This window comes from Eubalaena glacialis, chromosome 8, assembly GCF_028564815.1.
Source record: "Eubalaena glacialis isolate mEubGla1 chromosome 8, mEubGla1.1.hap2.+ XY, whole genome shotgun sequence".
Taxonomy (NCBI): domain Eukaryota; kingdom Metazoa; phylum Chordata; class Mammalia; order Artiodactyla; family Balaenidae; genus Eubalaena; species Eubalaena glacialis.
In genome coordinates this window covers 61,982,002-62,111,208 of record NC_083723.1, presented here as the reverse complement: position 1 = coordinate 62,111,208, position 129,207 = coordinate 61,982,002, and the positions used below count along the sequence as shown (strand labels likewise).

The following is a 129,207-nucleotide window of genomic DNA, read 5'->3' as shown; positions in this document are numbered from 1 at the left end:
CCACATATAAGTGATATCATACAGTAATTGTCTTCCTCTGACATATTTCTTTTTTTTTTTTTTAATTTATTTACTTTCGGCTGCATTGGGTCTTCGTTGCTGCGCGCAGGCTTTCTCTAGTCGTGGTGAGTGCAGGCTACTCTTTGTTGTGGTGCGTGGGATTCTCATTGCGGTGGCTTCTATGTTGCGGAGCACGGGCTCTAGGTGCGCAGGCTTCAGTAGTTGTCAGTCGCGGGCTCTAGAGCGCAGGCTCAGTAGTTGTGGCGCACAGGCTTAGTTGCCCTGCAGCATGTGGGATCTTTGTTCCCCGACCAGGAATGGAACCCATGTCCCCTGCATTGGCAGGCGATTCTTAACCACTGTGCCACCAAGGAAGTCCCTATCTGACATATTTCACTTAGCATAATATCCACCAAGGCCATCCATGTTGTTGTAAATGGGAAAATTTTCTTCTTTTTTATGGCTGAGTAGTATTTCATTACATTCAGCATTCAGTATATTCGTATTTACCATTGCACTGGGGCATGAGGGGAATATTGTAGGCATTTGGTTTATTTTTAAATTAATGTTCATTTCATATTGGAGCATAGTTGACTAACAATGGTGTGTTGGTTTTAGGTGTACAGCAACTTGATTCTGGTATACATAGATGTATATCTACTCTTTTTCCCATTCCTTGCCCCTATAGGGGCTGTTGAGTAGAGTTCCCTGTGCTATATACAGTAGGTCCTTGTGTTCATTTCAGCACATTCCACTCTCATTTCCAACCCAGGAACAGGACCGGCACTAAGGCTCTGGGGCCCCAGTAACCAGAGTGGTGTGTGTTATATAAATTAGGGTGTATATGTGAATCCCAAACTGCTGATTATCCCTGCCCCGGGGTGTTTCCCCTTTGGCAACCCTAAATTGGTTTTCTAATTCTGTGAGTCTGTTTCTGGTTGGTAAATGAGTTCATTTGTATCAGTTTTAAGATTCCACCTATAAGTGATACCCTATGATATTTGTCTTTCTCTCTCTGACTTACTTGCCTTAGTATGATCATCCCTAGGTCCATCTATGTTGCTGCACGTGGTGTCATTTCTTCTTTTTCTTTTTTTTTTTTTTAATTAATTAATTTATTTTTGGCTGTGTTGGGTCTTCGTTTCTGTGCAAGGGCTTTCTCCAGTTGCGGCAAGCGGGGGCCACTCTTCATCGCGGTGCACGGGCCTCTCACTATCGCGGCCTTTCTTGTTGCAGAGCACAGGCTCCAGACGCGCAGGCTCAGTCGTTGTGGCTCACGGGCCCAGTTGCTCCGCGGCATGTGGGATCCTCCCAGACCAGGGCTCGAACCCGTGTTCCCTGCACTGGCAGGCGGATTCTCAACCGCTGCACCACCAGGGAAGCCCTATTTCTTCTTTTTCGATGGCTGGGTAATATGCCCTTGTGTATAGGTACCACAGCGTCTTCATCCATTTTTCTGTCGATGGACTTTACGTTTGATTCCAAGTCATGACATTGTCAGTAGTGCTGCAATGAACGTTGGGGTGCATGTGTCTTTTCCAAGTACAGTTTTCTCCGATATACTCACAGGAGTGGGATTGCCGGATTATAGGCTACCTCTGTTTTTAGGTTTTTCAGGAACCCCCATCCTGTGCTGCCAGTGGCTGTACTAATTTACATTCCCAGAGTGTAGGAGGGTTGCCATTTCTCCGCACCCTCGCCAGCATGTACCTTTTGTAGACTTTTTGATGACGGCCATTCTGACTGTTGCGAGGTGATACCTCCTTGTAATTTTGATTTGTACTTCTCTAATAGTGTGTGATGTTGAGAAATTTTCAAGTGCTTTTTTTAAAAAAAAAAATGGTGTGAGCAAAACTGACCTCTTGAAAGTGCTTCTCTGAAAGCCTGCGCTGTTTTGAAATCGTAGTCGGTTGCCTACCGCAGGCCATTTCTGAGGGAGGTGTCTTCTACAACCCCACAGGCCTTGTGAGTATTAAATGCCAATAAGCACTGGTTTTAAAGTTGTTGTTATGAGAAACGGCCACAAGGCGGGAGGATTTCTTCCTGCCCGGCTCTGGTTACTGGGGCACCAGAGCCTTAGTGCCAGTCCTGTTCCTGGGTTGGAAATGAGAGTGGAATGTGCCGAAATGAACACTTTTTCCCTATTTCCCTTCACCCTCTCCCCGCCCCAAATCCCGGCCCCTGCAAACCTGCTATGCTGGGGATGCTCGTGTCAGTAGGTGGGGTGAATCTGCGGAAGGAGATTGGAGGTGGGAACCCCAGCACCAGGAGACTTGGAGACCAGGCGACTTTTCAAAGCTCTTCCAGACCAAAGGGTCCACCACCCTTGGGGGCGCTCGGCTTGAATTAGCTGTGGAGGGCCGGCCTGGGTCTGGAGATTGTGCTTCCGTGCAGAGGCGATAGACACTACAGGTCCAGTGAGGGCTCATTTCCTGGCACATCCTTCCCAACTCCCTCAGCCCCAGGACAGTCCAGCCTTGGCAGCCAAGGCTGCCCGGGTTCCAGGGATGTTAGAGCAGCCGGGTCACCGGGGCCTGAGGGGAATATTGTAGGCATTCCATTTTATTTTTTAAAATAATGTTCATTTCATTTTGGAGCATAGTTGACTTACAATGGTGTGTTGGTTTCAGTGTGCAGCAACTTGATTCTGGTATACATAGATGTATGTCTACTCTTTTTCGCATTCCTTGTCCCTATAGGTTATTACAGGCTGTTGAGTAGACTTCTCTGTGCTATACAGTACGTCCTTTTGGATGGTGTGTGTTATATATATTAGTGTGTATATGTGAATCCGGAACTGCTGATTAACCTTGCTCCCCGATGTTTCCCCTTTGGCAACCCTAAATTGGTTTTCCAATTCTGTGAGTCTGTTTCTGGTTGGTAAATGAGTTCATTTGTATCAGTTTTAAGATTCCACCTATAAGTAATACCCTATGATATTTGTCTTCCTCTCTCTGACTTACTTCTCTTAGTATGGTCATCCGTAGGTCCATCTGTGTTGCTACACATGATAATATTTCCTTCTTTTTTGATGGCTAATATGCCCTTGTGTACAGGTACCACATCGTCTTTATCCATTTTTCTTTTGATGGGCTTTTGCTTGAATCCCATTCTTGGCTATTGTCAGTAGTGCTGCAATGAACATTGGGGTGCATGTGAGTTTTCCAAGTATAGTTTTCTCTGGATATACTCCCAGAAGTGGCATTGCATAACATAATGTTGTGTTAGTTTCAGGTGTACAACAGAGTGAATCAGTTATACATATATCCACTCTTTTTTAGATTCCTTTCCCATATAGGTCATTACAGAGTATTGAGTAGAATTCCTTGTGCTATATAGTAGGTCCTTATTTGTTATCTATTTTATATATAGTAGTGTGTATATCTCAGTCCTAATCTCCCAATTTATTCCTCTCTGGCCCCCCCAAAAGCTCTTTTCTTAATGATTTTTAAAAGACGTCTTCTTGAGAAAATGTGGCGAAGGAAAATTAGTGTGGACTCATAACAATAGCTTGGCGTTTTTCCCCTTTTCCTATTTTTTGGTTCAATTTGTAGAAACTAAGGATTAGCACTGTTCCCTGAATACGTGGTAGGAATTACCTATAAACTTTTCCTTGTCTAGGGCTTTCTAAGAGAAAACTTACCATTAGTAATACGATATATTTAGTGGCTATTAGTCTATTTAAGTTGTTTTTTCATCTTTTACTAATTTTGTTACGTTTTTACATTGTCCCTTTAATGTGGTTTTCTGATGTACTGTTAAAATATTATTCACAACATAATTTGATAAGTTTCAATATGTCTTTTATATCTTTAGTTATTTCCTTTCATTCTGTGTGTTGTTTGCATTCACACTCTTTTACTGATGATCAATTTTTTCAAATGTATGTCTGACTTACTGATCTTTAAAAAAACAGCTTTCAGTTTTGTAAATCATTTCTGTCTTCCATTTCATTTAATGACATTATCTTTATTATTCCCTTGTTTAATTTTTTGCTGTTGTCTGTTTATTCTGTTAATCCTTTTCTATTTGAAGGCTTAGATACTTAATATTCTTTTTTACTCTTTAAATAATGTTTTCAAAACCGTACGTTTACCTCTATTCACTGCTGTATTAGCTTTGAATTGTCTCCTAGAATGAGAAGTACACATTCTATAACAGTTCATTATGTTTTCTTAGCTCCACTTGCTGCATTGGTCTGGTATCCTTTATTTTTTTCAAATACTTGTCCCCTCACAGGGAAAATTTGCTCAGTAACCTTAATTTGATACAGAGCTTACTCATTTCAACCCAGATTCCTGTTGAAGCAAAATACTATGGTCCCTTTTTAAAATATTTATTTATTTATTTATTTGGCTGCGTCGGGTCTTAGTTGTGGCAGGTAGGATCTTCATTGTGGCGCGTGGGCTTCTCTAGTTGCCGCGTGCGGGCTTCTCTCTAGTTGTGGTGCGCAGGCTCCAGAGTACGCGGGCTCAGTATTTGCGACCTTCTTAGACAATTTGGCTATTATATTTACTTAGTTTTCTCAAAGAGTGAGGAACAAAATATTAAGGTTAAGAATTGAGAAAAGCTATAAAAATTAACATCATGTAAAAGGGATACCTTCTCCCCAAGGACAACAGCAGATTATAAATTGAGCTGCCACAAATCTTCCCAGATTTTAATGTTAAATCTCATATTTTCCACTGCTATTTTATAAATTTATTTATTTATTTATTTATTTTTGGCTGTGTTGGGTCTTTGTTTGTGTGCGAGGGCTTTCTGTAGTTGCAACGAGCGGGGACCACTCTTCATCGCGGCGCGCGGGCCTCCCACCATCGCGGCCTCTCTTGTTGCGGAGCACAGGCTCCAGACGCGCAGGCTCAGCAGTTGTGGCCCACGGGTCCAGTTGCTCCGCGGCATGTGGGATCCTCCGAGACCAGGGCTCGAACCCGTGGCTCCTGCATCGGCAGGCGGATTCTCAACCACTGCACCACCAGGGAAGCCCTCCACTGCTATTTTAAATAATGAATGTAAATTTCAAAAAGAAAAATCATGTTCAATATGATATTAATTTTGCTCTAAATATCACATTTATATACATAAAAGATTAGAAAGTATATATGAAAATATTTAAAGTGATTATGCAGAGTAGAATTTTTTAATATTTTATACATTTTCTAAATTTTCTTCAGTTTATGCATTACTTTAGCAAGTAGAAAAGAAACAGTAAGAGCTAATAAGTAATGCTAATAAAAATTAAAACCAAGCTAAGATCATCCCTCTCAAAAACAAACAAATTTGTACCACAAATTGTCCCTTTAAAATTTTTGTCAAGTGTTTCCATAGTTTAAGAATCAAGTTATATGTTTCCTACCTGGGTCTAGCCTAGAACAGTGAATATTTTCATGTCTGGTAGATATTTATAGGTAGAATATTAAACTTTATTATTTGCAGAAGGGTTGAGCCAAATCAAAAGTTGCCTCTCTCAGTCAGAGCTTTGAAAAAAAAAAATTATGTTGAAAGAAAAAGTGTTCAAAAATAATTTCTATCTACCTGAAATAAAGCTATAAAGGACTATGATTTCAGAGAAGGGTAAGCTAAACATGAGAATACTACCAGCTAAATTGCTTAATATAGACCCGTGTGGCGGGAAATGTCATGGGAAGAGATGCTCTTGTCATATGAAGCAATTTCAGATCAAGCCTTAACATTCAAATCACATTACCCTTAGTGCTGCAGTAAATGACTTCTTTTTCTTATACTGGGCTTTAATCATCTGACTAGCAAGATGGGACTATGGGCTGAATAATCTTTAAAGTCCCATCCATCTCTCAGTTTCTATCTCTGATTTCACATTTATTTAATTATGAGGAAATTCGCTACCAACATATTTAAGCTATTTATTTACCACCAAAATAATGCAAAACTATTTTATATGCAGATAAAATATCTAAAGAGCAAAAACAAAGCTATAAGATTATTAGAAGACAGTAGGAGCAAATATTTTAAGGTCAGTGTGGAAAGGCCCACTTAAAAAGGAGAAATGTCTAGATAAAACCACCAACAGGCTTGGAGAAAATATTTGTAACACATATATGAGACAAGGAGTTAATATTCCTGATATACACAATGATGAAAGAAATAGAAGAAAAGAAACCATACATATAAAAATATATAAATAATATGAACCTAAAAGTCATAGAACACCTATAGACAGCCAATAAATATAAGGAAATATGCTATCTTCACTATTAGCAGGGAAATGTAAATGAAAACCAAATGCAATACAATATCGTATGCATTGGATTTGCAGTAATTAAATTAATAACATTAAATGCTGGTTAGGGTCTGTGGAAATGGATAGTATTCTACAGTTTTTGGAAGTATAAAATAGGCATAATATACTTGGAGAATAGAGTATCAATCAATTTTTAAAAAATAGATATATAATTTGATCCATCACTTTTACTTCTTGGAATCTATTCTTCAGAAAGAGTGCTATTTATGTGCAAAGTTATGTATAGAACATTGCAGCTTTAAGTATTATTTGTAAAGCAAAAAGCCTGGAAGGAAAAACTAAAGGTACACCAATGTAAGAATAGTACATCAATATAATGTGCTACAACGCAGCAATTTTTTAATGAAATAAATCTACATGTACTCACCTGAAAAAGTAGTCCATGGTAAGTGAATATTGCAAGACAAAACCAAAAGACATACTATTCTGGCTCATACTGCATATTTATATGTATGTATGTGCATGTGTGCATATATGTAGTTATGTATTTCTGTCTATATGGGATTTAGTCTGGGTATTTATAATGATGGTGATGATGATGATAGCTAATATTTACTAGGCCCTTACCTTGGGCTAGGCACTATCCTAAACACTTTACATGGATTGATTTAACTAATCCTCAGAACTACCCTATGAACTAGAGATTAGTAGTCTCCTTTTTTAAAGAGACCACAAACAGTTAGCCCAAATCACACAGTAAGTGACGGAGCTAGAATTGATTTCAACAGTTGTTCTCCAGAACCTGCATCTCTTAAAACTTTAATTAAAATTCTCTGAACAGGTCCGGCCTGAAACAGGACAGTAGACCAAACGGCCTGGCCTGGTTAATGTCATCAAGCTCCCAGGATCCCAAGGGTCCTAGCCTCTCTTCTCTGAGTCATCCATGAGCAGTTTGAGAGCTCTTGTGCCTTTTTTATAGGCTTGGGCACCTTTTCATTTCCAACAATAGGTAGCTGAATTCTGTCTGATCTCTCAATTAATATCTCTATGGAATAAAATGGAGGATTAGTGAATTTAAAATATTAAGGTCCTATTAGGTAAGAAATAGATTTTGGGGAAAATACTGTCACTTGTATGATGAGAAGCTTTTTATTGGTGCCACAATAATATTGATTTAATTCTGAGGTTGGTGAGAATATTGATAATTAAGAGTTGAAAGCAGTGAGAAGAAATGTTCAATATTTGCATACAGTTGTACAACAGTGGTGAGCTAGCGATGGACCTAGTCACACGCTTACTGTCAAAGGTCAAACAATTGCATTAACAATTGGTAAAGACCCAGGTATAAACTGCTGCTTATATTTCTCTTTGTGAAAGTTTTGAAAAATGAAGTGACTATCAAAAAAATAAAAAATAAAGTGACGCCATCATCAGGATTATGTGGAGATTATCCAGGACTTACTTTAGAAAAACAGAGCAGTGATTTCCAAAGCTAATTCAAACCAGATGCAGTTTAAAACTCAAGTAAAGTAGTTTTCCAATGAGAAAAATTTTGTCTCTTTCAGGGAATTTTAGGACAACTTTTAGAATCATTCAACCATGCTGCATTTTTATCTCATTCTGTACAACAAATATGTTTCTAAAACATCTTTTCAAAACAATTATTTTGCCAGTTATACATATTCATTGCTATATATAGTTTATTTATTTATTTTTATTTTTTTCTTCCAGTTTTATTGAGATATAATTGACATACAGCACTGTATAAGTTTAAGGTGTACAGCATAATGATTTGACTTACATACATCATGAAATGATTACACAATAAGTTCAGTGAACATCTATCATCTCATATAGTACAAAATAAATAAATAGAAAAAAATTTTTTCCTTGTGATGAGAACTCTTAGGATTTACTCTCTTAACTTTCATATGTAACATACAGCAGGGTTAATTATATTTATCATGCTGTATATTACATCCCGAGTACTTATTTATCTTATAACTGGAAGTTTGTACCTTTTGACTACCTGCATCCAGTTCCCCCTCCTCCCACCCCCGCTGGCAACCACCTGTTTATTCTCTGTGTCTATGAGTCTGTTTCTGTTTGGTTATGTTTGTTCATTTGTTTTGTTTTTTAGGTTCCATGTATAAGTGAAATCATATAGTATTTGTCTTTTTCTGTCTGACTTATTTCACTTAGTTAGCATAATACCCTCTACATTGCTATATATTTTCAATTAAATGTAAATGCTATCCTAGTGCAAATAATAACTGAATGTTTATTGAGCATATACTATAAATGTTCTAGTTACTTGTTATGTATATTTTATGCACAATCTAATTTAACCTTTACAACAATGTGCCTGTTTTCATATATCTGTGTGTGGGGTGTGTGTGTGTGTGTGTGTGTGTGTGTGTGTGTTCAGTATATATTCATCACCACCATTTTATAGTTGGGGAGGTTGAGGAGGTTACTAATTTGCCAAAGGCCGTATGGCTTATAAATGGAGCATCTGGAAATCAAACCCAGGTAGTTGGGTTTTGTTTTCTTTTTTAAATGCAAAGTACAGATTCCTAACTACTATACTCAGTGCCCATAAGAGCTACAGGCATGCAAAGGGCAGGAAACAGGTTTCAAGCATTTTTTCCTCTCTAATTTTATCACTGGAAAACCAACTCTAAAAACCACACTAAACTATATCTCCTAAACTACCAAGTATTTGATATATTCATTTGTCTACAAAATCTGATGAACAAAATGGTTTTTCATTCTTCTCTTTAACTTGAAGAAAGCCTTTTCCATGTTTTCTAGGACAGAAGAAAAAACAAATATAACTGCCGTATTTTTTAATGACTGTAGGAGAACATTCAATTATTTCACTGGCTGCAACAGTTAAAATATTCAAATTTGAAACTATTTTTCTTTTATTGAGGTAGAACTTTAAACATTTTTTTTTCTATTTCTATTTCATCATGAAACTTTAAAACTTTCTTAGCAGATGGGCAGAGCACTTTCTGCAGAAATGATTCACTTTTATTCTCATAATCCCACGTGGGAAAGTTGAAGGCTATGTAAATTGAAAATCTGTCCTGGTCATCCAGATGACAAAAGAAAGTTAACCTCCTGGTGACCTTTTGAAAGATGTCACCCTTCTCTAAAAAATTAGCTTAATTTACTTGATATGACAAGGGAAAGAAGCCAACTAGTTATATTGTCATATCAGAAAGACTGCTTGGCAGAAACCTCCAGAGTTCTCATCAGCCTCTCAACATTCTCCTTCAGATTTTAGTACTCATAATTTAAAATGTTTAAAGTATGAACTTTAAAATAAATGTCACTAATTTTCAACAGGTATTTTAATGTAGAAAATTCTCCTTGAAACAAAGTACTCATCAGTCTAAACCATGTCAATAACATTAACCAATTTCACTCACCAATCTTTTTGGGCAACTGTTCTTTGTACTGTCTTTTGGAAATTGCAAACAAACAAAAAAATGAAACTTCCTTTGCAAAGTTACTTGATTATAAAAGATACTCATTACTTGACAGTTTAATTTTGAAATTGCTCAATGAAAGGGAAAGCAACGTTTGTAGACAGGAGCTGCCCCACATAAACTCGGAGAGGAAGAAATCTTCCTAATGCTTACTGCACACGTGGAAAAGCAGCCCACACCTGCCAGTTGTTTTGGAAATGGGAGACGTGTGTCAGGCCGTGCTTCATCCTGAATGTGGCTGGCCTTTTGGACTGGCATCATAAGCTTTCCGAAATGTGTCCAGCCATGCAGCTCTAGGAACTTTATTCACTTCGTAAATATTTCAGAATGCAATTATAGCAAAATGATTTTTAAAATCACACAGAGCCAGAACTTATAATTTTTTTAAGGAAAATTTTTTATGATGAAGAATTTAAATCTTATACAAAAGTTGGCTTAAGAGAGTAGTGGACCTCTGTACTCCTGTCACTCAACAACAATTGTTACCACTTTGCCAATCTCATTTCATCTGTCCCTCCCCAACTTTCTTCCTGGTGTACTTAAAGGTAAATCCCAGACTCTGTGTTGTTTTACTCATAAGTATTTTACTATATCTCTAAATGAGAATGAGATGCTTTTATCTTTTAACCTCTTATTGTTAAGGAATATATACATTGCATTTTTGCCATTATTTAAATAATTAGATATTGCAATACTTAATAAAGGCCATAAATGCAAGAGGATAGTAATTAAGACCATTGGAAAGAATGTAGTTGAAAGGGAGGGAATTTTTTCCCCATTTTTCTGCCTTTAAGTACTCACCATGCTGTTTCCTTCTTGCAGTTTCCTTGATTCATTAAGTAAATATGTTTTCTGGGTCATTATAAGCTTTGAAACTAGAAAAAAAGAAAGGCCAACATAAATGCAATATAAAGCATATCATCCTTAATTATTTGAACGTTTTTGTAATGATAGGTTATTATAAGGTTGCAGGATTTCATGTCATAGAAACAAGTATTTTTCTACACATTCTTAAACCAGACAGTCATAAAATAGTAAATTAGTAACCCAGGTTTTAAATTTCATGTGAAACACTTCCTGGGTTAAAGATGTTTCTTTCTGTCACACAAACTAACAGAACATACAGGGAAAAATGGAATTAGAATTACTACATTCAACTTCAATAATCCTCTCTGTGCTATTCTTTAGGCCTCCGAAATTCTTTAAATCCCTACATAATTTTTATTATAATAGGTCTAAATTTTATATATTGACATGCCGATGTTTTAAAAAACTCTGTCACATAGATGGATGAATGGAGGGATGGGTGGATGGATAGATAGATAGGTAGATTTTAAAAATTTTGTTGCTCTTTTTAATTTTGTTTGCTTTGGGATTTTGGATCTCAGGTGCACAGAATTGAATTGATTATACTCCTTGGTTCCTGGCAAGTTTTTATTGTCAACCAGTGCACCTTCTCTCTTTTATGTTTTATTTCATGATTTTTCTCATTCTTTCCTGCATCATCAGTCCCCTTCCTACCCCCACCAGGCTCCCACTCACACGCAGTTAATGTATGCTTTTCCAGTCCACATTCCACAGGGTTCATGGTCATTTGCAATGTGTGCATTCATGAAATTCATTTTTATTAATGTAGATATGCTTTTAATGGCACAAATGGCATCATGTTCTGTTTCTTACTATTCTATTCAACTTTATAGTTTTGAAATCTGCTTACACTGCTATCTTTTCCATGCTGATCGTTGCCTCTGGCACTAGTATTCCTCTCTTGCATATTCATATACCACACGTTACTTATGCCTAAAAAATATTTGCCTGTTTTTGAACTTCCAGGTTGCCTTCAACTTCTTTCTAGCACAATATGCTTTGGTGGGCGTCACTGTACATGCCTTCTTGTGCATCTGTGAGGAATATCACTGGAGTACACATCCAAGAGTGGAATTTGGGGGCACAAAGGATATGCCTACAGTTTTCACTAAATACTGCCAGATTGCTGTCGAGATGGCTACATGATGTTAGAGCTGCCCCTCTCAATATTATATGAGATTTCTTATTTCCCCACATCCTTGCCAGCCTTTCATGTTACCTTTCTAATTTTTAACAACCTGCTGGCTATGAAATGGTGTAACAGAGCAGTAAAGTTGTAGTGGTTGTAGAGGTAAGGGGTGTCGCCTCAAATTCTAGCTCTCCTGCTTAATACTTGTGGAACTTTCTGTTCCTGGTTTCCTAATTTGTAAAATGAGACAATAATGATGCCTAGTTCATAGAGTTGCTGTAAGGATCAGAACAGAACAGTTACATTTTAAAAGCACATAGAATAACGGCTGACCTTTGTAAGCACTCAAATATTGGCTGTTTATGTAGTTCCTTCAATTAATAGCGAGGCCCAAATCAATGGACACTCTTTGTATATTTAGTGGCCACATGACTCCATATCTTTATATTACTTTTTCATAAAGTTCCTTGACTTTATTCTTTCTGCTTTCCTTTTTTTGTATATATTCTTGATATCCTTAGTTATTTATAGAAGTTGAAAAGATTTTTCACTCAGTCTACCCCCATCATTTAATTTTGTCTTTGTTGTCCAATTTTAAAGCCATATCTTTAGTTCCATGTAGTCAAAGCTATCAGTTTTTCCCGTTATATTTCATGCTATTTTTGGTATTGTTTAGGAAATCTTTTTCTTCTCTGAAATCATAGACACATCCAATTTTATATATTTTAAATTTTTTGAGTTTGTATCTTATTTTATATCACATTATTCTAATCATTTGATAATCTTGTTGAACTTTCTTGTTCTATCAGTTTGTCGGTAGGATTCTTAGACTTTTAATTTTCAGATTATCATCTGCGGATAATGAGTTTTGTTTCTTTCTAGCAATTCCTAATATCTTCTATTTCTTTTTCTGGTCTTGCATTGTCCACACCTTCCTGTATCCTCTTGAAAATTATTGAGATACTGGGGTTCCTGTTGTCTTTTCTTGTTAGTTTTTTCCAATCTTAAATGAAATCATTCTAAAATGTTCCCATTTGATATGTTATTGCTGTAATTTATTATTATGTCATTAGGTTAAGAAAGTTCCCTTCTTCCTAGCTATCTAGTTTTCTAAAAATGTTGACATAAAGGGATTTTATTTACTTTTAATATATTGAGATTATCTTATTTTTTCCTTTAAACAAAACTCACTTTTTACTTGGTTGGATAAAATTTTAGATCTGATATTGGTGTTAATGTTCATAAATGAAACTAAACTGTAATTTTATTTTCTTGAACTGCCCTCATTGGGGCTTATGTGCTGTAATTGCTTCATGAAAATAATTTTAGCAGCTTTTCTTTTTTCCTGTTTTCCAGATATATTAGTATACAATAGAGGATATACATGGTAAAACTCACATATAAAACTTCTTGGACCTGGTACTTTATAAAAGAAAAGTTTATGCTTTTTAAGCGGCATTGTTTATTTAGCATATATTGGTCAGTTAAGATTTTCTATTTCTTCTTTTGTTAATTTTGGCATTTTACATTTTATAGAAATATACCCATTTTGCTTTGAATTTCAAATTTCTTGACATTAGTTTAGAATATTTTTTGATTTTTAAAATATTCATGTTATTCTGTAGTTAGATTACTTTTACAAATTATGTCATTTCCTGGAACCAAGAACTATATATTCCCCAAGGTCCTATCAACTCTCAATCTCTATCTCTGATTCTAAGATTAAAAAAACCATAGTCTAACTGAGGTAAATCTAAATACATGTCAATTCAATTTACTATTCTTCATGAATTAGGCTATCTCACCTAGTTAGGGCCTAGATATGTTAGTATTGACACTTGTAGATGTTGAGAAGATCCCTGTGGTTTAAATGGTGAGTTCAACACTCTGATTGCCTGGGTTCAGGTGCCAACTCAGCACTGAGTACAAATATGACTTTGGACAAATTTCTTATCCCATCTCTATCTCAGTTTTTCCTTTATGAAAAGGGAGATGATAATAGTAGCACCCACCCGATATGATTGTTGTATGATTAGGTTGGCAATGCTTGTAAAAACACTTGAACAGTACATGGCACACACAAAATACTCAAAGTAATATATGTTTATTTACAATTTAAAGCCAAATCTGAACATACCAATGTGTATCTTGTTTTACTTTTCTTTCATTCACTTTTTATGAAAAACTTTCCAGTTGCTCCATATTATTCTAAATATAACTTTTCGTAACTTTTAAACATTATCAAATCCTTTCATATCATCTATGGATGGACTTATATAATTTTTACTCCTTTAATTTTGAAGATAAGCCTATTATTGGAATAGCAACAAACATAAATAAAAGCTAAATATATATATTTAGTTTCATATGTATATATGTATATGTGTATACATATGACACAAATGTATCATATATTCAATTATACAAAATCTAGGAATAAGAATTTTTTTAAATTCTGAAATAATATTGACTTTTATAAACCAAGACATGACCAAACGCCAAGATTATGCTGTGTCCCCAAAATAGTAGATTAAATTAATGTTAAAATTAATAGACATGTTTCCAAAGAAGACATATAGATGGCCAACAGACACATGAAAAGATGCTCAACATCACTAATCATCAAGAAAATGCAAATCAAAACCACAATGAGACATCATCTCATACCTGTCAGAATGGATATTATCAGGAGGACAACAAATAACAAGCAGTGGTAAAGATGGAGAAAGGAGAACCCTCGTGTACTGTTAGTGGAAATGGAAATTTGTACAGCCACTGTGGGAAAACAGTATGGAGGTTCCTCAAAAAATTAAAAATAGAACTACCATAAAATCCAGCAATTCCACTTCTGGGTATTTTTCCAAATAAAAGAAAAAATACTGATTCAAAACGATATATGTACGCTTATGTTCACTGAAGCATCATAGCCAAGCTATGGAAGCAACCTAAGTGTCTGTCGATAGATGAATGGATAAAGAAATGTGGTGTGGGGCTTCCCTGGTGGCGCAGTGGTAGAGAATCTGCCTGCTAATGCAGGGGACGCGGGTTCGAGCCCTGGTCTGGGAAGCTCCCACATGCTGCGGAGCAACTAGGCCCGTGAGCCACAACTACTGAGCCTGCGCGTCTGGAGCCTGTGCTCCACAACAAGAGAGGCCGCGATAGTGAGAGGCCCGCGCACCGTGATGAAGAGTGGCCCCCGCTTGCCACAACTAGAGAAAGCTCTCGCACAGAAACGAAGACCCAACACAGCCAAAAATAAATAAATAAATAAAATAATAATAAATTAAAAATAAAAAAGAAATGTGGTGTGTGTGTGTGTGTATATATATATATATACACACACACACAATGGAATATTGCTCAGCCATAAACAAGAATGAAATCTTGTCACTTGCAACAGTATGTATGGACCTAGAGGGTATTATGTTAAGTGAAATAAGTCAAACAGAGAAAGACAAATACTGTATGATTTCACTTATATGTAGAATCTTAAAAAAAAATGAACAGAACAAATTCATAAATACAGAGAACAAACAGGTGGTTGCCAGAGGGGATAGGGTTTGGGTGGACTAGTGAAAAAGGTGAGGGAGATTAAGAGTACAGAAAAATGAGTTATGGGGATGAAATGTATAGCATGGGGAATATAGTCAATTCTATTGTAATATCTTTGTATGGTGACAGATAGTAACTAGACATATCATGGTGATCATTTGTAGAACTATTGAATCACTATGTTGTACATCTGGAACTAACATAATGATATAGCTCAATTATATACTTCATTTAAAAAATATGTAGACACTGGGAGGAAATGCAGCAAAATGCTAATGATGGTTATCTCTATGGGGTGGGGATTATGGGTGATTCTTAAACTTTATGCATTTATGTATTTCTTGTAACATCAGAAAGAAAACAATAAATGTCATTCAAAAAGTTTAATGTTTAAGTGATTCTTAATTTTACATGGAAAATATATAAGAATTGATAAGAAAGTTTGAAGAAAATAGTGAGGACCTGCCACAGCAGAAATTAAAGGAAAATATAATCATTGTGATAAAAGAAACCATAGATTGAATAGAAAGCTAAGAAATAAGAATTTTATGTATGATAAATATATTTCAAATCAATAATAGACATAGGTAGACGTCATTTGACCCAAAAATTGCACTTTTGAAATCTATTCTACAGAAACAGTGACACATATATATAAAGGATAAAACATATGGAAGGTTGTTTATTGACATATTATTTGAATTGGTGCTTCTGGAAGTAACTAAAAGTACATAATTGGGAAGATGGTATATTAATACAGTGGAATACAAAGCTGATATTATATTTATTTTTTTAAATTTATTTATTTATTTTTGGCTGCATTGGGTCTTTGTTGCTGCGCAGGCTTTCTCTAGTTGCGGCGAGCAGGGGCTACTCTTTGTTGCGGCACACAGGCTTCTCATTGCAGTGGCTTCTTTTGCTGCGGAGCACGGGCTCTAGGTGCGTGGGCTGCAGTAGTTGTGGCGCACGGACTTAGTTGTTCCGCGGCATGTGGGATCTTCCCGGACCAGGGCTCGAACCCGTGTCCCCTGCATTGGCAGGCGGATTCTCAACCACTGCGCCACCAGGGAAGTCCCAAAAGCTTTTATTATTTTTAATGGGGTTCTATATATCCTTACCTGAAAGGACATTCATAATCTATTAATAATTTTTTAAAGCAAGCTACATATGAATATATACTCCGTTTTGGTTGAAATATGTGAGGATGTGTATATATGTGTTTATGTGTGAATAATAATATGCATTTATTGAGAGCTTACTATCTGCCAAGAATTTTTTCAAGTTCATCTATATTAATTCATTTAATCCACACAACAATCCTAACATGTGGTACTCCTTTTTAGAGGTGAGAAAACTGAGGTGCAGAGTACCTGCCACAGGTTACACAGCTGGAATTGGCAGAGCAGGGAACTGAACCCAGGACAGTTGGCTCCAAAGCCTATGCTTTTAACCACTAACATGGATAGATATGGGTGGATGGATGGATGAACAGAGATGGACAGATAGAATGTCAGAAGGATGATGCATGGATATGTCTGTAACAATGCAAAAACTTGAAAAGGATATGTATCAAATTGTTAAAATGTGTCCTCTAAGAGGTGGACTTCAGTGGGCCAAAGATGGGCATTCACTTCTTAAATAATATAATGTTTGTTAAAATAGAGAGAGTAAGAATGATGTGATTATGGGTTAGTGTGATTCCTTTATAATTTTTCAAATAAAAATAAAAGTTAAAATTATGCTTTCAAAGATTCTAAAATGACACAGGATTTGTTCATGCCTAACAGATCAGGGTTTCTCAAAGGTGAGGATGGGACTTTTGAAAATTCTACATTGTTTTCAGCTCCACCCACCCAGTGAAAAGATCTATGTATTATAGATGATAAAACAAACTACATATCAAAGTGTAGAGTTTCATATCATGACCTTACTTTTGTTTAAAATATTATCAGAACCTATCTGTAGGTTGTGTGATCAGGGATACTTTTAATCTCATTCGTAATTGGTACTTGCAAAATTGTCTTCAGAAAAAGCACAATAAATATTAAAATAAAAATTGTAGAAAAAAATAAAAGAACTCTCACCCATCTTTTTAAAAGTCTCCCAAGTATCCCAGTGCCCCACAATTTCTTTGGTGAGGCAAATCGCCTTCCATTTTTCCTCTGTGGGCCTCGGCTGGAAGCATGAGTACCAAGTATCCAGGGGGTAGTTACTGAATGGCTTATTTTTAATCTTGGTCATTTCAGGAGAGGGACTAGGTAGACATGGAGGACGTGAGGCTCCCTTTGCCAGGCTCGGAATATAGTGTTCTCTGAAATATATAAAATAAAAAATAAGATGTCTAGCAAAAATCCTTCCAATCAATTTGAATAGTTCACAGAATCCTGTGATTTTAGGGAAGCCTCAAAATATTGAAATAAGGGGAAAGCTAAGAGTAAAAGGAATACCGGTCAGATTGCTTAATTTCAACTCACATAAAGCGATACTGAGTCAAGAAGAGAATTAGCTAAAGGAAGTGGTTTCTGGTCAGTGAGAAGGGTATAGTCAAGCCTTAACTCTTTTTGACAAACTGCCATTTGGTTTAGGTGAGTTAATTAACCTTATTTTTGTAAGTACCTGTATAAGAAAATGATGATCTGATCATGCCTGATTTCCATTATTCTCTGTGATCACAGTTCTGATATTTAAACATTCTAAGTACTTGTTGACATATTCCTTGAAAATCTGAGGTTATTTCTCACAAGATGGTAAAGTCAGGGCTACAAGCAAGCAAAACTAAGTAAAATGTTCATTGTGATTATTAGTTAATAGATACATTTAGAAAAACTAGGCAAAAAAACCCCTGCTATAGTCTCAAGCATCTTTAGCCTCAATTTTATCATAGTTTTAAAACCATGATTATCTTCAGATCTCTATTTGCATAAACATAAGCTTAAAGCAAAACTATCATTTTAGATCATGAATCTCTTTGAGACCTTGTATCCTCAAACCTTCCCTTGGTTATATGCATTCTCTAATATGTAAACGCCTAAAGTAATGATGATGTCTTCTCTCAGTAATCTCACAGGGGTTAGCTATTTCCTATGTAATAATAATAATAGGTGATTTTATATATAATAAAAATATTATGAAGAAAGTGCTGAATCAACCTGCTGTGGTAAATAGGTTTACAGGAAATAAATTATCACAACAGCAGATGTTCAAGACCAATAAAACCTTCACCGTAGTACTGAGCCATGACCATGAGTTTATAGTTATAGTATTATATGCACTTTTAAACTAACCAATTGGTGAAAGAAAAAGTCCTAGATCCTGGCTGATCTAAAATTAAAAAGGTGAATTTTTTAAAAGTTCTTCTTTGTCTGGTATGGAGAGGAGGGATGGAAATACACTTCCTTAGAGTGCATTTTCACTTTTAATAATCACCTGCCTTTGATTAGTACTGGGGTTAAGGGCCCTTGCTGATTAGTAACCGTGTTTATTGACTGTGTTCACAGGGCTTCTACATACATTACCTTTTTAATCCTCACAACACTCAAGTCTTCTGACTCCAGGTTCCATGCTTAAACCCTCAAATCATTTGGTAAATCAAACATGTTAATACAATTTAGCAGGATGACCAGTAAAAGAAATGTATTTTTAATTACATTCTTTCATTATTTATAATCAAAGGAAAGCAAATAAATAAAATACTTGAAGCATTTCCCTCTCTTGGAAAAAAAGGTGTACTTCCTGTCTTTCACATGTTTAATTTCAACAATTCTGTGGTCATGATACAATAATGGAAATAAAATGAGATGCCTCTCAACTCTAAGATTTTATGATTTAGATAATGAAGACCACTTGAAGCCAACTTTTTGTTTTGTTTTGTTTTTACTAACTCATTCCAATGAACTGCACAATGAATTAATTACAGTATTAACACTGTTATTTATTTCAAGGATTAAACTAACATTTCCCCTTGGGCATTAACATTCTAGAAAAACACCTACCTTGAATTCAACCATGAGGCTCCACACATCAAACATCCAGATTCCTGTTAAAAACAAAAACAAAAGCAAAAAACCTTATTCACCTTGGCTGTTTCTACCTGGGCTGAGAGAGGATTGGTAAATTATAAAAAAAAAAAGAAAAAGTAATTTAATCCAAAATCATCTATTCAACCACACCTTTTCAGCATGTATTACCATAAGGTCAGAGAATAAAATAATGAGATATAAGTCTCTCAGTGAGCCTACAGTGTTGTGAGAGAAAACACACTTCAGAGTGTGGTAATTGCTATAATGTAAGAGCATATCAAGAGAATTGGAAGCAGAGAGGATGCAGAAATTTAATGGATCCAAGAGAATAATGATGATGAAGATGAGTATCTTTAGTTAAACCTTAAAGAAATGGTAAAACTTCAATAGACAGATAATGGGAGAACAGCAATAACATGAAGAGGAGAAAATAATCTACTTTTAAGAATCTAGGTTATGAGAGACAGAAAGAAAAAATAAAGGGATGGAAAGGAAATGGCATCTGGTTTTAGAGACCTTTTTTGTATAGGAAATTGGCAGTCCCTATCTGAATTAGACTTAGAAACATTATTCTTACAAGATTGGATTGGGAGAAGTGATTTGACCATTCATCAATCTCAGTTGAGTTTATACCAGGCACTATTCCAGGTTTATATTTATTTATCCATTTAATGCTCATGACAATTTTACAAGGATTTGTGTCAGTAGTCCCATTTCACAGATAAGAAAAATGAGACACAGGAATGCAAAAAAAATGATAAACCAAAATATCAAAATTTTAAGTAAAAGAAGATTAGTATTTTTCCTTTGTCTCAGCTTCCAATATGGCCCCATCTGGCACTGTTAACAATTCTGTCTTTATTTTAAACTTTGCTATTTTTATCATGATTTTTTTTGCATTAATTTTGATTTTTAAAAATACTGCCTTAAAATAGTATTGATCTTGATTATTGAACTTTTTAGTGCACTTGTAAATTTTCCATCCCAGGCAGGTGCCTCACTTGCCTCACCCTATTGCCGGCCTAAGTAAGAGGGAATTTCACTTATACATCAAAGTCCCGTTTTATTTCTTTAATAAAAAGAAATTATTTCCTTTTATTTTTATTTAATCATTAAAAGGAATTCCTTCACCAGAAGGAATGGAATTATGACTAAAACTGAAACTGAACTTAAGTGATAACTCTGACTTTTAAATTATCTTAAGTCCAGATCACCAGTTTTCATATTTTTTCCCTAGAAGAAAGAAGAGAACAAATGATTATCACTTTATAGATAAGAAAACCAAGACATGTAACGGCTCAGTCACAAAGTTAAAGCTAAGCTTCCTGGTGCTGAATGGGACACACCATATTAGAAGCTTCTCTAGGGACAAGTTTGAAGAAAATGAAAATATAAAGTATACTTATATGAACAAATCTAGTCCAAATAATTTGGATCGAAAGAGTAAGGTTTTGTAAAGAATATGTGCTTCTGAGTTAGACACAGTGAGCTTGAATTCTCCTTCGGCCACTCACTAGCTGGGTGATCTTTGACAAGTTCCGAAGCCTCAGTTTCCTCATTTATAAAATAAGCCTTCTCAAACCTACCTATCATTGTTTGTGTTAGAAAGAAAAAAAGAGAACGTAGCTAATAGTATTTATCAATTAGGATCTCAACCTATGACAGATGGTACATACAAAACAGAAAAATTCAGGAGATTTTTTTTTTTTAGAGGTTTTATATATATATAAGTAGAAGGACAGAGAAACCTAAAGGGATAATGCATCTGAGGGGACAGTTGCCTGAATCCAAACGAGAGAAAAGTCAGATAGAGTTATTTGTCTTTAAAAGTAGTGACCTTTGGTGGAGGAAGCCAAGGAAATAAATACTCTGACCTTACTCTCCTCTCTCCCTCTGATTTCCAACCAAACCCTAAGCTAGAGGGCATTGAAGCCCAGTTGCTTTAGCCCATGCAGGCTGGTCTTAAGGGAAGACTGCCAGGAGCTGAAGGATGAAGAAGGGGTTTAGAGGAGCAAAAGGAAGCTCACCACTGCATAATAAGAGCTCATAATTACTAAGCATTTTCTATGTAACAGACAAAAACACTTGTGCATTTAATCCAAATAACAATCTTTTTAGGTGAAAACTATTATTTTCCCATTTTACAGATGAGGAACCTGAGGCTTGCTGTAGTAAGGTGACTACAGAACCAAGAATGGACAGGGGAATTGAATGAAAGCTATCTCTGCCATGCCCCATCATTGCAGAAAAACAGTAAATGGTAGTGACTAGTTTCATAATTATCATCACTGTCGTCAACACCATTGAATTCCAACCCCTCTAGCAATTGTATTTCCAGGAATTTATCTCATAGCTATAATTCATGAGTATAACAAAGTATGTTCAGAAATGTTGTTTGTAACATTGTGTTAGCAAAATATAGGCAAAATTTAAATGCCTATGAACTTGAACAGATTAAATAAGTTATAGTACATTTAAAAGATGGAATACCTTGATACCTTGTGGTCAGTAAAAAGAAGCAGCTCTATGAGTACTGGCTATTGATATTTTGATATATTGGCTCAGAACAGTGTGTATGTTACCATTTCTGTTAGAAAATAAAAATTACTCTGTTATCTGTATTCTTGTAGTTGAAAGAATATCAAATATGTCTGGAAAAATACTTAAGAAACTGGTAACTCAGTTGCCTTTGGGGAAAGCAACCGGATGGCAGGTGAAATAGAGATACCTTTTTATTGCACACCTGTACTTTTGAATTTTTTTACCATGGTCATGTAATACCTATTTTAAAACATAAATTAATTAAGGAAAAAATCAAATTGTATGTTATTAGTTACCTTCCGGGGACTTCTGTAATTTGGAAAACAGTGACAGAAAATGTACATGCATAAAAACCAGCTTTCTTACTCTATGTCATGAGCGATTTGCTTTCTCAATAACAGTAAAATCCTTTGCCATATCAGCTTCTGTTAAATGAATGCAAAATAAGGAGTAAACTTCCGTCTGTATTTTACAGTGCTTTGCCCATGCTGCAAAAGCAAAAGCTGTAGGGAAAACAATGAGAAAATTAGCACCTTGAAGCCAGGTAACAGTTAACTCAGAAGGCAGGCTAAGCATAATATCACACTCACAAACAGCCCAGCCTGAGAACACCCCAGGAGGACTGCTGTTGTTGTTGTTGTTGTTGTTGTTTTAAAAACAAAACTCTCTTGCCCAAAGGAGGCAGGTGACAAAGAGCTTAACCACAGCTCCCTAAACCCCTGGGGACTTAGAGAGCTCTGTCCCCCGGGTAAGACCGCTATCCTTCCAGATTTTCACTCTTTCCAAGAAACCTGACATGCTGTTTTTCATGGCATTTTCAAATTGGGAAGATCAGGACGGAAAAACTTTGCCCATCGGGAATGGCGAGACTGGCTGATAAAATGATGGAGTTGATGATTAACTGTTACCTGCATAGCCAGTTTTTTTTTAAAACGATGCGCCAACCTGAGTTTTAATTGTTGATCTCCTCCAGCTGTTGCCTGGGAAAATGTCCTTCCTTGGAGGAGGCATTTCCAGGAGTTTCAGCAAGTTTCCTTAGGATCTTATGATTTCTGAGATTCGATTTCCTTCGGGCTGCGGGGGAAGGACGTAGGAGGTTGATACCAGGCGCTACGCTTCGGAGGAGAACCGATCGCCTACTCCAAAGCAACTCCGGCCTGAGCACTTAGCCCCTCCCGTTTGGGGGTCCCGGGGCCCCGCCCCCGCAGAGCAAACCCTATAAAACCGCTGCGACCAGAGTTCTTCCTGCCTGTCTGGGTTCAGTCCGACTCCAGGGTCAGCGAGGTACCCCGCCAACTTCCCGGAGCATCGCGTGCCCGAGCCATGGCCCAGGGGCTGTACCACGAGGAGTTCGCCCGGGCGGGCAAGCAGGCGGGGCTGCAGGTCTGGAGGATCGAGAAACTAGAGCTGGTGGCCGTGCCCGAGAGCGCTTACGGTGACTTCTACGTCGGGGATGCGTACCTGGTGCTACACACGACCCAGGCCAGCCGGTGCTTCACGTACCGCCTGCACTTCTGGCTCGGTGAGAGACGGCGGGCGGCGGGGCCCGGGCGCGCCCAGGTCGGGGAGGGGCGAGGCCGCTGGGTGTTGAGGTTTGCGGGCTGCGGGGCAGGGCAGCGCTAGCCGGACGGGCCTGGAGACCCTTCGCGCCGGTTGAGCCCCCGCGGGCCTCCCCCCGCCGCCCCCCCCCCCACTTTGGGCCTGGGCACCTTTTCCCCGCCGGCGTCCGCTCCTGCAAACGCGGCTGCGAACGCGGGGCGCAGCGAAGTCGGGAGCAGCCTTACCTCACTAGCTTTGACCTTTGTCGTGTCCATCTCCCGCGTTTTGGCGCTGCTTCCTCTCGCTTCTCCCCCTTTCACTTTCCAGTCTCCAAACCCACCTCCCGCCCGGGGCGGCCGCCCGCTGCACCGTGGCGCTGGCCAAGTTCGGCTCACCTTCCGACAGGTTCAGTCCTGGTTCCCCTGTCAGCGAGGAGATGAAGTCAAACAAGTTTGTGGGCATTCGCCGCAGACGGCGAGAATTCCTTTAAGAAAATTATTTAGTTTTATTTTTTGCCCTTGGGCGTCAGCTTAGAGTTCTCTATTATTTGCGGCGATTAATATTCTGGGCTGCTTTAAATCAGATTCCAGCCTTCCCCGCGCTGCTCGCAGGTTTGGCTAAGAGAAATTCCTGTTGATTAGGATGCTGGCGGCTTTATCAATATGAGTAAATAGCTTTATATGGCAGAGTTTGTATTTAGATGAGTTGCTTTATAATAATAATAATAGAATAATAGTAATGATTATTTTTAAATTTATTATTTATGTATCTGAACAAGAAGACAGTTTGGAACAAAACAGCTCCTTCATCAGTAGTAATTATTTTGGGCTTCACCCGCGCCAGGCTCTCAGGACACCGGGCCTTGAGTGTTCTACTTTTCCCACCTTCTACTTTTACTCGTAAACATCCTGAATGTCTAACCTCTCCCTGTGAGATCCTGTGCCAGTGGGCACACCCCGTCTAACAACGCACCGATTGTCTGAGCCTTATTGCCTTCTTTTAAAATCAGCTTGCCTCCCCTAGACTGTGTTTATTTTTAGTTTTATTCATGGGTTTATGGGGAAAACACACAAAACCACACACACATACACATTTTGAAGTCCCTGAAAGTCATTTTTTCCCCTAACATTTGAAGATTTTAAGAAACAAAATGGTAGAGAACATGAAGTGATGTTCTCAATATTAGCGAACACCTGGAGCCAACACTCCAAATGAGAAATCCACAGAGGGAGACAGCACTGTTTCATAATAGCACTTGATATTAAAATTTTGTGCTTGCTTGAGGAGGCTGAGGCTGAGATCTAAACTCATTCTGGTTTCCTAGTGTAATGTCACTGTTCCTATTATCACAGACAGTGATCTGTTTATATTTTATACCCTCCAAAAGAAACTCCCCACTGAAAACTTAATGTATAACTTATGTTCATGAATGAATGATGCCACATAGAATAATAATGTCCTTACCTTGGTTTTTCTGTTTAGAACTTGGATCTGGAATGAGTAAAAGTATCTGAAATACCACATCTGTCATTTTGGTGAATTAAAATGTGAAAGAACTTCATATCATGCTGTAGACAGCAGTGAAGTTTGACTTTGTCAGAGGATTCCAAGGGGGCTTTAAACACAATTGTTTTAATTCTATAGGTTCTTTCTTATCCAGGTAAGTTCTTCAAGTACTGTGTTTCATAGGGTTTACGGATTCGAATTAACTCATTCATTTAGTGCTCACCAGTTTCAAAAAATGTAATAGAAAATGCTTTGGGCAGAAACATTTTATGGTCTTAAAGGTCTACTAAAACTGAACTTAATAGTGTGTTAATTAATAGGTTAATTCAGTAACTTTCAACGTGCCCAGCATTGTGTGCCCAGCATTTTTGCATATGAATGACTTATGAACCTTCCCTGAAAATTTACAATCTCAAAGGTGCAATAAAACAAAAAGTGATATAACCCAGGTAAAATGTGATGAGCACTGTGAAAGAGACACCACATGTCTGTGGTTATGGGGAAGCAGAGAAGCCTTGATGGAAAAAAGGAAAATGAGGGGAATTGGGAGGGACCTTGTGCCAAGAGAAAATCACGGGAACCATGGAAAGTTTAGCGCACGATAGTCAGCAGGACCTGTAGGTGGAACTGTTCAGCAGCTCTTCCTACTTCAGTTCCCTGAAGCAAGCTGGATTTCATCCAATGTATTCTACTCTAAGACCTAAATTCGGGTGAATTCATGAGGATTATTCAGAGGGACAGATTGAGAGAAAGTTCCAAGTGGGAGAGCTGAAGTTTCAAGGGAAGAGAAAGTCTGACTAAAGGAAGTCAGTTGGAAGGAAGATGAAAGAGAGTAGAGTTAAAATCAGCCTGGGATAAAAAAGATGGCTGGTGTAGAAATGAAGAAACAGGCCAAGTAAGAGGAAGAAAGGGGAAACAGGAAGAAGTGGGACACAAAACGGGAGAACAGAGGAAGAGTCATCTTTCCTGGTCTCTCCCTCAGTGTCTTTCCGTAGTACCCTTGCATATCTCAGATTATTTCATTTTTTAAATTTATTTTTTGTTTCCTTTACAAAGTAGGAATTTGTTGCATGTAAGAAGTTGTTGCATTGGTCCTTCCTGAAAAAACATTTCAGCTTTGTACCTAGCAGTTTAAATGCATCCATCTGTGCTGGGCTCTTTGTAAGGCACGGGGGATCCAAAAAGTTGGGTTACAATATACAATGTACAATACAAGGAGCTTATAATATACAAGGGCTGGAGAGGTTGCTGAGAAACTGGAGTTTTATACATTGCTTGAGGTAGAGGAGAATATAAAATGTACAACCATTATGGAAAAGAGTTTGGCAGTTTCTTACAAAACTGTACATGCCACTACCATGTGATCCAGCAGTCACATTCATGGGCATTTAATCCAGAGAAATGAAATTTTATATTCATGCAACAACATGTACATGCATGTCATAGCAGCTTTATTTGAATAGACAAAAACTTGAATCAGCCCAGATATCTGTCAACAGGTGACTGGTTAAACAAGTGGCACATCTATACCAAGGAAGACTGCTCAGCAACAAAAAGGAACAAACTATTGAGAAACACAACTCAGGTGAATCCCTTAGGGAATTATGCCGTGTGAAAAAAAAAACAATGCCAAAAGGTCTCATGCTATATGATTCCATTTATATAACATTTTGGAAATGACTAAATTTTAGATTTATTGTCACCAGAGGTTAGAGATGACGTAGGGGAGGGGGATTCAGGTGGGAGGTGGGTATAGTTATAAAAAGGCAACATAAGGGATTTTTTGGTGATGGAACTATGCAGTATCTTGACTATGATGGTGGATATATAAATTTACATATGTGATAAAATTGTATATAACTAAATGTACAAATACACACAGATGAGTTCAAGTAAAATTGGGAAAATATAAAAAAGATAAGTGGATTGTATCAATGTCAATATCCTGGTTGTGGCATTTTGTGCTGTACTGTACTTATATACTTATACTTTAATATACTGTAGTATACTAAACTGTACATACTAAAGTTTTACAAAATTTTACATTAGAGGAAACTTGGTCTATTGATCTTTGTGTCTATACCAATTGGTGTCTTCCACCAATACCACATTGTCTTACTTAATTACTGTGGCTGTATAGTAAACCTTAATATCAGATAGAATTAGTATTCTTACCTTATTTTTCTTTGTCAAGGTTGTTTTAGCTATTCTAGGGCCTGTGCCTTTTCACATTAATTTTATAACAAACTAACTCATATAATCTGTAATAAACCTCAATATGATTTTGATAGGAATAGAATTAAGGCTATAGATCAATTTGGGGAAAATTGACATATTTATTGTATTACAAGTCTCACATTCCATGAATACTGTCTTTATATTTATTAAGGTCTGATTTTTTATTACCATTTTGTAGTTTTTAGCATGTAGATCATGTACCTGTTTTGTTAAATATGTATCTGAGTATTTCAGTTTCATTGAAGTGACTGTAAATGGTATTGTGCTTTTAATTTCAACTTTTGCATGTTCATTGTTTCTATATAAAAATGAGACTGCTTTTTGTTCTTGATTAATCTTCATCATGCTATTTTGCTGAATACACTTTTTCTGAAGAGGTTTATTTTGGTAGATTCCATAGAATTTTCTATGTAGGCCATCCTGTTATCTCTAAATAGACACATTTTTTTCTTCCTTTCCAATCTGTATGTTTTTTATTTCTTTTTCCTACCTTTTTGCAGTCGTTAAAACTTCCTGTGTTATGTTGAGTAGGAGTACTTGCCTTGTTCCCCATCTTTGGGAGAAAGGATTCAGTCTTTGATCATTAAGAATTTATGTTTTGTTGTCACACAGCTTTCTGTTTTTATGTGTTCTTGTAAAACGTGTTGTTTTTTTGTGTGCGTGAAACTTAAGTTTACATAGACGATACTGCAGTAAAAATCTCATTTTGTTGTTTATTTTTTCACCCAGAATTATGCTTTTAAAACATTCCCAGGTTTGCTGTGTGTACATTTTTACTCCTTGCCTCTAACTTTCTACGTGGTGGCATCTAATCCCCATTGAAGGATACTTTGACTCCAATTCCCTGTCAACAAAAGATATGCTGCAATAAACATGCTACAACAGCTTGTTGTACATGAGGATATATTTAGGATAAATTCCTTAGTAATGAGATTGCTGGATCATTAGTATGCATATATGTAATTTATCAGTAACTTATCAAAGATTCTGTACATTTTAATTGAGCTAATTATTTGATGTTTTATAGTTTCTTTGCTATTGTGAATGATGTACTTTTAAATCTATTCTCTAGCTTATTTCCAGTACAGACAAATGCTAATGGTTTTTTAAAGTTTATCTTATAGTCGGTTACTTTGTAGAGATCTTATTATTTCTAATAGTTTGTGGACTATGTTTTTAAATCTAAAAGTAATGATAGTTTCACCAGTTTATGTCATTTCTTACATCTTTTCCTTTTAGTGCTGGCTAGAATCTCCAGTAGCATATCAAACAGTAGTGCTGAAAGAGATATTCTTGTCCTTTCACAGTCTTAATGTTTCTATATTAAAAATATTTGTAATAAGTTTTTGTTACATAATCTTTACGAACTTAGGAAATTCCATTTTATTCTATATTTTCTATGTTTTTAATAATTATAAATTAATGTTGAATTTTATCATTTTATGCATCCAGTGTGGTAAATCTGTATTTTTCTCCTTTGGTTATTATTATGGCAATTGATAAAATTTCTGCTGTTGAACTATCCTTGCATTTTTGGAATAATTAATCTTGATCATAATGTATTTTAAATATTTCTTATAAAATCACTGTTTTATTTAAAAAAAAAAAAAAGAATTTATGTTAGCTGTATGTGTTTTGAAGATGCTGTTTATCAAGTTGAGGATTTTCCCCTGTGTTCCTAACATGGCGAGAGTTTTTTTTATCATGAATGGTTGTTCAGTTAACTTAGTCATTAAACTTCTCTTTTTATTTATGTTTTATATATAAAATCACATCCCCAAAACAATTTTAAGAAGTTTACAGCATATTTACAAATATAATATAACATAACATAGTATAAAATAACATAACACAAAACAACATAACATGGAAGGCATTGGGAAAATTAGCATAGGGAAAATAAATGAAGTCATAAGCATAACTCATTCAGAACATTTGTAAGTTTTTGAACACTTATTAGAATTTCATCATAATATAACTGAATTTGATTTTAGTTTTCATTTTCAAAGGCTAGTATTGGCTTCATTAAGACCTTTCAACCTCTTTAGAAGACTCTGGTTTATTCATACTGACATTCCCTGGCCTTGCACAGTGCATAAGCATCAACAAATGATAGCATAATTTAACTAACTTACTTCTAGTTCATTCATTAGTCGCATGCCTGCCCATTTTCATCTACCTAAAGAGATTAGGGTTTCAACTTGTACTCAAGTAAGAATATTTATATCAAATACATCATCCTCAACACCTTTCATATTAACCTTGATTTAAGTTTCCTTCTTAAAGCCTCTCTGTACAAATCTACATCTATGCCCTTATTAGTAATCTAATTTATGGATGGGAAAGTGGACAGAAGAATGACGCTAGGCCCTTTCAGACTGCAAAATTACATGTGTTTTTTATGTGTTAAATAATTTTCTTTGACCACAAGTTCACAAAATTGATATCATGTCAGATACTCTTCTAGCTACTAAATTTTTTTTCTGAGAAGACACTTACTACACAGGTCCCCTCTGAGAGTGAGAGGAGTTGTAAATAAATCCAATTCTTTATTTAATATACCTGACTGACTTCCTTTCTCCAACTTTAGTGAATACTCTTAATTGGGGTTCCAGTTGAACTATAGTATTGTTACAGCTTCTGAACATTTATGCATCAATTATCCATGGAGGAAAATAACATTCCCCAATCACCTCAAAATTTTACTGGTAATGAGAGTCTGAGTATAAAAAATATCTACTAGTATTGTAATTTCTAAGAGCCTGTGCTTCAGAGTCACAGACACCTGCCTCTGGGTCATGTTCTATCAAAGGTCAACATTATGACCTCAGAGAAATTACTTGGTCTCTGTAAGCCTCCATGTCCTCTGCTGTAACATGGTAGAAAATGGTTTCTGCTACATTGGGTCACTTGAAGATTAAATCAGATTATCCGTGTAAAACACTAGCGTAGTGCCTGGCCCATAGCAAAGGTGCTATAAAGGTATAAATGTTAGCTATTATTATTATTTCTAGAATCATTAATGATTTTCACACAGCTTAAGTAGTGGAAGTTTTTAAATGTCTTTTATAAATTTTGAGGTCCCATCAGGGCTGTCCTAGCTCTGACCTTTGTGTACGTCGAAGACACTGGGTTTAAGAATTGGTGTTTGGACCTCAGTGAGGTTGCCTGGATGGGATCTGCATGAGAATTATGAAAATTAACTGTGTGTTGTGTGTTAAATTCCCGGGGTAATGCTGTGTACATTAACATTCAAAAGATGTTAGCATTCTGGTTCCTTTACCCTCCCTTTTCCTTCCGAGAATATTATCTTATGCCAATAAGATAGTGAAGTGGGGACAATTGGACTCAAAAACAGTGGTAAAGTCAAGTTACATCCATTTTCCCATTCTCAAAGTGTTGTTTAGCTCTGGCCCATGATGTTTGTATTCCTTACAAATATTAACATATTGACATTTTGGAAGCCTGGAGATTAATTCTGAGAAAGGCTAAAACAATTGAAAAATGTTTTCATAGCCTTATCATTGACTATACCAAATGAATGTGAATCCTACTGGAATATATTATTATATCTTCCTGAACATAGTCTGACAGTGGTGTTTCTTTTAAAATTTAAAAAAAAAAAGAATTGGAAAGTGGGAACAAAACAATTCTTTTAGTTATTAAAATAGTATTTTATATTATACCATTTCTGCTGATTGTTCTGTTGAAGATGAACAATTTATGCATAAATTTATTGTATTGGCATATAATTCAAAGAAAATTTCTGAGTGTTTTCTTATCAGAAATTCTGCCTTAATCCTGTTTCTTGCTTGATAAATGAGGTGCTGTCATTGGCCGTTTCAGGAAAGGAGTGTACTCAGGATGAAAGCGCAGCAGCTGCCATCTTTACTGTTCAGATGGATGACTATTTGGGTGGCAAGCCCGTGCAGAATAGAGAACTTCAAGGCTATGAGTCTATGGATTTTGTTGGCTACTTCAAAGGAGGTCTGAAATACAAGGTGAGCAGCTCTCTCAAACTGTTTTATGACCCCCTTTTCTTTTCCTATCCATCCACGCCTCATATCTTCATAGAATGAAAGTTCATTGAGGGCAGGGTTTTTTGTTTTGTTTTGTTTTTGTTTTAATCTGTTTTGTTCACTGATATATCCCCAGTACTCTCGAGACCCATAATAGGTGCTTGATAAATGTTTGTGGAATATATGGTATAATGTGAGAAATATTCTGACTTAATTTCATTTGATAGGTTAATTTTTAATGATGCTAAGTAAATATGGGCAACTTGGGCATTAATAGTTTTCATTTTTGCTATTCGAAAGAATCACTTAATTTGCTGCAAATAATCCACAACTTGAGAATTTCAGTTGTTCTGGAATATATTAGTACAGTATTTATAACAACTATAACTTCAGTTAATACAAAGAACTATACACACATTTCCCAAATAGTGTAGTTTGATCTTGGAAATGATACAAATGAAACCACTGAGTTGAACATATGAGTGGTTGAGTCTCACAAACTCCTACGCATACACTGGCGTACGCCCCCCCCCATACACACACATAGAATTTATGTGTTTTGGCCTGAAACAATAATCATCAAATGGCTTCTGAAACAAACAAACAAACAAAATCCCAAATAATTAAATAGTCTGTGCCTTTAAGGCGACCTTCAGCAAAGGATAGCTTTTCCTGGAATTCTCTCAGTGTCGCTTGCAGACTGGCCATCCTTCACTATCCCCCCTGCCTCCAAGAGTGTTCAGTTAAAGTGTGAGGAACACCTTCTCTAGACACACTCCAGCAACAATCTTTCTCAAAATCAAACGTTTCCAACAGGTGTTCTGCAGACCGTACCACCCCACCCGTCTACCATATTAGCCCAATGAAGACCTAAAACCTCAGAACTAAACTAGAATTCTGAATATATACTAAATTTGCCTACTATGATGCCCGAGTTTATTTCTTCTTTTTCCTGATCAGAGCCTTAGTTGAATATTTTGTGATGCCATTGGGATCAGGGCAAAACACTTAAAAGTTCTCTTCTCTCTCTTGAAATCATTTTTTTACTCTAAGCTAGAAACTATTAAGTATGAAACTATTACCTCTTATTTTATTTAATTCACGAGTTATTTTATGTGAAATGATCCTGAAACATCTCGTATGTCAATGAACCCAAGATTTTGAATAAGCTGGGGCTTGTAGTTACTAGAAGCATGTACTGTGCCATCATCCTAGTTATGAACCCATTTCTGCCACATATGGCTTGTTTGCCTCAGGGCAATTACATAAGCTTTCTGTGTTCAGTTTCCTCAAATGTGCAATGGGTGTAACAACAGCTTTCTTGTGTAGGTGTTGTAAGCATTAAGGATTAAATTAAATAATAAAAATACGTATGTTATAGTACATATGCCATCATTCGGATTTTATGCTATTATTAATCCTTCTGCCTATTAGCGGGACTTCTGAAATCAAACTTCTGGTTACATACTTAAAAGTGGACATGATAAAAGTAATTTTACAATTATTGGATAATTATCTCCTAATTATCAACATTAAAACCACCACAAATCAGCATTTTTTAGAAAGAGGATGTTTGCAAATGGAGGTCAAATTTATCAGCAAAAAAAATCATTTTACTGTCTTATCACTAGTGACATTGAGCAGATGACAACGTGTGTAGTTGCAACAATATGTGATAGGAAACGTGGAAGCAGAGCTCATTTACTACCCAGAACAGCAAAGATTATTACGTTATACTTAATTTCATGCTTCTAGGAATATACTAAACACTTCACATGTATTATCGCATTTAATCTGAAAAACAGCTCTGTGGTGCAGTTTCTATCATTATCATCCTATTAAGATAAGTAAATGGAAACTTTGAGAGACTATGTAACTTGCCAAGCTCTCACAGCTGCTGTGTGACTGGGTGATTGTCTGACTTCAGTGCCTAAGCTGGTAACCATGATGCTATGATGCTCTCAACATAAGTAAATCGTTCAAATGCCCAGATGAATTTTTTTATTTAAGAATACTCTATGGAAAGGATATTGTGTCTATTTGAAATGCGTAAAACTTGGCCAAGTCAGCAACAACCACATTTAGTTGCTGTATATAAGATAAAGATGCAGCTAGGAAACATTAAGATCATCTTCCCATGTCATTTAATCGACTTGAGTTTTTTTTTTTTCCTCTGTGAGGGAGTTGGGGAGGGGTTACAGAGGACTAATTACTTACTATTGGGCTTCCCTGGTGGTGCAGTGCTTAGGAATCCGCCTGCCAATGCAGGGGACAGGGGTTCAAGCCCTGGTCTGGGAAGATCCCACATGTCACGGAGCAACTAAGCCCGTGCGCCACAACTACTGAGCCTGAGCTCTAGAGCCCGCGAGCCACAACTACCGACCCCATGAGCCATAACTACTGAAGCCCGTGTTCCTAGAGCCTGTGCTCCGCAACAAGAGAAGCCACCGCGATGAGAAGCCCGCGCACCACAACGAAGAGCAGCCCCTGCTCGCCGCAACTAGAGAAAGACTGCGCGCAGCAACGAAGACCCAGTGTGGCCAAAAATAAATAATAAAATAAATAAATAAATACTTACTTACTACTACTTCCTTATATTAAATCTCTGGCTAAGCACCTTTCCCAAGCTGAACAAGACCCAGCCCCAATCATGATTGTAAATAGCAACAATCAGACATCTGTCAGCCAGTAAAACTGTATTTATGGTGCCCTTGATTTAGGGGATCATCCATCTTGCTTTCATTCTGTGGAATAGGTAGAAAGAGGCTGGGAGTTTCCAGGGTACATTCAAACAGTATTCACAGAAGAATTACTGTCTGATATAGACATATATGAAACAAAAGTTTTTCTTTTGTGCATTTTTGGCATCAGATATTAGAGACAAAATTAATTTTTAAAATACCATTAAATGTTCACAGACTATATATACTCTGATAGTTCACCATATGAAATTATCCTAAATGTTATATATGTATTCTCAGTCTAAGTCAACTCTATATTTTATAATTTTTTTACAGAACACAGTGTTCTTATGCTATTTTTTATCAGATTGCAGTGTACCTCTTATTTAAAAAAATTAAGGCGGCCAAGCATAGTAATATATCGGTGAAAAACTTGAATTTATTTTTATTGTATAATACTTTGTGCAGTCAAGAAATATGACAATCTTTTTAAAATTATGAAGTGGGAAATTATTATATATTTGTAAAAGCTTGCAGTTGTAATTGTCTGGAAGTCAACATTTAGCATATACTAACAAAACCTTTTTATTCATGAGGGCCTTTTGGAGAAGGGGAGAAGTCTAAAGTCAATGGAAATTTAAAGAATGTGCTATTGATTACATATGAACCTTCACTTCTTTCTTTGGATTTACTGTATAATGTTGATGTAATAAACTTGAAAGTTGGATTATTTTATAGGCTTCTTATACTGCTAATTTTCTTACCATATTATCAGGGAGGCTTTTGATCAATAAATAACAGTTTTATTTACACTGCACCTTTATTCTGCACGTTACCTCATAGTTAATTATGGAAGTAAATAAAGATTATTGTCCTTAACACTTAATTTGGGAAAAGAATGAAAAAGGGAAAAGCTGATTTCAAATGATTCAAGAAGATGTGCTTGATACCGTTAATCTGTTTTTCTTCAGCATTTCTTAATTCAGTGTGGTTGTACTTTGATTTTCATTTTGTTTTGGTTGGGGATGTGCAACCAGATTTAGAGTATAAATACTTAAGCCTGGCATATTTTGTAAACTCTTTTTACCTAAATAAATAAGACAGGCGATTTTTTTTTATTAATTAATTTATTTTTTATTTTTGGCTGTGTTGTGTCTTCGTTTCTGTGTGAGAGCTTTCTCTAGTTGTGGCGAGCGGGGGCCACTCTTCAACGTGGTGCGCGGGCCTCTCACTATCGCGGCCTCTCTTGTTACAAGCACAGGCTCCAGACGCGCAGGCTCAGTAGTTGTGGCTCACGGGCCTAGTTGCTCCACGGCATGTGGGATCTTCCCAGACCAGGGCTCGAACCCGTATCCCCTGCATTTGCAGGCAGATTCTCAACCACTGCGCCACCAGGGAAGCCCCGACAGGTGATTTTTTAATGTTAAAAAACAAGGACCAAAGTTAGGAGCAGCCCATACCTGGCCAGCACTCAGCTCCCTTCTCTGACCTGAGGCTGTGACCATGGGAGTTTTGGGCTGCCGGGTCCTCTAGGCTCTCCTCGTCTGTACTTCTGACCTCTGCCTCTCCGTTAACCTCCTGTCACCATTTTTTCTGAAATCCTTGTCTGCCTTCTCACTCAATGGTTTGAGAATCGTTAGTTCCCAGAGGACAAGAGCTACAGCTCTTTTCAGTTTATGTAGCAGGTTTTATACATGGAAGGTTTTCAGTAAATATTTGCAGTATTAAATTGAATGGTTAAAATAGGAAGGATAAAGAGCCTAAAACAAAACAAAACAAAAACCTGTTGATTTGCCAGGAAATTCTCTTCTGCATATTTAATTTTTCACATGCACTTAAGTGGGTATATTATCTTGGCCTACCAGGCAGCTTGGCACCAACACCTGTGGTTTTCTAAGCTGCTATGTCTAGTTCGAAGCCTCATCCTTTTCTGTTTGTTTGTTTGTTTGTTTTCTATCTTCCTTCCACTCATCAGGCTGGAGGTGTGGCGTCTGGACTCAATCATGTTCTCACAAATGACTTGACCGCCCAGAGGCTCCTGCATGTGAAAGGTCGGAGAGTGGTCAGGGCCACAGAAGTTCCTCTAAGCTGGGACAGTTTCAACAAGGGTGACTGCTTCATCATTGACCTTGGCACTGTAAGTTTTATACACACATGGAGATGTCTAGAGGAAAGTAAATTGTCTTCAGATCAAATCAGATGTATGTGTCATGGAAGATAATCACTTTTTCTACACACTTAGAAAAAGGTCATGTTTATGTGAGATGCAATTATATCATATGACTAATTGGCAAGTGTTTAAATGACACATAAAGCGGGACTTCAAAGTTTTTATTTTCTTTGATAGGTTTAGAATGGAGTAGTGATTTAGTTCTTCCTACCATAGAACAGAAATTGAAAATTTTAATATATTTCCCCTTCTCCTTGAACAGAGCTTCCTCTAATTATTTTTGTCCCTAAGTGTGTGTGGGAAAACATTGCTTGAGGGGGAACTTGATTCCCCCAGGAAGCAAAGATTCTAGAATTGAAAATGGACATAGGATGAGTCTAAACAGCCTGCCTGAAGAGTTTTGGGAAAATATTTTAACAAATATTAGTATATCCCTTACATCCACACACATAATACTATTTCACACTTTTTTTTTTTAAAGATTTAATTTTATTTATTTTTGGCTGTGTTGGGTCTTCGTTGCTGCGCGCAGGCTTTCTCTAGTTGCAGCCATCCAGGGCTACTCTCCGTTGCGGTGCGCGGGCTTCTCATTGAGGTGGCTTCTCTTGTTGCGGAGCATGGGCTCTAGGTGCACGGGCTTCAGTAGTTGTGGCTTGCGGGCTCTAGACACGCAGGCTTCAGTAGTTGTGGCACTCGGGCTCTAGAGCGCAGGCTCAGTAGTTGTGGCAGACGGGCTTAGTTGCCCTGCAGCATGTGGGATCTTTGTTCCGCGACCAGGGATGGAACCCATGTCCCCTGCATTGGCAGGTGGATTCTTATCCACTGCGCCACCAGGGAAGTCCCTATTTCACACTTTTTAATTTTCTCAGAATTATTAGAAGAAAAGGCACAAGTACAAATGTCAAGTATCATCTTAGTCGGATGGGCAATATCTGACTTTTCTTCCAGGAAAAGAGGCCTCTTTAATGTCAGGAATACTTATCATTATTATCATGACAAAGAAGTATTATTGCAAGGTCTTGTGCTAGACTCTAGTAGGTAGGATTTGAGTTGTGTCTTTAAAACTTTGTAAGGTTTTAAAAAACCTAAAAAAGTATTCCCTGCCACTGAAAACCCATGTGCAACGGCAAAGAAGGCAAGAAGCACAGAGCATGTTTATGTTGTCCTTTTTCTTCTAGGGATCATAATTCTCATCACACCACATACATCAGCATTCCAATCATCATCCATAACATTTCTAGGTCAAGCAATGTTCAGGGACTTATTGCTTCAGTTAGCATGAGGCTTGGACTGTCTATAGAACTTGCTCAAGGTGGCACAGCCAGTAAATAATGAAGCCAGGATTAGACCCTACATATGTCTGATTCCCACCTAAGCCTTTTGCTTTACTGCCTCTCCTTGGGCAGTATTTTGGGGAAGAGCATCAGACAGAGGCCAAAAAAGTTTATTTCATATATATAGAGAGGGGACACTGAGGATTTTAAAAATGCAGCTACACAAAGTTCGGTTTGAGCGATATTAATCTGGCAACAGCATAGAGATTAAATATGCTAAGGTTATAAATAGTTTGGAAAATGATGCAAATTATAAACTTCTTTGGGTTCTCTAAGTTAGGATACACCTCTAGTTTTATTACTGCTAATGTATAATTCGACTGTCTTGGATTATACCAGCTGGGTGCACAGTTGAAATTATGATATTAATGCCCAAAGTACAATTCCCAGTGTCACACTTAGACATCTGCACCCAAAATGGCAGTACTCTTGCCCTGTATCTCACAGTGAATTTCATGGAAATATCCTTTTCAACCTTAGATGCTAACCTGTTCCCCTAACCAGGCTTAAGTCCTAACCTTCAGGTAGGCAGAAAACAGATACTAGTCTCTCCCTCCATTCCTCTGCAACCAAAACCACAACTTATACAAATAGATGATCAGGTATATTAGGCTATGCAGTTCCAAAAACAGCACTCAGAATCTCTCAAAGCCAATGCACAATAATTGTCTCCCTCAACTACTTACATTTTATAGCCCTTTATCCCTTTATAATTTATAAAGTATTTTTACATATAAGGTGGTATTGTTCATGGAGAAAGTGGACCTCAGTTTTCATCCGAGTTTAGTGTAATCTCAGGTTCTCATCTATAAAAGTCGGGTATTTGATTAGATGAGCTTTGAGGCCCCTATCTACTTCCCACTGAGAATGTAATTCATCACTGCCATTACTTGAAAATGTTTCTTTTCTAAAAAAGTATTTTATGTGTAATGTAATTGCTCTACAAATGCAATAATCTCTTTGTCATGAATAGTGTCCAATTGAGCTTTCCTACTCTCTGCTCTTTGATCTTGAGCAAGTCATTAACCTCTTGGAGACTTAACTTCCTTATTTCTTTTTCCTTCTTCTTTTTTCATCTTAACTGTGGTTTCTAATGACACTACTGACCTTAGCTGACTCTGATTCAGTCCCATCTGACACACAGTCATATCTGGAAATGGCAGTTACCATCCCAGTTTCACAAGAGGAAGAAACGCCTTAGAAAGTGTGAGCAAGTCACTTGCGTTAATGCAGGTTGAGTGGTGATCTGGGATAGGACCTGGGTTTTTCTGTTCCTGTCACATCCTTTTCATTCCACTAAGTGAACTTGGTAGTATAGAAGATGATGTGGCTCTATAACAGAGTGTCTTGCAATAGTTTCAGAATCTGCTGAATTCAGAATTGATTATGTCTAATACAGCTTAGAATCTACTGAAAGTAGTATTATTAATGAAATTATTTATTATTTTGTTGAACAAGTATTGAGTTTCCACAATGGGCTAGATAGTTGAATGCTGTGATAGACCAGTTCTAGCTCTAGTAACATACGCTCTCTTCCCATAGGTAATATCTGCTCATAGAAGTAGTCCCCACAAATCCAGCCTCATGTAATAGGGACAGAGTCTCTATAATAAGATTCGAGGACATTCACCTGTTTAATAGTAAATTTTCTTTATTTTATGTAGTTAATTTTCTTTAATGAATTTCAAGTTACCTCCTGCTCTCATGGTTGGTTAGAGACATTTGGAATGATTTTGTTGCAGAGATACTTGAAGCTGATTTTCTCTTATGTTGTGGAACTTTCCCATACCTCACAGGGATATCCTAGTAAGAATCAAGCCCTGGATTCCTAAGTACTTTAGAACAAATACCCACATGATCTGTGTTTGTGTTATTAACCTTTAACCAGTTGTTATGTCGCCAAAAGTTTCTAAAAGGTGATAAGATCTTGCAGTTACCTTGGGGACTTTATTTTTAGGGTGTGTCACAGTAAACCAAGAAGAAGGGAATCAAAATTTTCTCTATCATAGTATTTTTATAACAGTTACTAGTTAATTATTTCATGACCACTTTCTGCTTTAGTGGGCACAAAGGGAAGCCAATGCCATCTCTTCAATCTTGTTTTATTACCCAGGTATGAAAAAGATAGGTTGAACATCTAGAGCTGTCACCAAACTAAAGCCAGCTGGCCAGTGCTAAGGTTATGGATATAACCTAAATCCCATATCTTGATTGTGTTTGAGGGAAGTGAGCCTTTTTTGATAAACAATCACTAGTATTAAGGTGATGTGCCATATACCTTAGAAACATTTACTGTGATAGGATTTTAGACCACAGTAAATATTCTCTAGACATGACAGCATAACCTTTTCAACCTAAAGCATGAGATTGTAAAATTATTCATTTAATTACAACATCAGCATTTTGGAGGATGATTTGGATAAGTTGTCTTATATTTAGTGTATTTTCAGAAAATAATATGGAATGTGGCTAGACTTCAGCAATTTGGAATTTACTGAATTGTTGGAAAATGCTTTTGAAATATATATTTTAATGTTGGTGAATTTATAAATCATTACTTTCCCACTATTTTTAAAGATATGAGGAATTTGTAGAAATTAATAAAATTACATCTCAATATTGCAACAAAGCATCAGTAACCCCAGAAAGTGAATGATAATGAAAAAAGCCCACATTCTTAGAGGTTGGTATCTGGAGTTAACTCTTTTAGAAATACATGTCAGAGCCAGCCACTAGTGGAGAATTAGGTTTCACAGGAGTAGGAACCTGTGGTGAGTTTTTAATCGTGGTGTTCTGCATGTTCTGTTTCCTTGTTAACTTGTTTGGTCGGTTATGCAGCATTGCCCTACTGCCTTTGCTCTTTGTAATCTATCTCATCCTCTCTCATAGTCAGTCATGCTGCTTTGAAAAAGCAGCCTACACTTCCTCATTGACCAGTTGGCCTTCAACCCACGTCTTCTGACTTTCACTACCACTATTTCTTTGAAACTGTTCTTCCTATGAGCATCAGTGCCTTCTGCTAAATCCAGTGGACACTGATCATTTCCCACTTGCCCCTGTGCTCAGTTGACACTTGATTATTCCCTTTTCCTTCAGTCTCACTTCTTCCCTGGCTTCCTGTTTCTCCTCCCTTTCAAGCCACTCTTTGTCATTCTTCACATGGTCTGCCCACTGCCACAAGTTGTTGCTTTTTTAAGGATTCTACTTTTGATCATTGTCTTTTCTTTATACATTCTTCCTGAGCAAACTCATCCTTCCCCAGAGCTTCAACTGCTCACCCCCTAGTAAATCTCAGCATTATAGTTCAGCTCAGACCTCTTGCGTGAGCTCTCTGTCAGTATTTCAGATTGCCTCCGAGATATTTCAGCTTGTGTATATCATGAGAACCTTAGACTCGATAAATCTAAAAACAGAACTCATCAGTTTCACCCTCTCATTCCAAAATGATTTCTCCTCTTATTGTCCTTTTCTTGTGAATAGAACCACTGCTCACTCAGGCCCTCAAACCCCAGATCCAGGAGACATCCTGACAACTTCTCCCAAGTGCTGCACATGCGATCAATCACATTCAGTCTATTTTTCCTTCTAAGTGTCCCTTGAATGCTTCCCGTCCTCTTCATCATCACAATACTGTCTCAGGACCCTGTGCCTTACACTTTCCCTCAAGTCGCCATGCTTTTGCTTTTTTGCAGGTTTCCCTTGCTTAGAATACTCTCCTCTTCTACTCACCTTTCTCTGCCAAGCATCCAATATCATCTCACCCTCAAATTCAACTCAGATGTGCCTTCTTTATAATGTGTTCACTAATTCCCCTCTCCCCCTTGCCCTGTCCCATGTCACACCTTGTAGAGTTGGGCACGCTCTTAACTTTCCTATCACCATGCGGAGACTTGCCTCTCAGCACTTTCCACACTGCCTGCCCATACACTTATTAGCCTCACTCACTCTCTTTGTTCCTAGTCTATGGCCCAGAACTTACAGTCACTCAACAAACATTTCAACAAATGTCTGTCTGTCCAACTTAAAGCCACACAGTCTCAAATGCAGTCATGTGTATAGAGATGCAATGTTTTTTCAATCTATAACTCAACCTTGCTTTATTGTCAACCTTCTATTTCCACAGGAAGGTTAAAAGTGTCTTGCCTTATTAAGGTGAATTTTGTTTGTCATTAAAGAAAATCAAATTATCCCACCCACACCCTTCCCCATCCCAGAGGATGCATATGTAATATTATTGCCTGGGATAGGGGACAGGGTTGAGAATGGAAGCATGAGTCTGGTTTGCAGTCTTCAGCCTCCTCCTCTCTAAGCTTCATTGAGGCATCACTATTTCATTGAATCTTGAGCTCTGGGCTTTGGCCTCTGTCCTAAGACACTTGCTGGAAAATATTCATGGCCTCACTTTGGTCTTCTGAGATGCCCACATATCCACTGCAAGACCCTTTCTGGTTCTATCAGCCACTACTGCATCTTCCCTCAGGAACTCTACTTAGTTTTTCCCATGCCACACTGGAGTTGTGGGGACAGTGTATCCAAATGGTTACCAGTACCCATTGGTCCAACTGCCTGGACACTGCCCAGAGTTGTTTCTGCTGTAATGCTTGGGATCATGGATGAATGTATGACAGATAAGTAGGAGTAGACATTTACCGAGCTCTTCTCAAAGATTGATTGCACCTGATCAAGTTTCCTGGTTCCCTTGTAATCACCTACTTTTCTTGGACCAGACAAACTATCTTATACCATTTCACACTGTTGCCTTCTCCGTGGTTTCTGCAATACACTCTGGCCCCTGAGGCCAAGACTGTGGCTCTCGATATGCAAAACCAACTTTCTAGACCACGTCCTCACTCCTCCCCTGCAGAACACTTAACTCTAGGAAAATCAAGGTTCTTTTAAGTTAAAACTATGTTGGCTTTCAGACTTTTGCCTCTACTATGACTTAAGAAGGCTTATTTTAAAACTGAAAGCTGAGCAATATCTTCTGTGTTCTGGATAAATTTGTCCTTACTCCAAAGTAATGCATCCCACTAGATTTACTGGGGAGAGCCTTCAGGCCACAAAAAAAGATAATGGGAAAGATAAACCTAATTTTAAATCTCTGAAATTTACCCTGCAATAAAAGTATGGATGAATGGCATTTAGTGTGTGCTTAGTGTATGCTGGGTGCTTGGAGTGTAAAGATGAAAACCAGATAGCCTTTGGCCTCCAGGTGCCATGAAGTGGTGAGAGACACAAACACATACACAAGTCAGAGTATGACCAGGTACAATGTGAGAAGTGCTGGAATGGAGCTACACACAGGCTGTAACTGGAGAATGGATGAGGGCCCTAGGAAAGACGGCTCTCAAGGTATTAAGAGTTATATTTTAATTCTCAATCATGGTTTCACACTGGCATCATTTAGAAGAGGTTTTAAAAATACTGATGCCTGTGATTTGACTCCTGAAGATTCTGATTTTAAGGTTTTAGGATGGGCCTTTGGTGTAGGGTGTTTTTTTTTGGCCGGGCTGCGAGGCATGTAGGATCTTAGTTCCCCAACCAGGGATTGAATCCATGCCCCCTGAATTGGAAGTGTGGAGTCTTAACCACTGGACCGCCAGGGAAGTCCTGGTGTAGGTTCTTTTTAAGCTCCACCCCCAGATTATTATATTGTACAGTGAACGTCCCCATTTCAATATGGGAAATGTCTAATGGTGCTGGGAAATTCACAATCATATGTTCGAAGAACCAATAAGTCAGTTAAAAATAGTTGAGTCACCTACTTCTGTGGCTGGAAGAAATTATTTTTGATAAATAAATATATATGATTTGCCAAATACTTTGACTAGTACAGAGAACCCAGTTTCACCTTCTCTTGCTACAAAAAGAATGCTCCAAAAGCTTTCACCTGTTCCCAGTAAGTGGCATCACTGCCGCAGCCAAGCTAGAATTGTCCAAGTCATTTCCCCCATTCCCGGTCCTCTAGTACCCATCCAAAGGCATGGTTGACCGACCCTGTAGGCTTTAACCTTATAAATCCCTGTATTCTTCTCCTCTTCTCCATCACCACTGCTTTGTCCTACCTCACATATAACTCCTTCCTTTCTGGTCACCCTGCCTTCAGTGACCATCCACACTCTCTGCATCCAACTTACATCCTTCAGTCAGAGATGTTTTTTAGAACACGTATACATGTCATTGAAGGATATTGAGTTGGCTTGGCTTTAAACAACAACAAAATAGAATATAAATAAGCATTTGTTTATCAAAAGGTAAAAAAAGTCATGTTTTAAAGTTAAAAAGAAAAAGGTAGGTCCTAGAAGTATTGCAGAAGACATTATCATTTTTTTTTAACATCTTTTTTTTTTTAACATCTTTATTGGAGTACAATTGCTCCACAGTGGTGTGCTAGCCTCCGCCCTACAACAAAGCGAATCAGCCATACATATACACACACCCCATTATTGGAGTATAATTGCTTTACAATGGTGTGTTAGTTTCTGCTTTATAACCAAGTGAATCAGCTATGCATATACATACATCCCCATATCTCCTCCCTCTTGCATCTCCCTCCCATCCTCCCTATCCCACCCCTCTAGGTGGTCACAAAGCACTGAGCTGATCTCCCTGTGCTATGCAGCTGCTTCCCACTAGCTATTTATTTTACAATTGGTAGTGTATATATGTCCTTGCCACTCTCTCACTTCGTCCCAGCTTACCCTTCCCCCTCCCCATGTCCTCAAGTTCATTCTCTACGTCTGCGTCTTTATTCCTGTCCTGCCCCTAGGTTCTTCAGAACCTTTTTTTTTTTTTTAGATGCCATATATATGTGTTAGCATACGGTATTTGTTTTTCTCTTTCTGACTTACTTCACTCTGTATGACAGATGCTAGGTCCATCCACCTCACTACAAATAACTCAATTTCCTTTCTTTTTATGGCTGAGTAATGTTCCATTGTATATATGTGCCACATCTTCTTTATCCATTCATCTGTCGATGGACACTTAGGTTGCTTCCATGTCCTGGCTATTGTAAATAGAGCTGCAATGAACATTGTGGTACATGACTCTTTTTGAATTATGGTTTTCTCAGGGTATATGCCCAGTAGTGGGACTGCTGGGTCATATGGTAGTTCTATTTTTAGTTTTTTAAGGAACTTCCATACTGTTCTGCATAGTGGCTGTTAAGCAGTTCTTGGAGAATCTCCAGCCTAGAGGGGTATCTGAATGAACTTCTATATTTGGTTAACTAGCTCTAAGGGAAAACTAAACACAGGAAAAATAAAGCCAATAGAAGCAAGGGAGAGGAAGAAATCTGCCCCCGCCCGTTTTATAAACTTTTAGATGTATTTAGAATAAAAAACTTAGAAAAGGACAAAAGAGTAGCAATTCCATCTGAATTCTTTGCCCATGTTATGAGTCACCATCACATGGCTGTTTGGGGGTCTCCTTTAACCTTGCCTCCCTTCAAGGGCATCATTGACCATTGTTTTATTTCTGCTCTTATTTCCTGTCCCCAAATGAGGTTTGGCTGCACTTTGTTGTTTGACTTGTTAACTCTGACCATGTAGTTTAAAGGAAATTTTAGAAACCTCTAGGTCTGCCCCCAGTGTGGTTGCTTCTATGAATATCACTCACTTGCTTTTATTTCTTGTTACTGGTGGTCCGAACTAATTGCCAGTAACAGTTTCTCTTTACTCCCTTATTTTTTCCTTTTCGAACTATCCAGTGTGATTTTGTTTTCCTTTAATAGTTTGTACATTGAGTTAATTATAGTTTCACAAACTTCTACTAGCGGTTGTTCATGGGCAACCTGTACGTCAGCAAATTTCAGCCAGAATTTAAGTGGACTTCATTCTAAATTGAATGGATATTTCCATATTTACAGGGAGTTTTTATATCCTTCCCTCCCTCCCCAAATATAACATTTAGTGTTGAGTTGTTAAATCCCTTAGGATCTTAGAAGGTAAAATAGTTGCCTCTGAAACCATGTTTGCTCTACAATTTTCAGTGTCTAGTACACTTAAATCAGATTTACAAAAGGTTTTTCATCTAAATCCCATTAAAGTATTACAAATAAAACAATTTAAATTATAATGAAAACTTTTTCTGGTTGTAATAATACATATCAACCTATCATATCAATTCAGACATTTTTCAGCTCTCTGCAGAATTTCTTTTTTTCAGCCCATGCCCTCTAAAAAAAAGGTTAAGTTGCATTATAGGAGAGTTTTTCAAACATGGGGCCGATTGAGTACAAAGTTTCCTTGTGCACGGAGTGGTGAATAGTCTTAACCAACTACCTCTGAATAGAGTAAGTGTTGGGCTAACACAGTTTATTAATAGTACTACACACATTCATCTCATCACTGTACAGCTCTGTTAAAATAAGATGTCTTAAACACATCATCTACACGTAGTGGAATATAAATTGCTCAAATTTAATGAATTGCTCAAATTCTGTTTAAAATTTAAAACATGTTTTAAGGTACTGCTACCATTATTGAACAAACTATATTTGTATAAAAAATTAATTAGCATTGAATGGAAAGGGTTTTTTAATTAATTTTTTAAACAGTTCTGGCTTTTAGCAATTTAAAATTAAAGTCCACATTTTATTGCATTTCTTGTCTGAGTTAACCACTGAAAATTAAGTCTAGTGAATACGATAATATGTCCCTTATAGAAATAGCACAAAATAAGGTGAAAATAATGAAAGAGTAAGCATAACACAAAACATTCATTTTCATGCTCAGTAAGAAATTTTTTTTGGTAACACTTTCTTTAGTGATTTAGTCATCTTTGAGTTAAAAGGAAAACTTCACTATTAAAAGTTTTATCATTATTATTATTATTTTTAAATAATTTATTTATTTTATTTATTTTTGGCTGCGTTGGGTCTTCGTTGGTGCGTGCGGGCCTTCTCTAGTTGTGGCGAGCGGGGGCTGCTCTTCGTTGCGGTGCGCATGCTTATTGCGGTGGCTTCTCTTGTTGCGGAGCACAGGCTCTAGGCTCACGGGCCTCAGCAGTTTTGGCACGCGGGCTCGGTAGTCGTGGCACATGGGCTTAGTTGCTCCGCGGCACGTGGGATCCTCCCGGACCAGGGCTCGAACCCGTGTCTCCTGCATTGGCAGGCAGACTCTTAACCACTGCGCCACCAGGGAAGCCCCTAAAAGTTTTATTATTTTTATGAGTATTTCCTAGATATGTTTTTGCTATTTTAAAGGTTGAAACTGGTCTCTAAGCAATGGTGGGAATATTTTCTACAATTAAATTTATCTGTGAATTGATACTGCACATAAAAACTCCCAACCCAAAGTAATATCGTGGAAAATATTTTGGGATCCAAAGAATATTGTAAAATGCTATGTTAAATAATAATTATATTTAGAAAATTATCATTAGCTATAATGCTTTTTAAACACATTTTACCAGGCTTCCTTAATGCTTTACAGATACTAATAAAATTTAGTGTGATTTTCACTAATCATTAGAGAAATGCAAATCAAAACTACAATGAGGTATCACCTCACACCAGTCAGAATGGCCATCATCAAAAAATCTACAAACAATAAATGCTGGAGAGGGTGTGTAGAAAAAGGAACCCTCTTGCACTGTTGGTGGGAATGTAAATTGATACAGCCACTATGGAGAACAGTATGGAGGTTCCTTAAAAAACTAAAACTAGAACTACCATACGACCCAGCAATCCCACTACTGGGCATATACCCTGAGAAAACCATAATTCAAAAAGAGTCATGTACCACAATGTTCATTGCAGCTCTATTTACAATAGCCAGGACATGGAAGCAACCTAAGTGTCCATCAACAGATGAATGGATAAAGAAGATGTGGCACATATATACAATGGAATATTAGTCAGCCATGAAAAGAAAGGAAATTGAGTTATTTGTAGTGAGGTGGATGGACCTAGCGTCTGTCATACAGAGTGAAGTAAGTCAGAAAGAGAAAAACAAATCCCGTATGCTAACACATATATATGGCATCTAAAAAAAAAAAAAAAAGGTTCTGAAGAACCTAGGAGCAGGACAGGAATAGAGACGCAGACATAGAGAATGGACTTGAGGACTTGGGGAGGGGGAAGGGTAAGCTGGGACGAAGTGAGAGAGTGGCAAGGACGTATATACACTACCAGTTGCAAAATAGATAGCTAGTGGGAAGCAGCTGCATAGCACAGGGAGATCAGCTCAGTGCTTTGTGACCACCTAGATGGGTGGGATAGAGAGGGTGGGAGGGAGGCTCAAGAGGGAGGGGATATGGGGATATATGTAGATGTATAGCTGATTCACTTTGTTATAAAGCAGAAACTAACACACCATTGTAAAGCAATTATACCCCAATAAAGATGTTAAAAAAAAATTTAGTGTGATTTTATATAATCTCTTTGAAGAAGATGAGAGGCCATTTATACAACTAAGGTAGGGAGAATATAACCATCTATTAGATGAATATAAAAATACAGAGCAAATAAATAATGAAAGTTGTTTACAAGCCTGAGATATCTAGAGAGCTAACTTCTGATCCACTTCCTATATTTCACTGTTATGTAAAAATTGGAAGTTTGCTTTCTCAGGTCTACTAAGAAAAGAATCATTTGCAAAATATCATGGAATAAGGTAGAAAAGGAACCTAAGCTAAGAGCCTAAGTGTACTGGCAGAGTAGCCTGCTTGGCTGCATTGGGTAATTAGAAATTACAGATTCCCTGTAACACCTGCCTGGTGCAACGTGCTCCCGGGAACCAGCAGAGGTTCTCAGCCTTGGTTTAATGCTTAGAATCATCTGGGGAGCATTCAATAAACGTGGCTGCCCAGAACACACCTGAGAGTCCCTAAGGGTAGGCTCAGGTATCCATTTTTTTTTTTTTTTTTTAAATCACCATCTTACTCCACCACCTGATTTTAATGCTCAGTGATTAGGCGTTGGCTGATCATTGGGAACCATTTATTTTCACTCTTTGTAACTGTTCATCTGGGCCTGGTATTCAAATGTGAGTCTCATGTTCAGATGCCCAGGTATAGAATAGAGGTTAGAGCGGAAACAATAGCGGCACGCAATTCTCTGAAAAACAGAAAAGAAACACCCCTTAACAATGTTGAATAACTAAATTAGATTCTAAAATGAAAAGAATTGCAAAGCACAGTCTCTTTTTCTTTTACTTCTTATAAAGGCTTGAATTCCTAAGACTTATATTTTATTCTTGAAGAGGAATGTGGAAGAGGTGAAGCAGGATCATGGGAGTGGGGGGCCGGTTTAAGGGGACAGAGAGACTGTCGCCGGCCTGTGTGCTTTCAGGTTGTGCCCCCAGGGAGAGGGATCCTGCCCAATTTCAGGTAATCAGTGAACTATTTTTGAATGGAGAAATGACTCTGGACTGGAAATGTCTTGTGATTAGAGAAAAGAGCCTGTCTCTCTGAATGTTGGGGTGCCCTTTTATTTGTTGTTATTAATTTATTTCCTCTTTTAAAAATTGCAAACAAAGTCACATAGAAAGTGGCTGCTGAAGTCTGTCTCCTTTATATTGTACTTAACCACAAAGCAACCCTCTCTCCAGATTGACTAGAGGAAGTATGTGTGGAAACGTTTTGAAAACTAAGTGTAGTGCAAACATATTATTCGCATGAGTTGTCTACATGTCAGTCTCTCCTTGCTAGTTTTCGCTCATTCATCTCTTTATTCCCAACATCTAGCTCCTAATAGGCAGCTAATAAATGTGCGTGACATTTAAAAAAGAAAAGGAAAAAACACTGATTTAGATACAGCAAACACTGAAAGCTTTCTTTCTGCAAATACATGCCCCTTCCCATGTATTAAAGATACTGTGTATCTTTAAAAATCTTTTTCTGCAAAGGCAGAAACAGAGCTTATATTTTTGTTTCTGTACTTTAATGGAGCTATATTATTCTGTGGCTTTATTTTATTTATGATATACCTGAATATTTTTAACATCGGTGTTTAAACATTGCCCTCAATTTCTAAACACTGAAGAATAGTCTGTAGTATCCACATAATGACATTTATATGGCCATCTCCCTATTGATGGGCATTTGTGTTTGTTTTGTTTGTTTCTTTGTTTTTGCATCCCATGTTTGAATAGTTCTATAAAATAGATTCCTAGAAATGGAATTTCCTGATTTTAAAAGCATATATAATTTTTTGGTATGACACCAAAGTGCCCTCAAAAAAAGCCTGTGTCAGTATCTACCACCCAAATAGTGTGTGATAATACCCACTCCCACATCCTACCAGGCCTGGGTACCATTAAATTTCTTTCTTTCTTTTGTTAAACCACATTTAATGGAGAAAATGACATTTTATTGTTATCTTACATTTGTTACTGTATACTTTCTGAACACTGTACCTAAGTCTAAAATATATATTTTAATCTAAGTGGCAACTAATGTATATAATTTACAATATATCAAACTGCTGTTTCTATTTTTCTAAATTTCTGTTAAAGTATAATTTTGATGTTTAAGTATTTTTTCTATATATCATAATTTATATAACTCTAATCCTATTGTTGAACATTTAATGTGTTTCCAATGCCTCACTAATATAATCACATCAGTGAAAACCCTTGTACATGTGTTGTTTTCTCTTCTTTATGAATAATTTATTAAAATAAATTCCAGATAGTGATATTACTGGGTCAAAGTTTTAACTCTTTTTATGATTCTTGATAAGAATTGTTAAATTGCTTTACAAAAGAGATAGGTCATGTTTTATGATCATCAAGAGCATAGTCCTACTATAACAGATTCTTGATTATCTGAAATATGTTAGATTTATTATTCTAAATTTAAATAATTTATATAAATTTACTTTTATAAATTGTACTTAGTGGATTATATACACAGAGAACGCTGAGGTATATATTTATATTTTCCATGTTTAAAAATGCTTACTTTATAATGCTAACTGAAAGCAACAAGATACAGAATGAGGTATAAATTAAATATATAAAATTATATATACCTCAACAATAGATCAATTTAATTTTAATTGTTTAGACCTTTTTGTTTTTCTCCTAATTAATCACAGTGTGTATTACACCAGCGCTGAATATCCTCCACATATTCCTGGGGTCAAAAGATCTGTCTTTTTCTTTTAGGAAATTTACCAGTGGTGTGGATCCTCTTGCAACAAATATGAGCGTCTGAAGGCCAGCCAGGTTGCCACTGGCATTCGGGACAATGAAAGGAAAGGAAGGTCTCAACTAATTGTGGTGGAAGAAGGGCATGAACCATCAGAGCTTATAACGGTATTGAGTTGTGTTGGTTTTTAAAAGCTTGCCACTCTAAGTTTTGTGTGTGTTAGATTTAACAACTTCTCTAATACTTAGGCTAAGGTTAGGTAAGAGGAAGTATCAGAGTTTTCTACGTCATGGTACTAGGAAAATAGAACATCACGACTGTTTTCTCCCACCATTGGGATGACTATCAAAGGAAGTCTTGTGCCTGTCTTCTGTGATATTCAAGGACAAATAGGTGGACAAGACCTTTGAGATCGACTATAGAAAATATTTTGGAAGAAACATAATAGTTTTTTCATCTGGGCTTCTCAAATTTTTTTTAACGCAGTGATTTTCTTCAATTTTAAAATTAACAATTATTTCATTAAAAGAATGAAATAAAATCTTATACCAAGAGATTAAATACACCAATATTTTAAATATTTCAATCATTTTAAACTAAGAATTACAGTATAGGCAAGACACATAATTTTAGTATAGTTGTTAAATCAGTATGAATTGTCTGTATGGCTCTTTATACCTCTGTCATTTACTTAATCAACATACAAGTCCTGGACATTTAGTTGTGACCAAGTGTATATATGGTATATATTCCCTTAAGTAAGATTATCAGTCAAAGGGTATAATCATATTCAGGTGTCTAGATACATGTTGGTAAGTTGATTCCCATTTATTCATGCAACAAATATTTATTGAATTCCTACATGAGCCAGGCACTAAATGTTTGTACCAATTGCTGCTTCCTTGCCCAAGCGCTGTGTTCCTTCATGACTTTACAGAGCACTGTCAGGATTTCCTGTTGTAGTACCTTTTTTTTTTTTTTTTAAGTTTTTATAATTAATTATTTATTTATTTTTGGCTGTGTTGGGTCTTCGTTTCTGTGCGAGGGCTTTCTCTAGTTGCGGCGAGCGGGGGCCACTCTTCATCGCGGTGCGCGGGCCTCTCACTATTGCGGCCTCTCTTGTTGCGGAGCACAGGCTCCAGACGCGCAGGCTCAGTAGTTGTGGCTCACGGGCCACAATTGGCCGCGGCACGTGGGATCCTCCCAGACCAGGGCTCGAACCCGTGTCCCCTGCGTTGGCAGGCAGATTCTCAACCACTGCACCACCAGGGAAGCTCTGTAGTACCTTTCTGAATCTTCCCACATGTAATAGTAGCAGGAGGTATCTCTTTGAGTTTTCCCTTCTCTAATTTCCTGGGATATTATGCATTTTCCCCCAATGATTTTAGCCATTGGGCACTTAAATTTTTCTAAAGACAATCCTGTAAACGTATGTTTTTAATATTTTTTATTTAGAGCAATTTAATGCATTAGAGTTACCTGATCCGATGCTAGCCTACATAATCCAGCAATTGAAAATTATATAATGAGATCATTTTATTGATTATAATGTCTTTAAACTTTATTACTTTAATAACCACCAAACACAGACTTTCACATTAATGATGTTTTAGAAATAATTTTAATTCAATGGGAAGATGATCCCGGTACAATGCTAAGAGAAAAGGCAGGCTATAAAATTTTAGGTACAATATTATCTTAATATGTAAGTTTACATTATGTAGCTATATATTCATATATACATTTATATCTGGAAAGAAATATGCTGAAACATTACCAACACTACCAATATATGGCTTTGACTCTGGGGATATGGCTTCTTGTTATTTTCTTCTTCATTTGTCTTTGTGTTTTCAAAATTTATTGTAATGGATGTGTATTCCTTTTATAATTAGAAAAAAAAGGCCATCTGAAAAAATAAAATAAGGGATGACTATGGAAACCTGAGTTTTCAATAGTCAGACTAACATTACTAATACATTAGACCTTGAAACTATTTAGAGCACATTCTTGATCTTTTAATATTTTTTAAAGACCTCTGTTCTGCAGATGTGATCACCATTTAAGTCATCTAATTCTCATATTTGGGAGCAGAAATCTATAAATAAGGTATATTTCTAATTGATTATAACCTCTTGTCTCAATAGCTATACTTTGATAGAAGTGGAGCCAAGGACACAGTTTGCCCTTGTAGGGAGCTAGAGGGAGTGTTGCATTAACTGTCAGGCTAGCTTCGCCATGGTCATCTTGGAAAGTCCCTTAAACTCTCATTGTCTCTGGTTCCTCATTTGTAAAGTGAGGATTAGACAAAATGGCTTCTCTGGTCCCTTTAGGTTCCAATGATCTGTGATTCAACCTTGTCTCTCAGGCAATGGCTGTGTTTAATTACCAGTCATTTGTAGTCCGTTCTAGGAAACGAAACCACTGAGGCCGAGGGCCTTAACTGTGCATATGTATTTTTGATGTCTTTGCTTATTGGATTTCATTCGAAGTTCTGAGAAAGAAAAGCTTAAATAGTCGATGACTATATTATGCTGTTAAATTAAAATGAGAAAATGCAAACCTGAAGAAAAAAATTTGTAAAAATGTAACTTTGATTTTAAAATATCAGTGATAGGGATAAGGGACATACTGTTTAATATAAAATGCTATATCTGTGTTTTAGGGGCTCTTTGTTTTTTGGTTTCTAAAAAATCCTAGAAAACGTTGACTTTGTTTCCATTCAGTACATTCAATTTCTTCTGCATTATGATTGACAGCTGTCACTCAAAATTGATCTGAACTGAATTTTGAGTGAAAGCCTTTTTTGTTGTTGTTAAAAAGCGTTCAGTGGGAAGTTTTGTTTTCAGAAATGTTCTTTTGTGGCCTGATTACAAGGGTAGGTAGTTGTTTGATGAATTAACTATGGACTTATGATAAACAAGTTTGACTTCTAGGCTTTCTTAATGTTGTATTGTAACAATAGAATTCAAAGAGCTCATGAACTTGGTTGGGAAAAAAATTACAGCTTCATTTTCACCAGTTTCTTTGTGAAAATTTTCTCCAATTGTGAGTGTAGTTGATAAACCACAGTAGCATGAGCAGAACTTGTGACTTTTCAGATCACACTATAGGTATTGCAGGTAACCTCAAAGTATCATTTATGCTCATCACTGCTTGGTAATTATGGCAGTTATTAGACCTGCTTTTCAATAATATTATTTAATGAGCAAATGAAGAAGCTTATTTATTACTTTATGTTTGCTTTTTTAAATATATTTTGATTTTTTGATAGTTGTATTCTAATATAATTGATTTCCATTGTAATACTAAGTATTTTATTTTATACGTTTAAAAAATACATTTATCAATAGGGGTTCATAGGCTTCAAAAATGGTCCAAAGTGATCCATAGCACACAGACAAAAAAGGTTACCTCGTTTAAGATAATGGAACACTACTTCTTTTTCTGAGACTCTAATGGAACTGTTGACTTTGCTAGAGGATTCCAAAAATCTAAAAATCTTTCAAAATATCTTATAAAATTGACCTGTTAAATGACTCATTCTTAATGAGAATTTAAAAAAATTATTTATTTCCAAAAACTTTGAAAGTGTATATATAAAGGTTGGTAATGGCTTGAAATCAAGGACTTTTCAACCAGTTAAATGATGCAATTGTCATGACTCCATATTCAATGCTGAATTTTTGGAACATGTCTTTGTAACACATTCAAGTGATCAACACTGAAAATATTGAAAAAAATTTTTTCGGAGAGTCTTTTGAAAAATTGATCTTTATTTAGAGGTAGTTCAACGATCTTTTGATCACAATATTATTTTCACACAATTTTAATATGGCTTATCTCTAGGATGATCATAAATTTATCCTTCAAACAAAACACTCTGGAGAGTAATAGTGGGCACTAACCAGACAGGACACAACACGCATTAACAAGAACCGTCTGGGGAAACAGGATGTGTGGTCAGCCTCTTATCTGTATCTTCAGCACTTTTAAAAGCTTGTATGCCTAAATATGAAAGTAATCCTATAAGCAGAACTAACTAAAGCGTGTAATTAAAGTCATGTATACTCAGTGCTTGTTTTCTCCTAACTGTATAAACATATTTACCATGAAAAGCTGCATGTAAATTATGTAAAGCTTTTTTCTTGGTCTTTTTTCTTTTCATATTTAAAATAAATAATCAATGAATGTGAAGGAAAATTAAATATCTCACTAGCCCGAAGGTCTCAAACTTTCTTTGTTGATTCTACTCATTCTCGAAACATTAGGAGGGAGGCTAAAAGTCCCTTGAGGAAAAATGGCTAAGGTGAATCACTTATCAGTATGTTTTATAGACTTTCATTTTTAAAAAGATAGCATTGGGTAGATATCAAAAAGAGGATAAAGAAGGAGCAAGTTGTTTGAAACAACAACAAAACAACTAATTCTTCTAACCTGGAAAGAGTTTTTTTCAATGTAATTTAATAAACTTGTTAAGTCTATATTCATTGTAAATGGTAGTGAAGGAATCCTGGCAGTAAAAATACTACAGGGAGATTGTTAGCAGATGCTATGTTGTTGAACTGTTAGATTTCTTGCTTCTATAAAAACACTGAGGCTCCCTGGAAAGTCATATGCACAATCATTATTTTAGATTTTGGGTAAAAGAAGAAAATTGGAAAGAAAAATTAGAATGTCATATGATGTCTCAGTTAATAAGTGTTTTTTTCTTTTTGTAGAAGCATGTACAAAGTTTATTATTAGAGACATAGCACAACAAGGGGGAGAGCACGCAGAGGAACAGTTTGCTTAGTTAAGACAGAAGCAAGGCAGAGATGCACACCCGGAGAGCAAGGGTGTAGGCATCCTCCCTAAAGAGGAGGAGCCAATAAGTGTTTATTGATCACTGGGTTGGCTCCCAGTAAAGTTCAGACTGTATTTTTTTGTCTGATTGAGAAGATAAGCATGCGCCCGATCTAAAACATAGTCCTAGAGTGGTAACAGGTTGTGAGGGTCCTCAAATGCCAGAGAAAACACGGTCAGAATGATACCACCAGTGGTTGAAAGACTTCTCATGATAAAACTTATGTATTTTATTTTATTATTTTTTTAAATTTATTTTATTGAAGTATAGTTGACTTACAATGTTGTGTTCATTTCTGCTGTACAGCAAAGTGATTCAGTTATACACATATATATATACATACACACATTCTTTTTCATATTCTTTTCCATTATGGTTTATCACAGGATATGGAACATAGTTCCCTGTGCTGTACAGTAGGACCTTATAGTTTATCCATTCTGTACATAATAGTTTGCATCTGCTAATCCCAAACTCCCAATTCATCCCTCCCAAATTCATGTATTTTAGACTATATGACAATAGCATATAAAATAGATTAATCTCCAGAGGATCTCCCAGTATAGGAATTATGTTCATCTTGTTACTATAAGTCATAATTGACTACTTGAAAATAAGAAAATTTATTCAATCGTTCTTTTGAGAAGTTGATCAGATATTTATGATGTGCTCATCTGGTTATCTTGTAAATAAAATCTAGAGTTGAATTGTGCAGATATTTCTTAAATTATCCTTTAGATGTCTATTTAGGCAAAGAGTAAAATTTTAGTTATACTTCCCCAAAGTACTTTGCCCAATGAAATTTATATCTTAACAGTGCTACTCTAAATTCCTTGAAGACAAGACATTGCCTTTATATCTGTGGAAGCTCACAGCTCTAACTCATTGCTCATTAATATTTAGAAAATTAATACAATTAACTGTGAACTTTGTGGTTCTAGAAAACCAATTACATTTGTCTTCCTGTTTTCTAGAGGATAGTATTGCTTTAAAAAATTCCCTGTGTTTTAGATGATAGTGTTGGTGAAGATATGAACAAAGCCATATGGTGGATTAAGTTTTAAAACCAACTGCATTTATATAGGAGCAGTTAGTGTTTAGATAAGGATAATCCATAGAGTCTGCTAGTCTTCTTTCTACAGATTGATAGTTAAAACTCATCTCCTGGAAAGTGATAACTGAGTCTTGAGCTTATCTACCTTCCCACGTATTAGGTAGATTGCATACACTCCAGGTGAGAGTACCTAGCACAGTAAGAAATAAGACAGCAGGTGTCTAAAACTGTTCATTCTGTGAATAAAAAAGCATGTCCCCAGGAGCTGCAGTTGGATTCTGCCATCTGTAAAATCTTCCTTCCCAGGTCAGGTCACCTCCCCATTTAGTGTTCAGCAAAATTGGACACTATTTCTGTTTTCGTCCACTTAGTGTCCACTTTGTCCACTCCTCTTGCTGTTTAGTACACATCACTGCTGTCCACTGGCCTCGACCGCTGTGCGTGGCCACTGCCTAGAGTCTCCGTGCTGCCTCTACTCACCACTGGGTTAAAAGTGAATGTGCTCCGTGCACTCCAAGGAACTACGCAGATGTAGAGCTTTGTTTTTGAAATCACCCAATATATTTGTCTTATCCTTAACATCAATGCTTAACATCAAAGGCGGTGGTGCTAACGCTTCCCAAGGTTGTACAATTTAAATTTACAGAAAGTCAAAGCAGGAATGATTTTGAACATTTAGTCATCGAAGCACTGGAAGAGTAATACAGTTTCAGCATGTAAAGCAAAAGATGAAGAAAAAGCAAGCTGGAATTTGGAAATTTAGAGTTCTGTCAACATTCCATGAAGCTTCTCTGTGGAAACGTTTGCTTTCATAGCATAACCTTGAGTTTACTGGATTTACATGGCATTATATTTTAATCTTTGAACTAAAATAACATTGTGTATTTGAATCATGCTTAATCATTTTGAAAATGATGCCATAGGGAATGGGAGAAACCTTATTTTCTGGGGATGATTTTTGATTAGATAAATCAATCCCCATTTATCTTTGTAAAATAGTATCAAATGAACCAAAGAAGTACCAATAATAGAAGTGGGGGAGCTGTTTTGAAAACCCCCTTCATGATCATTTTGGAACAGTGAGTATAGAGTATTTTTAAAGGGTCTAAAGATTTATAGGAAAATAGTATAAATAAGAATCAAAATCACAGCTTTTTAGCGTCAGGGAATAAACATGGGCGTTTTGAGCCCCTTAAATGTGAAACATAGTTATTTTGTGGGTTTGTAACGCACACACACCACTCATTAAATTATTTTCTGTTGTCCTCTTACTTCATTGTTAGTCACAACTCTGTACTTTGTGAGGATGGAACTTTGAGTTGCCTGAGATACTAATTTGGTCAATAGGCACAGTAAACACTTTAACACTAAGAGACAACAAAAAACGTTTTGTGAGAGAGGTACACTTCTCTTTGTGTGCTATCCAAGTAGTTTTAGCTTCCTTGTTTATCCCTCCTTTATTTTCCAACCTCCTTATGTAAGTTTTTGGGAAATTGAACAATGTCTGAGACGTATTTTGGAATTTGCTATTTATATCGCATGGTGTCTGGCACATCAGAGACGTTCACCAGAATTTGTCGTCTGATTGAAATAACATTATTATGAGAGCCAAGTGGAGAGAGAAGGTCCATTTATGGCTTTACCATTCAAAGAATTTTAAGGTAAAGGGATCCAAAATATTTGCCACTGTCTCTAGATTAGTCCTCATATTACGTATAGAGAGGAAGTATCAGAGGTACCAGAAAATAGAAATCTTTCCTTTTCTTATATCTGTTACATTGTAATTAAATCATTTCCCCCGTTTTGCTTTACAGCAATGATACTTAGTACACACCCCAAATCCAAAGATTATAGTGATGAGTAGTGCATGCTGCAAAGTTACGATGCTTCCAAGAGCAGAATAGTTGCTGTAGCTATTTGTATCTACCATTTATTGATAGCTTATTTTATGTGCCAGGCACTGTTCAAGGCACCATTCATTTATTGTCATTTATTTTAATGAATCTTTTATTTGGATGTCTAGTATTTAATTCAGATATCCATTTTGTTCCTCACCAATTCATCCAGTGGGGGAAGTTGAAATATTCTGAACAAAGATAAGAAATAGAGTAAAAGTATAGTTAACCATATACAACAATAAGATAATAATTTTTCAAATAATCTTCCACTTTGTCACACCCAAGTTCAACATTGAAGACTTGTGACCTTACTGATAAGATGTCACTTTTATATAATCAGTCCAAACTAATACTACTTGGCAAGCATTTCTGAATGAGGTCATTTCTCCTTTAGTTTGCAGCTGAAGTGAGGGAACAGTGATAGAACATATCAACAGGATAATGCAATTCAAAGACAGATGGGTTGTATGGAAGGGTGGATCTTTTCTATATTTGAAATGATTAACACAAATATTAAACTAGAATGGCAGGTTTCTAGTCTCGCTATTATTTATATTTCTCCTCATGTTTTTTATAATATTAGTGATTTTATACATATATAGTAAAAAAAAACTTACAGTAAGACTATGTTTTCTTTCAGCAATTTTAGGTCAATTTCTTCTTATTCCTATGCTAAGAATTAGCCAAACTCAAATATCAAAGGGTCAGATCTCTAGGATTCAGTGATTCACAACTCCTTGACATTCATTTTGTAAATTAAATAGTTAAAATATATAATAATAGTTAACTGTAATATTAATTGTATATGTTTCCTGTTAACATCTTGTGCTAAGAATTAGCCAAGCCCAGATATTAGAAGGTTGACTTTTCAAGAGTCAATGATTCACAACTCCTTAGTATTTATTTTGTAATTATTGTTTAATATCATGAGGAAAAGTGTTCACGTATTGGAAAGAACTCCCTAAGTTAGAGGCCATTTAGATTGTGATTTTAAGTCATGTTTATCCAGAGCCAAGGATCGCACTGTGATGGAATTGGGTTATATTGACAGTACTTCTGCAAATGCAAAACGGTTGTTATTGCTATTAGAATTGCTGTTATGTTTGCAAGGGTATCCAGTGCATCACAATTTTACAATTACTTTGTTTTGGATGTGTGTGTGTGTGTGTGTGTGTGTATGTGTATGTATATATATTTATATATATATGTATATATATACATATATACATATATATATATTTATATGTAAGAAGGATTTGTCAGGAAAGCATGGTTTGTTCTTGTCAATACAGTATCCTCTCAGTGGAAACTCTCAATGGGAAATCCTCAGTTCTGGATATTCCATAACATTTTACTAATCAGAAAAGAGGTACTAACGTACTATTAAACAGAAAATCTGTTAGTATCTGTACACAAAAAAGCCATACAAATATACTGGGAAATGAAGTCCTATACCATGTGTAACTGTGAAATTAAATATCAATGCTCTATTTCAATGAAGGCTGGTAACTAAAAAAGCTAACCAAAACTAAAAATAAATTTTGATGAAATCTGATAGAGGACATGTGGACAAGACAAATATGTTGACTAAAAACTGTTCCAAAGCAAGTAGCAAATGCCCCACAATTGAATATCATTTGCTCTGCTATTCACTGTCGTGGTGCTCCATTGCTAGGTGATGGCATAATTTCATCTTGTCATGCCTTACAAGGGTAAGGGCAAATGGCTCACTGGTCAGCTGAATTTTCTGTTCACTTTTTACTCTTTCTAGCTGCATTTTTCTTTATATGATGCAAGTGCTTCTTATCATTGACACAGAAATTCCATAATCTAAGAAACAAATTTGTCATGGATTTTATTTGCTGCAGAGGAGGTCCACCAGGAGCACCACCAGGACAAACATTCAGTGTTTACCATACGACTGGCATTCTTCTGTGGGCTGTACATGGATGAGCTAATTTAATTCTTACAACAGCCCTGTGAAGTGGATACAGTTATTATCCCCTGTCTTGGTCTGTGTTCCTCCAAAAGCCAACTTGGAGACAAGGACTTGGGAGCAGATTGTTATTTGGAAGATGATACTGGAAGCGCGGAGTAGGAGTAAAATGAGGCAATAGTTTGTTAATAAGTTATTTACTGCTGCAGACAACCGGGACTTAGTCCCTGAGGGGTCCTCTGAGAAACTGTATGGAGAACACTTCAGAACTGGCCCACTGAAGGCTGAGGTGGCTGCAGGATTTAGCTGGTAACTCCCAACCCTCATTTGTTGAGGGTCACTCCTTGGGTTTAACTCCCCAGAACCTCTAGCCTGCCTTGTATGTAGATACAGTACAGCCTGGTGGCCAGATAATGCCATCAGACAGACAGCAGAAGGCTTTGGCCTTTAAGAAATTATCTGGCGATGACCTCTGAGGTAGACCAAGGTGAGATGGGCAGGGCACCAGTAGCATCTCTACATCCTCACTTTATGAAGAAAGTAAGTCGTAGAGAGACTGTGTAACTTGCCCATGTAGGAATGGGAATGGGAGACCTGTGGTTCACAGATCATGGCAGATCTTCATTCCAGAGCATGCAAATCTTAAATACGCAGAGAGATGGGAATCTCATCTGCTGTGAAGTTATTTGATAACTTCCAAAACTTTGCTACACACTTTTGACAATCATACCTATTTTATTACATATCATAAGTAATAGCTTTTGTAGCACAATTTTTGCGCTCAGTGGGCTGGCTTGACCCTTCATATCTCTTAGTGTCAGCATTCAACCTTTCATCCATACTATGGAGGCATTAGGTGCAGGGTAATTGGGGTAGACATCTTCTTTGAAAGAAAATACATTCTTTTAATGTGAGTATAAAAGGTATGCAAATATTTTTCAAGAACCTCAGAGTACATGAAAGCCATTTTGAGTTTGCTCAATTAAATTTTGGCACTTGGAAATTTTCTTAATTATGTAGATAAAGAGGAAACTCACAACTCTCTTGCCATAAAACTCCACGTAATCTCATTAAATGTTATATGTGAATCAGGTTTATTTACCTCACTTAATCATCATAATCGTTGTGAGTGGTATTACTTATCATACTATTTTAAATATGAGAATGAGGTCACAGAGTCAGTTGTGGGTCCATCCAGCTCAGGTTGTCTGATTTTAGCAAATGAAGGGATTGTCAAAAAGACAAAGGTGGGGTTGCCCATTGTGAAGCATAGAGATTAGGAACCCCTAAGGCCAATGATGAAAGTGTCCATTCAAGCACTGATCGGGTAGAAATGTCCAAATGGCTTTGAGATCTTACAATAAAAGGGTTTAATAATCTCCAGAAGGAGCAGAGGGCCTAAAATCTTTCCCTAAGAGTTGACCCAGGGCAGCCTCCAGACTACCAGGCCTGCTAATTTGTCCAGGAGAGAAATTCTTTATGTGAAGGTACGTGAAAATCAGAAAGACTTGGCAGACCTGTCCTGATAGTTAAGATGAGTGAGCCAGGCTAACAGAGCTGAAGCCACTAAAGGTTTAAATCATATCACCAAACCAGGCCCCAGGGGCTCTTCAAATACACAGTGCCAGGGCTTCATTCAGAATCTCTGCAGATGGGATTCAAACTTGAGTGTTCTTTATCATAACTCCTAGGTGGTTCTAATATGCAACCAGTGAAAAACAGCTGCTGTAGTTTAAAAAGTTGACGTTCTGGCTTACATATTTTAATAATATGAGTCGGATTTCCATGTTAAAGAAACTTGTAAGTTAGCTTTCTGTAATAGTAACCTGCGGATTAGCTTTCCATATTATAATAATTTATGAGTAAACTTTCTCATGAGTTTGACCCTCTAAATCTAATCTCTAATACGTTGATGTTACAGTAATGTTGAGGTTCAGACCTGCATCATGATGAGTTTCCCAAGACCACAGCATTCTCTGAGTCCTCCTGAGCTACACTGTCAAATACAGCCTCTGTGAGACGTGTGGCTATTTAGGTTTTGATTTAAATTTGCTAAAATTAAATAAAATGTAAAATTTAGTTACTTGGTCGCATAAGCCACATTTCAGGTGCTCAGTAGCTACAGGTAGCTAGTTACTACTGTATTGGACACACGGATATGGAATACTGCAGTCACAGAAAACTCTACTGGACAGCCCTGAGCTTGATAATGAAGCGAACCCTCTTTTGCAGACGCTCGGTTCACTTTTTCCTTTTATCCAAATATGTATTTCACACGCTTTCTCTCAGTCTAAAATACCTTATCCACTATTTGATATGTTAAATTACCCTTTATTTGACATATCAATAAAGAGATAAAGGTATTTTAAAGGCGGGGAAGCCACCACTGAGAGAAAGCAGGAGAGCAAATGTTGGAACCATACCCAGATTAGGTGGAGCTGGCTAAAGGAGTTCGCGGCTCTTCTCAGAATTGCCTATCATTTTATATGTGTTTCTTCCCTATTATCAAATAGTAGTCTTACCAAAGGCATAAAATGCGTTGAAGTAAGTAAATACACCATAACTATGAAGCTGTACTTCACTTTAACAATTTCTTTCCATATGCTTGAAATGTACTGATTTTTTTACCAGTTAGGGAAAGGAAATAAGACACAAAAACTACTGAGTAATGAAAACTTTATCTCTTAGAACCTGGAAGCTTACTCTTTTTAGTGAAAAAAGAAGCAGAGCCGTTTACAGTAAAATAATTAAGGTAAGAACAGTGCCATGTCTCATTATCTATATAAAGCACTGCAGTAGGAGTTGGAAGCCCTGGGGTTTACATCCTCGCTTCCGTGTGTATAAGATTTGGGCCTAAGGCAAACTCCTAACCTCTTTCAGCCTCATTTTCCTCATCTGCCAAGATGAACTCGGGTTGGGAAGTACATAAGACCCTCTATGTTAAATGTCTGTAGGACTTGACACCGGGGTAGATCATTTTGATCCCAGGTGACCTGGAGTTTTGAGTTATGTACTGTTCTTCCTCCAGGCCACGTATTATCCCCTCTTTTCTTATTGTTCACTTTAATTACTTACTGTAGAGCGTCCAAGCATCTCGACTTTTCTGTCAGACATCAGAAGGAGGGAAAATGCATCTTGTGTGAGCAAGATTGCAAATGTTGGAATTTTGTATCCAAAATATGTGGGGCTGGCTAAAAGATTCAAAATAAAAACAATTGCAAATGTGAAAATTCAGTAAGGATTATGGAAATACGGCAAAGTTTTTAACTGCTTCGTCCTTCTTTCTGAGAAAACAAATTTACACATAGGCCAACTTATGTTTTAAAACAAAGCCACAGTGGGTCGTATAGAAGAAACATACAAGACGCTGAGGACGGTCTTGGCACAGGTCATGAAAACCTAGAAATTCTGAAGCTAGAGGATTGTGAATCTAAAGTTGGATTGTGTATTTGCTTTAATGATTTAATATAAATATCTTCTGAGTTATTTTGAATTGAACTCCTGTTGAAGGCAAAGAGTAAACAGCAGGAAAGAAGGTCTATTTAGGCAGAGAACAAAATTGTATTTCCACAAATTTCCAACCTCTTTAACGTACTTGGAATAGTGTCTTAACGTTGTTACGCGTTTCCGTTATGTTACTGACAAAACAGAGAGGAAAAGATATAGATGCTCCCATTTTTGTATTCACATCCCATCTGTAACAAAATAGCCCGTGCGATCTTTGGAGCCATGTAATTTCCTAGCTAAAAACTTAAGAACCCTGGGCCCCTGCTGGCTCCTTCTAGGTCTTTACATTAACAAATGCTTCTCTGATCAAAATGCCTTAGAGCAGTTAGGACTCCAGTAATATTTACTATCCTTTGATGAACCGAGTGGATAAGGCTGAGGCAGAAGCCTAAGGTAGACTGTAAGTTAAAATGAAGTGATATTAACTCTATTTGAAGTAATAAAATACTGCAGTTTATTCTACTGGGAGCAAAACAAATTCAAGAGGTCAGCGTTTTTCCTAATAAAATTTTTACAGTTTTATTTATTAAAGAAAAATAATGTTTCTTGTTGAAATTTTACAAAATATAGTTGTAGTAGAGAAAAATATCACCCCAAGTCCCACCTTTGAAAAAAGACTGACCAAATTTTTTCTAATCTTTGTTTTCACATATGCAGCTCTGTGCTTTTACAAGAAAGAGTTCATACCGTAGATAATGCTTTGAAATCTAGATTTTTATTTGAAATGTTATGAAGATTTTCCTGATAATCAACTAATTTTTGATATTATAATGACTGTATAGTTTTCCATTGTTTGGATGTAGCCTAATTTATTTAATCACTTCCTTCCATGTTGGACATTTAGGTGGTTTGCATTTTTTAATATTATATAATGCTGTGGTGAATTCATTAAATTAATTTTTTGCATACATTTAAATTATTTCTTTAGAATAAACTACTAGAATAGAATAATTGGATTAAATGATAGGCATGCTTTTAAGGTTTCTGTTACCTACTGGTCATCACTTTTAAGAATTTTCCTTCTCACCAGGGTGCCTGGTAGAATACTGAATCTTTCCCAACACTAGATACGGTCAGTTTTCTCCTGACCTTTGACAGTTTTATGGGTAAAGAAGTATTGTTGCTCTGTTATTTTACGTTTTTCGGTAGCTCTTTCATGTTTGTTGCACCCTGTTGTATCTTCTCTTTAAGGGCTGCCTGCTCCCACAGCACTCTGATATGATGAGAGAACTTCTCTCTTTTGACCTTTAATGCCCACAGCATAGGCAGAACCAAGAGGAAAGGGGAGTAGACAGAGAGGATTTGGAGAAAGATGAAAGCTACGTGGAGAGGAAGGCAGAGCACCATAACCATAGTGTACGGGACGCATGCCACCTGTGGTATTTGCTGGCATTGTTCTGATCCGAATGGGAGAAATAAACGTGGCCCCTGTACAGTCTCTGCTATGAAAAAACTTCTGCTTTATCTCCAGAGACAAGGCCTAAACAGTTAAGTGAAGATCTTTTGAAGTATCTACAAGAGGCAGCACAGCCTGTTAGTTGAGAACACACACTCTGGAGCCAGAGCTCAAATCCCGACTTTGTCACTTACTGGCTGCGTGACCTTGGTCAAGTTACTTAGTCTGTTTCTTAAGGCGTAAAATAGGATAATAACAGTGCCACCTCATAGGCTTGTTATGAAGATGAAATGACTTAATAAATGTAAAGTGCTTAGAATGGTGTCTGGTACATAGTAACACGTAAGCATCGGTTACATTAAATTTTTAAAGTACTTAGTGTGGCACATAATGGACTTGAAAAGTGTTAGCTGAATACATGTAACAAAGTAAAAGGCAATAAATATATAAACAGATTCCAGTATCTGTGGTTTAGACAAGTGGAGTACTATGTGTTAAAGGATAGTTTTCAAAGAAGTAAAATCATGAATCTCAGACAAATATAAAATAACCATGTCAAAGATGTTATTTAAGTCATTCAGTAATAAAACAACTAAGATATTATAATGAGTTCAAAGAGGATCCAAAGAACAGACAAAGGTATGGGCAATCAGTGTTGAAATGAATTTGCTAGTAACTACAAAACTGGCCTCTTCCACACGGCAGAAATTAGTTTCATCTCCACCAGACAAAATTCCTGTGCATCTCTGTGGGCAAAATCATTTGCTGCTATCAGTCTTCTACTGGATTAAAAAATAACTCAAAGAGAAGGAAAGGTGCAGACCTCTGTAACATCAGATCACAAGAAGGGTCCTTTAGACACCATCCATGGAAAGAATCTTTTTGTCCATTTCAAAGACTTGCCTAGTTTCTCTTGATTTAGGAAAGTATGCAACCAATTATTCTAAAAGTTACAGAAATGGCATTAAAGGAACCTATACCAGAATCTCAGTCTCAACACTTAGCAGCTTTGTGAAACAATTGCTTTGCCTCTTTGAGCATCAGTGACCTTTTCTGTAAAATGATGATTGATAACAGTATCTGGTTAATGGGAGCTCTTATAAGATTTAAATTACATGTGTCTAAAGCTCCTGATCCAGTGTGTGACTCATAGTAGACATCCAATGAGTGGTAACTATTACTGTGCTAATTGTAATTAACTGAATCAACCAAAGAATAATTGTTCAGTTTTGCTTCTGCCACAGCCAGTCAACCTAGGTAGCAGTTACATAGAGTATTAGGTACAGCCCTGGGGAAGGAGAGTGCATGGCTCCCAGGGGACATGGGAAACATGAGCTTGATTGGAGAAGGCTACTTGGTAGATGCTGGGAAATAATGCCAAGTAGGTCACATCCAGCCTCTTGAGGAGCCTTGGAATCCAGAGAGAATAGTTGGGGCTCTGTCAGTAAGCATCCAATTCAGAATCATCTGGAGTGCAGAATCCTGGGCTTCACCCCAGATCCACTGACTTAATAGCTGGCAGTTGGGAATCTGTATTTTATCAAGTTACTCAGATGTTGCTTGAGCACATTGAACCTTAAGAATCACTGCTGCAGATAAAAGATATAAATCTTTTTCTGGAGTCATATTCTTGAAGCATTGGAGTAAAGTGAAATAAGATGGGCCTTCCCGCCATTGCACAGGATAACTTTCTGGATGAAAAGATGAGGGGGGACTGAAGGCAGGAGGGAATTGACAGGAGTAGGCATACGCCGTGACTTGGGTGATGAAGAACTTCATTAGGGTGGGGATGAATGTAGATAGGAAACAGTGACTCTAAGCATCATCATAAAGAAGGAGAATTTAATGACTAAGAGGCTAGGAGACTCAAAGTAGAGGACAGGAAGTATTCAAAACTGACGACATGATCTTAAGTCCAGGTGAATAGAGGAATAGAGATTCCCTGACACAAACAGAGAATTGAGAATGGTCAGTTTTGTGGAAAGATAAGGTAAGTTTGGAGCATGTTGGAGGATGGTGGTACTTTTAAGTAGAAATTTATAGAAAATAATTGAAGGAAAGGGGGGGCTCCAAGCTGGAGTGGCAGGTCTTGGCTAGAACAATAGATGAAACTTTCATGGAACATCCTGAGATAAGGCTTCTCTCTTCGCCTTCCTCTTTAGATTGTCAAAGTATATGTTATTTCATACACAAAGGGTTACATGAGCTAAATGCTCATCACTTGAGAAACCTAAAATGGGTGTTTTAAATTTAGGCATTATCCTACCTGTAGAGAAAAAGAAAAGCTGTATTTACAGTTTATTTCAAAGATCAAAATGTATGGCATAGTTGATAAGGTGAACGTATTAAACTATTTTCCTCTTTCTAGGAAGGATGTAAAGTTTTTAAGCGTTGTGCAGGGTGGTTGGAAACTCTTTTGTATATCCCAGTGAGGTGTTTGGTAAATGCTTAGTTGTTGAACTGAATTTTAAAATGATACCTGGCAATATACAGCCTCCTTGTACCTCTGGAGTTAAGCCTGTTTCTGGTAAATACCCTGGGTTCAATTCCCAACTATGCTACAGTCCTTTGAGAGGCTAATTAAGATCCCTAGCTAATATGGGAATTGTCTGAAAGTTAAAAGTTCGAGTATGCTCCAAATCTCAGACTTACTTAGTCCACTGGGAGACTTCCCAGTATTAAATATGTCCTTAACCCAAACTGTTGATTCCAAACTACTGTCTTGGTTGAAGTAGAATTTCTAAAGGGTATATGAGACCTTTCACTGCTCTTATAAGTTACACATATTTCTACCAAGGTAAAACTGTTTTTTAAAAAAAGCACTTTTGGTTGTATTTTAATTTTTGTCTTGATCCTACTTTTAGTAAAAAAAGAAAAACTATATTATTATCATTTAGTGTGGTCAGTAATTAAAGGGTTTCATTGATCACTGTATAAACAAAATGATGGGCATATTCTGAGAGGAAATAAGTCTTTAATGCGTTTCTAAACTCGAGGCTATGGCGTGCTCATGCAAGGATTAGAATTTATATACATTTTTATTGTTGTCTGGTATTCAGCAGTATATATTTTCACACAATATATTGTAAGGAATACTGACTATAAAACGCATTATGCAAGGAATCTCATTGTATATTAAATATTTATTGAATCTAAGTGAATAGCTTCTTTGTATTTTCTAAACTTGAATTTATATCTATGTATTGTTATAAAGATCACATTGTTTTTAATAAATTTATATTTGATTCCCGTCCTTAACATCCTATGATATTTATGTCAATTAATTAAATGATTTAATTAAGGTGCTTTATAGACTTTTTTTTGTGATTTTGGTGTACAGAAATTCAAAGCAGATTCAAATGTATTTTCTACCAAATGCTCTACTTGAACTTTTGGATTGCATCAGGTATGCAAAGAATAAATAAATGCATTCATCCATTCGACATTCATTTGTTCTGTGCCAAAAATACAGCAGGAAACAAAGCATGGTGTGGTTAACTTACACTTTATCTAGTCTAAATCAATAATGATAATAGTACCCTACCCTCGGAGAGTAATTTTGACCAAGTCTTTGTGATAATAAATTAATAAAACCTATAGATTGCTTCTAGAGGCAGAGGTCATGGAAGAAATTCTGTTGTAGAACTGAACATAGAACTCAAATTTTAATTAATTCCTACTAGTTTTCAATAATACGGAGACCTACACTTTCAAGTTTTGGATTTCACTTTCTCCTTCACATCACCAGCAAACTCAGTGTTTACTAAATGCCATTGATTGATTTGACCCATGGTAAAAGGACCATTTAATATGACTGGTGAGACATGTCTGAGCCTGGTCATTTTGATTGCCAATATTTTATAATCTATGACTTTAGAAATGTAAGCTGTTTTACTTTTTTTTTTTTTTTAAACTTTGCACCATTAATGAGAGGTCTTTATCTTTTATTTGTGCACTTTTTTTCCAGGTTTTAGGGGGAAAGCCGGAGCTTAGGGATGGAGAAGAGGATGACGACATTATAGCAGACATAACTAACAGGAAAATGGCTAAACTCTACATGGTGGGTTCACTGTGAGGGAGTTCTGTTGTGTTTACTGGGCTGGAAGCTGCTGGGGAGGCCTGTACTGGGAGGGACTCTTAGCTACAGATGGCAAGTCTCCTCATTGCCCTCAAAGAGAAATGTGTGGGCAGAATCCGTTCTTTGCTCTAGCATAGTTATTTAAATTCCTCTTTCTATTACTTTTAAAATTTTTATTAAAAACAGCAAATAATAATTTGCTGTGATTTAAATAAAATTATATATTGTTGCTGTATTCGTTTGCAACAATATGTTTTGACACATTACATTCAATAAAATGTTTCCTTCATGAAGTAAAAAAACTTTGTAAGCTTTTTCTTATAAAATCTTAATAAGCTATAAAATCATCCCCTTATTTAAAATATCCTGTTTAGCCAGCACGGAGGCTTTCTTTGTTATGAGCGCAAGGCTATCAAATCATACAGCTGGAAGGAAACAGGGTAAAAACTGTACTGGGCGTTGGCAGACTTAGTTCCATGTCAGCTCTGTGGGAAGGACTGCCTGGGTGACCTTGGGCAAGACATGGCCATTCTGGGTCTTAATTTTCTTATCTGAAAAAAAAAAAAAGAGAGAGAAATTAAATTAGAAGATTACTCAAGTTCCTTCCAACTCCACAATTTTATGATTTTATTGCTGGTGAGGGTAACAAAATCCACAAGATGTACCAGTTGAGGAGATGGTTCAGATGGGATCCTTCAAGCATTCCCTCCCCTTGTAACTTTCTAAGCATGTGATTTGGAGCAGACCTTAATCTCCCTGCAGAACTGAATAGTTTCCTCATCTCTTACGAGAAGGAATTATATTTGCTGCTCATTAAAGGGATCTTCTGGCTCAGACACGCTGTGATTTTAAATGAAGATCAAGTTACTAACTTGTATAGAAGAACTTCCTTTTTGTAGAACGGAAGGGGAAGTAGATTCTTTTCCTCCTACATGGCAAAGGAAAATGTGGTTACCACTCCTAAATACTGATAATTTTAATATAAGCCACACAAATTGTTATTCTAAAGACTTTGTGGCTGCTTATTTTTTTATTACTGTTTCTAAAACCCAATTGCAACAGTTTAACAAATATCTTTTATGTCACATCATCAAACAAAGCTGGTCTCCCTCTTGGATAGCGTTATGGGACAAGGGAAATATTTTTAAATGTGAACATGTTAATCCTGAAACAATGCTCCCTCTAGTGGATCTGTCATGTATTGCATACATCCAACTCTAAAGTCCTTTTGAAAATACTTTAATTTGGGATTGCTGAACAGAGCTGGGAAGCAGAGTCACCTAGGGCGATTTCTAAAAATACAGAATTCAAGCCCTGCCACAGTGCTGCAAAACCCCACCACTGATCTAGGTAGGGCCCTCAAATCTGCATATTTAACAAGTGCCCAGGTGGATTACCTTGCAGTCTACCAGGCCTTCGAAAAACAGTGAATTCTAACCTAGTAAATTTTGTAAGATCACCTGCAACTTAAAAAAAAAATATTCTGTAGTCATTTACAAAGTTCAAGAGTCTAGGTAAGTTTACTTGTGACACAATTTTATTTGTGACAGATGATATTTACTTTGATAATTTACACAAAGTATTTAAATAAATTGAGGTAAATTACAGGCCCCATATTGAAAAAAATCTGTAAGCATAAACTGTAATGTATCACTGCCTTCCTTAGCACAGTGTCTGGCATATGATAGTACTCAGTAAATGTTGAATGAATGAATGTTTAAGCTTCAGCTTTTTGTGTGTGTGCAATGAGTGTAAGGTTATTACCTATTTAAAAGATTGTTGTATTAATAAAAATTAAATAATCTTGTTAAAGTTCATTGTGTGGTGCCTAGTATATATGAAATCACAGCAAACCTTATCCATTATTATTATCATTATTATTTTCTGTGTTGAAACTTAACTTTTTATTAGTAATACTTTTACCCCAAAGGACTTTTAAAAAGCCTTTCTAAGGGTATAACTGGGCTCATGGGGTTTTTTGTTTGTTTGTTTTCTTTGAAATAGCTTTGTTGAGATATAATTTACGGATTATAAAGTTTATCCATTTAAAGTGTACAATTCAGTGGTTTTTATTACATGTACAGAGTCGTGCAACCATCACCATGATCAAAGAGTTTAGAACATATTAATCATCCCCAAGCAAGCTCATGGTTTTCATGTTAGGTTTCAGATGCCAGTGGCTCCATGAAAGTGAGCATGGTGGCAGAAGAAAACCCCTTCTCCATGGCGATGCTGCTTTCTGAAGAATGCTTCATTTTGGACCACGGTGCTGCAAAACAGATTTTTGTATGGAAAGGTAAAAAATGCCATTGGTATTGTTGATGTACTTCAGATTTATATATATTTCTTCGGAAAGGTAAATAAAACATCTTTTCGGACTTAAAGAAACCTTACCTTTCTGCGTGATCTGTAAAACGCAGACATGAAAACCATATTTTCTTCCTACCAGCATTATTTACCAGGGATGATGGAGTGAAAGAAAGCCTTTGGGCACTATAAAAAGAATCTTTTTTATACAGAGTGTTCATTACAATATTGTTAAACATATTTAGTATACTAGGAAAATTTTGCTATTCTTTCAGGGTTGTAGTTAAATTCAATTATAATTATGTTTATTTTTTGGTGCACAAATATTTCTTAATCATATAATACCTTGCTTCTCTGAAATTCTGTCTCTTTCATATATCTTGCATGTTAGGTAGAGATGCTAATCCCCAGGAGAGAAAGGCTGCCATGAAGACAGCTGAAGAATTCCTAGAACAAATGCATTATTCTACTAATACTCAGGTGTGTGTGGAAATGAACTGGCTAGAAAAAATATTTTTAAACATGGGAGCTCATGACATCACCACAAAATTCATGAAAGAATTTGGTTCAAAATAACGTATGCACGGAAGTCATTCTCACATGTGTGCCATGCTGTATCGTGTGTCCCTAGAACTATATCTGTATGGAGGATGGAATTTTGCAGAAATTGGAGATCAGACCTTCCACGGGACTTTGTGATGAGAATAAGAACACATCCACTTCCTCCATAGCCTTTAAGTCAAGATGATCAACCACAATTGAATTAACTGAGAGCATTTATCAGTTATTCCTTAGAGCAATTTGTATAGACATGGACTAATGCCCAGAGAATATTTGCCTTCATGGAGATCAACATAGACACTGGATAGTTGCTTTTCTTTTCTGAATCGCTCAGCCTCATCTTTTCTCTTCATTTTTATGTCCTGGCACAAGTAACACAATGAAATCATTTCTTTCAGGTCACAGACATCTTATGAACCTAGTGTAGGAAAACAGTCAAACTTATTTGACTGTAATGGTAACATACGAAATAACTTTATTCTTCTCTCAAACATCCAGATTCAGTGGCAATTACTTTAGCTGTAAGAAAAAAAAAAGCCAGGTTGCACTGTTTTAGCTTCGTATTTGATAACCTTCCCTTTTGCATTCAATTAAGGATCCCAGCTTCTAAGTTTACATCTGTCATCACAAAAAAGAGGATCATCTTTGCATTTCCTCAGGTTTTTTCTCCACTACTAGATTAATGTTCTTCCTTGGTCTCTTATTTTTCTGTTTATAATTATTATTATTTTTTAAATTTCAGATTCAAGTTCTTCCAGAAGGAGGTGAAACACCAATCTTCAAACAGTTCTTTAAGGACTGGAGAGATAAAGATCAGAGTGATGGCTTTGGGAAAGTATATGTCACAGAGAAAGTGGCTCAAATAAAACAAATTCCATTTGATGCCTCAAAATTACACAGTTCTCCACAAATGGCAGCCCAGCATAATATGGTGGATGATGGTTCCGGCAAAGTGGAGGTATTTACATGTTTTTGTTCATTTGTTTGTCCTTGTCAAGCCCATTTATGGCAAGATATGTGGAAATATAACTTCAGGAAACTACAAACTTTGTAAATTGTGAATTTTTATTATTAATAAAAATGGTTGAAGACTGTATATTAAACCAGGGAGTTCAAAGCTGGAAGAGCTGTTGTCTGGCCTTCATTCCTAGTTTACGGTGTGTGTGCTGAGATTCTAAGAAGTTAGGTGATTTGTGCAAGATCACTTAATTATCACCTTAGAGGCCTCTATGGAACCCAGCCATCTCCATCTTGTTTCCTGGTCCAGAAATGCTCCTGCCCTTGGAACTGGGATTGTCCAGTGAGGGCGCATTGCTCCAAAAGCACCCACTACATAAGTTTGTCCTTCCCTTGCACTGTAGAGGCATTCACAAAGGCAAATTGGCCATGTGTCATGTGCCAAAATCACAGATATTTTTAGAGCATTCAAATTGAGTTTGTTGGTTATTGCTATTTTTGGACAAAAATTGTTAAAACCCTCCTAAGAATTCTCCCTAACTAAAATCTCTTGACATTTAATCTGCTGTTGGGTCATCTAACTTAAGGGAAATTGGATAATGTCACTTCCATTCTAGAATATGTTGGTGGCTCTCCACAGCCTTCCTGGGAACGTCCATCCTCAGGTGGGCCTCCCGGACCTCCGTGATTGACCCTTGCTGTCTGCACCTCAGCCTTCCACAGCCTTGAGCACTCTTCCCCTCTGCCATCTGGCTAACATTCCCATTCCTCCTTTGTAACTCCGTTAAGTCACAAGCTGCACCTCTTCCGAGAAGCCTTCCCTCCACACTGCAATGACCTTTCTCTGTGCTCAAGCCATAAGTAATATTCTTCATAGAATTTATCATATAAGTACCACAGAATTGTTCATTTACTTACAGGTTTCTCCTCCCAGACCTCTTGTCAGTTCCTTGAGGGAGGGAATTGAATAATTTATCTCTCTATTCCCAGGGCTTATCACAATGCTTGGACCAAAGTATATAGTAAAAAGATTTAAGAGTTTTTTCTCTTTTCAAAGACATGAAGTGTGCATCTAAGCTGTGCAGGGGTTGTGGGAACTGCAAAGGGAGAAGTGCCCCCCCCCCCGCCCCTGACCATGATCGCTGTCAGAGGGGTATTAGCTTCTGGGGCTGGGTCTGTCTCCTGCTCAGACATCCTTTTCTGGAGCTCAACACAGCCAGCAGACCCCGTGGCAAACATGGCTCCCAGCACCAAGTGTGTCCCAGCTGCAGTCTCCACGTTAGGGCACAGCATCTCTGAGATGCCCTCCCATGCCACCCCAGGGATATTAACATCCAGGGCTTCCTCTAGGTTTTTGGGTTTAGCCAGGCCATGCTGCCATTGTTCCTCTGGGATGGCGTGGGAAGGCTGCTCTCTGAAAACTCTGCACTGCTCTTCTGCACTTGCTCATCTCCTTATTTCAAAGCAAAGGGACCATCCTGAGCCTCCCCAGGACCCAGGCAGGACGGTGCTCGTGCACAGTGCCTGCAGTCTCTCACTCAAGTGTTCCTTTCCCGTTTCATTTACAAGTCTCATCTCTCCAACTTTTAATCCTTAATTAAAAGTGTCTTTAATCTGTGACAAGGATAAGGAAGTAGAAAATAACTAGTTCTGCCTGCTTTTATCTTAATCAGTCTCATGCCTAGATGGCGGCTTTTGAAAATAGAAGTCATGCCATTGGTATTTTTATTATTTGGTCACAGTCTGCCACTCTTACCTGGGAAAACAATAGTCTCATGGCTTAAAACACAGGGAAAAAGAAATTTAAAAAAAATTACTTCCCAACTGATGAAAAATTTTATGTAAGTTAAGAGATGTATTTCTGAGCAGAATATTTCAGTTTGTTATTCCACTAGAGTGTCATGTTATTTTCACTAATCGATCAAACAATATGTATTTATTAATCAACAGGCTCAGAACTGAGCTAAGTACTGTGAAGGGTACCAAAGAACTATAAGCACTTAAAAAGTCAATAACCAAATTGCCAAATTGATAAAAATTTCTTCCTGTTGCTTAATTTGTAAACTAGTTAGAAAAGTAATTTAAAAGTTGCTTGATGACAGATCTAAACCAAAATGTTTTTTAAACCTCTGAGAACTATCATTAGATCAAGAAAATTTTGATTTTGGTACACATATTTCATTACTCTTAGATTTGGCGTGTAGAAAACAATGGTAGGATCGAAATTGACCGAAACTCGTATGGTGAATTCTATGGTGGTGACTGCTACATTATACTCTACACTTATCCCAGAGGACAGATTATCTACACCTGGTAAGTCTCCCTCTTGCATAAGATCTCAAGTTCCGTAGAGGCCACATTTTGCTCCCAAGTTAAATTTCATTAAATTCCATGCAGTAGGGGGTAGAATTATCCTATAAATACGCCCGTGAGGTTTGTATAACATGCAAGTAGTATTCTTTCGATATGATTTTGACTGTATTCTGCAGCTGCTGTCCACAAGCAGGAGGGGTTAGATAAGTGTCATCCTTTCTAATCTAGGAGAAAAGTTCTGATAGCCCAAGGGTAGTGTTCCTTTAGTGGATATGCAGTTGAATAACTCATCTCCTATGCAAGCTAACACTCCAACTGGCATCAGGTACCATGTCTTCTTGCTGTTAAAATTCACAGAGCCCATCTTGATTGGAGCTGCAACATTTCAATGATGCAAATCCTCTAAGGCATGTGTATAATTTATGATTCTATTTCATACTCCAGAGACCTCAAATTGATGCATCCTTATTCTTTGTCCTCATGAAATTCATAGCAGTAATGAAGAAAAATGCCATTGCATCCATATCTCGTATGGTTTTCGCATAATGACTTGAGTTAATTGAAGGTTAAGTTTACTTAGGGAGAGTCAATGCCCATGGGGAGTGTCCAACCAAGTAAGTGAAGTACACATAGCATGCTGGACTATTCCAAAGGGACAGGGATTCTGCGACAAATCATGCAATGTGGGATTCTCAAACTTTTTTTTAAGTGAAATCAGGAAAAGTAGAATATTTCTGAGAAGACTGAGAAAAAGAAAAGAATTTTCAAAAAAGATCTTAAAGGGGCTTCCCTGGTGGCGCAGTGGTTGAGAATCTGCCTGCCAATGCAGGGGACGTGGGTTGGAGCCCTGGTCTGGGAAGATCCCACGTGCCGTGGAGCAGCTGGGCCCGTGAGCCACGATTACTGAGCCTGCGCGTCTGGAGCCTGTGCTCCGCAACAAGAGAGGCCGCGACAGTGAGAGGCCTGCGCACCGCGATGAAGAGTGGCCCCCGCTTGCCACAACTAGAGAAAGCCCTTTCACAGAAGCGAAGACCCAACACAGCCATAAATAAATAAATAAATACTTTAAAAAAAAAAAAATCTTAAAGCTGAGAGGTGTAGGCCAAAGGCGCAAGGGTGAAGCAGGATCCTGCCTTTGCCTACATGGTGATGGCAATCTTCAGGGAACATATTGAATGTATGCAGACTCAGGTGTCTGCTGATATCATGACATTTCTCTCTGGTCAGCGTCCCACCAGATGACAGAGACATCTGTCCACACCGTGTGACCACTTAACACTTATACTGGCCAGTGCCTTGAGCTTAACCAAGTAAAGGAGATGAGATGATTATCCCTATCCCATAGTTCTTGGTACCCAAAGGGTGGTCTGTGAACCAAAAGCATGGGCATCACTAGGGAGCTGGTTAGAAAAATGTCAGGCCCCATCTTTGACCCACTAAAGCAGAACCTGCATTTTAACAAGATCTCAGGATGATTCGTATGCACTTTAATGATTGACAGGCGCTGCCTTAGGCAGTGGTTCCCAACACTAGCTGCACATACTAACCTGGACAGTTTTTCACAAATCCAAACGCCTGGCCCCCACTTTATACCAAATAAAGGTGGTGGTAGGACTCCTGAGATTCTAATGTACACCGTGGCATTAATGAGAACCACTGTGTCCAGGGACATTTCTGACTCCACAGTCACGTCATATCCTGTCAAAGATGAATGTATTTAGCTATTTAGCTCTATGTTTAAGATGCCATCTTCATAGTAACCATTTTTTTGAGCAGGATGCTTGTGCCAGCAAAGTGCTAGATGTTTCCATATATTATCTTTCTTCCTCACAACCAGATTATTTTCAAGTGAAAGGTAAAGATAAAAAAGGAAGGAGGACTTAGGCAGATTAAGTAATTTAACCCAAGGTCACAACTTTTGTAACTGGTGAAGCAACATTTCATACCTTGATCTGCAGCTCTCTTTGAGGCCTGTGTGCAGCTATACCTGGGTAGAAGCTGTGTCCTTATTTTGCAATTTCCTTTTCTAAAATTTTAATTCAGAAGAGTGTGTGCAAAGCGTGGCATTTGTAGGGATAAATTTATTGTTCTGAGTCAGCTTTTCTTTTACATTCTGTTTCTTGGTCTTCCTCTTAATTCTTTTTGGTATGTAAAAAATATAATTGTAGCACTCAGATCAAAGAAGAAAGACTAAATAAGTAATTCAAGAGAATGTTTTGAGGAATTAGCAGTTTGTAATCCATATCAATAACTATGTGGATATAACTAAAACAGATTAAATCAGGTCGTAAATTTTAAATGCAGTAGCTATTTCTTCAATCCTACGAAAGTATTCATAGAGCGCTTTCTATGTGCCAAGCACTGAGCTAGATACTAAAGATACAGTGGTGGGAAAAAAAAAAAAAAAACCTTGCCCAAGAATTTATACTTTAAAGAGAGAAAGATGATTATCAGGCATTTCAATGAAATATGAAGGGTTTAAGATAAAACCAAGCTGAGTGATCTTTGGGGAATTAGGGACAGACACTCAAGCTCACTCCTAGACTATTGGTGAAGGGCTCTTAGAAGTGACATCGAAGTGGGAGCAAAAATGGGAATGATGGAAGCAAGCAAATAGGGAAGTTGTTCCAAGCAATGCAGGGAAAATCGTGCTCTCCTCGGTTAGTAATGATGTATGGCTAGAGCAAAGTTAAGGAGCAAAAGATAAAACCAGAGAAATTAGAAGGAGACAAATGGTGAATGACCTTGTAACTATCCTGGGGAAGATGAACTTTATTTTCAGGGCATTGGGAGCCAGTCAAAGAGTTCGCACAGGGGAGTGACATGATTGGTTTCCATCTTAGAGAAATTATTCTGGTTAACACCTAAAGAATGGACCGGTGGGAGATTGTTGGCAGAGAGGCCATTTGGAATTTATTGCAATAATCCAACTGAATGATAATATGGCCAGAGCTCAGTGTAAGGGAGGGAAAGGATGAGCAAGTGTGCAAAGTGTTAAGGAGTTGACATCTGAATGACTGGTTATGGGGAACAGAGAAGATGACTGAGTCAAGGGTGGCCCCAGATTTCTGGTCTGTGCACAGGTGTGTAGTGTTTTATTCGCTGAGATAAGGAACTCAGGAGGAGGACAAGTTTGGTCCTTACTGTAAAGAAATCAAAGAGAAAAAGAAGATGAAAACATGTCACATTTTTAATAGTCATGACCTTTGGGCTAGGACTGGGGCTGGGGGAGGGGGTCATTTAGTTTTCTTTTTTCATTTTGATGTGTTCAAGGTTTCTGTGATGAGAATGTATGACTTTTTGAGATATCAAGACTGTAAGTTAGACGCTTGTGTCCTCTTGTGAGTTTTTGTCATTTAATATCATGGATGTTAAATATGTCAGTTTGTTAATATTGTATGGTTTGCAGAACTTTGAAAACTTCCATAAAGGTAGCAAAGAGGCATTTAGAAAATGCCTCTTGAAGACTAGCTTTCAAATTAAACAGGTTTCCAGTTTATGTGATAATTTCCATGCAGGTATGTAAATAGGTTAAATCCAAGAAGCAGAGTTGAAGGTGACAGACTAGAATTAAATCACTTTGTCTCTTTATTTCTGAAACCACTTATATTCTAAAATGATAGGAGAAAAATAATTTCAGCAGTGCTCTTTTCTCTGAAATGTCAAGTAGTTGAAATTGAACAAACTTTGAACAGTGGCGATGATGAGTCTCTTGAAGCAGTAAATTCTATTTTCATGCAGCATTTATTTTTAATGAGTAACAAGCACCACAGATTTATAAAGAAGAAATCATATCAAAGTAGATTGCTTTTTTTCCTTCTAGGCACAGGATTTCAAAATTAGAGGCAAAGAGCAACTTTATTATATCTTTATTGCAGTGGAGTCCTTGACCTCCTGGGTCATAGATCAATAAAGCAAATTGGTTTGAATCTGTGTGGATGGAAGCATGAGTCACTTTGACAGGAAGAGGAAGAAGGGCTCGAGATGAACAGTGAAATATTTATTAAGAGTGTCAGATGGCAAAAGTTTGGTGAGGGTTTTCAGTTTTGCTGGTTGAAATACTCCAGGAAAAAAAATAGTAAAATGGTGACAAAAGTTTGGTGATGTAGTCTATTAGTTAGTTGAATTTTTTTCCTGCAGAAAAAAAAGGAAATGAAGAAACATCCAAGAAGTTGCAGATGTGAGGAAGGAAGGACAGGCGATAACAGACCCTGCTGTTTCCTCAGCTCTGTGTTACTCCCCAGCCGGTGCTCCCAGTGGCTCCCGGAAGTGTTTGCTAGCATGATAAGCTCATGGAAAATTTAGGCTATTAGCATTAAAAGACTGTATCTTTATGGGTGCCTTTGTAATGAAAAGCATTTTTTATTTTTTTAAACATATGCCTGACATAAGCATATCCTTCCTTTTTTTGCACCCCACTGTAGAACATTTTTATATCAATCGCTTGACTCTGTTGGTGCAATGAAATATTCTGAGATAAATGAGACGTGCTCCCTCAATTCTGTGTTTTGGGGGGTGTGTCTGTGTGTGTTGCCCAGGTTGGGAGGCTATTGTTAATCTGTTCTGTGTATGGAACAGGTAGCTCACTCTCAGACCTTCAGAAGAAAGGATATAATTAATTTTCAAAATCCAGTTCCAGGATTAGTGTTCTTCCTGCTAACCCCTAGTCACATAAAGATAGGAGGATTGGCTCCAAACAATGCTCAGTGCTTTCACTGGCTTTTCCCTCCCACAAAGTCATCAAACAAGCAGATCTCCCAGAGGTTGCTATATAAGTTAAGCCAGTGATTGGAGTTATAGCCACAAGCTACCCTAGAAAGAGAAGTTGCAAATGAACTGGATGAATTGATTCATTGACTCTTTTTTTTTTGGCTGTGTTGGGTCTTCGTTGCAGCACGTGGGCTTCTCTCTAGTTGCGGTGTGCAGGATTTCTCCCTCTAGTTGTGGCGCGCCGGCTCCAGGGCGCATGAGCTCTGTAGTTTGTGGCATGTGGGCTGTCTCGTTGAGGCGCGAGCTCAGTAGTTGTAGCGCACGGGCTTAGTTGCCCCGTGGCATGTGGGATCCCAGTTCCCCGACCAGGGATCGCACCTGTGTCCCCTGCATTGGAAGACGGATTCTTTAGCACTGGACCACCAGGGAAGACCCGATTAATTGATCCTTGTCTGGGTCACTGGTAGTTTAGCTTCTTGTACGGTTTTATTAAAAATTCCTTTAAAGAATTGCTAGAATGACAAAATGGGGCTTCACCATTGCCTACTTCTGATGATTATTTTCTTGATTTTTCTGGGTCCACACATTTGTTACTATGATCACCAAATATTCATGGAAAGATAAAGTACTTCTAATATCCAGCCTAATAGATTTGGCTTGTATTCTACTCAAATGGATTATTTTCACTGTGAAGATGGTTTCCCAAAATAGGCACCTCCAACTTGAAATCAGACAGAATTGACTACTTAGCGAAGTAATTATGGAACTAAAAATGGACCTATGAAATGGAGATTAAAGATACCTACCATGGGCTTCCCTGGTGGCGCAGTGGTTGAGAATCTGCCTGCCAATGCAGGGGACACGGGTTCGAGCCCTGGTCTGGGAAGATCCCACATGCCGCGGAGCAACTGGGCCCGTGAGCCACAATTACTGAGCCTGCGCGTCTGGAGCCTGTGCTCCGCAACAAGAGAGGCCGCGATGGTGAGAGGCCCGCGCACCGCGATGAAGAGTGGCCCCCGCTTGCCACAACTAGAGAGAGCCCTCGCACAGAAACGAAGACCCAACACAGCCAAAAATAAATAAATTAATTAATTTAAAAATAAAAAAAAAATAAAATAAATAAAAAAGATACCTACCATATGTAGTTCTAAACAATACATGGGATAGTTCATGGCTCAATGTTAGTTAAGTACTTTAAAAAAACAATAGCTTCTATGGCTTTATCATGTCAAAGCAGCTGGTTTCTTCTTGATCTTTCATAATAACTTAAGTTTCTGCTTGAAATGCCTACATTAGAAGATCTTAAAACTTAAATATAAGCTAATTTATTTTACTTTGGTTCCTCCAGGCAAGGAGCAAATGCCACGAGGGATGAGCTGACGACCTCCGCCTTCCTGACCGTTCAGTTGGATAGATCCCTTGGAGGACAGGCTGTGCAGGTTGGGATATTTTTACCCCAAAACTTATACAAGTTAAAGTTTTCTTAGCCCAGTGTCTAGTTAAAACCCTTTTCCCAAGTTGGGATGGGAATTTGACACTTTCTAAATATTATCTTTTTTTCATTTTAGAATTTAAATGTTCCTATTCTCATGCCATACTCGTTCTCTCAGATTCTGGAAAAGAGGGAGCAAACAAAATTTAAAAAACAGAAACAAAAATAAACTATTCACAGATTTAAGAGCCCCAAAGAATCATTCCTTTAGGATCATATCAGATCAATGATAGCCACTTGTTATTAAAACTGTTCTACCTGAGTTATCACTTCCAGGTGATCACTTTCCAGTTTTCAAATCTTTATGAATGTGTAATGGCTTCTTCAAAGGTAGAAAGTAATTAGAAAAGGAAGTCCGATACTTTAGTACATAAAAACTGAGATGTGGAGAGTGAATTTGGTCTTCCAGCTGGTTTTCTTTCCATCTTGGATTTTAGTTCCTAAATAAAGCAAGTTAGACCTAAATTTAAAGGTGCATATTAACTTTTAAAAAATAAACTAACTTTGTTAATTGTTAATTAACAAATTAACAAGATGATTGAATTCTGTAAATGCAGTAACTCCCCGTGAAGTTCCCCATGAACTATTACATTCATTTCTTTTTTTTGAATTTAATTTTATTTGTTTTTTATACAGCAGGTTCTTATTAGTTATCTGTTTTATGTATATTAGTGTATACATGTCAATCCCAATCTCCCAGTTCATCCCACCACCACCACCACCCCCGCTTTCCCCCGTTGGTGTCCATATGTTTGTTCTCTACATCTGTGTCTCTATTTCTGCCCTGCAAACCGGTTTGTCTGCACCATTTTTCTAGATTCCACATACATGTGTTAATATACGATATTTGTTTATCTCTTTCTGACTTATTTCACTCTGTATGACAGTCTCTAGGTCCATCCATGTCTCTACAAATGACCCAATTTCATTCCTTTTTATGGCTGAGTAATATTCCATTGTATATATGTACCACATCTTATTTATCCATTCGTCTCTCGATGGGCATTTAGGTTACTTCCGTGACCTGGCTATTGTAAATAGTGCTGCAGTGAACAGTGGGGTGCATGTGCCTTTTTGAATTATGGTTTTCTCTGGGTATATGCCCAGTAGTGGGATTGCTGGGTCATATGGTAATTGTATTTTTAGTTTTTTAAGGAACCTCCATACTATTCTCCATAGTGGCTGTATCCATTTACATTCCCAACAACAGTGCAAGAGGGTTCCCTTTTCTCCATACCCGCTCCAGCATTTGTTGTTTGTAGATTTTCTGATGATGGCCATTCTAACCAGTGTGAGGTGATACCTCACTGTAGTTTTGATTTGCATTTCTCTAATGATTAGTGATGTTGAGCAGCTTTTCATGTGCCTCTTGGCCATCTGTATGTCTTCTTTGGAGAAATGTCTATTTAGGTCTTCTGCACATTTTTTTATTGGGTTGTTTGTTTTTTTTTAATATTGAACTGCATGAGCTGTTTATATATTTTGGAGATTAATCCTTTGTCCATTGATTCATTTGCAAATATTTTCTCCCATTCTGAGGGTTGTCTTTTTGTCTTGTTTATAGTTTCCTTTGCTGTGCAAAAGCTTTTAGGTTTCATTAGGTCCCATTTGTTTATTTTTGTTTTTATTTCCATTACTCTAGGAGGTGGATCAAAAAAGATCTTGCTGTGATTTATGTCAAAGAGTGTTCTGCCTATGTTTTCCTCTAAGAGTTTTATAGTGTCCGGTCTGACATTTAGGTCTTTAATCCATTTTGAGTTTATTTTTGTGTATGGTGTTAGGGAGTGTTCTAATTTCATTCTTTAACATGTAGCTGTCCAGTTTTCCCAGAACAACTTATTGAAGAGACTGTCTTTTCTCCATTGTATATCCTTGCCTCCGTTGTCTTAGATTAGTTGACTATAGGTGCGTGGGTTTATCTCTGGGCTTTCTATCTTGTTCCATTGATCTATATTTCTGTTTTTGTGCCAGAGCCATATTGTCTTGATTACTGTCGCTTTGTAGTATAGTCTGAAGTAAGGGAGTCTGATTCCTCCAGCTCCGTTTTTTTCCCTCAAGATTGCTTTGGCTATTCGGGGTCTTTTGTGTTTCCATACAAATTTTAAGAATGTTTTGTTCTAGTTCTGTATAAAATGCCATTGGTAATTTGTACGGATTGCATTGAATCTGTAGATTGCTTTGCGTAGTATAGTCATTTTCACGATATTGATTCTACCAATCCAAGAACATGGTATATCTCTCCATCTGTTTGTGTCATCTTTGATTTCTTCATCAGTGTCTTATAGTTTTCTGCTTACAGGTCTTTTGTCTCCCTAGGTAGGTTTATTCCTAGGTATTTTATTCTTTTTGTTGCAGTGGTAAATGGGAGTGTTTCCTTAATTTCTCTTTCAAATTTTTCATCATTAGTGTATAGGAATGCAAGAGATTTCTGTGCATTAATTTTGTATCCTGCAACTTTCCCAAATTCATTGATTAGCTCTAGTAGTTTTTGGGTGGCATCTTTAGGATTCTCTATGTATAGTATCATGTCATCTGCTGACCGTGACAGTTTTACTTCTTCTTTTCCAATTTGTATTCCTTTTATTTCTTTTTCTTCTCTGATTGCCATGGCTAGGACTTGCAAAACTATGTTGAATAATGGTGGTGAGAGTGGACATCCTTGTCTTGTTCCTGATCTTAGAGGAAATGGTTTCAGTTTTTCACCATTGAGAATGATGTTTGCTGTGGGTTTGTCGTATATGGCCTTTATTATGTTGAGGTAGGTTCCCTCTCTGCCCACTTTCTGGAGAGTTTTTATCATAAATGGGTGTTCAATTTTGTCGAAAGCTTTTTCTGCATCTATTGAGATGATCGTATGGTTTTTATTCTTCAATTTGTTAATGTGGTGTTTCACATTGATTTGCATATATTGAAGAATCCTTGCATCCCTGGGATAAATCCCACTTGATCATGGTTGTATGATCCTTTTAATGTGTTGTTAGATTCTGTTTGCTAGTATTTTGTTGAGGATTTTTGCATCTATATTCATCAGTGATATTGGTCTATAATTTTCTCTTTTGGTAGTATCTTTGTCTGATTTTAGCATCAGGGTGATGGTGGCCTCGTAGAATGAGTTTGGGAGTGTTCCTTCCTCTGCAATTTTTTGGAAGAGTTTGAGAAGGATGGGTGTAAGCTCTTCTCTAAATGTTTGATAGAATTCGCCTGTGAAGCCATCTGGTCCTGGAGTTTTGTTTGTTGGAAGATTTTTAATTGCAGTTTCAATTTCATTACTTGTGATTGATCTGTTCATATTTTCTGTTTCTTCCTGGTTCAGTCTTGGAAGGCTATACCTTTCTAAGAATTTGTCCATTTCTTCCAGGTTGTCCATTTTATTGGCATAGAGTTTATATTCATTTCTTGAATGAAATATTTCTAAGAACTGACATCATCTATGTCATTTAGTTGATCTTTCAAGTAGTGCTTACCGAATCATGCAAAAACTTTGAAGATAAGGCCCTGTGCCTTATAAATTCTATATTTCACAGTTAAATATTTGATATACCCAATGAATGAATTTCCAGTGTCAGCCAATTGAATCCTAAATTGACAATGAAATGGTAATGCTTAGTTTTACCACGAGATGGCGGTGGTTTACAACAATGCACAAATAAAGTCCTGAATTGCTGTTTTAAACATTCCTTCATAGACTGTATTAACAGTACTGAAAAATTTTCAATTTACCTTTCTATCTCTTATTTTCATTTCACAGTGGAGAATGGGTCTTAATCAGTAGCCCTCTTTCTTTCATGTTGGCACTTGAGGTTTTCTCAATGTTATGGGAAATGCTAGCCAACGGCAGTTTAGGAGGTCTTAGCTAACCTCACCCCAAGCTTTGGGGTGTGACTCAAAAGACGTTTTAATTTGTTACTCGCTTATTTGAATGTCTACTAGTTGAAAGATATTTGTGGAGTTAGTTACTTTCAGTGCTCCCTAGGCTTCCCTATGATGGTATGTGCATCAGCATTCCCATTCTCTTGGCTTCTAGAAAAAGACAGACCAGGGTAGGAGAGATATTTCAATTTTAGCATAGGGCAAATAATTGAAAAAAACAGGAGAGTGACACAAAATTTGAACTCTTTATGTAAATACATGCATCAATAGATTATGCAAGAGATAGGAAATTCGGATCTGATCCAGTATCTGTTGTTAAACTAATAGGTGAAATTAAATAACTTGCCATTTATTTTCTTCCATTTCCTTATCCTGAAAAGTCCTTATATTGTATTTTAAAAAGAGCTTATATTAAGCAAACTACTATTACCATTTCCATAGGTAAGCTAAAAAGTAGAAAGTCTATTCTGTTTATTTTTGCCAGTTTTTGATGTTTGGATTGAAATCTTTATTCATCCCCAGATTACGATGATTTTTTTCATCTCACAGTGGTAGGGATGTAAAAAGAATGAGTATACTTTCGTGTTGTCTTATTTTTGGAAGAATTTGAATGAATGCACATCTCCTAACCTACTGAACGAGATCCAAAACACGTGAGAGACAGGTATACCCCTAAACATCTGGAAAGCTTGGTGCCCTTGTAAAAAAAAGAGTAATTTTCATAAAAGACGGCATACATCAGCACTTCGTTGTTTTTCCCCTTTTGGAGTTGTAGATGAACAGACTTGAAACTTTGTGCTTTCTGGAAGCAGAAAGTGGTGCAGTGTGGTGCTGTGTCCCCCGAGAAGGTGCTGTGTCTGGAGTAACGAATGGTTCCTAAGTCAGTGAGGAAGCTCTGCTTGATTATCATTAACCTGTATTTTCTGTTGATTCATCGTTCCTCCTGCTCTTGACTTTTTATATATTTTTAATTTTGTTTTCAAAGAGAAAAATAAGGACGCCTTTGGAAATACGGTCTTCTTTCATTGCACTCTTTATTAATTTCTTTTATCCCCGCCGCCCCCAGATCCGAGTCTCCCAAGGCAAAGAACCTGCTCACCTGCTGAGTTTGTTCAAAGACAAACCGCTCATTATTTACAAGAACGGAACATCAAAGAAAGGAGGTCAGGTGCCGGCCCCCCCTACACGCCTCTTTCAAGTCCGAAGAAACCTGGCATCGATCACCAGAATTGTGGAGGTAACATCATGCATTCAATAAAACCTGCCCTGCTCATGGGCTCCCCAGTGGACCTGAGCCATCAACAAATACTAGTCTTTAAAAAAATTGGCAAGTAAACCCCCTTCATTTCTATAATTAATCCAGTGTTCACCATAAAAAGTATTAAAAGCCGGAGAATCAAGTAAAAAGTTAACTTCAGATACCAGGCCTCTCATATTTTTCAACCAGCTTATAACAAAACAAATGAATTTTAAGAGTAATGTAACAAATCAAGCGTCAAAGTCGTGAGGCAGCTTAAGCTCTGTCTTGAAAGGCCTGGGGGAAGATGGATTGAGGGTGATGGTCAGGTGACCACACTAGGGAAATTCAAGAGGGAGGGCCCTTATTTGTACAAGTGTAAGGACCGTGGAAAGCAAGCTTCACCACACTGGGCCGGAACCATAACTCAGCTGTTAAGGCCACACAAGCTGTCTCTGACAGCAGCTGTGAAAGAAGTCAAACCCCAGATCACAGTGTCAGACCACAAGACCACCAGGTATGGGCAAGGCTACTGGGCCCAAGTTTTTAAATGGCTGAGTGCTTTGACCTCAGGGAGGATTCATCACCCTTCATAACCTGGTCACCTTAGTCACCGTTGAAACCCAAGTCTCCCAAGTCACCCCTAACTGCCCTGCACTCTCTGTATATCCCCAAACCTGGACCATTTGCCAAGTTGTTCAGCTGAGCCCTTAAAACCAGGTGGGTCACAGCATCCCTCCCCCCCCTCAACCTCTTCTCTAAGCCACCCTGCCTTCTTGCTCCGTGGCTGTGTTCTGAGGACACAGATTCCCATACAGCCTCCTCAAGTGGAAGTTGTGTTTTCCCTCAGTGCCCGCTGACCAGGGACCGGTGGTGGGGTCCCCTCCTTGCTCGACCCTTGCCCTTTTGACTTCTTCTTATCCGTCTCCCTCCCCCATCCCCCTGTGCTGTCTGAGCTCCCGGTCCTTCCCCTCTTATTGTTTGGTGGCTTCAGTCGTTGTCTCACTGTCTCCATCAGTCTGGCTCCTCTCATCCAACAGTTGTGTCTTGACTCCACTTCATCTCACACTTGTGGTCCTGTACTGGACTCCACTCCACCATCCCCTCCTGCCCCTCCAGCCGGATGGGCTTTATCTAGTTTGCCAAAGCCCTGCCTTTTGCCGTCAAAAGCCTCTTGTCTGACCCCGCTTTTCTCAGCCTCCTGCTAGCATTTGCCAGAGCCACCCTTTTCTGTCTTCTCAAAACGCTATCTTTTTACGAGGCTTCTGGAACCCCTCACTTAGCAGGATTTCTTCCACACTTGAGGGGCACTCTTCTGAAGAGTATTTGCACTCCCATCCAGCTCTGCTGGGTTCTCCTCCTCTGCTCGTCCTCTAAGCTCTGGAACCCTCTGAGGCTCAGTCTTGGCCCTCTTCAGAGTGATCTCATTTAGTCATATAATTTAAATGCCGTTAGGTATTGATCTCATCCAGAACCTTCTGTGCATGGATTCTCATGTGTTCAATTATGACTACTTTTTTTAATCTATCAAATTGACGGTGAAGCCTTCACCTACAGGCCCTCTCAGTTGATTTCAGATGCAAGAGTCAAGGAGAATCGTTATGGTCCTGGTCTCTTCCCAGTGGGTACTTCTTTAGGAGCCATTGTGAGCTGCTTGCGATGCAGATTCTTTATTTTCTTGCAGCCTCTCAAACCAGCCTTTGCATTCCTAGCCTCTCTGAAATGCACTAGTCGAAACATTGTTTATAGTCTTTCTGTTTTCATCTCCTGGGAGGCTAAAGCTTTCTTATGTTCTATTTTGGAACTACCACCAGGATCCCACACCAGTCTGGGCATGGGCCTCTTGTCACCTGTCTCTCTATCATCCAAGCTCTTTCCTCTGTACCAGTAAGGAGGCATTTGGATTAGAAATTGGAAGTCATAGTTCCTATAAATCTCCATCATCACATCTGATAGATTCCTTTGAGCTTGGTCCATGGAGCCTCCTTCCTACTGAAAGAGGATGATGACCACTTCTCTGAGTGTTACCAGCACCTGGGACACATCTTTAAAACCTCCAGCAACTGTTCGTTGCTCCTCTAGTGCTCTCTCTGGGGACAGGGTCCTGACGAACCTGGTGAAACCCAACTCTCCACATGGTTGATGCCTTCCTCTGGCAGCTCGACACAGTTGGTCAAACTGCATCATTTGGACAGCCAATCACCAGCTCCTTCTTTTTTTAAAAAAAATTTTTTTTTGAGATCTTACCCATTTTTTCTCCTTCCTGTTTTTTTTTTTTTTAATTAATTAATGTATTTATTTTGTCTGTGTTGGGTCTTCGTTTCTGCGCGAGGGCTTTCTTTAGTTGCAGCGAGCGGGGGCCACTCTTCATCGCGGTGCGCGGGCCTCTCACTATCGCGGCCTCTCTTGTTGCAGAGCACAGGCTCCAGATGCGCAGGCTCAGTAGTTGTGGCTCACGTGCCCAGCCGCTCCACGGCATGTGGGATCTTCCCGGACCAGGGCCCGAACCTGTTTCCCCTGCACTGGCAGGCAGACTCTCAACCACTGCGCTACCCGGGAAGCCCCACCAGCTCCTTCTTGAGGCACTCTTTTCACTTGGCCTCAGGACACCACACTCTTGATTTCTTCCTCTCATGGCTGCTCTATCACAGTCTTGTTTCCTGGTTCTTCTTCATCTCCCTGTTAGCACACCTCACATGGAGTCCCATAGTCCCACAGAGAGTCATATACATACTGTCACAGTCATACAATCCTATAGTCAGACAGAGGGTCTCACAGAGGCCAGTGCAGAGACACAAAATGACAAGGTCATAGACGCAGTCAAAGGCACAAGCCCATCCTAGGACCTCAGACTCACTCCCAAGCCTGAGACTCCGCACATGCCTCGTCCCTGCCCCGAGGCTCCACTGTCAGCCTCACCCTCAGGCTGGAGTCTGGTCTCAGCCAGGTGCCTCTCACTCACGCTGCAGCCACACTGACTGGAGCTGTGCTCACCTGGCTCATCCCAGACGGTGTCCACAGCTTCTCAGTTGAAAGGAGGGGGTATGTCAGTGCTGTGTTTTTAACCCCCTATAAACAGTCTCTTATAATTTGAGCTGTAATTTATCTGAGCCTGGAGAACCTTTTAGTGAATCTATGTTGTTATCTCTTTGCCTGTATTAGACCCCAGTCCCTGTTTTATGATTTTTCTGTGTCCCTTTGATTATTTGACAAACCTCTTTAGTGGGGGGAGAGAAAAACTGAACACTGTGCTTTACGTTTATCATTTGTGAATATTACATCCTCTTTCCAAACATCAATTATAGCCCATCCTCCTTCTTGCGGTCTCTTTGAATATTATCCTTGTTATGTATCATTTAAGTTTGCCTTATTTTATTCTCAGAGCCTTGTGCTACTGTCTTCGGGTGGGTGAGCATTAAAGTGACACAGTGCAATGTGCTCCTAATGTTTCTAACCCCCTAGGGGTGTCCTGGTGCCCCCTGAATTAATATCCTGGGTCAGGACAGAAGTCTGTAGGTGGTTTGGCACTGTCGCAGCTTCTTGGACATGTTTATTGAGGGAGCAGCAGTGAATTTACATCATTGTGTTATTTTTCTTCATACTCTAGGTAGATGTTGATGCAAAGTCATTGAATTCCAATGATGCTTTTGTCCTGAAACTACGACAAAATAATGGCTACATCTGGAGAGGAAAAGGGGCCAGCCAGGAGGAGGAGAAGGGAGCAGAGTACGTGGCAAGTGTCCTCAAATGTAAAACCACGAGGATTCAGGAAGGCGAGGAACCAGGTGTGTATAGGTGAGGCCAAGGACACTAGCCAGAACTTATATTTGGCATACTTGCTTATCATGTAATTTATTTATTTTTGTCATAAATAGGAACTTTGTAATGGTTGTAGGACATTAAGAACCCATTCACTAGTTGCAAAAGTGGGTGATGGTACCTACTATATTTAAGTAACTTCTTCTGCTCTATTTAAGTAACTTCTTAACAGTGAAGTTGAGGTGAGATACGATTATTTGTTAAGGTAAAGCAGTACTGACCATATGCTTCTGAAAATGCACTGGCTAACTTGTTGTGTTTTCCACAGAGGAGTTTTGGAATTCCCTTGGAGGGAAAAAAGGCTACCAGACCTCTCCCCTGCTAGAAACCCAGGCTGAAGACCATCCACCTCGGCTTTACGCCTGCTCCAACAAAACTGGAAGATTCTTTGTAAGTGTGCCGTGAAACCCTGGGGTAGAACCAGCATCAGTGGGAGAGAGAAGCATTCTGGTGTTGCTCTAACGCGTTCCTGCCCTGATTCTCAGTTTTACTTTACCTGCAAACCACAGGTGACAATCTTTGCTCCACGCAGGGTTGGTTTAAGAGCCAGTGACGTAATGGATGTGAAAGCATCGGAATACTGTAATGTACTATATTAATCAAGCTGCTCTTAAATATATCAGCTACTTTGCACCTGTGTCAGCATGTGGTCATTTCGGTACGAATATGCGTGTGGTTGGATTTGCTAATTTAATGATTTGATGCTTTCTGTACGCAACAATAGTGGTTTCTCTCATCAAACTATGTAAATTTTACACTGCAGTTTCCCACGGGAATAAAAAGTTTCACCATGTTGACGGAATAAAAAATATTATGGAAATATTATGATCCTTGGGCAAAATCACAGAAAGCTCCATACACACCTGCAAATTAACTGAAATCAGCAGGAATTTTTTTAAATTAATTAATTAATTTATTTATTTATTTATTTATGGCTGTGTTGGGTCTTTGTTTCTGTGCGAGGGCTTTCACCAGTTGCGGCAAGCGGGGGCCACTCTTCATCACGGTGCGCGGGCCTCTCACTATCGTGGCCTCTCTTGTTGCGGAGCACAGGCTCCAGACACGCAGGCTCAGTAGTTGTGGCTCACGGGCCCAGTTGCTCCACGGCATGTGGGATCTTCCCGGACCAGGGCTCGAACCCGTGTCCCCTGCATTGGCAGGCAGATTCTCAACCACTGCGCCACCAGGGAAGCCCCAGCAGGAATATTTTATGTCATAGCTTTGAATTCACAAGCTTTGAATTCTAGGCAATTCAAAGTAAAAGTATTTGTGTACAAGAGTGATTGTCTATGGGTCTCTAAAATATCCTGGGCTGTGGCCCCTCATCTCAGTTTAATCACAAAAATTCTGCTTTCTCTGTTTGACCTACTAAGTTTTTGTGTAAATCTTTCATTTAAAGAACAAATTCCTTGCCTATAAAATCTGAACTAAAGATTTGGTCATCAAGTCTTGGTAAATACAAGCTTTACTTTTCAACACACACATGAAAATTTAGTAAGTATTTTCCCAGGTACATGGCATGCTTGAAATAAAATGCTTTGAAGAAGAAACTGCTCATGTGTGAACCACACTTGAAGCTTACATGTGATTTGACCTAAAAATTAAAGATTTAAATGGTGGATTGTGATAAATATTATGTGGCTGGGCACCACAGTTGTTCACCTACTTTGCAGGAAATCCATATATTTTATAAACTTGCTGTCAGAAAAATCTGTTGTTTTACTCTTTTGACTGTTGATTTAATATTGCATCCAAACAATGGCTTTTTCAGCATATGCTCCTATAATTTCTTATTAGTATTATCTACTAATAATGCTGTAAATAACATGTTTGTTTCCAATGGAGATATATGTTACAAAAATAACACCTAGGCTTTGTTCTTAGATTAAAAAAACTATTAGTTTTTGGTTTTTGTCATTCACATATTTAAGAGAAATATACTTTCCTTTACACCTACTCATTTTCTTGTTTGATATTTGGAACGCTAATCCCTTCACATTTTAAGGAAAAGGAGTGTTACTAACAAGTGTTTGATCTCATCATCAGAAAGCAAGCTTTAGACATGTAGATTCATACAATACAGCAGAGCCTATTGGTTAAAAGCGCAGCTTTTAGAACCATTCTGCCTGTTTGATATCACTTACTTGGCGATATTATTTACTGGCTGTGTGACCCTAGGCTGGTTACTTACCCTCTCTGTGCTATAATTTTCTCATCTGAAAAATGGGGATAATCCTAGTACCTACTTCATAGGGTTGTTGTGAATATTAAATTAGTTGTTGCATATATACAACAGTGCCAGGCATGGAGTAAGTGATATTTAAGGTTTTTGCTTTTTTTAAGCATTATGTAATTGGTAGTTATTCTGTAAAAAGAAAATATAAACAAATTTGCCCTCTGTAAATGGTTAGTGTTTGTTTGTTTTTTGTGTAACAATCTCAAAATGTCATCAGATTACAACAAACAGGTATTGTCATGCTCAGGGGGCTTCAGGTTGGGGTCATGCCTGTTCTTCCCAGGACAGAGCCCAGGAGCACAGGAGGGCCCCTGAGTCGCATTTGCTAGTATGACAAGGGCAAGGCCACAGTCAACTTCACCTGCAGAGTCACACAGTAGAGGGAAGGAGCAAACCATAATCCAATTTACCATACCTTCCTAAGGATCAGGGGGGGTTTCATCCAGAATTCTTTTAAAAATTTGAACTTTAGATTAATGCATGCCTGCTGGTAATGGGTGCATTAAACTAACCCTCCCCATTACCCTTTAACGTTAACTACGGAGAACACAATTTAACCCATTTAAAATAAAAATAATGAAGCTTTGCATATGGAATATTGTTATAATATCATCTTATGGAAAATGATTGATTCATAAAAATGACCAGACTTACTGATTTTATTAAAATAATCTTGACCTACAAAATGAAAGACGATTTAATACCCAGATCATAAACTTAAATGTCTTTAGGAACTAGGAAGGCAACAGAAATCTAGAAATCTGTGAAGCAACTTGTCATAAGGAAGTAGAATTAGAGACAACTGTGGCCAGATTGACTGTACATGGTCTCTCTAAGGCCATATGCAATGTTTATGTTAAGCACTGTCCTCCCCAAATAAGATACCCTGAGTTTGTGATACCTGATTAAACAGATAAACAATTATTTAAATCTTTAACTGCCCAAAAGGAAGAAAAAAATGGCTACCAAACTTTTTTTTGCTATGCTCCAAATAATACAAGGCGTTTGTATCCCGTATATTAGAAAAATCACTGCTTGACTGTTTGGTCATCAAGCTTTTTTATACATTTCAGGTTGAAGAGGTTCCAGGAGAGTTCACCCAGGATGATTTAGCAGAAGATGATGTCATGTTACTAGATGCTTGGGAACAGGTAAAGCTGTATTTTGTTCATAGCAAGAGAGTGTACTTATAGTTGGGACCTGACACAACCTGCTTTGAGAAATAGCAAGTCTAATAATAAACGGACCCATGGATTTAGGCTGTATTTAAAAGAAACTCTCCAGAGTTTGGCAAAAAATAAAACCAGTGTGGCAAGTTGGTTTCTTAATATGGAAATAATTCCACGGCTACCATCTTTGGCTGTATAGTTTTGGCCAAAAATCCCCTACTTTTCATTTATTTGTAAAATTCACTTGTTCCTAATTTATTCATACATTCATTCATCCACTCATTTAAGTAATAAATGCATTAGTTGGTTGCAATGCATGGGGGGGTACGATGCCTCAGGAAGACCAAAATATTCAGAATTTCTCTTGAAATTTGACAGAAAGTCCTAGGAGACCCCTTCCCTGGGGAAGGAATAGACACAGAATAGTTTTGAATCTACACAGTAAAATATATTACTGTTATGTATATATCTTTATTTGATAGAAAATTAATGGCGATTTTATATGTCACATCTGTTAGTTGTTTTCTTCTGTGAAAGGGAAAAATAAATATGTTAGGAGCTAAATCATATAGAACAATTATAAAACACTTATCTGAATTAGGTCTAGTCTTAGAGCCAACCACAGAGACTTGTTACTTTTAGGTTTGTTCTTACTTGCTAAGTCATTCAGTTATATTACAACTTAGCTTCTTGGTCTAGAATTACCATATTTGAGTTTGGGATCTAGCCACAGATTCTCCCTAAGTGAATGGATCACTTATTTCTAGATGTGAAATTTAAAACCTTATGTCAATAAAACACCTTTGTGTATTTAAGAATTATAAGAATGTTTCCTTATTCAGAAGAATTTAATCTTTTCCATTTGTAGTCAGCTCTGTTGCTTCCATAATCATGGATACTTCAGAGTATTTCCTGTACTACATTTCATTTGTTTTTCAATCATACTTTTCATTTACGTGGGCATGCTGTCATGGTTTGTTCTGTGCCTGCAAGCAAATATTCTAGCACTTTCAGTATGCATTAGAATGTAATCAAAACTAATTTGACCAAAATTTCTCTGCCAACAAGTGATTTTAAAGTGATTTAAATATAAGGGAATTCAGGAGAATTTTTCATCATTGAAGCAGAAAACCTACACATTTGACAAGAAGGATACATACAGAACATATATCTGTTTTTAAGAATCAGTATTTAAATATTAAACATTATAGCACTTTTACCAAAGTGTGACAGGATACAATACCATAGGACAAGAACCCTAGGGCTAAGTTAGGTGATCCTAAAGGGAGTCTGTGGTGCCCACAAACAAGCTACATATGGTTTCCCCAGGGTAATAGTATGGGTATACTGACTGCCTTACACACCCCACGGTTGAGTGCAAAAAACCAGCCAATGTGTGGTTTTAAGGAAAGCTCACTTAATAACTAGAAAATACTATATAAACATAAAATACCAGAATGTGAAATCTGGAGTCAAACTGGCTGGATATAAATTTAGACGTCTCTTAGTAAGTGTATACATTAGGAAAGTGATTGAACCTCTCTGCACCTCCATCTCCACACCCCTGACTTTGGGGTTGTTGTGAAGATTAAGTGGGATTGTATGAGAAGCACTTTGCATAAGGCTTGCACCACATCTACACTCCCAAAACCATGTATATTATTATTGCTTCATTTTTCAGATTTTTATTTGGATTGGAAAAGATGCCAATGAAGTTGAGAGATCAGAATCTCTGAAGTCTGGTAAGCTAGATCCCGTGGGCAATTATGACAGTAATTCTGAACAGGTGTTACCAAGTTCCTGACTTCTCTTTTTACCACGTCCTCCAAAACCACGTATCAAAACCAAGAAGAATCTTAGCTTTCATCTTCAGAACTAAAGAGTAATGGAATTTTTTTTAAACTGAAGAATTTCAGAAAAGGAACAAGAAAAATATTTTGTTATCTAATTTAGGATGTAATTATATCAATTTAATCTGAAAATTTTTAATTCACTTAAACACTTTTTTTTTATTATGGAAATAGTAAAACCTCCATAGCTGGTTTAACTTAGATTTTTTTTTTTTAACATCTTTATTGGAGTATAATTGCTTTACAATGGTGTGTTAGTTTCTGCTTTATGACAAAGTGAATCAGTTATACATATACATATGTTCCCATATCTCTTCCCTCTTGCATCTCCCTCCCTCCCCCCCTCCCTATCCCACCCCTCTAGGTGGTCACAAAGCACCGAGCTGATCTCCCTGTGCTATGCGGCTGCTTCCCACTAGCTATCTATTTTACGTTTGATAGTGTATATATGTCCATGCCACTCTCTCACTTTGTCACAGCTTACCCTTCCCCCTCCCCGTGTCCTCAAGTCCATTCTCTAGTAGGTCTGTGTCTTTATTCCTGTCTTGCCCCTAGGTTCTTCATGACCTTTTTTTTTTTCTTTCTTAGATTCCATATATATGTGTTAGCATACGGTATATGTTTTTCTCTTTCTGACTTACTTCACTCTGTATGACAGACTCTAGGTCCATCCACCTCACTACAAATAACTCCATTTCGTTTCTTTTTATGGCTGAGTAATACTCCATTGTATATATGTGCCACATCTTCTTTATCCATTCATCTGTCGATGGACACTTAGGTTGCTTCCATGTCCTGGCTATTGTAAATAGAGCTGCAATGAACATTTTGGCACATGACTCTTTTTGAATTATGGTTTTCTCAGGGTGTATGCCCAGTAGTGGGATTGCTGGGTCATATGGTAGTTCTATTTTTAGTTTTTTAAGGAACCTCCATACTGTTCTCCATAGTGGCTGTATCAATTTACATTCCCACCAACAGTGCAAGAGGGTTCCCTTTTCTCCACACCCTCTCCAGCATTTATTGTTTGTAGATGTTTTGATGATGGCCATTCTGACAGGTGTGAGATGATATCGCATTGTAGTTTTGATTTGCATTTCTCTAATGATTAATGATGTTGAGCATTCTTTCATGTGTTTGTTGGCCATCTGTATGTTTTCTTTGGAGAAATGTCTGTTTAGGTCTTCTGCCCATTTTTGGATTGGGTTGTTTCTTTTTTTGATATTGAGCTGCATGAGCTGCTTGTAAATTTTGGAGATTAATCCTTTGTCAGTTGTTTCATTTGCAAATATTTTCTCCCATCGTGAGGGTTGTCTTTTCGCCTTGTTTATGGTTTCCTTTGCTGTGCAAAAGCTTTTAAGTTTCATTAAGTCCCATTTGTTTATTTTTGTTTTTATTTCCATTTCTCTACGAGGTAGGTCAAAAAGGATCTTGCCGTCATTTATGTCATAGAGTGTTCTGCCTATGTTTTCCTCTAAGAGTTTCATAGTGTCTGCCCTTACATTTAGGTCTTTAATCCATTTTGAGTTTCTTTTTGTGTATGGTGTTACGGAGTGTTCTAATTTCATTTTTTTAACAGGTAGCTGTCCAGTTTTCCCAGCACCACTTATTGAACAGGCTGTCTTTTCTCCACTGTATATTCTTGCCTCCTTTATCAAAGATAAGGTGACCATATGTGCGTGGGTTTATCTCTGGGCTTTCTATCCTGTTCCACTGATCTGTATTTCTGTTTTTGCGCCAGTATCTTACTGTCTTGATTACTGTAGCTTTGCAGTATAGTCTGAAGTCAGGGAGCCTGATTCCTCCAGCTCCGTTTGTCTTTCTCAAGATTGCTTTGGCTATTCGGGGTTTTTTGTGTTTCCATACAAATTGTGAAATTTTTTATTCTAGTTCTGTGAAAAATGCCAGTGGTAGTTTGATAGGGATTGCATTGAATCTGTAGATTGCTTTGGGTAGTAGAGTCAATTTCACAATGTTGATTCTTCCAATCCAAGAACATGGTATATCTCTCCATCTATTTGTATCATCTTTAATTTCTTTCATCAGTGTCTTATAATTTTCTGCATACAGGTCTTTTGTCTCCTTAGGTAGGTTTATTCCTAGATATTTTATTCTTTCTGTTGCAGTGGTAAATGGGAGTATTTTCTTAATTTCACTTTCAGATTTTTTATCATTAGTGTATAGGAATGCTAGAGATTTCTGTGCATTAATTTTGTAACTTGCAACTTAACCAAATTCATTGATTAGCTCTAGTAGTTTTCTGGTAGCATCTTTAGGGTTCTCTATGTATAGTATCATGTCATCTGCAGACAGTGACAGCTTTACTTCTTCTTTTCCGATTTGGATTCCTTTTATTTCTTTTTCTTCTCTGAATGCAGTGGCTAAAACTTCCAAAACTATGTTGAATAATAGTGGTGAGAGTGGGCAAACTTGTCTTGTCCCTGATCTTAGTGGAAATGGTTTCAGTTTTTCACCATTGAGGAGGATGTTGGCTGTGGGTTTGTCATATATGGCCTTTATTATGTTGAGGAAAGTTCCCTCTATGCCTACTTTCTGCAGGGCTTTTATCATAAATGGGTGTTGAATTTTGTCGAAAGCTTTCTCTGCATCGATTGAGATGATCATATGGTTTTTCTCCTTCAATTTGTCAATATGGTGTATCACATTGATTGATTTGCGTATATAGAAGAATCCTTGCATTCCTGGGATAAACCCCACTTGCTCATGGTGTATGATCCTTTTAATGTGCTGTTGGATTCTGTTTGCTAGTATTTTGTTGAGGATTTTTGCATCTATGTTCATCAGTGGTATTGGCCTGTAGTTTTCTTTCTTTGTGACATGTTTGTCTGGTTTTGGTATAAGGGTGATGGTGGCCACGTAGAATGAGTTTGGGAGTGTTCCTCCCTCTGCTATATTTTGGAAGAGTTTGAGAAGGATAGGTGTTAGCCCTTCTCTAAATGTTTGATAGAATTCACCTGTGAAGCCATCTGGTCCTGGGCTTTTGTTTGTTGGAAATTTTTTAATCACAGTTTCAATTTCAGTGCTTGTGATTGGTCTGTTCATATTTTCTATTTCTTCCTGGTTCAGTCTTGGAAGGTTGTGCATTTCTAAGAATTTGTTCATTTCTTCCAGGTTGTCCATTTTATTGGCATATAGTTGCTTGTAGTAATCTCTCATGATCCTTTGTATTTCTGCAGTGTCAGTTGTTACTTCTCCTTTTTCATTTCTAATTCTATTGATTTGAGTCTTCTCCCTTTTTTTCTTGATGAGTCTGGCTAATGGTTTAAGAATTTTGTTTATCTTCTCAAAGAACCAGCTTTTAGTTTTATTGATCTTTGCTATCGTTTCCTTAATTTCTTTTTCATTTATTTCTGATCTGATCATTATGATTTCTTTCCTTCTGCTAACTTGCGGTGTTTTTTGTTCTTCTTTCTCTAATTGCTTTAGGTGTAAGGTTAGGTTGTTTATTTGAGATGTTTCTTGTTTCTTAAGGTAGGATTGTATTGCTATAAACTTCCCTCTTAGAACTGCTTTTGCTGCATCCCATAGGTTTTGGGTCGTCGTGTTTTCATTGTCATTTGTTTCTAGGTATTTTTTGATTTCCTCTTTGATTTCTCCAGTGATCTCTTGGTTATTAAGTAGTGTGTTGTTTAGCCTCCATGTGTTTGTATTTCTTACAGATTTTTTCCTGTAATTGATATCTAGTCTCATAGCGTTGTGGTCGGAAAAGATACTTGATATGATTTAAATTTTCTTAAATTTACCAAGGCTTGACTTGTGACCCAAGATATGATCTATCCTGGAGAATGTTCCATGAGCACTTGAGAAGAATGTGTATTCTGTTGTTTTTGGATGGAATGTCCTATAAATATCAATTAAGTCTATCTTGTTTAATGTATCATTTAAAGCTTGTGTTTCCTTATTTATTTTCATTTTGGATGATCTGTCCATTGGTGAAAATGGGGTGTTAAAGTCCCCTACTATGATTGTGTTTCTGTCGATTTCCCCTTTTATGGCTGTTAGTATTTGCCTTATGTATTGAGGTGCTCCTATGTTGGGTGCATAAATATTTACAATTGTTATATCTTCTTCTTGGATCGATCCCTTGATCATTATGTAGTGTCCTTCTTTGTCTCTTGTAATAGTCTTTATTTTAAAGTCTATTCTATCTTATATGAGAATTGCTACTCCAGCTTTCTTTTGATTTCCATTTGCATGAAATATCTTTTTCCATCCCCTCACTTTCAGTCTGTATGTGTCCCTAGGTCTGAAGTGGGTCTCTTGTAGACAGCATATATACGGGTCTTGCTTTTGTATCCATTCAGCCAGTCTATGTCTTTTGGTGGGAGCATTTAATCCATTTACATTTAAGGTAGTTATTGCTATGTATGTTCCTATTACCATTTTATTAATTGTTTTGGGTTTGTTATTGTGGGTCTTTTCCTTCTCTTGTGTTTCCTGCCTAGAGAAGTTCCTTTAGCATTTGTTGTAAAGCTGGTTTGGTAGTGCTGAATTCTCTTAGCTTTTGCTTGTCTGTAAAGGTTTTAATTTCTCCATCAAATCTGAATGAGATCCTTGCTGGGTAGAGTAATCTTGGTTGTAGGTTTTTCTCCTTCATCACTTTAAATATGTCCTGCCAGTCCCTTCTGGCTTGCAGAGTTTCTGCTGAAAGATCAGCTGTTAACCTTATGGGGATTCCCGTATTTGTTACTTGTTGTTTTTCCCTTGCTGCTTTTAATATTTTGTCTTTGTATTTAATTTTTGATAGTTTGATTAATATGTGTCTTGGCGTGTTTCTTCTTGGATTTATCCTGTATGGGACTCTCTGCGCTTCCTGGACTTGATTAACTATTTCCTTTCCCATATTAGGGAAGTTTTCAACTATAATCTCTTCAAATATTTTCTCAGTCCCTTTCTTTTTCTCTTCTTCTTCTGGGACCCCTATAATTCGAATGTTGGTGCGTTTAATGTTGTTCCAGAGGTCTCTGAGACTGTCCTCAGTTCTTTTCATTCTTTTTTCTTTATTCTGCTCTGCAGTAGTTATTTCCACTATTTTATCTTCCAGGTCACTTATCCGTTCTTCTGCCTCAGTTATTCTGCTATTGATCCCTTCTAGAGAATTTTTAATTTCATTTATTGTGTTGTTCATCATTGTTTGTTTGCTCTTTAGTTCTTCTAGGTCCTTGTTAAACGTTTCTTGTATTTTCTCCTTTCTATTTCCAAGATTTTGGATCATCTTTACTCTCATTTTTCTGAATTCTTTTTCAGGTAGACTGCCTATTTCCTCTTCATTTGTTAGGTCTGGTGGGTTTTTGCCTTGCTCTTTCATCTGCTGTGTGTTTTTCTGTCTTCTCATTTTGATTAACTTACTGTGTTTGGGGTCTCCTTTTCGCAGGCTGCAGGTTCGTAGTTCCCGTTGTTTTTGGTGTCTGTCCCCAGTGGCTAAGGTTGGTTCAGTGGGTTGTGTAGGCTTCCTGGTGGAGGGGACTAGTGCCTGTGTTCTGGTGGATGAGGCTGGATCTTGTCTTTCTGGTGGGCAGGTCCACGTCTGGTGGTGTGTTTTGGGCTGTCTGTGGCCTTATTATGATTTTAGGCAGCCTCTGTGCTAATGGATGGGGCTGTGTTCCTGTCCTGCTAGTTGTTTGGCATAGGGTGTCCTGCACTCTAGCTTGCTGATCGTTGAGTGGAGCTGGGTCTTGGTGTTGAGATGGAGATCTCTGGGAGATTTTCGCCATTTGATATTACATGGAGCTGGGAGGTCTCTTTTGGACCAGTGTCCTGAAGTTGGCTCTCCCACCTCAGAGGCACAGCCCTGATGCCTGGCTGGAGCACCAAGAGCCTTTCATCCACGTGGCTCAGAATAAAAGGGAGAAAAAATAGAAAGAAAGAAAGAAAGAAGATAAAATAAAATAAAGTAAAATAAAATAAAATAGTTATTAAAATAAAAAATAAAAAATAATTTTTAAGAAAAGTGTTTTTAAAAGTAAAAAAAAAAAACAATGGACGGATAGAAGCCTAGGACAAATGGTAAAAGCAAAGCTATACAGACAAAATCACACACAGAAGCATACACATACACACTCACAGAAAGAGAAAAAGGGAGAAAATATATATATATCTTTGCTCCCAAAGTCCACCTCCTCAATTTGGGATGATTCGTTGTCTATTCAGGTATTCCACAGATGCAGGCACATCAAGTTGATTGTGGAGATTTAATCAGCTGCTCCTGAGGCTGCTGGGAGAGATTTCTCTTTCTCTTCTTTGTTGGCACAGCTCCTGGGGTTCAGCTTTGGATTTGGACCTGCCTCTGCGTGTAGGTCGCCTGGGGGCGTCTGTTCTTCACTCAGACAGGACGGGGTTAAAGGAGCAGCTGATTCGGGGGCTCTGGCACACTCAGGCCGGGGGGAGGGAGGGGTACGGATGCGGGGCGAGCCTGCGGCGGCAGAGGCCGGCATGACGTTGCACCAGCCTGAGGTGTGCCGTGCGTTCTCTCGGGGAAGTTGTCCCTGGATCACGGGACCCTGGCAGTGGTGGGCTGCACAGGCTCCAGGAGGGGAGGTGTGGATAGTGACCTGTGCTTGCACACAGGCTTCTTGGTGGCAGCAGCAGCCTTAGCGTCTCACGCCTGTCTCTGGGGTCCGCGCTGAGAGCCGCGGCTCGCGCCCGTCTATGGAGCTCCTTTAAGAGGTGCTCTTAATCCCCTCTCCTTGTGCTCCAAGAAACAAAGAGGCAAGAAAAGGTCTCTTGCCTCTTCAGCAGCTGCAGACTTTTTCCCGGACTCCCTCCCGGCTAGCTGTGGCACACTAGCCCCTTTCAGGCTGTGTTCACGCAGCCAACCCCAGTCCTCTCCCTGGGATCCGACCGAAGCTCGAGCCTCAGCTCCCAGCCCCCACCTGTCCTGGCGGGGGAGCAGACAAGCCTCTCGGGCTGGTGAGTGCTGGTCGTCACCGATCCTCTGTGCGGGAATCTGTCCGCTTTGCCCTCCGCACCCCTGTTGCTGCACTCTCCTCCGTGGCTCCAAAGCTCTCCCCCTCCGCCACCCGCAGTCTCCGCCCACGAAGGGCCTTCCTAGTGTGTGCAAACCTTTCCTCCTTCACAGCTCCCTCCCACTGGTGCGGGTCCCGTCCCTATTCTTTTGTCTCTGTTTTTTCTTTTTTCTTTTGCCCTACCCAGGTACTTGGGGAGTTTCTTGCCTTTTGGGAGGTCTGAGGTCTTCTGCCAGCGTTCAGTAGGTGTTTTGTAGGGGTTGTTCCACATGTAGATGTATTTCTGATGTATCTGTGGGGGGGGGAAGGTGATCTCCACGTCTTACTCTTCCGCCATCTTGAAGCTCCTCCAACTTAGATTTTTATAAATTCCTTTTGAGGAATGCTGTTTTTTCTGGCACAGTTTTTTTGTGTGTGTTTGTGGTTTTTTTTTTTTGTATTATTGCAAAGTAAAGAATAATTATGCTGTAAGAATAATTCCATAAAATTTGGAATTTTTTCAGGCAATAATGAGACTCTTGTGCACATTCCATGGCAGATGAGAGAAGACAATAAGGAATTGTTCATATGGAGTAGCATTGGCTACTTTAGGGCAATGAAAATTTGATTTATTACTTTTATTGGCAGGCTTTTCATTCTATAGTTATTTTACTTTAATTGAAACTAACTAACTTTGTCTTTTAAACTCTTTTTAGCCAAAATATACCTTGAGACAGACCCTTCTGGAAGAGACAAGGGGACGCCAATTGTCATCATAAAACAGGGCCATGAGCCATCTACATTCACAGGCTGGTTCCTGGGCTGGGATTCCAGCAGGTGGTAAACTGAGTTTTGTAGGAAAAAGCAAGCAAACAAACACTATGGGGCAGCTGTCCCATTGCTGTTTGGTGGGGAGAAAGGGGGAGTTGTTTGTTTGTTTGACTTTAGAAAATTAACCTCAGCCATGTGGCTATTTTTTAATGCTTAGTACTGGTTTGAAATTTCTTTTAAACTGGAATTTTCTTATGTTAATATTTTTAAATAACTTAAAGTAAACTTTTGTTATGGACCAGTATTAGCTCTGCTGGATGCTGGCTTATATCTTTCATATGACCTTTTAAAGGAGAAAAGCTATGCGCAGTCTAGGGGAGTTTGTCAGGAAATTTTACAATTCAGGAGTGATTAGCCAAACTTGTACTTTAATATATCAGAGAAGAAAGTTATAAATGCCTTTGAGGTTATTCTCCTTTCTGTGTGTTGTGTTCAAAAGAATCGCATAGTTGCAGTAAGGTTTCCGTTAAGATAGCTTTAAAAGTTTGTTGTTTTCTTTCTTTAGCCAATGTGACTTTGATACCATTAACTCTTAAGTGTCATTTTCTTTCTTTTTTTTTAAGTTTTTGGCCGCACCCCACGGCATGTGGGATCTTAGTTCCCCAACCAGGGATTGAACCCACGCCTCCTGCATTGGAAGGCAGAGTCTTAACCACTGGACCACGGGGGAAGTCCCAAGTGTCATTTTCTAGGAGAAACTTTACCTTTTTGGCCTTTTAAAAAGCCTTTGAAAGCACAGCTCTTTCATGACAAAATAATTTGTATTCATATCCACTTTTGTATATATCTATATATTTGACAGTACATGTTTAATATCACAAAAGATATGTACAAAAATATTTCACTAATCCGGTCTTTCCTCATTAAAATACATCTTTTTGAAAAGGTTGTTGTGACATTTTATTCAAGTGTGATGTGTCAGTTAATTACACAGTTAACCTTAAGGTTACAAATACTTTTATGCATAAATAAATATGAATTTAATTAAAAAAAATTCATTCTCATTACGTAGTCAAAATTAAACTTTTCCATGGTTATATAATTTTCAACTTTAACTACCACAGTGCAAATGAAACCTGGGTCCTGTTAAAAAATACACAGAAGCATATTAACAGTTTTAAGAGTTTGTTTTGAGCAAAAATCGATTTGGATCGGGCAGCGCCAAACCGAACACTCCAGGGAGACTTTCGTGGAGAAAAGGTGGAAACAAAACAAGGAAATTACTACTGATTGGCTACAGCTTGAAGACTAGTTGACTGTGATTGGTTGTGCGTAGGTTTGGATTTCGTAACCGTGAGGCATTTACAGGCTTAGATTTTGATTTGCATACGTCGGCTGCCACGCCATTGGAGCCGCCTCAGTCTAATGCCTCCTCGCTTAACTAAACAGAAAGCAGGCTTTGGGGCCGAAGACGGCACTCCAGGAAAGCAGAAACCGGCTGTGGTGGTAAGCTACGGGGTGGCTGGGTGAGGAGGGGAAGCTATACTTCCATGGGAAGGGGAATCAGAACAGAGATGGCATCTGAGGAATTCTCACCCTCTCTCTGGGGAAATGAAGGGCTGTGGGTTTCAGATTTGGTCCTGGCCTGGGTCCTGGCCTGAGAACGTGGACCCGCGTCCATTACGGCCTGAAAGTGGATGGTCTTGTGGGGACCTGGGGCTTACGTGGGTGGTAGGGAAGCAGTGAGAAGCTGTACTTCCAGGGACTGTTCATTTAATAAATATTTATTAGGCATATGCTTGGTGTCAGGCGCTCTAGAGTCCAACATGAATGAAAATGACAAAATCCCAACGGTCATGGAGTTTATATTCCAGGGAAAAGGCTAATAAAAACAAAATCAATAAGTGATATATTATAAAAATATATTAGAAGATAAGTTCCGTGGAGGGAAAGAGATAAGGAAGGAGGATAGGCAATACTTGGATAAGGGTGAGGTGGGGTACAGATTTCATAGGGTGCTTAGGCAGGAGCGAACCTTGTGATCACACCTGAGCAGAAGACATGCCAAATACTAAGGCCTGGAGGTGGGAGCAAGCCGCATATAATGGGGCTGAAGTCTCAAGAAGCGGGGAGATTCCTTGGGGTTCTCTCCTGTCACCACTGGGCTACAAAACATTCATCTTCAGCAGACCTGCTGTTTAAGCCTGAGTTGTGAAAAGTTTGCTTTCCCAAATCCCAAACCCAAGTACTCAGAGGCAGGGATGGTGATGCCCGACGAGACAGGCGCGGCATCAGCACAAGCAGTGTGGGGAGGATGTAGCCATGGGGGGTGGTCACAGAAATTACCAGCAACAACAGCCGCTGTATCAGGAAGGCTCATGAGTCCTGTGTTAGTGAACTGAAGGGCTGCTGCTGGAGAGAGGGGATGAAGAGCATTTGTAAAAATTACCTGGAAAGGGTGAGCTAGGGAGTTGCTGTTTTCATTTCACACCTAAAACTGATGTGGCTGGAAAAAACACAACACGTGTGAAGTCAGTCTCGGGGAAGGGAACCAATCTCTTCTAAAAAGGCGAATTTGGTGGATTATAGAAGGGCCGTTGTTCTATGATATTGTGTAGTCTTAAAACTCCAGTTATAAAAATAGAACTGCCATATGACTCAGCAATCCCACTGCGGGGCATATACCCTGAGAAAACCATAATTCAAAAAGAGTCATGTACCACAATGTTCATTGCAGCTCTATTTACAATAGCCAGGATATGGAAGCAGCCTAAGTGTCCATTGACAGATGAATGGATAAAGAAGATGTGGCACATATATACAATGGAATATTACTCAGCCATAAAAAGAAATGAAATTGAGTTATTTGCAGTGAGGTGGATGGACCTAGAGACTGTCATACAGAGTGAAGTAAGTCAGAAAGAGAAAAACAAATACCATATGCTAACACATATATATGGAATCTAAAAAAAAAAAATGGTTCTGATAAACCTAGGGGCAGGAGAGGAATAAATACACAGATGCAGAGAATGGACTTAAGGACACTGGGAGGGGGAAGGGTAAGCTGGGACGAAGTGAGAGAGTGGCGTGGACATATATACACTACCAATTGCAAAATAGCTAGTGGGAAGCAGCTGCATAGCACAGGCAGATCAGCTTGGTGCTTTGTGACCACCTAGAGGGGTGGGATAGAGAGGGTGAGAGGGAGACGCAAAAGGGAGGGGATATGGGGATATATGTATATGTATAGCTGATTCACTTTGTTATAAAGCAGAAGCTAACACACCATTGTAAAGCAATTATACTCCAATAAAGATGTTAAAAAACAAAAAAACAAAAACAAAAAACCTCCAGTTATATGTAAAACCACATAGAAATCAGTCTCTTGGATTTGAAAAGCAGTTTCATATAGCCTAATTAATAAATATAAAAGTTTCATACTTTATTTTCTATTTTTCTTGAAAAAAACTATTGCTTGCTAATTTTTAACATGAAACATTAGATAGCTTTCTTGCCTCTGATTTTCCTGAAAGATTTTTGGAATGAAAAACCATAACAAATTTAGCCCTCAGCTACTAGTGCTTTACAGACCTTTCTTTGCTTCAAATAATATAGCACACTGGTTTTTCTGTGAAATTTGTGACAGGAAAATAAAAATAGTGAACCTAGGAAAACCAAGTGCTAATCAGAAATCAGTATTCTAGTCAGAAGTAGCATATTTCAGGAATTTCAAATAAGGTTAGATTATGGCGTTAACTTTGAGCAAAAGAGCAGGAACCAAGGAACCTGTGTAAAGTGAACTATTGTTTTGTCGTCTTAGCATTGTTTGTTTTGCGAGATCATCAGAGAATTGGCTTCAAAATAACTTCTATATTGGACAGATTACTCACAGAGATTAAATTTTAGTCAAAAGAATATTAGTATTCATTATATATAAAGGATGGGTGTGTTGTTCAAAAAAATGTATTTTCAAAACGTTTTTTCTTGCTGTATCTTCAGATTTTTTTCTCCATTATGATTTCTCTCCTTTTAGTTTTAAAGAGTTATGTTAGGTATTTTAAAAGTATGTTACGTATTTTATATATTCTCTAAAATAGTTCTCTCTCTTAAAACCATCCTTATTGTGCTACCTAAAATATTAATGATGAAATATTTTAACGATTGGATCCACATTTTATTGTATATGCCTGGATAAATTCCATATGGTTCAAAAATTTGAATGTGAAAATGAAACTGTGAAAATAATAGATGAAAGCATGGAATTCCACTGTAATGGGGAAATCGTCTCTCAAGAACTGACAGAAGAAGAAAATCAGTAAGGACCCAGAGGTCTCGAACAGCATTCTCAGACAGTTTAACCCAATTGATGTGTACTGAACATTCCACCAATAATGGCAGCATAGCTGTTTTTTAAGGGCACTTAAATTATTTGCCAAGAGAGAAAATATTCCGGGCCATAAAACAAATTTCAACAAATTTGAAGTAAATCATACAAACTATGTTCTCTAACTACAATGGAATTAAAGTAGAAATTCATAACAGGCAGACATCTTGCTAATTTGCACATATTTGGGTAAATGGAAAAATCACAAGGGAAATAAAATATTTTTATTTCAATGAAAATTGAAATACAGCCTATTAAAATGTGTGGGATATAGCTAACTCAGGGCTTAAAAGAAATTTTATAGCATTAAATGCTAACATTAGATGAATAGAAAGGCCTCAAATCAATGATGTAAGCTTCCACCTTAAGAAACTAAAAGAAGAGTAAATTAAACCTAAAGAAAGCAGAGAGAAGAAAATGACTAATACAGAAAATGGGGGAAAATAAGTAAAATCAGGAATAAAAGAGGGGTATCATCACAGAACCTATGGACACTGAAGAGAAAATAAGAAACATAATTTTATGCTTATAAATCTGACATTGATGAAATGGGCAAATTCTTTGGGAGACACAAACTACTAAAGTTAACTCAGGGAGAAACAACTTAAGTAGCAACACATACACACACATTAAACAAATTGAATTCATAGGTAAACCCCTCTGGCAGAGAAAAGCCTAGGCCTAATTAGGCTTCGCTGGTGACTTCTGTCAACATTTGAAAAAGCAATTAAACCAATTCTATACAAACTGTTGCCAATAATAGAAGATGAGGCCAGTATTACCCTGATATCAGAACTAAAAGTGATTATAAGAAAGGAATACTATATGCCAGTATTCCTCAATACATAGAGGTAAAAATCTTTAAAGTTTATCAAATTGAATCCAAATTCAATGGGTTTTATTCCAGGAATCCATTTTAACATTTAAAAATTAAGAATTCTCCATATTAATAGACTAAAAGGGAAAAACCATATGAACGTCTGAATAGGTACAGAAAAGCATTTGATAAAATTCAGCAACCACTGATAATGAAAACTCTCAGCAAATGAGGTATAAAATGGAAGTTCCTCAATCTTAAAACGAGTATCTATGAAAAAATGTACAGCTGACATATTTAAGAGCAGAAGACCAAATTTTTCCCACTAACATCTGGAACATGATACAGAAGTTTGTTTTCATCTCTTCTGTGTTTTACTGGAGGTCCTAGCCAGGCGGAGAAGGCAGGGTTTCTCAGTCTTGGTACTACTGATATTTTGATAATTCTTTGCTCTTCGGGCTGTCTGGGCATTAGAGGATGACTAGGATCATCTCTGGCCTCTGCTTAACAGAAAACCGTAACCCCCATCTCTCCCACCCCTACCTCCAGTGTACCAATCAAAACTGTCTCCAGACATTACAAATGTCCTTGGGGGGAGAGGGAAGCAAAATTGCCCCCAATGGAGAACCACTTCAACGAGGCAAGAGAAAGAACTAAAAGGTTCATAGATTGGAAAGGGAGATGTGAGTACTCTTGGTGAAAGTCATCTGGGTGTTAATAGTCTTTAACTGTTCCCAGGTGAATATAATATGCAGCCAGGATAAATACCTACTAGAGTCTTCTACAAATCAAATACAGATCTCTCTGACTCTAGGCCTGGCTCACTATCCAGGGAGACTTCTTCGATTATTCTCAGTTGTAGGAACAGCCAAAACTGTAACTATTTATCCTTCACAGTATTTGATAACCAGCAAAACATCCCTTTGACTTAAAAACCCTGTTCATGTTCTACTCTTGCCTCAAATCAAATTTGAGGTAGTGAATACTCTTTTAAAGAAAAATCTAAACCCCAGCAGCATAAGATTTACTTTCTGTTTACTCTAAAAATAGGAATAGCATTAAGGGTGAAAATTATCTACTTGTAAACCTCTTCAAGTACATTAAAACAGTGTTCTGCCTGATTAAAGCAAAAACTAAGAAATTAAAAAGTATATGTACCTTCAGAGATGTATACATCCAAACAGCACAGTAGAGGGCACTCCTTGTCCATGTTAATAAACATGGTCCTGAAAACACTGAAAAATACAGTCATATTTACTTTTATTTTAGATTGGACATGAATAGTGCTTCTAGGCAGGTCAAATGTGGCTGTGGAAGTATTTTATACTCTTCCAATTTGGGGGTTCAGTAGAGTGCAATCATATATTGCTTTTATAATATATTTGCTACTTGCTAGGCTATCCTGTCATGTATATCCTGATATGTATATATACAGTATATATCTTTCTGAGATAGATACATACCTATATGTATCTATCTATCTCCTTCTATATATCCTGGTATATAACCTAGTGGTGGCGATACAACAGAAAGCAGATAGTTAAGGATGCCCTCCCTCAGTGGAGCTACAGCCTAGTGGGTGGAGAAGAGAAGATGCAAACACTAAAATACATATTCTGCCATATAGCAATAAGTGTTATGAAGGAAAATAGGACAGAAAGAGAAAAATAAGGCCAGGGATTGTGAGATGAGGGATTCTATTTTAGATAGAGTGAACAGGGAAGGCCTTTCTGAGGTGATATTTGGACAGAGACCTGAAGGAAGTGAGGGAATGAGTCTGTGACGGTTAATGGTATGTGTCACCTTGACTGGACCAAGGGATGCCCAGATATCTGGTTAAACATTATTTCTGGATGTGTCTGTGAAGGTGTTTCCTGGAGAGATTAGTATTTGAATTGGTAGACTGGGTAAAGCAGATGGCCCTCCCCAATATGGGTGGGCATCATTCAATCTGCTACGGGCCTGAGTGGAACAAAAAGATGGGGGAAGGTTGAATTGGCTCTCTCTGCCTGACTGCTTGAGCTGAGATATCAGTCTTCTCCTGCCCTTGGGCTGACTTACACCATTAGGTCTCCTGTTCTCAGGCCGTTGGACTCAGACTGGAATTTATACCACTGGCTTTCCTGGGTCTCCAGCTTGCAGGTGGCATATTGTGGGACTTCTCAGCCTTCATAATCATGTGAGTCAACTTCTTATAATAAATCATATTTTGTGTAGATAGATACAGATAGATACCAAGATCTATATGTCTGTCTGTCTATCTATCCTTTTGGTTTTGTTCTGTGGAGAAGCGTGACTAGTGACTAACACAGAGCCTTGGGCACATCTCTGGGTGGAGACCAGCAGAGCCTTTCTGTGCAGAGGCATAAGAAGCTGCTTGGTTTGCTCAAGGAATTGTGAGGAAGCCAATGTGGTTGGAGTGATGGAGAGAGATGGAGAAGGTGGGAGATGAAATCAGAAAGGTAGTAGAAGCATAGATCATATAGAACTTGTGGCATTTTCATTTTCCCTCTGGATGGGATTTACTGGAATGGCATGATTTGTCTGACATTTTGAAAGGATCACTCTGGCTGCTGAGTTGAGAAGAGACTTCAGGATGACAAGCCTGAAAAGAGAGGCCAGTTAGGAGGCGATGATTCTAATCCAGGACAGAGCTGATGGTGCTGGTGGCAAAGAGGGATTGGATTCCAAAATGTTCTGAATATGGAGCCAATGGGAGGATAGTTGATTTGATAGAGGGTGTGAGAAAATGAGAGAAATCAAGTATCAGAGGAGTTGCCATTTACTGAGCTGGGAAACTGTGGAAGGAGAAGATTTGAGTGGGCAAACAGGAGATGAACATGTTCATTTTTGAGATGATTATCCTATTGGGACAGTTAATCGAAGTTGTTGAGCAGCTATTCTAGTTCAAGAAAGAATTCATGGCCAGGGACATATATTTGCTATGAGTCAGTGTATAGATACATTTAAAGACTTAAGAGTAGATGTGATGACCTAGGGTGTGAGTGTCGATAAAGAAGACGTCTAAGAGGATAAATGAGTTCTGGGATGTTCCACCATGTAGAGGTGTGGGAGGTGAGGGAGAGCCAGCAAAGAGGATGAGAAGATCCCAGTGAGGCAAGAAGGAAACGAAGGGAGTCCATGAGAGAATGCTTTCTTGAAGTTGTTAGTTACAAACTGAAGGTATTTTAAGGAAACAACAACCTGTTCTTTCTGATGATTTCCTAATAGTATAACCAAATATTCTTGTGAATATTCTAGTGGATGCTTATGGGGTATTTCTCCCCAGATTGTGCATGAACTAAAGCAGTGATTTTTCTTTTCTTTTTTTTTTTAAATTGGGGTATAGTTGTTTTACAATGTTGTGTTAGTTTCTACTGTACAGCGAAGTGGAGTTCCCTGTGCTATACAGCAGATTCTCATTAGTTATCTATTTTATACATATTAGTGTATATACGTCAATCCCAGTCTCCCAATTCATCCCACCCCCCCCTTTCCCCCCTTGGTGTCCATACATTTGTTCTATACATCTGTGTCTCCATTTCTGCCTTGCAAACTGGCTCATCTGTACCATTTTTCTAGATTCCACATATATTTGTTAACATACAATATTTATTTTTCTTTCTGACTTACTTCACTCTTTTTTTAAAATATATATTTATTTTTAAATTTTTATTTATTTATTTTTGGCTGTGTTGGGTCTTTGTTGCTGTGCGTGGGCCTTCTCCAGTTGTAGCGAGTGGGGGCCACTCTTTGTTGCAGTGCGTGGGCTTCTCATTGCGGTGGCCTCTCGTTGTTGAGCACGGGCTCTAGGCACGCGGGCCTCAGTAGTTGTGGTGCACGGGCTCAGTGGTTGTGGCTCGTGGGCTCCAGAGCACAGGCTCAGTAGTTGTGGCTTGCAGGCTCAGTAGTTGTGGCATATGCGCTTAGTTGCTCTGCAGCATGTGGGATCTTCCCGGACCCGTGTCCCCTGCATTGGCAGGCGGATTCTTAACCATTGCGCCACCAGGAAAGCCCTTACTTCACTCTTAAAGCGGTGATTTTTCAACCAGGTTCGATTTTGCTCCCCTGGGGATATTTGGCAATGTCTGATGACATTTATGGTTGTCAAAACTGGGGGACATCTAGTGCTACTGGCATCTAGTGGGTAGAAGCCAGGGATGCTGCTGAACATTGTACAGTGCACAGGAGGGCCCCTCACAACAAAAGCCTATCTAGTCCAAAATGTCAATAGTGCCAAGGCTGAGAATCCCTAACCTAGAATCATTACATTTCAAAACAGAAATCTATTGTTTCTTCAGAGAAATTTTAAGGAAACAAGCTAAAATGAGGTAATACCATGCAGTAGGACAGCTGCTTCCTTTTTTTTACATGATGTTTCACATGAAGGACCAAATAAGAGCTCTTAATTAATTAACTAAACTTGCTATATTCTTGTCATCATGACATAGAGACCCTATACCTAAGACCTAATTATTTTAAAAATATAAAATATATGGATAGGGAATTCCCTGGCGTTCCAGTGGTTAGGACTCTGTGCTTTTACTGCCGAGGGCCAGGGTTCGATCCCTGGTTAGGGAACTAAGATCTCACAAGCCACGCCGGCGCAGCCAATAAATAAATAACAAAACAAAACAAAACAAAATAAAGTATATGGATACAGGTATAAGTTGATATTAAAAAAATTTTTTTTAAACAGTACAATTTTGATATTCTATATTTAAAATTGGTATTGTTGAATCATAGTATATTTATTTCCTATTGCTGCTGTAACAAATTATCCCAAATTCAGTGATGTAAAACAGCACAAATATATTGTCTTCTGGTTCTGGAGCTCAGGTTCTAGTGGCCTCCCTCCTGCATTCCTTGGCTTGTGGCTACTTCTTCCGTCTTTAAAACTAGCAGTGTAGCATCTTCAAAGATCTCTCTGTCTTTCCCTATATGACCTCTGCTATGTGACCATCAGTCACATCTCCTTCTGCAACTCTGACTTTCTTGCCTCCCTCCTTCCCTTATAAGGACCCTTGTAATCATCTTGGACTCGCCTGAATAATCTTGGATAACCTCCCCTTCTCAAGATCCTTCATTTAATCACATTTGTAAAGTCCCTTTGCCTTGTAAGGTAATACATTCACAGGTTCAGGGCCGGATGTGGTCGTCTTTGGGGGGTTGTTATTTCACCTACCACACTGGGTAGAAAGGTATACAATGAAACCAGTATTGTAGTCAGTTGGCATAGTGGATGAAAGCTGATAACCTGGGAAGCCGGTAGATTTTCCCACTCTCTTCTATCCACTCCACCAATTAGACTCCAATTTCTAAAATAGAAAATAAATATAATTGTAGCTGGGGGAAAATCTAGTCAGCATTTCATCTCTTTCCTATTCCTTGCAAGGGGCTGTTATAGTTCCAACCTGACCATCTTATAAACAGAGGCAGAGAGAAATTTCCCATACTATGTTCACATAAGGCATTTGCTGTTTTCACAATTACAGTAACACTACTACCTATCCTTTTGTGAGACACTTTGGAGACAAGAGAGTGGGTATGATATTTCATTTGCATTTAAACAAAAACAAAAGAGTTTGAACAGTTAAACATCTAACTTACTAAGATAATTTTTGAGCTTTTGTTTTTTATTTTTTTGGTAATGGTTGAATTTTATTTTATTTTTTTATACAGCAGATTCTCATTAGTTATCTATTTTATACATATTAGTGTATATATGTCAATCCCAGTCTCCCAGTTCATCCCACCCCCCCCCAACTCTCCCCCCTTGGTGTCCATACGTTTGTTCTCTACATCTGTGTCTCTATTTCTGCCTTGAAAACCGGATCATCTGTACCATTTTCTAGATTCCATATATATGTGTTAATATATGATATTTGTTTTTCTCTTTCTGACTTACTTCACTCTGTATGACAGTCTCTAGGTCCATCCACGTCTCTACAAATGACCCAATTTCGTTCCTTTTTATGGCTGAGTAATATTCCATTGTATATATGTACCACATCTTCTTTATCCATTCCTCTGTTGAAGGACATTTAGGTTGCTTCCGTGACCCGGATATTGTAAATCATGCTGCAGTGAATATTGTGGAACATGACTCTTTTTGAATTATGGTTTTCTCAGGGTATAGGCCCAGTAGTGGTACTGCTGGGTCATATGGTAGTTCTATTTTTAGTTTTTTAAGGACCCTGCATACTGTTCTCCATAGTGGCTACATCAATTTACATTCCCACCAACAGTGCAGGAGGGTTCCCTTTTCTCCACACCCTCTCCAGCATTTATTGTTTGTAGATCTTTTGATGATGGCCATTCTGACTGGTGTGAGATGATATCGCATTGTAGTTTTGATTTGCATTTCTCTAATGATTAATGATGTTGAGCATTCTTTCATGTGTTTGTTGGCAATCTGTATATCTTCTTTGGAGAAATGTCTATTTAGATCTTCTGCCCATTTTTGGATTGGGTTGTTTGTTTTTTTGATATTGAGCTGCATGAGCTGCTTGTAAATTTTGGACATTAATCCTTTGTCAGTTGCTTCATTTGCAAATATTTTCTCCCATTCTGAGGGTTGTCTTTTCGTCTTGTTTGTGGTTTCCTTTGCTGTGCAAAAGCTTTTAAGTTTCATTAGGTCCCATTTGTTTATTTTTGTTTTTATTTCCATTTCTCTAGGAGGTGGGTCAAAAAGGATCTTGCTGTGATTTATGTCATAGAGTGTTCTGCCTAAGTTTTCCTCTAAGAGTTTGATAGTGTCTGGCCTTACATTTAGGTCTTTAATCCATTTTGAGTTTATTTTTGTGTATGGTGTTAGGGAGTGTTCTAATTTCATTATTTTATATGTAGCTGTCCAGTTTTCCCAGCACCACTTATTGAACAGGCTGTCTTTTCTCCATTGTATATTCTTGCCTCCTTTATCAAAGATAAGGTGAGCATATGTGCGTGGGTTTATCTCTGAGCTTTCTATTCTGTGTCCATTGACCTATATTTCTGTTTTTGTGCCAGTATCATACTGTCTTGATTACTGTAGCTTTGCAGTATAGTCTGAAGTCAGGGAGCTTGATTCCTCCAGCTCCGTTTTTCTTTCTCAAGATTGCTTTGGCTATTCGGGGTCTTTTGTGTTTCCATACAAATTGTGAAATTTTTTGTTCTAGTTCTGTGAAAAATGCCAGTGGTAGTTTGATAGGGATTGCATTGAATCTGTAGATTGCTTTGGGTAGTAGAGTCATTTTCACAATGTTGATTCTTCCAATCTAAGAACATGGTATATCTCTCCATCTATTTGTATCATCTTTAATTTCTTTCATCAGTGTCTTATAATTTCCTGCATGCAGGTCTTTTGTCTACTTAGGTAGGTTTATTCCTAGGTATTTTATTCTTTTTGTTGCAGTGGTAAATGGGAGTGTTTTCTTAATTTCACTTTAAGAATTTTCATCATTAGTGTATAGGAATGCAAGAGATTTCTGTGCATTAATTTTGTATCCTGCTACTTTACCAAATTCATTGATTAGCTCTAGTAGTTTTCTGGTAGCATCTTTAGGAGTCTCTATGTGTAGTATGATGTCATCTGCAAACAGTGACAGCTTTACTTCTTCTTTTCCGATTTGGATTCCTTTTATTTCTTTTTCTTCTCTGAATGCAGTGGGTAAAACTTCCAGAACTATGTTGAATAATAGTGGTGAGAGTGGGCAACCTTGTCTTGTTCCTGATCTTAGTGGAAATGGTTTCAGTTTTTCACCATTGAGGACAATGTTGACTGTGGGTTTGTCATATATGGCCTTTATTATGTTTAGGAAAGGTCCCTCTATGCCTACTTTCTGGAGGGTTTTTTATCATAAATGGGTGTTGAATTTTGTCAAAAGCTTTCTCTGCATCGATTGAGATGATCATATGGTTTTTCTCCTTCAATTTGTTAATATGGTGTATCACATTGATTGATTGGCATATATAGAAGAATCCTTGCATTCCTGGGATAAACCCCACTTGATCATGGTGTATGATCCTTTTAATGTGCTGTTGGATTCTGTTTGCTAGTATTTTGTTGAGGATTTTTGAATCTATATTCATCAGTGATATTGGTCTGTAATTTTCTTTTTTTGTAGTATATTTGTCTGCTTTTGATATCAGGGTGCTCGTGGCCTCGTAGAAAGAGTTTGGGAGTGTTCCTCCCTCTGCTATAGTTTGGAAGAGTTTGAGAAGGATAGGTGTTAGCTCTTCTCTAAATGTTTGATAGAATTCGCCTGTGAAGCCATCTGGTCCTGGGCTTTTGTTTGTTGGAAGATTTTTAATCACAGTTTCAATTTCAGTGCTTGTGATTGGTCTGTTCGTATTTTCTATTTCTTCCTGGTTCAGTCTCAGAAGGTTGTGCATTTCTAAGAATTTGTCCATTTCTTCCAGGTTGTCCATTTTATTGGCATATAGTTGCTTGTAGTAATCTCTCATGATCCTTGGTATTTCTGCAGTGTCAGTTGTTACTTCTCCTTTTTCATTTCTAATTCTATTGATTTGAGTCTTCTCCCTTTTTTTCTTGATGTTTCTGGCTAATGGTTTATCAATTTTGTTTATCTTCTCAAAGAACCAGCTTTTAGTTTTATTGATCTTTGCTATCGTTTCCTTCATTTCTTTTTGATTTATTTCTGATCTGATCTGTATGATTTATTTCCTTCTGCTAACTTTGAGGTTTTTTTGTTCTTCTTTCTCTAATTGCTTTAGGTGTAAGGTTAGGTGTTTTATTTGAGCTGTTTCTTGTTTCTTAAGGTAGGATTGTATTGCTATAAACTTCCCTCTTAGAACTGCTTTTGCTGCATCCCATAGGTTTTGGGTCGTCGTGTTTTTATTGTCATTTGTTTCTAGGTATTTTTTGATTTCCTCTTTGATTTCTTCAGTGATCTCTTGGTTATTAAGTAGTGTATTGTTTAGCCTCCGTGTGTTTGTATTTTTTACAGATTATTTTCCTGTAATTGATATCTAGTCTCATAGCATTGTGGTCAGAAAAGATACTTGATATGATTTAAATTTTCTTAAATTTACCAAGGCTTGACTTGTGACCCAAGATATGATCTATCCTGGAGAATGTTCCATGAGCACTTGAGAAGAAAGTGTATTCTGCTGTTTTTGGATGGAATGTCCTATAAATATCAATTAAGTCCATCTTGTTTAATGTATCATTTAAAGCTTGTGTTTCCTTATTTCTTTTCATTTTGGATGATCTGTCCATTGGTGAAAGTGGGGTGTTAAAGTCCCCTACTATGGTTGTGTTACTGTGAGTTTCCCCTTTTATGGCTGTTAGTATTTGCCTTATATATTGAGGTGCCCCTATGTTGGGTGCATAAATATTTACAATTGTTATATCTTCTTGGATCGATCCCTTGATCATTATGTAGTGTTCTTCTTTGTCTCTTGTAATAGTCTTTCTTTTAAAGTCTATTTTGTCTGATATGAGAATTGCTACTCCAGCTTTCTTTTGATTTCCATTTGCAAGGAATATCTTTTTCCATGCCCTCACTTTCAGTCTGTATGTGTCCCTAGGTCTGAGCTGGGTCTCTTGTAGACAGCATATATACAGGTCTTGTTATTTTATCCATTCAGCCAGTCTGTGTCTTTTGGCTGGAGCATTTAATCCATTTACATTTAAGGTAATTATTGATATGTATGTTCCTATTAGCATTTTATTAATTGTTTTGGGTTTGTTATTGTAGGTCTTTTCCTTCTCTTGTGTTTCCTGCCTAGAGAAGTTCCTTTAGATCATATGGTTTTTATTCTTCAGTTTGTTAATATGGTGTGTCACATTGACTGATTTGCGTATATTGAAGAATCCTTGCATCCCTGGAATAAATCCCACTTGATCATGGTGTATGATTCTTCTAATGTGTTGTTGGATTCTGTGTGCTAGTATTTTGTTGAGGATTTTAGCATCTATATTCATCAGTGATATTGGTCTGTAATTTTCCTTTTTTGTAGTATCTTTGTCTGGTTTTGGTATCAGAGTGATGGTGGCCTCTTAGAATGAGTTTGGGAGTGTTCCTTCCTCTGCAATTTTTTGGAAGAGTTTGAGAAGGATGGGTGTTAGCTCTTCTCTAAATGTTTGATAGAATTCACCTGTGAAGCCATCTGGTCCAGGACTTTTGTTTGTTGGAACATTTCTTAATCACAGTTTCAATTTCATTACTTGTGATTGGTCTGTTCATATTTTCTATTTCTTCCTGGTTCAGTCTTGGAAGGTTATACCTTTCTAAGAATTTGTTCCTTTCTTCCAGATTGTCCATTTTATTGGCATAGAGCTGCTTGTAGTAGTCTCTTATGATGCTTTGTATTTTTACGGTGTCTGTTGTAACTTCTCCTTTTTATTGATTTGAGTCCTCTCCCTCTTTTTCTTGATGAGTCTGGCTAAAGGTTTATCAATTTTGTTTATCTTCTCAAAGAACCAGCTTTTAGTTTTATCAATCTTTGCTCTCCTTTACTTTGTTTCTATTTCATTTATTTCTGCTCTGATATTTATGATTTCTTTCCTTCTACCAACTTAGGGTTTTGTTTGTTCTTCTATCTCTAGTTTCTTTAGGTGTAAGGTTAGATCGTTTGAGATTTTTCTTGTTTGTTGAGATACGATTGTATTGCTATAAACTTCCCTCTTAGAACTGCTTTTGCGGCATCCCATGGGTTTTGGATCATTGTGTTTTTGTTGTCATTTGTCTCTAGGTATTTTTTGATTTCCTCTTTGATTTCTTCAGTGATCTCTTGGTGAATTAGTAACGTAATGTTTAGCCTCCGTATGTTTGTGTTTTTTGCGGTTTTTTCCCTGTAATTGGTTTCTAATCTCATAGTGTTGTGGTCAGAAAAGATGCTTGATATGATTTCAGTTTTTAAAAATTTACTGAGGCTTGATTTGTGACCGAAGATGTGATCTATCCTGGAGAATGTTCTGTTTGCACTTGAGAAGAAAGTGTAATCTTCTGTTTTCAGATGGAATGTCCTATAAATATCAATTAAATATATCTGGTCTGCTGTGTCATTTAAAGCTTGTGTTTCCTCATTAATTTTCTGTCTGGATGATCTGTCCATTGGTGTAAGTGAGGTGTTAAAGTCCCCCACTATTATTGTGTTACTGTCGTTTTCCTCTTTTATAGCTGTTAGCATTTGCCTTATGTATTGAGGTGCTCCTATGTTGGGTGCATATATTTTCATAATTGTTATATCTTCCTCTTGGATTGATCCCTTGATCATTATGTAGTGTCCTTCCTTGGTTCTTGTAGCAGTCTTTATTTTAAAGTTTATTTTATGTGATATGAGTATTGCTACTCCAGTATTCTTTTGATTTCCATTTGCATGGAGTATCTTTTTCCATCCCCCCACTTTCAGTCTGTATGTGTCCCTAGGTCTGAAGTGGGTCTCTTGTAGACAGCATATAGATGGGTCTTGTTTTTGTATCCATTCAGCGAGCCTGTGTCTTTTGGTTGGATCATTTAATCCATTCACGTTTAAGGTAACTATTCATATGTATGTTCCTATTACCATTTTGTTAATTGTTTTGGGTTTGTTTTCGTAGGTCCTTTTCTTCTCTTGTGTTTCCCACTTAGAGAAGTTCCTTTAGCATTTGTTGTAGAGCTGGTTTGGTAGTGCTGAATTCTTCGCTTTTGCTTGTCTGTAAAGCTTTTGATTTCTCAGTGTAATCTGAATGAGATCCTTGCTGGGTAGAGTAATCTTGGTTGTAGGTTCTTCCCTTTCATCACTTTAAATATATCATGCCACTCCCTTCTGGCTTGTAGAACTTCTGCTGAGAAATCAGCTATTAACCTTATGGGGATTCCCTTGTATGTCATTTGTCATTTTTCCCTTGTTGCTTTTAATAATTTTGCTTTGTCTTTCAGTTTTGTCAGTTTGATTACTATGTGTCTCGGCATGTTTCTCCTTGGGTTTATCCTGCCTAGGACTCTCTGCAGTTCCTGGACTTGGGTGGCTATTTCCTTTCCCATGTTAGGGAAGTTTTGACTATAATCTTTTCAGATCTTTTCTCCGGTCCTTTCTCTCTCTCTTCTCCTTCTGGGACCCTTATAATTTGAATGTTGTTGCATTTAATGTTGTCCCAGAGGTCTCTTATGCTGTCTTCATTTCTTTTCATTCTTTTTTCTTTATTCTGTTCTGTGGCAGTAAATTCCACCATTCTGTCTTCCAGGTCACTTATCCGTTCTTCTGCCTCAGTTATTCTGCTACTGATTCCTTCTAGTGTATTTGTCACTTCAGTTATTGTATTGTTCATCTCTGTTTGTTTATTCTTTAATTCTTCTAGGTGTTTGTTCTTTAACTCTTCTAGGTCCTTGTTAAACATTTCTTGCATCTTCTCGATCTTTGCCTCCATTGTTTTTCCGATGTCCTGGATCATCTTTACTATCATTATTCTGAATTCTTTTTCTGCAAGGTTGCCTATCTCCACTTCATTTACTTGTTTTTCTGGGGTTTTATCTTGTTCCTTCATCTAGTACATAGTCCTCTGCCTTTTCATTTTGTCTCTCTTTCTGTGAATGTGGTTTTTGTTCCCCAGGCTGCAGGATTGTAGTTCTTCTTCTGCTGTCTGCCCTCTGGTGGATGAGGGTATCTAAAAGGCTTGTGCAAGTTTCCTGATGGGAGGTACTGGTGGTGGTAGAGCTGGGCGTTGCTCTGCTAATGCCAGAGCTTGGTAAAAGTTTAATCCGCTTGTCTGCTGATGGGTGGGGCTGAGTTCCCTCCCTGTTGGTTGTTTGGCCTGAGGCTACCCAGCACTGGAGCTTACAGGCCCTTTGGTGGGGCTAATGGTGGACTCCAGGAGGGCTCACACCAAGGAGTACTTCCCAGAACTTCTGCTTTCAGTGTCCTTGTCCCTGCAGTGAGCCACAGCTGCCCCTCATCTCTACAGGAGACCCTCCAACACCAGCAGGTAGGTCTGGTTCAGTCTCCTATGGGGTCACTGCTCCTTTCCCCTGGGTCCTGATGCGTACACTACTTTGTGTGTGCCCTCCAAGAGTGGAGTCTCTGTTTCCCCCATACCTGTCAAAGTCGTGCAATCAAATCCCACTATCCTTCAAAGTCTGATTATCTGGGAATTCCTCCTTCTGTTGCCAGACTCCCAGGTTGGGAAGCCTGACGTGGGCCTCAGAACCTTCGCTCCAGTGGCTGGACTTGTGTGGTGTAATTGTTCTCCAGTTTGTGAGTCACCCACCCAATGGTTATGGGATTTGATTTTATTGAGATTGCGCCCCTCCTACTGTCTCATTGCAGCTTCTCCTTTGTCTTTGGATGTGGGGTATCCTTTTTGGTGAGTTCCAGTGTCTTCCTGTTGATGATTGTTCAGCTGTGATTCTGGTGCTCTTGCAAGAGGGAGTGAGCACATGTCCTTCTACTCTGCCATCTTGAACCAATCCCCAAGCTTTGGTGTTTGAGAGTAGTGTTTTTCTATTCTTAGTCATGGGATATCTGTGAATTTTATGTATTTGAAGAGCCAGGAAGAACATTACTAGAATGACAGTATTCTCAGTGGGTCATCAGTGAGGTTAGCCAACAGCATTCTAATGGTGCATAATATTCAACCGGGGTTTGAATGAGAAGAATCTTTATTTGAGATTATAACTTCTGAATATAAAAGTGTTTCAAAACAGGTCATATTTTTATAAGGTCAAGTATTATTTTACATGCACTTTTATTGAGCACACCAGAGATAACATCTTTGTTCTTTATTTTTTTTAAACAGTAGTTGAATCAGCTGCTCATTTGAGTCTACATTTTATTCTTTCCTTCTGTAATGTTTCAAGCCCCAAGAGGTCATCAGTTACTCAAAGCAGGAAATATATATAATGCCTATTTTTGCTGTAGGATCCACATAACCCCCTTCTTTATGTTCCCATGATCATATTCCTTAAGAGAAGAGGTCACTGCCAAACACAATATATTCTCATGGAATTTCATAAATGACACATTGGAGCAAATCATTCCATATTCCAGCACCAAAACTAACACAAACTCAGAAGAACTTGTAGGGAAAAATAGCCACAGGATAATGATTCCCCAATTTTTAATGAAAAAAGAATTAATGAAAAGTATGGAAATTATGTTCTATTTCCCAAAAAGGATTACAGGTACCCTGTAGTTTGTTAAAATATTCTATGGTCCTAAAATATCCAGCTTTATAGGTTTTTAAAATGTATTTTGTACTTGTTGGCTTTTAAGGTAATTATTAAGTGAGACCGAAAAGAAAAGGGTATAGTTTCATTCAATTTTCTGCACATGGTTTTTCTCCCAGAAAGTAAACTATTCAGCCTTGGCAGAACCAGATCCCCAGGATGACACCTAATAGCTAAATATAACTAACAGTCCAACTGATGCTGTTGGACTTCCTTTGCTTTGTGTGAAAGCAGTGTGGTTGGTTATGTTAACAGTGCAATGCTAAAGAACACTGTATGGTGTCCTGTTAGGTCTTTTAATTAATCCTCTAATTAAGAGGATGTCAGGATTCTTGGGAAGAATCCTGGCTCCACCATTACTAGTTGAGCCAAGTACATTAGGCAAATCACTTAATTGTTTTTTAACCTCAGTTTCTCTATAGGTTAAGCATGCCTCTGCCTGCCTACTCTCCTTACAATCCACATATTAGATGGTCTTCAGTGGTTAGCGTGGGTGCTGGGAAAAAAAACCCAGCATAGCTGCCGGAAGTCGGGGGAGGTTGTTTAGCTGCTACCCCAGGTTGAGCCAAATGAGAAGAGAAGGAGGAGGGAGGAGAGCATGGCACAGTCTCAGGACATGCAGAATATTGTGTAGAAGGACTATCTGAACACAACCAAAATTAGCAGATACGTCAGAAAGTGGCTATGCTGAGGAAGGGAATTATAAACCTAATTGTCCAACTACTTATGGAAACCTTGGTGGGAAAGGAGGGGATATTGGGAGAAGCTCAAGAATTGAGTAGAATGAATAAAACAATAATGGTGGTGAGGGCGGGGTGATGAGGAACAAAACTGAATGCCAAAAACTATTACTAGTTTGCAGTACTTTGTGCTCAATGAGATGGGTTATATATGCAGAGGGGAGAAGTAAAAAATAAGATGAGCAATACCTATGCAGAAATTAGAGAGAATTCCTCTTTTTTTGGAATTTGGAAGGAATTTTTTTTTTGGAAGGAAAAAACCCACTTCTTATAAGAATATCATCAACTGTTTTATATATTCACTCACCTTTTGCATTTAGCATATGTAGTCTCGTACCATCAAACACATCAGTAAGAAGTTTTGATTTTATCGAACATTTCAGAAAGTAGAGGGTAGAAGTTTAGAGAGCTTTGAAAAAAACTGAGTGTAATTTAAAGGACAAAGAACAATAAAAAAGCAGAAAGTATCACAGATAAAAAGTATTTTTTATTGATTAGTGACTTGGTGTTGATAAACAGCCTGAATTCAAAAGACATGAAATCTAGATTGAAAATACGTAATTTTGTATGTAACTTCAGAACTAAAAATAGTGTTTCTAAATATGCATGCTATTTCCCCAAAGTGATGTCAAAAAAACAAGCAAGGTTCTGTCACTGTAGATTGACTTGTTTTCATTTTCTAGAATTGTATAATATACAATATAAATGGAAGCATACGGTATATACTCTTTTTGCCTGGTTTGTACTCTTCTTTCCCTCAGCACAATTATTTTGAAATTTATCTGTGTTGTAGCATGTATCAATAGAGCATTCTTTTTTTATTACTGAGTAGCAGAGATGGGACTAGGGTGAGGCAAGGGAGGTGCCTGGGGTGCAAAGTGCAAGCAGGTGGTCACCCTCAGGATCCTGCAGAGGCAGCACTGGGACTTCCAAGACCCTGGGAGTGGGCACCTCCTTGTATTTTGCACCCTAGTCACCTCACTTGCTTCGTTCTAATCCCAGTCCTGCTGAGTAGTATTTCACTGCATGGATATATCGTAATTTGTTTATCCATTTACCTGTTGATGACATATGATTGCGTTGTCTGTTACAAATAAAGCTGTTAAGGACACTCCTAAAAAAAACAACAAGCAAGGGAATAGCAAAATATGTTCATGTGTTATCTGTATCTGCTGATCATTCTGTATTATCCATTCTTCCCTTTTTCCTGTTAGTATTAATAACAGAAACCCACCTGCATGACTTGCAGGTCACATTCTTTGTGTTCCCAGCAGCAAGGTCATCTGACTAAATTCAGGCCAATGACGTGAACAAAATTCTTTGAATTATAAAGGCAGGTGTCTAGTCACTTCCTTGAAAAGGAAGCTGTTTGTCCTCCACATTTCTATTCCCTTTTCCACTGGCTGCGAAACAGCAAAAGCTTGAATAGCCACCTTGGGCTCAGAGATGGAAGCCACATGTAGCAGCTGGCAGAGCTTGCCTATTATGACTGGATCTGCTTGTTTAATATGAATAGATAAAAAGAAAGAATTTTCTTCTTATTAGAGCCATTGGGGTCTCTTTTTAGAGCAGTTCAGCCTCTACCCTAATTAATACAAACATTCGTATGAGAAGTGGAGTTTTACACTGTAAAACTGTTCTAACATATGTGGCCCTGCCTTAATGATAGACTTGCTGAGTGTGAGTAAATAGATATTGCAGGCTGGGAAGCCAGTAATCCTTCTTATGGCAAACATTAAATAAAACTGTTACCCATGGTAACTAAGAAGGCAGATCATGTGCCTACCAAGCCTGTATCTCCTGGAAAAGGGGTCAGGAAATTTCAGAATATTAATGTGCGTTGGATGTTCCTTGCAGCTTTTAGCAATGCACTAAAAGAGAGAGACGACTCAGGCAAGAATTAATCAGTGTAAAGCAGAGCTGAAAGGGGAGTATAACTCTGCTCTAGTCTCAGCAGGTGGCCTTTAATCTAAATTGACTGACGGATTAGTAACTTGGAAAAGCCAACTGTTTCTGTAAACAAAATAACAGTAGATAAAGTTGTCACCCAGGACTTTGCTCAAGAGCCTTCCCTTAAGGGTTCTCAACCCAGAATGTGAGCCAATCCGAAATCAGATTAAGGGTGTTGTTTTCATACTCAGTGTAACTGCTCTTAATTCAAGGGAGAGAGAGATGATAGAATCGTCAGGGTTATATCCAGATAAAGCCCTTGGCCATAATTTCTTTCACAAACAGCTACCTGGAACCAAATAGACAAGGAATCAACTATGTTTTTGAGCAAATAATATTGCCAAAGAACTTGCAAGTCTAGTCTACAAAAGTTTGGGATTGTTTCACGGTAAGGCACCTCCTGAGATTCTAACCCTGCATCTGCAGAGAGTTGAAAAACTCATGCTGCATTCAGTTTAAACCCTAGAACTTCTTGTCCATCATCACATCTAAAGTGACAAGAGGGTATGCTTTCCAATGTGCACCATAGATGTGTCCCAGGGGATGATGGACAGAGAAGAATTTCCCAAAGGACAAAGCCAGGAGACCAAAAGGACAATGGACAAGGGAGTTTCCCAGAGGGCAGAGCCAGGATTTCATCAAGGAACTTACTCCAGTGCTAGTGAGGGGAGTCTTATTGATTTCTGCCCAGCAAGATTTCAGCCTTGCTAGAGACAAGCATCTCTGTGTAATTTCCATTCTTCTCCTCCAAGTGGGAATTTTTACTGTGGTTATTCTGGTTCTGTTCCACTACTGTATATCAGTGTATTTGGGTGTTTTTGTGTGTGGGGACGTGGGAGCTGGGGGGAGTGGCAGGGAAATTATCTGCTAGTTTGTCAGTCACAGAACCAGATGAAGCCTCCTCAGGACTCATGGAAAGAACTTTGCATCACATAGAGATTCTAGATTTTGAGCTAAACTGGGTTGGACTCTACATTGTTCACCTTTGGAAAAGAGGTGCGTCCTTCATGTAGGGTGAAAGAAACAAGAGATAGTTGAGTTACCATACAAATGGGTTATGGTAAAAGCTGCTAAGTGTCTCCTAGTATCCAATATCTCTTAATTCCTTCTAATCATAGAACCCACCAAAATTTTAGCAAATATGTGGCTGTCTAAGTAGAATGAAATTTCTCAGCCTCACTTGGAGCAGACTGTGGCCATGTGACTCAGTGCTGACATTTACCCAATAAGATGTTTGCCTAAAAAGTAATCTTGCTACAGCAGCTTACCATGTACACTAATAAAGATAGCACTTCCCCTGCATTCAACAAGAATGATATAGGAAGGCATTTATTTCTAGGAATAGTAGTGGAGTGCAAAATCATCAAAATATATAAGTATCATATGAGGCAAGCTTAATTCTATACTTGTTTAAGGCTAGTGAGAAGGAAATGTCTAAAGAGGACTTTTTCACGAAATTAGTAAAGAGCAAGGTTACTGGTTCAATGTAATTTGTATTTGACCACGTTTCTGTAGTTTAGCTAGTGGCTTTTCTCATCCCCAACTTCAGCGTAGGTCTAGGCAAATAGTTGGGTCTCAGTTAATATTCACTGAATGGCAATCTCAAAAATGGGATACGTGGCGAGATAATAAAGTAGAATGTTCTGAGAGCCTAAAATGATTATTCAGTCCTGTCACAGCGAGTTTTAACCTGCCCAAAAGAAGGAGAGAGAAGAAAACACAGCTATACAATTTCTGAATGCATCACAGCAAATACATATGCACTCAGAAGGCATAAAAGAAAAATATGGTACATTTTACTAGATGAAAATATGCAGTAATAGTAACAAAAACTGGAAAACTTAGAATATAATACATATAGCTAACATTATCGCTACACAAATACTAATTTCCGTCATTGAAAAGGAACCCTTACAAATCAATAGTCAACAGCCCAATAGAGAAATGGTCAAAAGACATGAAGAGACAGTCCACAGAAAAGAATGAAAATGACCAGTAAATATGGAAAAGATGTTCTATGACACTTATAATTGAAGAAATTCAAAATAAAGCAGAAGAAACATATTTTTGTCTATGTACCAAACTGACAAATGTTAAAACATCCAAATATTAGTGGTCATCAGAGTATAGGGACACAGGTTCATAAATACACTGTTAATGACTTATGCAAATTGCTCAAAACTTTTCATCTATTGTGCAGTAATATTTTTGTAAAAAAAATACACCTGAAACACTTTATATTTATCAACTATATGCACTAATCTAAGATCGAAGACATGTGACTGGGTGCCTGTGGAAGAGAGAGAGATGTGTGTGTTCTCAAGTAAGCTAATAGGTTGATGTCCCTGCAAATTGATATTTTGGAATATTAATCTAATATATAATCAGAGGCAAGGAAAGGAACATCCTTTTCCTGGATCCAACAGGGATCCAGATCTACTGTTAGCAGAGATCACTCCCATTTTTTTCCACTCTGATCCCAAAAGTACATCCTCTACTCCATCAATCAGAAGTGCACAGTTACCCTTGACCTTAGAGAGTCATTTACTGAGATCATCAATATTTATACAAGTGTAATTCTTGGTATCTCATCTCCTATCTCAAGTAGCTTATCAGATAAATTTTCACACCGCCTGTTTCTAACAGGCCTGGTAAAGAGAATTGCCTCCACATTGTACCTGTAGTAATGCTTCGACTCTAGTAATGGTTAGGAACCCACTGTGGCTTTACACATTAAGCATCTGTCCCCTGGGCTTATCACTCAGTCATACAGCAGTTTTCATATCGGTCATTTTCCAAAGCTACACACTGTAAACATATATCGTTGTATAAAGAAACCAGCCTTTCTACTAAAATAATAAGTTGAGACTTATTTTTGAGAATTAAAAAAAAACATGGTAAGTATTTGTTATGCATTTGAACTGGGTTTGAATTTTAAAGACTGCATATGTCAAAAATATGTAGAATGACCATTCATTTCAGTTTGCTGTCGCCCCTGGGTAAGACAAACAGCTCGAGGCTTATAAATGCACTTCATAAAGAATGATATAAAAAAGCCATTAGACCTATGAAAAGTGATTCAAACCAAGTATTCATTAGGGAGTGGCTAAAATCAAATGTGTCACATAGCAATACCAAGTAAAAATACTGGTGAGGATGTGGTATAACTGGGACTCTCATCCAAGGCTGGAGAAAGTGTGAATTGATGTATGGGTTTTGAAAAGCTTTCACTTTCTATTAAAATGAACATACACATATATAATGACCCAGAAATCCCACTCCATGGAATATGCCGAACAGAAATGCATACAAAAGTGCACCAAAGGATGTAATTGAATTTCTAAGTGATAAATTTCTCTCTTGCATTGGCAAAGAAATGAAGATACTGATCGGCAATTTTCTTGTATACTGCAATCAGTAGAAGACAAATCAGAGGTATTATTATTGTCCCCTGTGTCCGGTGTTGTGTTTCTCTTTTTCGTACTGATGTGAAAAGCAGCTGACTGTTCTTTGACAACATAAGTCTCCTCTTAAGATGTCATTTTCACTATATAATTGGCTATGATACTTGTGTGTATTTCATCAGGTGTCCAGCTATTCAGAATGATGATTTCTAATATATTTTTCTCCTAGTGCAAGAATAAGAATTCAGTAGCCATAATGTTTTCTGTTGCCTGTGAAAAACGGGCTTTTTAATTTAGTTAATATGACAAAGTTCATCTTATTTAGAGGGATTATTTTTAATGTTATTATAATAAAAATGACACCTTTATTACCAATGCTT

At 37.8% G+C, this 129,207-nt stretch overlaps 1 protein-coding gene across 1 annotated transcript; it reads left to right on the top strand.

The window, feature by feature from the left end:
- Positions 1-22,826: 22,826 nt before the first annotated feature.
- On the top strand, positions 22,827-104,291 carry SCIN (scinderin). Its single transcript, XM_061197743.1, has 16 exons — positions 22,827-23,347; positions 30,955-31,109; positions 35,784-35,945; positions 50,428-50,577; positions 69,015-69,107; positions 71,289-71,421; positions 71,824-71,912; positions 72,736-72,951; positions 75,142-75,263; positions 81,322-81,412; positions 86,402-86,572; positions 90,180-90,357; positions 90,660-90,781; positions 93,701-93,778; positions 95,478-95,538; positions 103,328-104,291. Exons 1-16 carry the CDS (start codon positions 23,149-23,151, stop codon positions 103,453-103,455), a joined length of 2,148 nt encoding a protein of 715 aa, XP_061053726.1. The 5' UTR covers positions 22,827-23,148; the 3' UTR covers positions 103,456-104,291.
- The last annotated feature ends 24,916 nt before the right edge of the window (positions 104,292-129,207 follow it).

Coding starts and splice junctions, on each gene's coding strand:
- SCIN (XM_061197743.1), top strand. CDS start 23,149: ATGGCCCAGGGGCTGTACCACGAGGAGTTCGCCCGGGCGGGCAAGCAG. Junction 71,913..72,735: donor ATTATTCTACTAATACTCAG/GTGTGTGTGGAA, acceptor TTTAAATTTCAG/ATTCAAGTTCTTCCAGAAGG. Junction 95,539..103,327: donor ATCAGAATCTCTGAAGTCTG/GTAAGCTAGATC, acceptor AACTCTTTTTAG/CCAAAATATACCTTGAGACA.